This window comes from Rhizophagus irregularis, chromosome 4 (assembly GCF_026210795.1).
Source record: "Rhizophagus irregularis chromosome 4, complete sequence".
In the NCBI taxonomy this organism is placed as follows: Eukaryota; Fungi; Glomeromycota; class Glomeromycetes; order Glomerales; family Glomeraceae; genus Rhizophagus; species Rhizophagus irregularis.
This window is the reverse complement of record NC_089432.1, coordinates 2242383-2386561: the sequence shown is the minus strand read 5'-3', so window position 1 is coordinate 2386561 and position 144179 is coordinate 2242383. Positions and strand designations below refer to the sequence as shown.

Here is a 144179-nt window from a genome sequence, read left to right as displayed (position 1 = left end):
GTTATTTCATTCCCTGTGCAGATCCTCATGGGGTTTTCTGGTGGGACCCGGATAGTAAAAGTTTGAAACACGTTATTGACAAAAATATTGGTAAACTTATCCGTCCAATTATGAAGGTATTCTACACACAACCTGAACAAGGACCCTCTCAAAAGACCGAGTTCAACATCTACAAATGGTTTATGGTCGAGAATACCGATGTATGTAATGCAACCTGTGATCCCCATAAACAGCGAATCTTCAGATCCTTAACCGGCCAACTCTATCTAAATATCTTCCCGGGATTCCTCCACGTCTTGCGTCCGATATCCACCTTTGAGTCTACAATTCACCTCGCGGTTAAATTTATCTTCTCTCACATTCAGGATATCTGGTGTTCGGGTGATTGGAATCTCACTGAGTATATCATCAAGTGGTTGGCCGGTGTATCTGCTGGAAGGAAGATGTACTCGATCCTTTACCTGAAATCTGGACAGGGTTGGGGCAAAGGCATTATAACAGATTTCATTCAGCGCAGCGTCCTAGGCACTCAACTCGTTTATAAGACCAGCGATCCTCAGACGATTCGTGGAAGTTTCAATGGGCAATTACAGGGTAAGATTCTTCTTCTTCTCGAGGAAATGCCCACGGAAAAAAGCCAGTGGAATAATCTGTATCGCTCTTTAAAGGATAAGGTAACGAGTGACATAATGGAAATCCATGAAAAATACAAGACACCAACACATTATAAAAACTTTATGTCTACTATCGTCCTAACCAACGAAAATGCTCTCAGAGTGGATAATGATGATAGGCGCACAGTGTTCTTGGATGTGTCACCATCCCGCAAGGGAGACCTCAACTACTTCAAAAAACTCGGTGACGCTATGAAATACCCAGGCGCCAGTGAGGCATTCTATGCTTATTTGAGAGCCATTGCGAATACTTACTCAGACTTCAATGGAAATCCGCCACCCATGACAACATCCAAACAGGAACATATCATCTCAACTCTTCCACCGCTATTCCAATTTATAAAGGACACATACCTCATAGTGAAAAATTATATGACCGACCTACCTGTTCAAGAATTTTATAGGGTATATACTTCATATTGCGAAACTCGTGGCATTACACCCTTATCAAAGATAAACGCTTCTAGAATCCTATCAAATGAGTTGAGTATAAATAGTAATCGGACTTATATAAATAAAAAGTTAACCCGAGTATATAGCATATCCAGGGAGGATCTTTACAATAAATACCTCGGCAAAAACTGGATCCACGAAACAGACGAGATAGATATAGAAGGAATTGATATAGAGACTTCTAAGAAACCCGCATCAGACCCCAATGCCTTGGATAAGTTCTTGGCAAATATATATAATCCAGCTAACAATTCACAAGACGTACAAGAAAAATCCGAACCCGCTGAGGAAAAATCCGCTGAGAAAAAACCCGAACCCACAGAGGAAAAACCCGAACCCGTTGAAGAAAAACCCGCACCTGTAATTCGCAAAACTCCTCCACCGCTTCCACCCAAGCCTGACCACTTAAAAGAACGTTTACAAGAGTTAAGGGAAGAAAAACCGTCTGCCCCCAAGCTAGATGACTACGACGTCTTAGATGACTTGTTATCAGACTCGGATTCTACAACTGCAAACCCAGTTCCTGAAAAACCGTCTGCCCCCGAGCCAGATAACTACGACGTCTTAGACGACTTATTATCAGACTCAGATTTTACAACTGTGAACTCAGCTGCTGAACAACAACCCGAGTATCCCGCAGAATCTTCTGCATCTGTCACTAAGCCTGACCCAGAACCGGCTTCTGAAGAGCAATTTATCCCAGAACCCGACACAGAACCAGAAGTTGACCGGGATCCTGAACCAAAGGAAGGCACTCGAGCGCACTGGGCTTGGCAAGAAAGACACCGATGGGATCGCAAACCATGGGTTAAAAATTTAAAGGACCAGGTCTTCAATGATCTCTACAATACAGGTAAGGAATTATGGGCCAAGTACCAAGACGCGTCAGACGAATATGACTGGGAAATACTCGCGTTTGAAATAGAGGAATGTCCCACAACGCGTATTGAGGACGAGTACCAGTACTACCTTATGGAGGTAGTAGACCGCTTCAAGGACTGGATTGAATATAATGGATACTTACCTAAAATACCTAGCCGTAAAGAACTCGCAGATTTAATAAGAATATACAAGGAGAATCGTAATGCCGAGATTATTCCCACCCCCTCTGGTTATGAAACTATGAGGGCAGATAAGGGTAAAGCGCGAGAGATCCCCGAGGAACGTCCAAAAACTGATATGGAACGTGAATGGGAGGCCGCCAATGGAATCATCGATGACTGGGACGAAGAGGATACTGAGGGCGCTATCAACGACATATTGTAAGCGCTATTTGAGATTATTTCTTTTTTTTTTTCGTATATATATAGAAAGATATTATTTATAGTTGAAGACAAATCATATACATAAAAATGCAATACTCAAGAATTGCCCGCACTTTACCAACACGACCTGACATCAAGGAACTTCAGTATTCCGGTGCTCGCTTTTCCAGAGGAGCTATCGCCAGACTCGGTCAGACTCTCCAGACGCGATTTCCAGATAGAAAGTTCCAGATCCTACTTCCCTATGAAAACTGGAAACCCGGTGGATGGACATCAGGAAACCAACCAGCCAGCCTCTTTTCACTATTAGACCATTATGATGAAGCACAACTACCGGATGACGCAGACCCTGATTATTTTGAACGATTCATAATTTATGCAAGAGATAGTCCACCGGCCGCAGGAGGATGCAATGGGGAGCTAAATGATTGCCTGTATGAATGCCTAAAAAATATTTACGGCACATTCTCTAAAATGCCAAAGTCAATCGAAAAGCCCGAGTATATCAAAAAGGCATTAGGTCTCAATCGCGATGCTCCCATCCCAGTTTCATGCATGGACAAGGTTGAACAACTCGCAGGAAGTCTCGCAATTAATATTGTGGGGGACATTACCCGAATCTCTAAGAGTAAGTCCGATAGACGTGCGACTCTCATCCTATCAGAAGGCCATTACTCCCTCACGTTAAATCCTGGAAGACTCCACCCCAGTAAAATAGATAAAAAGCGTAATTTACCCATTGTATACCATGAAGATGGGACCAATAATGTAGTCACAATATACAACGGCAAAACAGTTAAGTCTTGCACAATTGCGCAGTTTCAAAAAACTAAGAATTCCAAAAGTTCTTTCATCCCCGTCGAGAAAAACCGTAAGACTGGAGTATATGAAACTCTTGAAGAAGCATATCAGAGAATCCACGAGGAGCGGAATTCCTTTCTACAGGAGACAAAGAAGTTCGGTTTAGGAATCGACTTATCATACCATAACTGGTCTTACAAAAGAACGGCTCTCTGGTTATTCGAACGATTAAGTGTAGGAATTCCAGCCAATGATCCTCTTGACCCGATAGAAGCGGAGTGGTTAAGTGATGCAATGATGGGAGGATTAATCTGGGCAGATAACGAGTGGAAGGGCTATGGAAGACAGTATGACGCAACAAGTTTATACCCGAGTATCCAACAATCAAACGTGAACTTTCCAATCAGACGGGGTAAATTCCAGACACTTAATGACTTTGTCGACCACAGGGGTTATGCCTTGTATGGATTATTCCGTGCCAAAATAAGTGGGAATAATATTCTCTTCCGACAGAATAAAAGGGGAATCTATACATTCATCGACTTACAACGAGCAAAAAAACTTGGTCTCAATATACAGTTAATACAGGATGGGAAGCCAAATGCATTGATATATGATAGAGAAGCGAGAATCCCTGGAACTGTAATATTCGGTGAGTATGTACACTTCCTCTTCAAAATTAAAAACCAGGGTGGCGTAGCTGGCCACGTGGCAAAGCGAGTCCTCAACACATTATGGGGAGCATTATGCCAGAGGAAGCGTAATTACAAGACACTCACCGCAGATCAAACAGACCCATTTACATTTCCAGAGGGCCATACACTTGACTCTATCATACCAGTAGGATCTGACCAGTGGCGATTCCAGTTTACAAACCCGGGTAATCCCTTCAAAGGTGAGTATCCCAGGATCGCCCCATTCTTATTAGCACGTGGTCGCAAAATCACATCTGAGGCAATTCAACCATACAAGGATAAAGTACGACGTATCCATACAGACGGATTTATTTTAGAAGAACAGCCAGATAGCCCCGCGCTTTTCACTTGTTCAGAGAATGCAGATACGACTCTAAAGACTTTCAAGTTTGAAACCGCGGGATACTGCCATGTGAAAAATGCGAACAAGGTTATCTGGACATGATTGCTAGGGACCGGTATGTATATTTTTTACTGACATATCGTGATGGCATAATTGAATAAACCTATGGGATATGTAATCTTACGAGATACCCAAATGCAAAACACTGACGGATTAGGTAGACAAGACGACGAAAGTTTCCACGCGTGGGCTAAGCGCATTCAGAATGCTGTGCAATATTATGAGACTTGTAGTAGAATAGGTTTTCATAGGCGGCTACCTTATCCAAGGTCTCGTCAAGCTGTATATGCTTATATTGTGCACATTAGGAGAATAGTATCACGACTACCAAATAGGTGGTACTGTACCTACTGTAAATCTTTTATTGATCGCGGATGGGGAGCTGACGCTTTCATGGATCAAGCGGTGCGACTACATTTATATAGTTGTCCAAAGCAATTTAATTTCGACTATTATACTCATCATGCTGAAATGATCCAGAATGCCTTTAGGAGATATATAGAAAGAAGGAACAATAAAGCGGCTAGGATAATCCAGAAAGTCGCTATCCCCTGGTTATATAGACCAGGCTCTCCATTGATGCAAAAGGCCGAGCGACGCTTCTACTGTCTTGCAGTATCCCAAGTGTAAACCCTGAGGTTCATATTTATTTTTTCTCATTCGAATGAACAGGTAACTGAAGATTTATATTTTTTACAAAGTACAAAGAATCATGTCAACATATACCGAATTCGCAAGCATTGTTAACAGCACTGACAGCACTAGTGAGGAGGTTATTTACGAGGCATCGCGCATTCAGCCTAATGTTGTCTCTGACGAAACTGTCCCCAAGATTATCCGCGCATTAAAAGATACTATAGTAGTCGCATTAGTATCTGGGTTTAGCAAAACCAGTTACCTCGTCCAGGACCACGTGAAGTATATCAAGCGAATCCAAACGGCAAATTCTCCTGTATCATATGTGAAGTTCGTGGCCAGAAAACTCTTCCCAGATAATGCGGCATATACTGCTAAAATAGCAAAAATCCGCGAATCATACAAGAATAAACAAGCTCTCCTAGATAAGCTTGAGGCCCTCTTCGAATTGTATTATAATGCGACTAAGGACTCATCAACCGGTCCCCCAAAGCGAGCTATTACTAAAAACGAGGCTGAGAAAACCTTAACAGAACTTCTTGCATAAGCGGCTCCTGTGGTCCTACGATCCCGTACGAATTTAGTCTATATTTTTTATCCATGTGTAATAGGCATACAGTAATTGAAGATAGCTATAGTATAAGTAACATAACATCATGTTGGACCGATTACCAGTAGAAATAGTCGAACGCATTGTCGCAAAGATCCCGGATACTGACCTTATTGCAGCGAGTAAGGTAGATAGAGTGTGGTGGCAGGAAGTTCGTCGAGAGGCATATAAGAGGTGGAAAAATTATGCCACTACGATCGGGGATGTGTACTGTGAAATCCGAGCTCTCGGAAAGCATTATATAAAGAGGGAAATTGACTGGATAACGTTTGAAGATGTAAACGACCTCTATAAAAGATGGATAAACCGCCTCACCGAGGATCAGCTTTATATTATGGAGAAAATGCTTAGGAATGGGATGGTCGTGGGACCCCCAAGAGAGGGAAACCATAGAGTATGCATTAAGTGAACAAAGATGGGGAGGCGATCCTTGGGGACTGGGAGTGGTATGAATGGACTCAACAGGAGTAAGCATTTTGTACTTGACTTTCGTAGGAATTACCCTGCAGAGTCATATTTTTTAGATCCGGCCGGCATTACCGCGTAATCCCGAATTACCGAAAAAGGAAATTTATGTTACACAAGGTTCCAAACGCATTTTTACCAAAATCGATTTTTTGTGGAACGGGTATCGCCCAAAAAGGAAATGATCTACGTACCGCATGAAATCACGTGACACTCTACACATTTGTTCAGGGTATCACGTGACATGAACTCCGTTCACATTTTCTGTAATATAATCCATAGTTTTTCCATGAATGCTTTTTAGGCCAATAATCCAATAACTTATTCATCAGGTATCCTCGTGTTTTGCGACAAGGACTGATGACCATGTAACCTCATCATCAGGCATCCTCGCATTTTTTTGACAAGGACTGAAAGAACTGATAAGATCTCTTACCGCTGATCTATTAACCAAAAATTTTCGGAAAGAAAATTTTATATCTTCGTACTAACAACTCTTATATTTTACCCAACTCATACCTTCTAACATGTCTAGAAACCTTGCTAGAAGAGGTGGCGGCAGCTATAACCCTAACAGTAATAAGGCTGCTCGTCAAGAAAAGAAAAATAATAAAAAACAACTCTCTGATAACTCTGGTTCCGATAGTGATAATAATTCCCAAAAACGTTCCCGTATACTTACAAAAGACTCTATGGATGAAGACTATGAAGATTTCGTTGCCGACGCGCCGGCTGACGGTGGTTTAGTTGGTTCAACTTCGACCGCTATTCCTCAACAAAATAATTCCCGCAGCACTGCCCAAGAAAATACTCAAGCTTCTACCCCGAAAAATTCTGCTGCGCCTATTGCGCCTGGCCAAGACGCGTCTTCTGGAGCTAACGCGTCTATTCATGCACCTCGAAACAAAGAAAATAACCCATCCCCTAACGCGTCCCCTAATATGGACGTTAATGATGGTACATCGCCCGATCAGGCTGTTGATCCCTCCCCTACCATTACCATTAATCGTCAAGATTTCCTGGCTGCGGCTGCGCCCAACTCCGCTCCCCAAACTCTTGAGAAACTTAAAACCAATAAGGCAATTATAGAAGCCGTTAACAACTTATTTTTAGAAACGTATGAATCATATACCGGTCGTGCACGTATGACTGGCTCAGGGGACGCTAAACGTCTTATCATACATTTTCATACTGCGGAAGCTCGTGACTTGTGTGTTGGTAGCACACATTCCGACTTTCCGGACCTTCAATTCCACCTGTACGATCCCAAACAGCTCCGATCCGATGAAGACCTCCGTGCAATTCAAGTAACAGATATCCCGTTCTTCATTACTAAACCGCAACTCCAATCCTATTTCAAGAAGTTTGGCAACCTCCTTACCATCCATCTTTACTCGAGGAAAGGTGCTAAGATGCAACAAGCCCGCATTGTCTATGATCATGCCGATGCCATTTCCCGTTTCACTACTCAATGGGCAGTTTACTGCTTTTCTACCTGCTTGCGTGTTACCCCGTGCCACTACTCCTTAGATCAAAAAGCCGCTCGTAGAGCGTTCGTGGCTGTTCTCTCTGGACTTCCCGCTAATACTAAAGATATTCATCTCGCTCCTCTGGTTAAAGAACATGGAGCAAAAGCAATTAACATTCCCCTTTCCCTGAATTCTTATAAACCTAAACCTTGGGCTTATGTCACCTTCAACTCGCAGGAAACAATGGATGCCGCTATGGAGCAAACTATTGGTTTTCAAGGTCGTACTCTTCGGTGGGGTTCATCCAATGATTCGAAAGCTCTTTGCCATCGTTGTGGTAAACTTGGTTGTGCTCCTACCTCTTGCCCGCTTAATCAACGCCGTGGTCGCTCACGTACACGTGACCCTGTGGCTGCTCTTAAAGAACGTTTCAATATTGGCCAAAAGCCCGTCCAACAAAGAACGCCGCGCAATAATTCACGTTCTCGTTCTCGATCTAAATCTCGGGATCGTTCTGCTTCTGCTCACCGTTCTAATTCCAATTCCAATAGTTCTAATACTAATGGTAATAACAATAATAATAACAAACCCCCCTCTTCTGGTTCACCTGCCCATGGACGCGCACCTTCGATTACCCGAAAAGGCAAAGATAGATCTGTTTCTTTTTCGTCCAATGCTCGTGCTCCGCTCTCTGATTCGAATTCTTCTAGTGCCCTTGAGGCCGCTCTTAACATTCTTAATGTTCTAAAGAACCTTCAACAAGATGTTGCTCGTGTGGAATCCCGCATTTCCTCCCTTGAACTAAACAACCAACGGCTTTCTGCTATAGAAGCTCATTTAGGCATTAGTCCTCCCTCTGTACCTATCATTAATTCTGAACCTGATCGAATGGAAGAAGATCCTCCCGAAATCACTGGCATTTTAATCCAACATCCCAATGCTCCCTCATCATCTTCTGGTTCTATGAAATCCCCTTCCCCTATATCTATTTCCAACAAGGCTCTGCACTCTGCTCCCGCTTCTACTTCTAACCCTTCCCCGCAAGACGAATTGAACTCAGTTATTCAAGATCAAAAAGCGATTAAAGATACTTTACAATCGCTCACTGGTTCCATTCAAGGTTTCATTGCTTCTCTTGGTGGTTCTCCCTCCGATCGAGCTTCAGCTCCTTCGCAATAACTGACTTCTCACCTTTTTTCCCCGTACTTTATTATCATTGTGCTCTAATGTCAGACAATTTTAATTATGATACATTTGTTCGAAACCCACCCAACCCCGTAGATACTTATATCTTTTCTGAACATGAATCTTTATTTACTACCCCAAATTCTTCCCCTATCCCTAATTCCTTTAATATTTCATCTTTTAATGTTAATGGTCTTCGCCATAATAGTCAAATTAAATTTGAACAAATCTCAAACTTTTTTAATCTTAAACATATTACCTTTGGTGGTATCGTTGATACCCATTTAACCCCTAAACGAATTCATTTCTTATCTAAACGCCTCCCTAATTATACTGTCTTTTCATCTGATATAGATAAAACCAAACAGGTCAATTCTACTGGTGGCGTTTCCCTTTTCATTGAAAAATCCCTTGCTTCCCATGTACAAGATTTTGTTTCACATTCCTCACGAATTTTATCTGTTGACCTTTATTTTAAAGGCAACGTTAAATTTCGTATTTTTGTGATCTATATTCCCCCTATTTCTGATTCTAAATTACGATCAGAAACTATTGATCTTCTTTTACAACTTTTGGTGCAAACTAAACAACAAAATTTTTATCATGCCATTTGTGGTGATTTTAATATGCACCTAGATACCTATTACCCTATTTATTTTAATCGCCCTGCTACCGCTTCGCAACGATCATATCGTTTGCTACATCATCTTTTATCTCATGGCTATGAAGAAACTATTCCTGTTAACGCTTCTGACTCCTTAGGCACCTTTCACCGTGATGACCAAGTTACTCGTATAGATTATGTTTGGTCTTGCCCAATGCTAAAAGGCTTCGCTCTCACTTCTTATATCTTTGACGCCCAAGACACCTGCTCTTCGGACCACAATCCTATCATCACGTATTTTGATGATTCACTCTTGGTTGCGTCTATCAAGGTTGCTCGTGCTAAACAACTTCAACGACAGACTCGTCGCATTTTTAAATTTGATTCCGTTACTACTCAGCAATGGGAATCCTTTTCTACTTGTACTGACTCCTTATGCAACGTTTCTCCTTCCACCTTTTCAACATGGCACATCAATCAACAATGTGAATATTTACATTCCCGTATCGTGAAAGCTGCTAATGCCTCTCTTCCGTCTGTCACGGTTGGCAACCAATTTACACCTACGATGCCTAAGGATTTGGAAGCTTTAACTCAACATTATCGTTTCCTCAGCCGTCTTCTGCATTCGATACGTTTATTGCGAAAATATCCTTCCACATATTATAATAGATATGAACGTACTTGGTCCGCTCATTTCATTCGACTTCAAAAGATTCTTCATCTTTATAAGAAGGTTATTCCTTCTCCCCCTATTTTACCTACTTCTTTATCCACATGTAGGCAAGACGATTTTAAATGTTTATTGGAATCTTTAAAGTCTATCTCCAATACCCTCCATGGTTTCCTTCTTCTCAAAGAAAAAGACTTTCAAGACTCTTCCATTCGTGCCAAATTGGACGATCGGGATAACAATTTTGAAACTGATATTTCTTCCTTTATTAATTCTGCTCTTTCAAGAACTCGACGCTGTATCACTTTGGATCGTGTCTTTATTGATTACCCTACGCATCCCAAACTTTTAACGGACCCACTCGACATTGATAACGCTGTTATCAACCATTTCCAAAATTCCGTACCTATCAAATCGACTCCTCCTATTAACATTTCTGCTTTACCGGAAAGATGGTCTTCCGCTTATCGCCCTATGGACGATGTGGATTCCTCCATTTATAATTCTTTATTGGATCCTCCTACTCTGGACGAATGGTTGTCTACGGTCTCTTCTATGCCTAATGACAAAGCTCCTGGTCCCTCTATGATCACTTATGAGATGCTTAAGCATCTGGGCCCTAACACTTCCGCTTTGATCTTAATCCTGGTCCAATCATGTCTTCGTACTGCAGATATTCCTGATTTATGGCGTCAAGCTATGGTTTTCCCTATCCCTAAACCTCACGAATGGAAATGTCAACTCAAGAACACAAGACCTATTACTTTACTTGAAGTAATTAGGAAATCTTTGGTTAAACTTTTTTACAATCGTCTCGCTTCCATTTTGGCTTCAAATGAAGTGCTCAGAGGAGGAAACTTCGCTGGTCTGCCTGGTGGTTCTTGTCGCGACCCTATTGTCGTTCTTGAATCTATTATCCATGATGCTCATGTCAACAAATCGCCGCTTTGGATCCTTTCGCAAGATATTTCGAAGGCTTTCGACTCGGTTGATCTCAAGATGTTGCATTTCGCTCTTGAACGCATTAAACTTCCTGCTTCTGCTACAACATTTATTTTATCCCTTTTCATGAATCGCTCCAATCGCGTTTTTACTGCTCATGGAACTACTCCTTCTTACCGTGTTCGAATTGGTATAGATCAAGGCGAAGTTATCTCTCCCTTACTTTGGGTTATATATATAGACCCTTTGTTAACTGTTCTTAAGAATGAAATGATGGATCCGTATACGCTTCATGCTTCTTTATTATCTAATCCCTTGGCTATGACAAATTCTGATGGATTACGTATCAATAACTTGGTCTTTATGGATGATTCCACTTTAATTTCATCATCCAAATCCGGAATGGAATCGATGCTCTCTATTACGGAAGAATTTTATCAAATTAATAATACTTCCGCTAATCACAACAAATATGTTTTAATTACTAATTCGTTGCCTTCCACTTCAGTTTCTTCACCTTCTCCTGTCGTGTTTGACTTACATTTATCTGGATTGAACAAAGTTCCTTCCATTTCTATTGTGCCCATCTCCATGAATAGCTCTTTCCGCTTCCTGGGCGTCTGGTTCAATGTCGCTGGTTCTCGCGATTTTGTTAAAAAGCAAGTTGCTAGAGAATGCAACTCTTTCGCTGCTACCGTTCGTCCTGCCAAATTATCTGCTAAACAAGTAGTCTATTTGCACAACACCGTCCTTATCCCAAAATTGGAATATCGCATGCAAGTCACTCACCTCTCCGAATCTGAATGTGCCTCGGCAACCAGTAGTATTCGTTCCATGGTTAAACATAAGGCCAATTTTTCACGTGTACTCCCAGATTCTATTTTGTTTTTATCTCAAGGCTTGGGATTGATTAATTTATTTTTTCACCAATCACAAACACATTTAACTAATTTATTTTTATTAGCTAATTCTTCTTCTTCTTTTATGAAAAATTTATTTTTCTATAGATTACGTTTAATTCAATTTTCTTTTTTGATTCCTATTTCTCCGTTGTTAGTTAAAGATTGGACTATATGGTCTAAACTTTTTGCTTTTAAGCAGGATTATATCGCTTGCACTATTGCTCTCCTGACTGCCACTCCTTTCAAGTTGTCATGTTCTCCACTTTCAACTTTGCCTAACCTTACTGTATCCGATGGTCATACGCCTTTATTTGAAATAATGACCCCAAAGATTTTTATCTCTTATTTCCGACGTCTAAGAAGTCTGCAACTCTATTACCTATCTCAATTTATCACGCCTCAAGGAACCCATATGATCACTTGGAATGTTTATCTTTCCAGCTTATCAAGTAGGAAAGGTCATCGAGTCCTCCCGCATAAGTGGTTCAATGACATTCATCAAAATGTCACCGTTCCAAATTCCAATTCTCTACTCTTGGATCAATTCTCTTCCGAAGCCGTTCCTTCAGGCGTTGATTTGGTTCCTGCCTTTGGTTCCTCTAGAAAATCCATGAAATGGATCGTGTCTTTGGACGAAGATGGTTCCCCTTTATTTGGAAAACAGCTCAGCAAACAACAATATTCTTGCAAGATTGTCCATTGGACTTCTGATTGTGTGACTCGACCTAATGATGTTATCACGCTCACTCCTTGTCCTGGTTGTTCTAAACATATACCGGTTACCCATACTAAAAGTAATCCTACAGATGTTACCCCTTTATGTATCATCCCAAAACTTTCTCCTCTTAGATCTTTAATTCTCCCGACAACGCAGGAGCGTATTAGACATGATACCACTACTATTACTTCTCCTTTCACTTGGGTGGACCTTGATGAAACTGTAAGATCATATTATGGTCGTTTGGACACTCAACCTAATTTTTCACAAGTAGAGATGGTTACTCTCCCTACTCCTTCTCTTTCTTCCTCTTTGGGCTCGGCTGCTTCTCTTGCTTTTGCTGCCTCACCGTTAGCGACTCCTCCTAATAACCATTATTGTTTTTATACTGATGGTTCTTTAATTAACCTTGGCACTCCTGAGGTTTCTATGGGTTGGTCTTGGGTTCAAGTCCTCGATGGCGCTGGTTTTTTCCAATCTATCGCTGCTTACGCTCATGGAATTATTCATAACTGGCCTTCCTCTACAAGAGCTGAAATTGCCGCTATACATGCTGCTCTTACAGTCACTCCTCCCTTCTCAACGGTCACTATTTATACTGACTCTCAATCTGCCATAGATGGTCTTCGTCTATGTGCTACCTTTTCTTATTCCAATAGTAGGCTCTATTACAAGACCACCAATTTTGAACTTTGGGCTATTATTGAAAGTCTCATTTTCTCTAAATCTTTATCTGTCACGGCTGTTAAAGTGAAAGGTCACTCTGGTAATTTCTACAATGACTACGCGGACTCATTGGCCAATTCTGCGCATACTTCCTCTTCAGCAGTTCTTCTTTCTGATTTGGATCAAGTATCTCCTCACGATTTCTTATTAAAATATGATGATATTTTATGTGAATCCAACCCACGACGCCTATTCAAGCAATATTCGCAAATGCTGTGGATGCATAGACTAACGCGTTTATCACGTTTTAATTTCACCATTGATTTATCTTTTACTTCAGATTTCGTGATTGATTGGGATCTTACCTGGTTTTCGCTCAATTCTGAACCTCAACATGATGCCTCTTTTACTCGAGCTCATGCTTCCTCTCATCGCACCTTCAAATTCAAACTCTTTTTGGAAGATTTGCCTACTTTGGAACATCTTAAAAGAATTCGCCCGGACTTGTATATCGACATTTTATCATGTCGTTCATGTCTCGACTCCAAGGAAGATTTCATGCACCTTTTTATGTGCAAATGTAGACGAATTGCTATGGAACAGATTCTCCTCTCCTACCAACATCATTTTATCAACAAACTTCAAGAAGCTGGTGATCTCGTTAAGAAAGATCCCTCTTTACTTATTAACAAATTTAAATCTCTTCCTTGTTGGTCCTTTTCTTCTTCAAATTGGACTTCATATAGCCTTGTCCGTGGCTGCCTTCCGAAATCCTTTGTTGAAATTTTTGAAGAACTTTCTATCCCACGTAATTCTGCGATGAAGGTTATCTCTGCCATCCACAATCACTTTATCCAAAAGATCAGAAAACGAATTTGGCTACCGCGTTCCTATGACAAATCTAAATAGGAAAATGCGATGAACATCACTCAAAAACTTAAACTTTCTCGGCCTTCAAATTTGCCAAAGTCTACGTACTTACCTTTCTCAACTTTACCTCCTCCGACCCTTTCCGACGCCGCACGTGACTCCGACGTTGATTATTTAAAGAACTCGATGAAATATGGTTTGCCTTGGTTTAATCACTATTCGGGTTTTATGGGTCGTCTAACGGTGCAACTTACTAACAGCTTTAGCAGGGTGGTGTGTCGATTTTAATAATGGGCGCATTGTTCGTTAGTTTGCTTGCATAGTTGCTTCTTCTTAGGTTGGAATATATCTAGGCGGGGGATCAGGATAGTTTTAGTGTTATGCGATTTTTTCCTTTTTGAATTAATTTTATAGCTTTATTACTGTTTTGGAGACTATATAGTTTTGTTTTTAGTTAATTTTATTTTTCTTTTTTGTACTTTGAAAATTTTATTTTATTTTTTTGTAAGTTCGTTAAATAATTTTAATAAAGATAAAGGCTACTATGCCATATTTGCCTTGACAAGGACTGATGACGATGTCACTTGGTTATTGTAAATTGAAGATAACAATTAGGTATGTAGACACGTACAGAAAAAAGACATGTCATACCCTTATATAACTAATCCTATAACCGGACGTCCAATCCGTGTTGGTGGAGATACCTTTAATCGAATAGTTATGGAATCCCATGATTATATCGATGGAAGGCTTGTCCGTAGACAAACCGTACCGCCTCCACCCCAGGAACAACCTGTATATTTAAATACAGATACAGGACGCTATATTCAACACGGTACTAGAACGTATCATAGACTGGTTGAGAGTGACTACGAGGTAGTTGAGGACTACTACCTTGTTCATTCTGAAGAGGAGGAGCTTATAGATGAAATCATCAATGAAACACGCTATAATGAGGAAAATCTTGATGGCCAGCGGTTAACTTTCAATAATATACAACAAATCAGAGCCGCTATTCAAGCTGACCAAGATGAATATGATGATTTTATCTTACAGCAGAATACGACTAACGGGACACCTTCCTCCGGTCCTTCCGGTCATCCACGAACTTTGGAGGACCATGCCCCGAGACTTGCAGAGCTTAATATTGAGTTGTGTAGGGAATGTCTCATGCCTGTAAGCCCAAGTGACTTAACGGACAAGTTGTGCAAGGACTGCGCTTCCTAATGGTGAGTCCTCCGGTCCTCTGGTCTTCCGGTCTTTCCAACGGTTGATCCCTTAATGCCAGTTATTTTTTTTTTATACAAATGACAGGTATTTAAAGATAACAATATATAAAAAAGATTGTGAAGGATACTAAGCGAGCGAATAATCAAAGAAAGATAGCCATGTCAACATCAATCGTAATAAACCAGTGTCAGAACTGTGGAGTATTCTCTGCAAAAGCGGCATATAGAGGATTATCCAGCGTGTTGTATAGACAGATTATAAAGAAGATTGGTGACGAGAGTGAACCTTTACAAGCCTTGGGACTTGCCAGGGATAAGTTGGTCCAGATTATCCGTCGGGCAAGTAATGCGGATTTTACGCAATTATTCACACAAAGACTAGATATGAAAATTATGGACGGAGATTCATACGAGGATACTAGGAAGTGGCTTCTTGAACAGCTTATAGCCATTGGATGTGACAGTGGGGAAATTGCCTTATATCAGTTCTTACGGAATACATATCCGGATGGTATTGATGAACCCTTTACTACATTCTATGAGAACTATGTAAATCATGTAAGAAATCCGATGACTAAGAACTTTGCTTCTCGAGCCTTAGGAGCTATTGGATTAAAAGCTAGGATGCTACGGATTGACTTCGAAGGACGTAAAAAAAGTGCCATGATTCTTAGGGCTTCTGCGGAAAAACTTCGCGAGATGGGTTGCTAAAGCAACCAGATTCTTACAAAATACTATTGATCCCTACTCGTAATGCTCGACGGTCCATATGACCCTTAGAAAAGATCTGTAAAAGGACCCCGATGCCTTCTATTAATTTTTTATTATCCAAAGGGTGACTAGACTTCAGGACTTCATATCGGGAGAATAACTCCTTTACGGTCTCAGGTTTTGGAATTTCAGTCTTCGTGGTCCTATCCCGTACTTTCGCTAAGAAGTTTTGGAAGTCTGATCCCAGGGTTTTACCAGATAGTCCGTAGGCTTCCCGAAAGACGTACTTAATCCAGGTATCTGCGTTCTTAGCTATAACACCAGATACGAGAAGGTGTTTTCTCTCTTTAGGCGATGGATATTCCCGAGCAAACTCGATTAGCTGGGAGGACTTTTTTGCTTCAGCTACGGCTTTCTGGCCATAGGAACTAAACTTTGATCGAACTGGGTTCAAACTCGGATTGAACTTTGATCGAACTGGGTTCAAACTCGGATCGAACGGGGATTGAACTGAGATCGAACTAGGATCGAACTGAGATTGATCGGTGATCGAACTGAGACTAGTATCCCATCTAACCCGAATAGATAACGGATCGCTCTTGGATCTTCTAAGATCAAATACTATAAATTCGCGTTGTAGAGTAAGGTCATCGATTACTGGAGCTAGTGACTCCGATTCTTCTGTATACTGGCGGATGATCCTCTTAGTATCGGTCAAACTTCCGTGACCTCCATGTAGGGAAATATAATTCACATTTTCACGAATAGCCTTGGGAATGGTAAAGAATCTTTGGGCCACATAGATACACGAGATATTTTTGTGACGCCCGTGTGTAAAAAATCCAGTGATGAGATCCTGGGTTTTTTTAGGCGCATCCATCAAATCCTCGAAGATTACCACAGTAGCCTGGGTGGAGTTGAAGTCCTTAACATTTGGAATCTCACTATGGGATACTGCGGTAAACGGAATTTCTTCTTCTTTGAAAAAATCACGTACGACTGCCCACTTCGGTTCATCGAGGTATCTGCCAACTAGAATTACCGCATCACATAATATGTACCTTTCGCCATCCTCCTTTGCCTTCTTGTCTCCCATTAACAAATTAATAATCATAGTTGTCTTACCCGAGTCAGAACTTCCTGCTACGGCAAGACGGAAAGGCCATGATGGGGCAAACTCATTACCCTGTCTCGAGTCGGTCGTGTACTCGTCCAAATTGTATACATAAAGATCCATTTGAATTTTATTCTATCTTAGTTTAAATACGATGTCGACACCAATTGCAATTTATACTCCTTCAGAGCCTACTGGACCGCCTCCTAGGGATTTGCGTGATATGAATAATATACCATTAGTTGCGGTAATTAAGGATCTAACAGATTTTTTAACTGTCAGTGATCGCATGGTTGTTAATCGAGATGTACAAAATGCAAACCATCGTCTTAAACATGCTCTTAATTTATTAATTCATCGCTGTAGAGAAACATACGAAGAACGCGATATATTAAAAGCGGAACGCGATCGATCTCGAAAAGAACGTGATGAATTACAAGATGAACTCGAGGTTCAAACGGGTTTGTTAGGTCTTACACAAGATGAGCTAAATAACGTACAAGATACTATTACTAGTTTAGAAGCTAATTTGGCTGAATTGGAACGTGAGTTTGGTGGTATGCGGACGACTAATCGTCGTCTTCAGCAGCAATATAATCTTATGAGAGGAGAACGTAATAGAGCTATAGGTGAACGTAATAGAGCTATAGGCGAGCGTGATGTGGCACGAAATCGGCTTGTATATGCCAATAATCGGGTTCTTTTTGGAATTCGGACATTGGGACGTCTTAGGAATCGACTTTTCCAACAAATAGCCGCTCTGCGTATCCAAGTACAATGGTTTCGGATCAGACAATTGAACCTTCCTCCACCTCCTCTCAACCATCCACAAAATACGATATGGCTGCCGTTGGTATAGCTGCCCCCATATTTCATGGTCGGGAAGATGAAGATCTTAATCTTTTTATTGATAACTTTTTAGGGTATATTAATACCGTTGGTATTGATCCATTGGACGATGCCGGTGCGCCTCCTGGTCGGGTGCGAGTGATGGGGTTCTTCGTAGCTGTATGAGAGATGAAGCGGCGAGGTGGTTTGATGCAGAACTTACTGGAAAAAATTGGGAACTCTCGAATATTCGGTTAGTGGCTGCTGCAAATGGTGGAGCCGGTGCTACTCGCCGAGCGTTCAGAGCTTTAGCTGTTCCTGAGGTTGCTAATGGATTACATGTTGGTACTTACTTACCCGGGTCTGATGCTGATGTATATTCAAGGGTTGCAGGTAATGCGGCGGTAACCGTTGGAGATGCATTTTTCCCATCACGCGCTGATATCGTTAGAACGAATTTTAAAGTTGAAGAGCAGTGGAGGCGTGCGGGCGGACGTCCTACTCATCAACCCGTTAATGGGTTGGGAAATCATGGAGGTCCATTTAATGCTGCTGTCCAGAATCAACCAATAGTCTTACAGGGGATTCTCCTGGATCAAGCATTTATGCATATGCGTACAAATTTTCCAACCGTCGTGGAAGAAAGACTTCAGATACGATTTAGTAATCTTTACCAGGAACAAGGTGAACCTGTTCGATCTTACTATAAGCGAGTTGAGAGGGCTGGGGATATTGTAGGATATAATCGAATTATGGTTACTGACCAGTTCTATAGAGGACTTTTGCCGGAAAACGTTATTGAAGCTTCCAGAATCGGGGCGGCGCCTCTTAATATATTAATCGATAGATTGAGTGATCTTGAGCGACGAAAGGGTGAAATGTTCTATGGATTACAAAGGCGCCAGGGTATTGAAAAGGCTAAAAAAGAGGAATTGGCTGGCTATACTCATCCCGTGACTCCACACGAAGGTGCTGTAATACAAAGGTCGACAGACGTTATTACTCAAGAACGATTACAAGAATTGCTCAAGGCGCAGGCCGAGGAACTTACCAAGAATTTCCAGGCACAATTTAAACAATTACAAGCATCTAAGCCAGTTCGTAAACCACCGGTCTATAGACAACAGATTAAACCTGTTCGGCCAAAGCCACGGCCACGCGTTGTTCAGGATCATCAGGATCCTGATTGGGATGATGGTTATGTAGATCATGATTTTGGTGATGACCCTGGTGACCCTGATGCTCCTGAGTGGACTAGTGAGGATGATCAACATGTTATTGATCTTATTATGGGATATGAGACGTCTAAAAGATTTCCAAAGAGACTTCAGAAGGCTAAAGATAGACGCGATGATCTGGAATTAGCCCGAGCAATGAGAAACCTCGATCTTAATGATGATGCTATGGATATTGATACTAATACCGCGAGTTTTGATGACTTGAAAATTGTTCCCGATGAGGAAGGTGGTTTTCGGATTTGTGCAGTTCGAAGTACAAAAAAAAAGTAAACTCGGATAAGGGTGTAAGTATCTCGAAACTTCTTAAATCTGTTCCAAAAAAATCAGTTAAAATGACTCCTATTAAGATTCCTGTGAAGGTTACTAGTAGTAAGCCCACACTTATAAAAGCCGTCACCAAAAATGATTCATTAAGTTTATTAAGGTCTGCAGATTTTAGAAAATTACTCCGCGAGATTCTTCGGGAAGAATTAAAGTCTGCTCGTAAAAGTACGGAGATTCCGGAAGACCTAGTTGAGGAAAAACAAGAAGAGGATATCAGGGAAGATGACCCGATGGATATTGACATAGCTCGTTTGGAGAATACTAAAGATCTTTTAGCGCTGGATGGGAAGGTCAATGGGATAGCAATTCAGTGTTTAGCAGACACTTGTGCTAACGCGTCTTTTATTCAGAGGGAAGCCGCTGAAGAATTAGGGTTGGATATCGACAAGAGTATTACACATAACATATCTGGCGCTCCGGGTTCTGGTAGGACATTCGGCATGGTAAAAGGTGTGTCAATCAAACTAACCCCTGATTGTGTAATCACTGAGAATCTCGCGGTTTTAAGCGATTACAAGCATAGGGAGATTGGATTGAGCCGGACGTGTCTGAAACGTTACAATTATGATGTCCATGAATCACGTGAACATATCGCCCTTACTTGTAATGAGAAGAATGTTTTTATCCCGATAGTTTCTGATGTGAATCGAGGAGACAAAAAATAGGGAATATTTATTTTTTATTCCCAAAATTTGCGGATTAAGGCAGGGACATCCTCCTCCAACCGGTCAGCGGGTTCCCAAGTGGCTTCGGTATCTGGGTATCGTTCCCACTTGACTAGATACTGGTCTTGACCCTTCCTGATGCGATGCCGGAGTATCCGCTCAGGTACAAATCTTTCGGGTTGCCCTCTTATCACGGAGTCAGGTGGGGGATGTTCATTTTCTGGAACAATCTGCAACTCTTTTCGGGTGTACGCACATCTGGATACACCTAGACGCCCGTGTGGTCCATCAAGAAGATACGTAGGAGGCTGTTCGGGTGAGAGGATCATTTTTTTGATGACACGGATATTGGGATTCCATCTTATGTCACCTGTACGAAATTTTCCATGGAGTTTATTCCCGAGTACTGAAATAGGTTCGTCTAACTTGACTCGGACATGTGTTCCTTCAGAGAGAAGTTCTGTCTTTTTTGACACTTTGGGTGACCCTGTCGGAATGTCTGGGGGATTTCTCTGCCAGATTTCATCTATTTTATTAACTACATCACGGAAATCTTCTGACCATTCCACGGATGTCACCCCGGTCTTCAACTCCTGTGCCACCATTCGTTTTAGGAGAGGTTCCTGGATTGCTTGGATGGCTCGTTCAGCGTATGATTGCTGTTTGTGTCTTCCTGGTTCGCCGAACCTCATCATTACCCCTAGGCTGTTCAGGAAAAAATCACGTACCTGGTCGTTAGTGAATTCTGATCCGGAATCTGTCTCCAGTCTGTGTGTTGGTGGCTTAATACGATTTCTTCTGTAGATTTTGACAAACCCGTTTAGAACCCTATTTGCAGTTTTATCCTTTAGGGGTTCTGCATCGACTTGTTTACCCGCGACTTCCACCACTACGAGGAAATAGTGGAATCCTTTGGGGTCGACTGGCATCTCTGCAAGATCTGCCTGATGTGTTGCATTTGGTTTCCATACAACTACTTGTGGACGCTCTGATGACTTCTCCTTTAGGGCTTTTTATATAGGTTGTAGTGCTCCTCACCTTTTAGAATTCGTGCCGGTACTCCGGAGAGATTGTAGTATTTGTAATAATTCTCTAAATGCGACATATTACGACAAATTAAAGGAAAGATTTCGGACTTCAAATCTTAAGATGACACGATTTTACTGCCTAAAGTGTAAGAAGGAAACCGAGACTGCTAGTGAAATACAAGATATGACCACAAATGGCCGCTATCGTTTACATGGTGACTGTGTAGTTTGTGGGATGCATAAGAATACTTTTACTGGGATAGACTGGGTTATCAAAAAGAAAACCAAGGAGAAGAAAAAAGAAACCGCGGCTAAAAGACATCAGACGGCGTATAATAGGCAATGCAAAAAACTTGGGCAAAAAATTTTAGAGTCTGATGACGCGTGTAAACAGTGTATTGATAAATGCCTTAAGGAAGCAAAAAAGAGAAAGACAGATTAGTACCGCCTTCTAAAAGTATTCCTCATCATCCGAGTCATCGAGAGATACCTCTCCATCATCTGATTCATCGTCCGAGTCATCAAGAGTGCGGCCTTCCTTAAGCAATTGGATGTTGTACGTTATTTGAGTCCATTTCTCCCAGTCGGACTCTTGCGTTATAAAGCCACATCTGAGAAGAGCTCTTTCTACTGCCACCATTCCTGCGAACCTAGTGTATTTTTTCTGATCGGCTTCATTGAAATTGCCAATGGCCTCCCTGTAGTAGTCTACTGCCTGTTTGTATACCTCCTCAGCTTCTTTATATCGCTTCCACAACTCGGCTTTACAACCGTTGTACCAGAGTCTGTTTATCTTGAGATGTTTTCCGAATTCTTTGATCGGAAGGTTTCTGACCATCTCTCTTACTATGTCCGGGTCGTTGAAGGGCGAAGCCTGCATTTGGATCCATTTACGGATTCCATAGATGTCTACAAGATCGAGACCAAGATCTTCGGCAAGAGAAGTGGCGGCGTGTAAGTTTATCATTGTATGTTACTTATAGTTACCTAATCTTCAATTGCCGAATATATTTTTTCCAAAGATCCGCGCTTCTACCCGGTTATCTCTCTGTGGCTTTACAGACCTTCTAGGGGCTATTAACCTACCTGTTTACTCGGTTTGCTATCTCACTGCTTCCGACAGATGAATAGACTGAATCCTGATCATATGACAGATCTATGACAGAATGACAGATCTGGGGGGGTAAAATCAAAACTTTTTTCTGGGAGTATCCTCTCCCGATTTTTCTGAAACATCTGTCATATCCGTCATATCTGTCATACCCCTCTGATTCTATCGTATTTTCCTCTCTTTTCCCTTATTTCATTCTTTTTTAGTATATTATTATATGACAGATGTTAATGACAGATGGTGACAGATATAGGGGATTCCCTACCCCACGGAGGGGGGATGTAGGTACTGCGAGGCCGCGGCCGAGGTGGGTTGAGCTATAATAATCTCTTTATATTGTAATATCTATGCCCGTGATAAATCACGTTGCCACCATAAGTATTAACAAAATAACTCTTTATTAATAATATAAATAAATACAATAATATGCTTGGTTTAATGCTGTTAAATGATAAATAAGTTAATTATATTAACTTTTCAAAGTGCGATAATTTCCCCATATTAGTAACCTTTAATTCCATTAATTTACTTAATGTGGCAATTTTTCATCATAAGAAAAATGCTAAAAGATTCGTTTTATTATTATTATCAATATTAAGGTAAATTTATAATACTTAACCATTTTTATTTCTTAGAGTTCGAAATCCTTCCTCTTTTTCAGGAAGCCAAAATATTACGTTTATTTAAAAGAAATTACACTTGTTTATGATTCGCCAATTTCTTAATTCACCTTTCTGGATTCAGATTTTCAAAGTGATCCCATTACTTTAAAAGTGTTTCCATTGTTTTTAAAGTATTTCCACAAAATATTTATGATTTCCTATTTTTCATAGGATCATCATTAACTCCTTAATTATGATTTGTAATACCTTTTATGTAATGATCTACTTAATCCTATACCTTTCGGATCAATACTTATCCTTAAATCAAATGATCAATAGTTGAATGTCTTCTCAGTCCAATTATTATCTCTAATTTTGTAACCAATAGTTTAATGTCATTTCGGACCAATTATAAATACAACTAAAAATAAATTAAAATTTTATATACTAAGATTAAATATAATACTGCGCCCACAATTAATAAATTTACTATGTATATTATGGCATTACAACTATCCCCCGCATGAAAATTTAATGCCCACATTAAATTTATTTTAAGAATCAAACTCGTGTCTCAAAGTGGTAGATGCGAATTATACCACTAAACCAAGCATGTATCATTACTTGACTTAGCTGCGTCCTGTGGCTGTTTCTGTGGTTTGTCATGTGTTCTTTAAATTTCACAGTTTTCTTGTACCAGATTTCACTTAGGTCTTTCTTTGGAAATTTTCATTAATTTTTCCTATTTTTCTCAGAATTGTTTTAAATCATATGATCTCAATTCATGTGATTTTAAAATCATTTGATGGTATTTATCATCTACTCATGGGTGTATGTTATGTCTTCAATAATTCCCCATTTACAGGTGTTTTCTTGATTACACCTTTAATGTTTTTAATTTTGTAAGCTCCATTTGGTAATATTTCATGGATGTAAAATGGTCCCAACCATTTTGATTCTAATTTTCCAGATAATTGTTGAGCTTTGGCTTTATCATAAAGTAATATCTTATCTCCAATTCCAAAGATATGTTCTTTAGTTATTTTTCTGTCATGATATTCTTTTTGTTTTATTTGAGATTTTAATATTTGTTCTTTAGCTTCATGTCAGATTTTTGGTAGTTCTTCTAATAATCCAACTATTCTATCACTTAGGTTGATTTCTTTGATATCTTCATCCATTATTGTCCATACATTCCTTCCATATGTTAAATAAAATGGTCAAATTCTTGTTGAACTATGCTTTTTATTTCTATAAGCAAATAGTATATATGGGTACTATCTTTTGATCCCAATCATCTTTGGTTGATAATTTTGCTAATGTTTGACCTAATGTTCAGTTGAATCTTTCAACAAATCCATTTGTCTCTGGATGATAACTTGTGAAAAAATTCCATTTAATTTTAAATTTTTCCATTAATTCCTTAATCATTTCATTGTTAAAATGACTCCCCCTATCACTCAATATCTTCATTAGACATCCATGTCTACAGATAATGTCTTCATAAATAAATTTTGATACTTCCTTAGCAGTTGCTTCTTTTACTGCCTTAGCTTCTGGCCATTTTGTAAAGTAATCCATTGCTACTATAATATATTTATTACCATTTGTTGTCGTGTTCAATGGTCCAACGAAGTCAATCCCAATTTGATACCATGGTTCTACTACTTTAATTGGGTGTAATTCATTTTTCCCTTGTGGTTTTCCTCTTCTTTGACATTCGTCACATGTCCTTACATATCTTTCGACGTCATTTAACATATTTTTCCAATAATATTTATTTTTTAAATTATCATAAGTACTTTTAATTCCCATATGTGCTGATAATTCATGACTGTGAGCCAAATATAATGCTCCCATCTTTTCAAAGTTTTCTATTATTCTGACATTTTCACCATTCTTCTTAATGTACTTTTTACCATCAATTACTTTGGTATTTTCTTTGATTTCGACACTTTTAATTTCTATCGATGATTTATTACCGTTTAACTCTATTATTTTATTATACACTTTTTCCCAATCAGTATCATTATTTGATATCTTAATATTAGCATATTTTTCTCCTTCGTAAAATATCCTGACATTCTTTAAATGATTTCACCATCTCCATATATCTTTCTTCATTTAATAATGGGTATGATGTTTTGTGTCCTTGATCCTTTTTTGAGTATTCTCTACCTCTGTAATTCTCCCAACATTTGTCATTTTCTAGAAATATCACTATTGATCCATCAATTATCCTTTTGTTTCTGAATATCTCCTTTTCTAGTAAGTGATTCTCATATTTTGATATATATCCTCTATCAAATGATGGTGTTTGTTGATAAAAGTATTCACTATAGGGACTTTTATCTAATATTAACCAATCCTCATTTTCATGTTCTTCCATTCTCCTGTTGATTTGTTCAACCACTTCCTTCCTAAATTCCCATTCTATACCCTTTTTTGGTATTTTATATTTATCATTATCTTCCCTTCTCCTTTTAAAGGTATTAAATCTTACACTTTGTCCTGCTTTTTCAAATTCTTTTATGAGTTTATTTACGATAAATGTTTCTCCTGTACCATTGACTCCACATATAATTATTATTTTAGGTCCCATTTTTACATAGCTCTGATAGTTTTAATCGATTTATCCTGCTCAATATTACTTCTATTTGTAATATTTCCTCTTGGGTTTCTAATATTGATGGTCTTTCTTTACTATCTTCAAAATTTTCAGCTTTATATTTATAGTTATAATTTATCCTGTTTAATTCTTTTGTTATATCTTCTAAATTTTTGATTATATCCTTTATTTTATAATTTGTATTTTTCACCACTTGTTCCATTTTTATTTTTGATCTGGGGTATTTCTACCTATATATATATATTTCATTTCCTATAACTAATTTATATCATATCCATCCTAATCCTTTTTCTATTGGTCCTTCTTGTATTACTATGTCTTCCCCATCGTCCATTATTAATTTTATCTTTCTCTCCTTATAACTCATTATGATATCTACATTTACGAGTATCCTGTCTATTCTATCCTCTACTTCTAAATGGATGATTGTCCTATCCTTTCCTTCTTTTATCATCACTTCAGTTATTTCACGTACTTTTATTTGACCAGTAAGGACCCAATCCATAGGTGGTTCTATCATGTTGTTCTTATTATATATTTTATTAATATATATATTTTGAATCCTAGTCCTTTTACTCATCTATTTATATTATCCTTGATAATGCATCTGCATTTTTATTTTCTTTTCCAGGTCTGTGAGTTATTTCAAAATCATACTGTTCTAATTCCATGACCCATCTTGATCTTTTTCCTTTTGGTACCTTTGCAGTCATTAATCCTTTCAAGGCTGCATGATCTGTTACCACTTCAAATTTTTTATTAATCAAATATTTATGGAAGTGTTGTATTCCCCATATGATTGCATAACATTCCTGTTCAGTTATTGGCCACCTTTGTTCTGTTCTGTTTAAACTTTTACTAGCGTATTCTATTAGGGCCAGGACATATATTACCTAATATTTTAGGGGGTGGGTGGGTGGCAGGGAATCTTAGGTTACACAGTTTATTATAAATCACGTGATATTAGTGGCTTAGATTTTATACATGCTTTATTAAAAAAATTTTCAGTATATACAACTAGGGATGGCAACAGTCACGGTCATTAACCGATTATGACCGGTCATGACCGTGACCGATATCGGTCGGTCAAGACTTCTGACCGACTGTTTGACTGACCGTTTGACCGACCGTTTGACCGACCAAATTTTTTTATGAAAAATTTAATAAAAAACGTCGCGAAAATGTTTTTTATTAATAATTTAATTTTAAAAAACGTTTTTCGCAAACGGTTTTAATTATTTTAACAAAAAACGTTGCGAAAACGTTTTTATTAGTAATTTAATTAAAATAAAACGTTTTCGCAACGTTTTTTTAATTATTTTAATAGAAATGTTGCGAAAACGTTTTTTATTAATAATTTAATAAAAAAAAACGTTTTCGCATGTTTTTTATTAATAATTTAATAAAAAAAAATGTTTTCGCACGTTTTTTCAATTTCCTTAATAAAAACGCTGAGAAAATATAAAAAAAATGATCGGTCAAACGGTCGGTCAAACGGTCGGTCAAATGGTCGGTCGGTCGGTCAAAGGTTCTTGACCGGTTATGACTGACCGATGACCGACCATGACCGACCGTTGCCATCCCTATATACAACTATCATTCTTTATCTGACATGCAATCCCTTAAATATGTTTCGTCAAAGAGAGGTTGCTTTTGCTGTGATGGAAGAAGAGAGAAATCGTCAAGGACTCTCAAATTTTGTTCTCTAGATTTCCCTTTAGGTCATCTACGGCTGATAGGATGCAATGTTTTTTTGTTGTTCGTTAAATAAGTAAGTGTTGGAAAATACTTATTGCACGCGGAGCAACAAAGACGCGAATAGGCTGTCTGATCAAGGGACGGGCAGTGAAAATCGTACTCAGGAATTTTCATGAGATCAAAATATTCAAGGAGATGTATGGCATTTGTGAAATGTCCGTCTTTAGCTTTCGTAACTGGAGGCAAAAAGCCATTATTCGAAAAAAGAAAATCCATGGCTTCTTTTGCACGAGGTGGTCCACAGCAGCTTGTATTCGTACAATGTTTAATATCAAGAGAATACTGGCATAAATTACAGTGATTTTCGATCCATGACCATGGCACAAAACATTCTGGTGAGTCATCTCCTTTTTTTGTTTTCTTTTTTGTTGTTTTTGTTCTTCTGCTTTTTCTTTGTCTGTACCTTCAAACTCTAAATTTTCGAATGGATTAGATAGCTCTTCAACATACCGTGCATTAACTTTTTTCCCAAAAATCAAATCTCGACGCCAAATATCGCAAAGTGTTTCTCCAGCATATCAGAAGTTTCACAGGGCCAATTCTGGAACAATCACTTTACCTTGTGTATTTAGGTGCGATCCAAAGTGATCAATCGGTAGTATAATATCTGCCAATTTTCCAGATAGTGTAGCCATGCCTCTTTTAACAGGATTATACTTAGATTATCCTGGGGCATGTGTTCGAACAGTCAAGTAATCTAAATCAAACTTTTGAAAAAGTTGACAGTATATTTTAATGTTCTTTAGATGTCTTGGATTCTCGTCCGGCCTTTCATCTACCAGTAATACCCAGATCGGTCGAATTTCTCCACCGGTTTTCAATACATCATCATATTGAGGATCCAGGACAAGGCTTTCAAGATCTTGCATGTGTGTGAGTGAAGACGTACCAAGAGACCATTGATGGCGTACAAAAATGGCAAGTTGTTCTGTTTGTAATTCATCATTTGACTCGTTTGGTTTTGTTATAAGGTAAACCGACAGAACCAACTTCTGCGCATTTCCTAAAGGAAAATCATGGTCGGCTACACTAACAGGTTCATTAACTGACTGCAACGAATGAAATGTTCAACCTACAGCAGGTACTCCAAGACCTATCTTCACCTTGTCATCTTGTGAAATAACAACGGAATTATCGGCAAAGGCGGTAGCAAATTGCCTTGCATATTTAGTAGATGCAAGACAATAATGACCATCAGAATGGTCGCGTGTTTCAGTATGCGAAACTCCCGCTACTGAGACCCACGCTGGATGATGATGTGCTTTTATTTGCGGCTATAGAATTGGATTGGCAAGGCAGCAGGTAATTGTTCAATATTGTTCTCGCCATATAAACATCATAATTTTCTTCAAGATTTTTGCGCAAATGTTCGATAGTTCACACTTTAATCACTTCCTTTCGTCGTTTTTTATCAGCTGCTCCAAACTCGATCAAATCGTGGATATGATCATGCAAATTCGGATGTTCAAAAAGAAATGGGGGCCGACCAGGCTTATCATATAGTATTACCATCTGGTCTTCGTGAAGTATTTTTCTTTTTTTTTCTTTGCATTTTTGAGCATAATCAGCATTCCTTTTTAATTTAATAATTCTTTTCCTGTTAGATTCAATTTCAGCTTGATGACTTCCTATTTTCAAGTATGTATCATGTCGAAATTGATAATCTGTTGAAATATTGTAGATCTGCTCGAATTCACTAATCTTTTTTTCGGCTATTTTTATCTCATTTACCACTTTTCTTTGTGCTGATGCATTGACAGAAATTTCCAGTATAGGATCTGCTGAACGAATTGCAGGAAGAGTAGGAAGAGGAGGATGTGAATCTTCTCTAGGTGCAGAAGGTAATGGCCTTATTGTTTGCATATTACATAGATTATGTGGCGTGGCCAGATAATTCTAATCATGTCATCAATTTCCAGTCTACTCTTGATTTTAATTTTGTTCCACTCTTTTGCTGCTTCACTACAAATATCAGCACGGTTGGGAATTCCGTTCCCATTCTTAACCATAATACTATATACATAAGCGTTAACAAACTCTTGGGACTTATTTGTTGGTGAATGAAAGATTGATTTCTTATTAAATTTAGGGCTAAGAAAGAAGGTTTGATGACTCATTTTAGCACTGGAAATAAAATTATTGATGCGTTTGTTATATTAAAAGTTTTTAAAATCAAATCTTGAAAGTTGAATGTGTCATGAACTCCGCAGCAATTCAAATTTCTTTTTTGTAGCAACTAGCGAGATATCTTCCCTCCCCGCAGCAATACGCAGCAATATGCATGATCGTCATATTAAAAATGTTGGCATAATTTTTTTGGATGGAATTTTTTAATGCTCGAGAATCAATAAATATATCTTTGAATACAAAATAAACTACTATACAATGAAATTTTTTATCTATCATTTTTATTTAGTGTATTTTGTTTGGAGTGAGTGCTAATAAGCCGATGAAAAAAAAAACAAAATTCGAACATTTTTTTTTTTAAAAAAAAAATTTCAGCCCTTTTTATAATTCTAGATCTATAAAAGGAAAATGATTGACATTCACGTGATCAGATATCTTACCTGTACACACCTATAATAAAATGATATGAGGTAATATATGTCACAGCCCTTACATATTCTCGACCTTTATCATTTTTTTGAGCTAGTACTGCCCCTAATCCTATTCCTGAAGCATCTGTAATCAATATGAATTTCCTTAGCCAATTTGGTTGTCTTAACACTGGTTCTTCAGTTAATTTCCTTTTTAATATTTCCAATGCTTCATGTTGTTTGATACCCCATTCAAATTTTTCATCTTTTCTCAATAAAGATGTTATTGGTTTTACTATTTTTGAAAAATCTTTAATAAATTTTCTATAATACGTACATAATCCTAATATTGACCTTACACCTTTTATATTTGTTGGTGCTGTTAATTTTTGTATCTTTTCAACCTTTCCTGGACTCGGTTTTAATCCATTTTTACCAACTACATATCCTAAAAATTCTATTTCTGTTTTTCCGAATATACATTTCTTTAATTTTAATATTAAGCTTACTTCCTTTAATTTTTCCAACACTAACTTTATGTGTTTCAGATGGTCTTCAAAATTTTCTGAATATATCATTATATCATCAATATATACTATCACAAAATCATTCAGGTATTCCTTCAGTACTTTATCCATTAATCTTTGAAAGCTTGCAGGTGCATTTGTCAATCCAAATGGCATGACATTATATTCATACAATCCTGCCGAACAAATAAAAGCTGTTTTCTCAATATCCTCCTCAGCCATTTCTATCTGGTTAAACCCTGATGCTAAATCTAAACTTGTAAACCATTTTCCTGAGCTTATCCTTTCTAATTGTTCATCGATTCTTGGTAATGGGTATGCATCTGTTATTGTAACCTTATTTAATTTTCTATAATTGATACAAAATCTATAATTCCCAGACTTTTTTCCTGCTAAAGTTACTGGTGAAAACCATGGGCTTCTGGATTCTCTAATTTTTCCCAATTTTAACATTTCGTCCATTTCTTTTCTAATAAATTTACCTTTTTCATTATTTTCTTTGTACCTTTTCTGAGCTATTGGTTCAGTACCCTCTTTTAACCTTATCTCATGTTTTACCAATTTTGTCCTGTTAAATTTTTCACCATCATACTCAAATATATCTTTATATTTTTCTACTAATACCTTTAATTTACCCTTTTGTTCATTGGTTATGTCCCCAACTTTAAATTTTTCAGTAAATTTTTCGTAGTCACTTTTATGCTTCTTTATTGTCTCTTCAGTATCATTCTAACCAAGACTTATACTTTAAAATTTTCATCTTCATAATTTTCATGGTCATCTTCATATATGTTGTATAATTCATCCTGATATAACTCTTCCAGTATCTCTTCTTCATCGAATGTTTCTTCAAATCCTTTAATGGTCCTTTGTGTATATTTTACTGGTATATCCATGGTTTTATCATCCATTTTAAGTATTAATGTTCTATCTGTATAATCTATGTTTGCCTTGAACATATCAGGACCCAGAAATATATATATAGGGGTCAGGTGATGAAAAAATTTTTTTACTATGAGCTGTACGCATTTTTTCAGGGCCGGAATTATGATAATGCCAGTCAGTTACTATAATAGGAAATAAAATTATGACTGGCATTATCAAAAATTATCTAAAAAAGGAAAGATTTTCATGATTTTTTTAGTTCAAAATACGCAAACTCAAACCTGACCCTTTTATATATATTTCTGGATCCTAACATACCGTACCATTCCAAAATTAAACAACCCCCGAAAATAAGCAACCCTGGCCTGCATTATCGCGATTTTGACCAGAATTATGACTACGTTGGCCGGAGTTAAGTTCAAAAAATGGTTGTTTAATTTCGGAATGGTACGGTATCTAATACTCCATTTCCTAACACAATTTCATTCTTTTCTGAATCAATAACCTCAACTTTGATTGGTATTTCCTTATTCCCAAATTGTATGTATATTGTTGTGGTACCCCTTGATGCTAATTTATCCTCATTTATCATTACACATCTTACTGTACTTGGTTCCTCAATTTTTAAATCCATTTCATCCATTATTTGACTAGTTATTACATTTATTACTGCTGCCCCTGTATCGAACATTACATCCTTTGGTTCTTGGTTTATCATTAATTTACCCCTTAATGCTGTTAAGTATTCTGATTCAACGTTATTTAATGATTCCTGTAGTTAATCTGCTTGTGGATATCTTCTCATTCCTTCATAATATATTTTTCTTTGCTCTGGGCTCATATCTATAATTTGTGAAAAAGTTGCATTTGCTTTGATACTTTTCATATCCTCTAGTACATTATATTTTGGTATATTTCTTTGAAATGCGCTTATTCTATGGATACCTTCAACACGTTCATTTTAACATTCTGTTGCATAGTGACCCCTTTGTCCACAGTTTCCACATGTATTATTATTTCTTCTTGCTTCTTGTGCTTTTCTTAAACTGTTCTCAGTGAACCCTCTTTTTGGTAGTGCTGCTGCCTTTTCCTGTTGACTTGCGTATTTATTGTCTCTTCTGCGTGCTTGTTCTTGCTCAATTTCCATATCTATATCTCGATCGCTTGACCTGTTTTTTATGTTACTCCTTGTCTGTCTTCCATTATTATAGAAATCTTGTTCAAAATGGTTGAATGCTATATTATTATCTTGGTAGTATGGGTCATCATAATCATATCCTTGATCATAAAATGATGCTTTATTATCCTGATAATTTTGATTATCATAATCATATTGATCGCTATAATCGTTATAATATTCCATTGCGTTAAATCCTCTATTGTTATTTTGGTAATTTGGTGGTCTGTTATAATTATTTGGTCTTCCATTATAGTTATTTGGTCCTTTATTATAATTTTGATTGTTTGGTCTTCTATAGTTTTCTTGCCCATTATTCACTCTACATTCCCTTGCATAATGTCCTGATTGTTGACATTTATAACATACTCGATGTAGTTGTCCTTGTCTATTGTTATTGTTTGGTGGTCTTCTTTGTCCTCCAAGTTGGTTTGTCAATTTTACTTTTAATTTTTTAAACATTTCAGTGAGGTCATCCTCATAATTTTTCTCCAATGGTTTTTCAAATATATTCTTTGGTTTATCATCCTGTATATCAATTCCTTTTCTTTGGGTATTAACTGGTATATTAAGTGTTTTTCTCATCAATTCATTAGTAGCTTCCTCTTCTCTCCTTGCCATATTCACTGCATCATTTAAATTTGCTGGGTTTTGTCTTCTGACTTGATACCCTAACACTGGTGTTAATCCTTCAATGTAATTATCTACTTGTAAATCATCATCCAATGCATGACCTCTGGTAGCTATCCTTAGTATTTGTCTGAACCTTGTCGTATATGCTTCAACATTCTTGTTTATTCCTTATGTTATTTTCCTTAATTCTAACATTTTTCTTTTTCTAACATCCTCTCTGGTAAATCTTTGTTTAATTCTATGTTTTAAATCATTATCATTATCATTATCTTGCCAATTTACTAAGTTTCCATTATTTGTTTCTTTCTTTTCATTATACCATTGTGCTGCTGCACCTTTCAAACAGGTAGCTGCCATTGCTGCTTGTCTTACTCCATTAACTCCTGCTGCTTTTCCTATGGCAGTAAATGCTGTTTCAAATTGTCTTACCCAATCATTAATGTCTTCTTCTTCCTTTCCATAAAATTGTGGCATACTAATTATTCCTCCAGCTACATTACCTGCATCCTCGATTGCATCTGCTAATGGATTGGCTGCGACTAATCCAGCCCAATTGCCTCCTATGTCATGTCCTGTTACTGCTAATAAAGCTGCCCTAAAATCTTTCCTAACTTTGGCTCTTGTTGCTCCCATATTTATTGGTACTATTGGTACTATCGGTGGTATTGGTATTAAAGGTGTTTCAAATAAATTTTCTATATTATAATCAGATATTTCACTTTTATCTTCAGAATTTGTTTCTGAACTTTCACTTGAGTCAAAGTCAGGTCTATTTATAATGTTTTCTTCATAAGGTTCTTCAAAATTTTCATTATTATCACTATTATTTGGACTTAAAAGTTCTCCATCTTTTTTAGATCCATCTGATTCTTTATCATCAGATTTGTTTCCACTACTTTCACTATCCTCAATTCCTGTTTGTTGTTTTAGAAATTTATCCAATATCCATTTCAAATTTTCTCCAAATCATTTTTATTTTCCTGGAATGTTTCAATGAATTCTTGATCCAGTATTTCTCCATCAGTATATCCCATACTGATTAACCTTAATAATTCTCTTTCAGTTATTTCTGTATTGGTATCATTACATATTTGTTTTAATCTTTTGACCTTGATATCAATTTCATTTTCATCATTTTCACAATCTTTACACTTTGTTTTTCCTTCATCAAATTTGTTGCCCTATAAAAAAATTGGATACGATTTTTATAAAGTTTTTATATGATTTTTTTTCCTTAGAAATAACGTATCATAATAGGATACGGAAAAATGCACAATTCCGTATCACTAAAAATATGGTTTGGATACGGAATTTGCATGGGATTTATATGGAATTTACATGATTTGATCACTGATTTTATCACGAAATTTATACGATTCAGTGTTCGGCAAATGACTTGAAATGAACAAATGACTCAAATGACAAGTCATTTGTCATTTGTCATTTGCAACTCAAATGACCTGTCATTTAAGTCATTTGAAAAATATTAAATATTCTGAGAATTTTTATTAATTATTTTGTTTATTTTAATTAAGAAAACAAAAATATTAAAACAAAATTGGTTTAATATATATAATCAAAAAAGTTCCAATAGTAGTAAAGATTTTTTAATCACATGATTTTGTTATTATTTTACAGGTTATTATTTGTTAATAATATTATTATAGACAGGATCATTTCACTTATAATTATTTCACTAATGATCATTTTATCCACACAGATAAAAGTTAATTGATTTTGCAATAAAATATTTAATTGTAACACATGTAGTGGATCCCATTTTTCACCATTTTTATATATAATTGTTGTCTTTATTTAATCATAAGATGGCCATAATATTTATTTATACATATAATTATATAATAAAATTATATATAATAAATAACATATCAGATATTATCACTTTAATAATTATGGTTGTGTTATTTATTATTTTCAGATTACAGTAAAAAATAAATAATTTGGTGAAATTGATTCTGTTTGTGATTATTTCGATTACGTCCTTCCTTTTTTGTACATCACATGATTATAAATTGTCCAATAATCTTTAAATATTTTAATGACAAATGACCAAATGACAAAGGACGCAAATGATAGTCAAATGATACCCAATCATTTGGCATTTGTCATTTCGCGAATAATTCAAATGCCAAATGCCAAATGATGGGGTGTCATTTGACCAAATGACTCCTAATCCGAAAAATGGTCAAATGACCAGGTCATTTCCGAACACTGCTTTATTTTAACGAACTCTATTAAAGGTTCATTTTTTTCTTTTAGATTTGCCATTTTATTTCTTCATATTCGTCATTAATTTTTGATTTTCTTTTTTTTGTAGATTTGGCTTCTTTTTAGGTTTCAGTGACCCCTTCAGTATTATCTTTCTTTTTAGGTTTCAGTATTTCCTTTTTTATGTTTCAATGTCTCTTTTGTGGAAATTAAGGTAGATTTTTTCTATTATTTGTTGGTTTTTTTTGTCATCTTTGGTACTAAACTATTAAACTTTCTTTTTTAGGTTTTGTCTTCGTTTCACCCTTCAAACGCGTGGGATTTTGGTGAGAAATCGGACAATGTTTATGTTTCTATATATTTCTTTAACGTAACGTATACTAACGTTTTTATTTTTTATTTTTTTAGAAGACTGAGTCTTTAGACATCCCAAATGATCCTTACGTCATGTATGCGAATCCTCAAGGCGAAATTACTACGGCGTTGAATATTGCTTGTCACAAATCTTTGTTTAACAAAAATTATCCTCTACATATCATTATATGGATCAACGGGTCCAATATATGGAGAAATTAAAAGGATTGGGGACATGCAATTGGGTGTTCTAACTCAATGTATTTTACTCAAACGATTAGCGAGAAAAAATGGAATTGACCAAATTTGTTCAAACATCTTTTTGAAAGTGAATGTAAAATTAGGTGGACAAACATAATATTACCCAACGATCAAATTGATTTTGTATTTTCAGAACCGACAATGATATTTAGCGCTGATGTTTTCCATTCCGGAAGAGGTGATAATAGGCCAAGTATTGCAGCTGTATGTGCCTCATTGGATTCAAAAGCTACCAAATACGGAAGATTTAGTGTTAATAAAGATCCTTGAAATGAAATTATTAAAGATCTCAAAGGAATAGTAATCAATTTACTTCGTGTTTTTTATTAAAGAAATCAAGTTTTACTGAGAAAAATTTTGTTTTATCGTGATGGAGTTGGTGAAACTCAATTTCTACATGTAAAAACTTATGAAGTAAAAGCACTTAAAGAAGTCTTTGCTAGTGTGTACAGAAATTCGGGACCTACACTAACATTGTAAGTTTTTTAATGTCATGTTGTTACCATTATTATTTTACAATTTCTAAATTTACTAATCCCTTAATATATAGTATTATATTGCAAAAGAGGCACTATAAATTGGGCAATTGTCGTCCGGGAACAGTGGTTGACAGAACAATTCTCGTTGAATAAGAGTTTGATTTTTGTAAGAATGAGAAATTTATTATTTTAATTTCGTAACTTTATATACGGTGTACCGTTTGAACGAAAAGTGCCAAAATTTCGAAAAATTGATTTTTCGATTTTTGAATTTTCAAAATCTCCTTATAAGGAGATTCTCCTTATAAGGAAAATCTCCTTTTATGGCAATGTAACGTTACACAAATGTCCAAATAAGGAAGTTTGTATTACCAAATTTCCTTTTTTGGACGTTTTGTGTAACGTAGATCTATCCTATAAAAGGAAAATTTCCTTATAAGGCGATTTTAAAAGTTCAAAATTTCGAAATTTCGAAATTTCAAAAAAAAAATTACCATAAAAGGAAATTTTTTTTAAGATTTTTGAAATTTTGAAATTTCGAAATTTTGAATTTGAAAATCGCCTTTTAAGGAAATTTTCCTTTTATGTAAGGGATCTACGTTGCACAATATTTAATTTATAGTGCCAGCCAGAATTATAATCTCCTTATATGGAAATTTTGTTTAAAAATATTTTTTTAACAAATCTGGTGGCTAAACTATTTACCCGAATTCCGAAATCATGTGTTAATATTTATTTTTACCAAAAATTGGAGTAATCCTGGCCGGATTTAAGAAAAATATTAATGTAACGTTACACAAATTTCCAAAAAAGGAAATTTTGCTTCTCGCAAAAAATTGGAAATTTGGTTTCACAAATACTCCAAAAAAGGAAATTTACATGGCGATCACTTAATTCCGGCCAGCATTATAAATTTTTTATATTCTTTATTAATTAAAAAAATTTAATTTTTTTAATAAACTTTTAATTTTTTTTTTAATGATCTATATATACTTTATTAATATTAAGTTCATATACCATATAAACAAATTATCATAAGCTATATCCATCCAATAGAATGCAATCATCAAAATAATAAACTTTTAATAAACTTTAACTTTTTAATTTTTTTTAATAATAATAATTATTATTATTATTATTAGCATTATATTAATTTTTTAATTATGCAAAATAATTATCAATTTTACCAATGGCTGGTATCTTCTAATATTTGTATTTGAATAATACATATTTTTAATGAAGAAAAAGCAATATATGATAAAATTTATATTAATAAAATTTTTAATAATTTTTATTTTTTTTTGTTTTTTTATCAAATTTTCAATTATACAAAATAAATATTTATATTTAAGTGATGTATTAAATATGTTTTTAATGAAAAGAAAACAATATATAATGAATTTATTTAATATTCTTTTTAATAAATTTTTTTATAATTTTTATATTTTTATTTTTTAATTTTTCTTAAAAAACTTTTTAACTTTTAACTTTTCTTAATAAACTTTTTAATTTTTTTGTTTTCTTTTATCAAGTTATTTTCAATTATACAAAATAATTATCAATTTTACTAATGGCTAGCATTTTCCAATATCTGTATTTAAGCGATATATTAATATTTTTAATGAAGAGAAAGCAATATATGATAATATAAAACTTATATAATATTCTTTTTAATAAATTTTTAATAATTTTTATATTTTTTTTAATAAACTTTTTTTATAAACTTTTTAATTTTTCTTAATAAACATTTTAATTTTTTTTAATAAGCTTTTTAATTTTTTTTAATTTTTTTTGTTGATTTTTTTATCAAATTTTCAATTATACAAAATAATTATTACTGATTTTATTAATAACTCAATATTTGTATTTAAGTGATATATTAAACATATTTTTAATGAAAAGAAAACAATATATAATAAACTTATTTAATATTCTTTTTAATAAAATTTTTTATAATTTTTATAGGAATATGTTTTTTTTTCACCTGCAATATGTCACATCTTCCTTTTTTTTTGGTAATTTTTTATATTAATTATGTTGATCATTTTGATCATATGACTTTGTTAAGATTTCCCTTTTTTTTAAAAAATCCTGGTGTGAAACCTTATGCACTTATTATGTACTATAAGAAACCTTATACTATATGTATTTTTAACTGCTCTGCAAGTTTTCTTAATATATCAAAAGAGATTTAAATTGTCATTTTGACTTTTATATGTAATATGTTATAGGAATCCCTATAAGAAATATGTATACGGAAAGGATACATTTTGTATACATTTTATGTACGTTTTTATAGATTCTGTATACAAATTCTGTATATTTAATAAGCAATTCATTTTTGAACATTTTTTAAAAAAACTAATGTATACAGAAAAAATTAATCATGCGGAATGTATACGGAATTTTTAAACTTAAGATAATTTTACCCATCATAACACGAGATCACATGATTGTTTATTGTTTTGTTATGATACATTTTTTGTTTTTTATATAAACTCTTACTTTGATAAGTTTGATCTTCCGATCTTCCTTTCTGTCTTTCCTTTCCTTTCTCTTTCTCTTATCTTATTTTTGTTATTTTTTCTAAATTTTTCTTCTTTCTTTGTCACCCCCTTTTAAAAATAATTTTTTTTTTCGTACCTCACTTTAAAAAAAATTTTTTTTCGTCACTCTCCTTTGAAAAAAAATTTTTTTTTGTCACTTCCTTAAAAAAAATTTTTTTCTTTTATTCCCACTCTTCTTTTTTTTGAAAAAAAATTTCTTCTTTCTATTTCTATTTCCTCTTTATAAAAAAATTTTTATTTTTCTAACTTTGACGTCCTCCCTTTAAAAAAAAATTTTTTTTTAACTTTCCTAACTTCGTTATCCCTCTTTTTTAAAAAATATTTTTTTTGGTTTATTCTTTATTTCCCTTTCTTCTTTATTTATATTTAATTTCATAGGCCAGCAGATTTTTTTTGTGAGAATATTCAGTTTCTTTTTTTTTTTTTGTAGATCAGTTTGGAAGTCCTTTTCTTTTTGTAGGATGATTCAGGATTTTTTTTCTTTTTTTAAGTCAGTTCAAATTTTTTTGTTTTTTTGTATGTTGGGTTCAAATTCTTTTCTTTTTGTAGGTTGTTTCAGTTTTGTTGCTTTAGAGTCTTCTTTTTTTGTAGGTCAGTTTTGGATTTATTTTGTTGTTTTGGTTTCTTTTTCATCAGATACTTCATAATTCTTTTCATTTATGTAGGTCAGACATTCTGGAGTTCTCTTTTTTTTTGTAGGAATGCTGACCTTTGGTAACTTAGACGATTGCAGATACTATATGAAGGGGGGTTTTGTTTCCAATTAAGTTAGACGTTCTTATGTTTCTTTTTTTTGTTCTTTTAGGTTGTTTGATCCAAATGAACCTGGACTTATAGATAATTTAGGTTGCAATAGGTGGTTTTAATAAAGAGGGAATTTTCATAATGTATTTGTACTTTGTTTATTTTTTATTTTTTATTTAATTTAATAAAGTGAAATTAGATTTATGTAAATACAATTATAGTAAACTGTAATACAAATAGTAAATTCAGTGACCAAATCGTATAAATTTCGTGATAAAATCAGTGATCAAATCATGTAAATTCCATATAAATTCCGTGCAAATTCCGTATCCAAACCATATTTTTGGTGATACGGAATTGTGCATTTTTCCATATCCTATTATAATACGTTATTTCTAAGGAAAAAAAATCGTATAAAAACTTTATAAAAAACGTATCCAGTTTTTTTATAGGGAATGCGACATAACACAGGTGTGATAAAAAATAAAACCCATTTTTATATTTTTATTTTTTAATTTTTCTTAAAAAACTTTTTTTTCTTTTAACTTTTCTTAATAAATTTTTTTCAATTATACAAAATGATTATCAATTTTACTAATGGCTAGCATTTTCCAATATTTGTATTTAAACGATATATTAATGTTTTTAATAAAGAGAAAGCAATATATGATAAAACTTATATAATATTCTTTTAAATAATTTTTTTATTTTTTTTAATAAATTATAATAAACTTTTTTTATAAACTTTTTAATTTTTCTTAATGAACATTTTAATTTTTTTTTTTTATCAAATTTTCAATTACAATCAACCCTTGTTATAACAAACCCTAGATTCTAGACCTCAACTTCACTATAAGGCTATAGTGAAGATTTTAAGAGATTTAATTGGTTAATTTATTATAACAAGGGAAATTTATTATAGTTGTCTGAAAAATTCACTATATCAAGGGTTGACTGTATACAAAATAATTATCAATTTTACTATTAGCTAGCATTTTCCAATATCTGTATTTAAACGATATATTAATGTTTTTAATGAAAAGAAAGCAATATATAATAAAACTTATATAATATTCTTTTTAAATAATTATTATATTTTTTTAATAAATTATAATAAACTTTTTTTATAAACTTTTTAATTTTTCTTAATAAACATTTTAATTTTTTTTAATAAGCTTTTTAATTTTTTTTAATTTTTTTTGTTAATTTTTTTATTAAATTTTCAATTATACAAAATAATTATTACTGATTTTATTAATAACTCAATATTTGTATTTAAGTGATATATTAAACATATTTTTAATGAAAAGAAAACAATATATAATAAACTTATTTAATATTCTTTTTAATAAAATTTTTTAATAAATATTCTTTTTAATAAATATTCTTTTCTTTTTTAATAAATTGTTTTAATAAATATTCTTTTTTTTATAAATTAAAATTAATATAAATTTGAAAATCATAAAATAAGCATATCTTAATCTGTTTTATAAGTTTATTTAAAGAAAAAAAATAGTTTTTAAATACTATTTTTAACTTTATATTTAAACAAAGATTTTGCTAATTATATCCAAAAATAGAAAAACAAAAAATAAAAATTTAAATAAATTGAAAATGGCATTTAAAACCTCATTTTGTATTTTAAGTAAACTTATAGAGCAGATTAAAATAGTACATTTAATATATATGTTTAAGAGATTGTATTATTTTATATATATGGTGAAAATTTTATTTAGAAAAAAATGTTTTTTTGAAATTATATAATTTACTTCTACTTTAGACATTCTTCAAAAAGGAAAGTGTAATGCATTATATATGTAATGAATAAATTTACTTATAATAAAATAATATAAAAAGGATATTAAAGGCAAATATTGGAAAGACTTATTGGAAAAAATATAAAAAATTTATTAAAAAAAAAATTTTATTAATTTGCATTTTAGGTAAAATTATCTAAAATAAAATTTAGCAGTTAAACAATTGTTAAAATTTAGCCTACAACATTACTACTAGCTAATAATAAATAATAACAGATTAATTATTGAAAATAAAAAATAGAAAGTATAATGTCTGTAATAAATAGCTTTTTTAGTATTATTACAAAATTTTTCTTATATAATTATAGCAAAAATTTATCTCCTTATACTTTAAATACTCTTCACATTTCCATTTTTATAAGTATTCTAAAAACAGAATTTTTTCAGTAATTAAAATCTATTTATTATGATCTTATTTATCATATGGTTCATAATGCTAGCCAAAAAATCATGAAAAAAAAATTTTGTAGTAATACTACTAATAAATTAAATAAAAATTAAAGAATATAAAAGAATATTAAAAAGAATATTAAAAAAATTATCACACTATAATTAAGCTATAATGCTGGCCGGAATTAAGTGATCTCCATATAAATTTCCTTTTTTGGAGTATTTGTGAAACCAAATTTCCAATTTTTTACGAAGTAAATTTCCTTTTTTGGAAATTTGTGTAACGTTACATTAATAATTTTCTTAAATCCGCCCAGGATTACTCCAATTTTTGGTAGAAATTAAATATTTCCTTTTTTGAAAATTTGATCACAAGTAACTGTAAAATTAATAAAATCAATTATAATTCCGGCCAGAATTACAATCACATGATTTCGGAATTCGGGTAAATAGTTTAGCCACCAGATTTGTTAAAAAAATATTTTTAAACAAAATTTCCGTATAAGGAGATTATAATTCTGGCTGGCACTAAAAATTAAATATTGTGCGACGTAGATCCCTTACATAAAAGGAAAATTTCCTTAAAAGGCGATTTTCAAATTCAAAATTTCGAAATTTCGAAATTTCAAAAATCTTAAAAAAATTTCCTTTTATGGTAATTTTTTTTTGAAATTTCGAAATTTTGAAATTTTGAACTTTTAAAATCGCCTTATAAGGAAATTTTCCTTTTATAGGATAGATCTACGTTACACAAAACGTCCAAAAAAGGAAATTTGGTAATACAAACTTCCTTATTTGGACATTTGTGTAACGTTACATTGCCATAAAAGGAGATTTTCCTTATAAGGAGAATCTCCTTATAAGGAGATTTTAAAATTCAAAAATTCGAAAAATCAATTTTTCGAAATTTTGGCACTTTTCATCCAAACGGTACACCGTATTTATATTAATTATTTTATTTTTTCAGTCTTACAATTTCACACCAGCCTACAAGGAACATACGCGTGATAATTTGGTGGGTGGAGATTTATTTTTTGAACTATTCTTTGAGAAACGTTTACTAATGTTTCTTTCTCCTTTTTAGGTGACCTATTCTTCAAAACATCTGGATGCGGATTTTGGTGGGCATTTTTTTCTTTAACTATTTATTTTAGTGAACGTTTTCTAATGTTTTGATCTTTTCTTCTTTTAGACAGTTCTTATGGTCTCTCTAGACGTGGCATTTCAGTAAGTTTGGCAATTTTTCTTGATTTTTATTTTGACAAGCATTTTCTAACTGTTCTTTTTTTCTTTTTAGACGGTTCTTAAATTCTTTGGACGAGAGACTTTGGTGGGAGTATTATTTTTGTTTTTTATTCCATCTTTATTTCGTTTTTAAAAATGGTTGCTAATTTCTTTTTTTTCCTTTTTTTTAGGCGGCTCAGACACGGATCTTGGTGAAATTGACTCTTAGTTAGACGTGTGAGATAGGTAAGTTTCGAAAAAAAAGGAATTTGAAATTTTATAGAAAGAGGTTTTTTTTAATTTATTTCCTTTTTTTTGTAGAGAAGTTGGCTCAAGCTTGGAAACAAAAATCCCAAGTATAGTTTCAAAAAAAGGAATTCAAAACTTTAGAAAAAGATTTTTTTAGCTTTTTTCTTTTTTTTAGTATAGATTAATATCGATACAAAATAGAATTAATATAGATTTAATATAAATGTAATATGTATAGATTTAGATAGTTGATACAATGAAGCTGTATTATAACTTTGAGTAAACTGTAATATTACTTTAAATAAACTACATTTTTGCATTACATAAGCTACACTTAAACTACATTTTTACATTGTATTTGTTACATATAAACTTGCTGGATTATCTAAATTATTCACAGTATTTTTATATTCGCTCCATATGAATACCCTACGTTAAACATAAAATAGTGATACGCCTACTACTTTTTTTAATATATATAGCGACTACATAGCTACTACACAGTCCCGATTTTGCAAGTTTCAGTAAAGAATGAAATTGTCTTTAAATTATTAGGTAATCAAAACTTAAATTTTATTCTTCAGTTTATGTTGATTTTAATTAACACAAAAAGTATGTTGATTATAATTAACATTAATTGAAACTAAGTCATAATTATGTAATTTAAATAATAATAAACCAATTTATTTTTTATAGAAATGATTAAAGAAAGTTTGGATCGTAGTTATCCCTTTTTTTACACTTGTCGCAATTCTAAATTTGGTTTTTTTAAATTTTAAATTATTATTTGGCTATAATACAGTATAATAAAATAATAAAAATGGGAATGTCACAATTCACAAATAAATGCTGTAAAATCTATAAAGTTTAAAAAGCAACAGAGTTTATACATTTGCACTATATGATACAAGCATAATTTTCTATTAAGATTAACTCAGAAATATGATATTAAAATAATATTGACAAGATCATGCTGATAGTTAAATTTACTATTATGATAATATTATACAAAAAATATACATTTGATATTAAAAAATCTTAACATTAAAAAATTAATAATATGATTGCAAATACTGTATATTTGATATTTAAAATTAGCATCTGCATAATACTAATAGACTGATCAATAAAAGGATGATTAATGGTTAAATTTTTGGTATTATAAACGAATTATATATAAATAAAAGCACATGTATTGTTTTGTTACTGAATATATCAGCAGATAAGAGTCATATAGCTAGCGGTATTAAATCGTAGATTCACACAATTACCAATGGATTTTATCTATCCTGGTATTCCAGTATTGTTTGTTAAGAATCAGCAAGGTAAACAACTACAAAATACAATTAATAATAGCACATGATGGTTATAAGACTAATCTTATAATAATACACAAAAATAACAAATTAAGATTAACTGAAGTATAACAATTTTATTAAATAAATGTAGGGTTATAAGTTTACAACAAAATGATAAAAAGTGATAAAAAGTGATAGAGGTATATTTTTTAAGGGAATATAACTTCAATATATCTTAAAATACCTACTAATATGACCTTCTTATTAACGAGTTGACAGAAGATGTATTTATATCTATTTCTCCATCTCTTTTTCTTCTGATATCAAATGACATCTAATCTATGGATATCCTATTGACATCATATCTATCTGATTGGTAGTGTTTCATTATAATATATCTATATAAAAATAAATAACATAAAATAATATAAACATTAATATAAATAACTATACTACTACTACATATGTAAATATAATTAAATAAAACCAATATCATCTATTAAGCTAATCTAATGTACACAAATCTGCAGTTGTATATCGATATAAACTGGCACATAATATCAGAAATTGACATGTATACAAATGTACTGAAATCATATCAGATCATCATTTAACATATACGGGTTTACCACGAAATCCTGACAAGCACAATCCCGATATGATAAAATCCCGAGGCATGTATTCCTAACAGAGACAATATACTGAATGATCAAAATCCTGAAAGTATTATATCCCGAATGGTCTAAAATCCAGAATTTAAATTTCCTGAAAGTTCAAGTTACTGATGAGTCAAAATCCTGACACAATATTATAATTTTGAGTATCTCTTTGATTTTTGTTTACTAGGAAGATTATTTCCTACTGATTATATAATTTGTGACAATTAATACAATCATATATACAATACATATGCACTATTTCCAATTTAAATGATAAAAAATTGCAATTTTGATTTATGACTTACATGTTACAGTATAATATATAGTGAGATCACACAGTAGTAATTGACATAATAACTCCTTGGCAAATTATGCAAATTATTAACAATTGTGCAATCACTACAATTTATTACATAAATGATCACATGAAAAAATTCTTTTCTTTATTGTGTCGGAATTTTGACTCATCAGTAACTTGAACTTTCAGGAATTTTGAATTCCAGATTTTGGACTATTCAGGATATAATTCTTTCAGTATTTTAATCATTCAGGATATTGTCTTAGTCGGAAATAGGAGTGTCAAGATTTTATCACATTGGGATTATGGTTGTCAGGATTTTGGGAGAATCCCAACATACACAAGAAATCGTATAACAGTTTGTGGTTGTTAATAATTATTTATTTTTATAAATATATCACAATAATTTTATTTTTAAAATTATTAGCAATATTGGCAAATAACAATAAATAAATAAATAAATAATAACAACCCTAGTAATGTTTTCATTTTATCTAAATTTTAATAAAAATATTTTTAAATTACTTTACATGAATTGTTCAGTTCCTTTTCCTAAGTTTTTCTAATTTGTTTTGAGCATCTTGACCTCCTTGCTTAGCTGATTTATTGTACCAATAAATTGCTTTATTTATATCTTTAACAGTTCCTAACCCATTCTCATACATAATAGCAATATTATATTGAGCTGCACTATTTTCCAAATTTGCTGACCTTTGATAAAATTCAAATGCTTTTTTTATATTAATATCAACTCCAATTCCATTTCTATAACAATATCCTAATTCATTCATCCTAAAAGCATTTCCTAAATCTGCTGCCTTTTGATATAATTCAAATGCTTTTTTCTTATTAATATCAATTCCAATTCCATTTTGATAACAATATCCTAAATTATTCATTCCATCCACATTTCCTAAATTTGCTGCTTTTTGAAATAATTCAAATGCTTTTTTCTTATCAATATCAGTTCCAATTCCATTTTGATAACAATATCCTAAACTAATTATTCCTTCTAAATTTTCTAAATTTGCTGCCTTTTGAAATAATTCAAATGCTTTTTTCTTATCAATATCAGTTTCAATTCCATTTTGATAACAATATCCTAAATTAAATATTCCAATTGCATTTTCTAAATCTGCTGCCTTTTGATATAACTCTAATGCTTTTTTCTTATCAACATCAGTTCCAATTCCATACTGATAACAATATCCTAAACTATTTATTCCATGTGAATGTCCTAAACCTGCTGCCTTTTGATATAATTCAAATGCTTTTTTCTTATTAATACCAATCCCAATTCCATCTTGATAACAAATTCCTAAATTGGCTATTCCATATGAACTTCCTAAATCTGCCACCTTTTGATATAACTCTAATGCTTTTTTCTTATCGATATTAGTTCCAATTCCATTTTGATAGCAATATCCTAAACCATTCATTCCATATGGAATTCCTAAATCTGCTGTCTTTTTAAATAATTCAAATGCTTTTTTCTTATCAATATCAGTTCCAATTCCATTTAGATAACAATATCCTAAACCATTTATTCCTAATAAATTTCCTAAATTTGCTGCTTTTTGATATAATTCAAATGCTTTTTTCTTATCAATATCAGTTCCAATTCCATTTATATAATAATATCCCAAACTACATATTCCAAATGCATTTCCAAAGTCTGCAGCCTTTTGATTTAATTTAAATGCTTTTTGCTTATTAATACTAATTCCAATTCCTAAAAAATTAAGTTGACCAAGTAAGACAAGAGAATTTGAATTATTTTGATTATTTAATAAACAATTATTATATTCTGTAAAGTTATATTATGGCTATTAAGATAAGTTAGTAATTTTTGTTTTCCTTCTTCAATATCATGATCAAGAAGATTAATTATATCATTGACTATCATATCAAAGCTATTCTCAAATTGGTTACTTAATGATATTGAAGATTCTATTTCTTTTGTATTCATCATATTGAAGTCTTGAATAAATTTAGATAAATCTCCATGTAATGAATCAATATTTTCAGGAATTTTAATTAGCTGTTGATTGTTTGATGATTGAATATCCTTGTTATTATCATGTAAGTGAAGATCTTTTATAATTATATTTTCTTTTGTCATTTTTGCCTTTAATTCATTGACCACTTGATTGATAGTTGGACGGTTATCAGGTTCAATATTCCAACAATCTACAAAAAAATGTCTTAATTAATCATAAATTGTAGTAGGTTTGAATTGTAAGTTTGCCAGTATTTACCAGTATAAATTTTTATATATTCTTCAGGTGTATCAGGAATAAGTTTCTCTCTAAGGCCTTGAAAAATTGCCATAGCCAATCCAAGATCATTTAATTCATCACTAAAAGGTGGTTGGCCACTGGATATTTCCCATAAGAGTACGCCAATACTGTAAACATCACTCTTTTTATTTAATGAGTATACTGTTATTTTGTTTTCATTATTTACTTTTCTGTTGAATATTTTTGGATCAATATAAGGAATTAATCCAAATGTTTTTGATTGAGGGTTGGATATTTCCTCGATTCTTTTTGATAAACCAAAATCTGCTAGCTTAATAGTCTTCTGATGGACTAACACGTTATTGGAGTGCTATTAATATTAAATTAACGTTATAATAAAGTAAACATTAAAATAAAACACATAATAAATTGTAAAATATTTACTAAATCACGGTGCATGATCCCTTCATCGTGTAAACATAATACTGCATAAGCCAGTTGGAATGCAAGATCAAATTTATCTTCCCAAGTAAGATTTTCAAAATTTTCTTTTAAATATTTTCGGAGAGTACCATTTTCAGCATATTCTATCACCAATGAATACGCTTTTTTTTGAGTTTCTTTTTAAAAAGAAAATTGTGCGAATTAGATAATTAATTATTATATATTATAAAATAAAATGATATTAGAACTTATCAATTATCATACCTCTAGAAATTGTGACACCATAGAAACGAATAACATTATCATGAAAATCAACTTCACGTTAAAGTTGAATCTAGTAATAAATAAAATATTACATTAATAAAAAACTTAGATATTTATAATTAATTAATGAGATATGGTTGACATTATAATTACCTCATGAATAATTGCTTTAACTGTAGCATCATTGATATTAAAAAAAGTTTTTATTGCATAACGCTTATGAGAATTCTTCCAATTTGCACGACTAACTTTTCCAAAGCCACCGAAACCAATTTCTTGAATATTATAAAATTGGTCAAATTCATAATATTTAATAAGTTTTTTAGAAATGGCTTCTTCAATCCATTTATTCCAATCATTTGAATTGTTAACAAGTTCAGCGTTATTAGACATTGTTGGGGTACAGAAAAATTCTTACTGCGGAATTTAAATTTATATTTTTTCAAAAATTGAAAAAGTAATTTTGTTTGTTTTAACTATTTAAGTTTAACTATTTATAAATAAAATGGTATCACTGAACGCCAAAGGTAACTGTCGATCATTTTACTTCTAATTTAAGAATTTAAAAAAATTGGAAACACCCCATTTCAGCGATCATCAAATTTTGATGATCACTTGGACGGGGTCTTTCAATTTTTTAGTTGTCACGTGGATGATTTAATGAAACAAATTTTAATAACTTATTATAACTATTTCGAATAAATTATTTAATAGGTTTATAGATAAATTGTTTAAATTATTATTTTTATTTCGCAAATATGCACTGCATTGCGACGGATTTATGAAATCCTTTGCTGCGCCCTCGGGAATTAAAATTTGACTTACAGAAACATGATATCGATTAGCGTTTAGTTTTTCCCTAAAAAATGTCAAATAATTACTCGCCTTTAACACTGGAAAATTGGTTAGATAGTGGGAAATCGGTTAGATGAAAGATTTAGGGTACAAAAAAATTTTTTGGGGACTTAAATTAAATTTGGTGACTAAAATACGGTCGACGGACGAATTTTGGGGTATTTCATAAATACACCGTGATGTATATATAAATTTATTTTTTTTAAAAGATAAATATATATATTACGGTATTTATATTGTTGATTCTAAGCTTTATGCTTACTGCTTATTATAAAAAGACTTTAAGTTTTTTTGACATATTATTATAATTATTAAGTTAAGTTACAAAGACAAAATGGAGTAATTAAAGCAAAAGTAGATATTTACAACTTATTATTACTGTACATCAATTTGTAAGATTCACAGTATTATCTATTTTTTTCTCAAAAAAGAGTAACTTTTAACACGCTTTAAAAATAAATTATCGTAGCAATATTTATATCTCTAATTAATAAGCGGTCAAAATTTGGTTTTAGACATTTATTCGTGTTTGTCTTAATTTCAAATTACTCAAACCAAAATATGATTATAATATGATGTATTAAATATAACGTAGTTTGCAAACCGGTAACACGATTAAAATATATATTGGTATTTTATTTTAGATATTAAATATAATTTACTTTGGATGAATCATTCTTTAAAAGTTATCCTTGTTAAACAGTTTTTTACACTAACAAATTGCTTTGTCTGTGCCTTCAACAGTTCTCTCACTACTTATATACATTTTGGTAATATTGCGATCAAATCGTATAACGATATATATGCATACTTATGTATTTGAACTATATTATCTAACAGTAAACGTAGTTAAAGATATTGATAAGTTATAATACATACTTGTTATTCCATGGGTATCAATGAATAACTGAAATATTCACCGATGACTTGGAGGCCCCCAGAAGGGTGGGGAGCATCGGTGTATATGGAGTATTTATTAGATACCCATGGAATAAAGCTTAATTATTTAATCTACCGATATTAAATATATGAAAATTCTAAATTTTATTTTTCCGTTATAAAAATAGACATACATATACAGTCCCTGGTGAATAGAATGGCGGTGCAAATATCATTTGTTATTTTGGATATGAGATCAGAATTTTCCTATTTAAATTAAAACTTGTAATGCCCAACGGATTTTTAGAACACTATTTTAAAAAGCAATAAAAAAAAATGAAGATTTATTATTGTTTTTACGCCTATTTTACCTTCTAAAAAACCAAGAAGTTATAAATTTAATAGGAATCAGAGCATAATAATTTGCTATGAATTTTTTTAAAATGCTCAAAATCCTACATAATAATAAATTCCAATTTTTTTTTTAAAAAAAACCACTTACTTTTAACTGCCAAATATTATAATTGCATTTTGTTATATCACATTATCACAGAGAAATACTACTAATAATTTTTTGGATTTGGTATGAAAGTTTGAAATAAAAAGTTTAAACTTCATTTTCTCATCAACCAAAGCTTGTATTGAAAAAAAATTACAACTATTAGATTTCTTGCAATTATGAGATTTAAATAATGGTCTTTTATTATATTATTGAGCTTTTATATTGCTTTTATCTTTATACAACATAAAAATTCATAATACTCACTATTATACTTGAACTATCACATTACACAGATGCTATACAGTAATTTTTAGACCACCATTCGAACCACATAGTCAAGAGGAATCCAATGGTGGTAAATTTGTCTCAATCTGACCTCTGGATGGCGAGAAAGCTAAGAAAATATTAAAATATCATAATAAAATAACGCTGGTTAAGAGTGCGAATAGTACGCAATACTTAATTAAAGCATTTATTGACACGGGAAGATGATCATATCAAATATTATTTAAATAATGAAATATATGTATTTTCTGTTCCTCTTTCAGAAAATAAAAAAAAATTTCACATTTTACTATAAATTACATTCGTGATATCAAAAAGACTGACCGCCATTATTTTCGCCGGGGTCTGTATTACTTGTTTTAAAATTAAATTATTATTATAACGCTTTAATAATCTAAATTTAATGTACTAATAAATTATTGAAGTGATATTATTCAAATATAAACAGGACAATTTAATTATGACAGCACAAAATTATAACATATAATATATAAATACCATGCTTTTATAAGCATGATACAGCACATTTATCACCCATCTCTCGAAGAATTTAATAAAGAGTGCCAATACCAATTCCAATAAAATTTTGTTTAATAAAAAAATTATTACTCTTATTAAAAGATGTACTGTACATATTAGGTTTTACTTTAAATACAGCACTGTATTTATTTATGTTGTAAGATATCAATAGTATATCAATACAATAAAAACGAATAATACTATATAAAACGTAAGCTGATCATTATTACAAAATAACAAATGCGCTTGTTTTCTATAAAAGTACTAAATTATTTGGTTATAAATAATTTATGTAACATATTTCGTACGTATTCTATTTTAATAGATACCTGATACAGTAATATTCTTGATTTACATAAAAGGATGTTACACGTGACAGACTACTTAAAAGCATGATAATTTATTTATTATTTCGATTAAAAAAGGATGAAAAATTATGACATATTAAGAAAGGACAATCATGTAATAATATTTCGACAAAGTATTTTCTTTTGTTTATAAGAAAAAAAAACGAGAAAATTAATTCAAAAGTTTCAAAATTACAAAATTTGAACTTATTATCAAAAACTATACCATTTATACTAATCATTGATGTTTGGCCATTTTATTGCCAGGTAAAGCTTGCGGTATCCCATTCGAACCTACAGCTGTTTTTGAATTATCGTCATTAGCTTCACGCTTATTCAATGGAGCGGGTTGAGTTAATCCTATAAATATTGTGCAAATAAAGACGATTATGGTCAAGAGATACAATTTTCTTGAAATCATTTTGATTAGAATAATTAATTTGTGGTTAAAAGTTTTTTTTCAGCTAGAAAAAATGAAGAGTGGAGACAAAGTTGATGTCCCTTTTATATCGTTTGGTCATTTCCTTACTATTTATAGCACAAAAAAAAAAATAATGCATATTTGTTTATTTAATTGAATTTGGAATTAAAATATCTTATTTATATTTACTCTTTTATGACGTTTATTTATATGGAGTTTATTAATTTAATAAATTACATCATCGTTACCTAATGCAATAAACTGCGGGTAGAAACCAGAGTTGCCAGTTTTTGAGCCAAGGGCATCCTTTTCAAGATATTGGATGATGTAATACCCTTTACGTTTCAGGTGTGTGCATTATAACTGGTAATAGTTTCAGTTATTACATGTAAATACAAGATTTCTTTGTTTTATTGTTTTTAGAATTTTTCTTTTAGTCCCTTTGAATTTTATAATTGATCTTAATACATATATTTGCATGTTTTAGATTTGCGGGATTTTAAATGATTGATATGATATAAAAAAAAAAATGATGAACTAGCATAATGGTAAACATATAGATCTTCTAGCTTAATGTTTAAATATTGTACAACAGATATTAGTATTATTAAAGGCATGATTTTTGAATCCTAGTGTTAGTATTTAGTCTGGAGTGTAAAAAGACAATTATATTTCTACGCAAAGGTGATACAAAAGACATAATATCGCTGCCGTTACATAATAATCTTTAACAACGGTTCCCGTTAATTTTTTACAGTCAAAAGTATTTTCTTTACGATAAAAAAGAATTTTTTTTTTACATTTCATGTAAAAATAACGTTATTTAAATATTTAAGGTAATAAACAAATATCCAACAAGTTATTTAAATATTTTTTTTAAAACCTGATATTAACGAAAAACCATGTGAAAAAATGATTTCCTTTCAGGAAAATCAACTTGACATGCGGAAAAAAATATATATATTTTTTTAAACTTAATAACATGAAGTTTAATATATAACAAATAAAAAATTTTTAAATTATTGGATTTCACGACGAAAAATCTGCAAACACGTGATACAATCGATCAAAAATGTATTATAGACAAGAAAATTTTTTTTAAAAAAGTTATTTATTTAACCTTTATATATAAATCTCGCATAAATGAAATAGAAAAAAAAAATAAGAGTTTATTTGTTCTTCATTTTTTTATGTAAAAGAATTTATGTTTTGAATATATAAATCAAGATGAAATGCTAAATTAATCAAAAAAAAAAGGTTATATGAAATAAAATATTGTGATCGAGATTTAAACTATCTATTTGTCAAATAAATTTGATTTTTCACACAAATATGATAAAAAAAAAAGGTGATTGTAAATGGAGAAAAAGTATATGAGTTTGATAAATAAAAATACATGCAAATTCTTGTAAAAGTCTTATATCAAATGACCCAACCTATTATCGTAATTTAACCCTATAGGGAAAAGTTCAACATTATCAGTAAAGAAAAGAAAAAAAAGGAAGTAGATTATAGGTCTTTAAACTAGGGACTTAACGTACTGCAACATCCTATTTTTTATTATGGAGGGGATTTGGTCCTGATGGTACAGTTCTATCGGATTCTGCAGGATCTCCCTCTTTTGGTGTCTCTGAAGATTCCTCTCTTTTAATAAGGTTTACAGGAGATGCTTGAATAATAACAATAAGTGCCAAAAAGATTGCGAGAAAAAATGTTGGTTTCATGATTAATGATTCTTTAGTATTTTATTTTGTCAGATTTTTTGAGATTTGTTTATGTAAAAATAATGAGAATTTGATAAGATTGCACCTCTATATATACACAATGATGTCGCTGAAGTTGAATTATAATTCGTAATTATTTGATGTAATTCGTCTAACAATTCTGAATCTGCTTCAAGAAAAAAAAATAATAATTTGCAAATCTAATTTCGGTTATCAAAATGATTGGTGGTAGAGTAGATGATCAAACAGGAGCGCTTAGCGTTTGTATCACAGACGCTAGCTTCAGCAGATATCTATTTTGCAGTTAGGATGAACAGATCGGCATCCCGTGTTTACTTCTCAGAAGCCCCATTTCTTATTCCAGTTTAATAACTTTTAATCTCACACTTCTTGACTGCAGTATTACTAATTCCATTTTTTTTTATCTCCTCGATTCTTTTCTTGAATTCGACATTCTCTTTTATAACTTTACATTTTCAACCATAATCAGCTTTAAGCTCGCTAATTCGTTGCTTCAGTTAAGATGATGACTCTATATAAAAGATTTACTGTATATCAACCTCCCTCAAAGCCCAACCACTCGCATTGTTAGTACAATTATCAAAGATCAGCAAAATCTTTACAAAAATGTAAATTTGCCCGAAATAATGTGGCTGAGTGAAAAAAATTCACACACTTCGCCAATAATAATTAGTTTGCTCCTTGATATAGTCAAAGATTCCACAGTGATCGTTGCCAAAGCAAGGATCTTTATTGTCAATCCAATTTACCGATCACGAATTAAGGGTTCATTTGTAAATTATCTGCATTGGTGTACACGATCAGAATATTATTAATGTACATGATCAAAGCCGATTTGTTCTTACGAGCACTTTACTAAATGTGGTTATGATATCATTAACCTTGAAGTGAGTTCCATGGCTATTTTTTTCGCTTGTATTACATACCTGTAAATTTTGAATCGATTATATAATCAGAAATATTTGGGACAGTCACGCTAAATTTTCCGATTATTTTTCGAATTTAATATTAGAATTTAATACATTATACTCTACCCTGGTACAATATAGTTGATTATTTAAAATCTTGTGTAGTTTCGACAGTATATACAAGATCAATAGTAAAAATATATATCGGTAAAACACTGGTCATAATTTTGATACTTGTTTTCCATAAAAGTACTAAATTATTTGGGATGGACCTGTATTTGGCGTATTTAGCCATATTTTGAACCCGGCCCGGAATTCCTATAATATAATATTTTCACTTTTTTTATTAAGATTTTTAATATTTTTAAACATTTAATATCATAGGGTAACTAAAACCGATTATTAATACCTTTTGTGATCATCATACACGATCAGGTGAATCTGCAGATCAATTAAAAAAATTTTACTTTACGTTTTACTTTACGTTAAGGAAAAAAAAATGAAACTTAATAAAAAAAACCAGTTTCAACCTGTATAAACAGTTATAGTTAAGAAATTTTTTATTATTGTTTTTTATTTATTTCCGCCCTCCCCTTTTGGTAGCCTTTTTTATCATTTTGTAATATCTTATTTCCAAAGTTATTTTTAATGGTGAATATTGAAAGGAAAAAAAAAAAATTATAATCATGCGAGTGAAAATCACCTCTTTTAATTTCGTAAATTAGCCATATTTAGATATTGATCATTTTTAGTCTAAAGATAAAGAATAAATGGAAAAATTACTCAACCGTACCGTTCCAATGAGAAATTATGTAATAACTGTGTACGATTATTCGGTAAATAATTTTACCTTAATAACACATAATTATTAAATAAAGAGACTTTGAAGTATCGTATCAATCAAGTTAATTCCAAAATGAAAATGAATAAAAAAATTTTTACTTTCTTATTATCGTTATTCTTATTAAATCTTATCTTACATATCAATGTTATTATAGCGACACGAAATTATATTCCTACAAATTTAGATATAAATCTCTCACCTAAAAATATTTTGGTAGGCTCTTATACTGGTGGGAGAAGTCATCTTAAACCAATGTTAGATATTGCTGCTGTATTAATTGAAAGAGGTCACAATGTGAGTAAATAAAAATATATAATTTTCAAAATTGTTATTTTATCTCACTATATTTTATACTTTATACATAGGTAATAATGTTATCATCAGGAAATTATACGCCAGCGTCAGAATATCCAACCATTAAACAGATTTCATTGGGACCCCCATTGACCGTTAAAAATACAGGAGATTCTGCACGACTTATACAAGCAGAATTTGATTATATATTGATATCAAAAATATTTGAATCAACCGTAAAATCATACAAGAGCACATTCGAAATATATAAAGATACTGCAATTGATAATAATATTGATTTATTTATTTGTTATACTATGTTTAATGATGCTTGTTTAGATGTCGCTCATTCTTTAAAGAAGCCTGTTGTTGGATTCATGTCTTTTCTTTATGGTAATTACTTATAAAAGATGATTTCTATTTAATTTTTTTTATTTGAAAAAATAATCTTTTTTTTTTTAGTAACAGACGCTCAAACGTATAAATCTGATCCAATGTTCCATTGTAATATTTCATTGGAAAATGAATCATTTTTGGAAAGATTTAAGTGTACAATAATACGACCTCTTCATATTATTAGTTTATTATATACTCCTTTAAATCAAATAAATGATTTAAGAAATCAAATGAGTATTGAACCCGTTTATATGTCTTTTAGAAGATTACTTCGAACTTCTCTAGTTTTTATTGATACTTTCTTTGGTCTTGAGGTAAAGTAATATTTTTCTTTTATTAAATTAAATTTATTTTATTTGAATTTTAATTTTTTTTTTTTCGTTCAAGTTACCGCAAACTTTACCATCAAATGTTCAGGTAATAAACACCAACCAGAAGATATTATAACATGCGAAGTAAAATGTGATGTATGCAATTTGTAATAATAATTTTCATTCTTTCTTAGGAAATTGGACCAATAATATCAAAAGATTATCCTCCACTTACACCTGAACTCTCGAATTTTATAAATGGACATGATCGAGTTTTATATATAGCTTTTGGTGGTCGTTTCTTCACAACCACTGAGAATAATAACAAAATTTTACAATCCATTATTGAAATCGTTAATAAGAATATGATTGATGGTGTAATTTGGTCATTAGTTATGACATCAAAGAATGATTTCTCTCCTACATTAAATTTAACTAATGGTTTGCAAGTTCAAACATCTTCAATTCTAAATAACGAACATCCAAATATACGTATTACAAATTTTGTACCACAATTTGCTGTACTTAATCATACCAATACGAAATTATTTTTTAGTCATGGAGGTGCAGGAAGTATTCATGAATCCCTTTTTACTGGTACACCCATGTTAGTATTACCTATTGGTGGTGATCAGATGGGTAATGCTCAAAAATTGAAATCAGCTGGTGTAGCATTAACATTAAATAAATTTAATTTGGAAGTTAATGATATTATAACCAAGATAAATTTCTTATTAAATGATAATGATATAAAGAAAAATGTAGGGAGAATGAAAGTTTTGGCCAAAATTAATAGTAAAAGAAAATATAGGGCTGCAGATTTAATTGAATATATTTTACATCGAGGTTCTTTTAATCAAGAATTAAATGAATTGATTCCTGCCGATAAAAGAATGGGATTTATAAGAGGAAATAATTATGATGTTTATGTAACTTTATTATGTATCATTCTTGGATTTAATGGAATTATTTTATGGATTACATTTAAATTAATTAAGTTATTTATGAGAATAATTTTTCCTTATTCTAATCAAAAACCGAAAAGAGAATAATTTTTAAAAAAAATTTTCTTATAAAATTTTAGATTTCCATTTTTTTTACTTTAAATATTTTTTTGAAATATTTTTTTTTATTTTTTACATAAAGAGAATTATGGTTATGATTAATTATGAAAATTAGTTCTATAACTTATAACCTAATAAATAGGTTCAATATACTTATATTTTAAAGCTCATTAACTGTATCTAAATTAGTCTAGTTTATTTGTTTATTATTTCGTCTTTTTGACTAGTATAATTTTTCTCTTCAAAAACATTTCAGTCAAGTGATCTAAACTCGTTAGGTTTATAACTTAAGAATTTATGCCGTTTTCCTAAATTAGACGTAAATATTAAAAAATTTTGAATGATTTTTATGCAATATCTATTTGTTTGATAGACCAAAGAATGAAAATATCTTAAAGAATACGGATAAAGTTGAAAAAGGATATAACAAAAAAGAATTAAAGAAATGAAATTTTTTTGAAAGCACTAAATGAGATACAGTATTTTGTTCAAAGTAAAAAATCAAGAAAAAAAAGACAATAATAGTAAATGATATTTCAAAGTATTTTTATATCTTCAAAATAGTGATACTATTTTTATTTTTAAACTAGGTATTAAATTGCACATTCAATAAACGTATTCATGTTACAAAATGTTTAATAAAGAAAAAAATATATAATATATTTTATACAAATTAATCATTTATATAAATGATATTTATAAAAATATTGAATAACATTTGGTTTCGATTAAATCAGCATCACTAAATTTATGCAGTTAATTTTAATTATTTATTTGATATTGACCACTTGCCGAAATTCAATTGTAATTCTTCATGTTTGATGAAAACTTAGAACCAAAAAGCGCCAGAATAAAATTAGACCCATGAAAATATAAAAGATAGCGAATATGAAAAAAAGCATTGAAATTTATTGGGAAATTCGAATGTAATGGTTATTTATTTTTTAAAAAAAAATTATGTGGCACGAAAAAATAAATAATTTTATTGACATAGTTTTGTTAATTATTTTGTGCAGCACCTTAATGATCTTCGTAAATATATAGTCCGTCGCTTCACACTATCATTATTAATTGCCGATTCGTCTAAGAACGGCACTGCGTTACTAATAAAATTCGGGGTTAAATTTGCCGATTTTGTGCTAGAACACAATCCTTCAGAAAAGGATATTTTCATAGACGACATATTAACTATAAATAAAAGTCATATGATATACTGAAAAAATACTTGAAAAAAAAAGAATTTGCAAAAAAAAATTTTACGTTCATATGCAAAATAATAAGTTTACTATGTACGCGCGTCAGATTTACACCTTAAAATGTAAGAAATTTCAATATTTTATTTTACTATATTATGTTATTTACATTACAAACATATATTTTTTGGCTTTCTAAGCTTTTTTTAAAGACTTTTTTTTAAATATTTTTCTTTATAGAACTAGTAAAAAATTGAAGGTACTTTTATTTGTGAAATGGGTGAAATGGGTAAAAGTTTATCCCGCGCGTGAGATGTAAAAAACGGGTTTTTTTATTATCGTTAATATCCCCGAATTTTATTAGTAACGCAGTGCTGATTTTAGACGGATTGGCAATTAAATTAATCAAATAAGAAATAGTCATTAGTTAAATTTAAATATATATTATTATTACTTTAATTCTTGCGATTAATATAATCTTTAGTTTGCTAATGATATTTTATTTTTAACAAAATATTCATATTTATATGCGTTTGTATTGGAATTATGGATTATGTAAATTAGATAATTAATTTGCACTCTGTGATTTTATGCCACATGGACTAAACTCTTGTAAGGCTGACTACGGCACGATTTTCCGAAAAGTTTGGCCAGAGTTATGCAGAGTTATGCATGAACACGTGATCAAACGCCCAGCGTTAGGCTATCGGAAAATGTCCTGTCGGCAGGTGATTTTATATCATCTAAATGTTAGCAATTTATATAGTAATATTTTTTTTTTTATTATTACACATTTTTTTTCTTAATTAATATTTCGTATTTTTAAGAATAAATAAATTATGTTAAAGGAAACCTTTAATTTTCATAATTTTCATCAAAAAAAAAAAAATCATTACCGGAATATCAAGTATATCTTTTGGATCAGATAAATGTTTCATCTTTTTTCTTGAAAAATATTCGTCTTTGAAAGTTATTTTATTCACGAATTATCAAATCTCTTAGTATATTTGTTAGTATCATTAAAATAAAATCAGTGGTCACGTGGACAATTAGGAGTCGAATTCTAAATTTAGAAGCGAAATAATCAACATGATCAACATGATCAACAGTTACCTTCGGAGTTTTGGTGAAAACATTTTGGTGATACAAATTTAATTTATAAATAGTTAAGGAAAATACTCTGTAATTTTTTTTTTTTCTAATTTTAGGAAAGCGATAACCGCAGTAAGAATTTTTATTTACTCAACGATGTCTAATAAAAATAACAATTCAAATGAATGGATTAATTGGATCGAAGAAGCTGTTTCTAAAAAATATATTAAATATTATGAATTTGAACAATTTTATAATTTTAAAGAAATTGGTTCTGGAGGTTTTGGAAAGGTTCAATGTGCAAATTGGAAGAAATCTCATAAGCGTTATGCATTAAAATCATTTTCTACTTTTGATGATGCTACAGTTAAAGAAATTGTTCGAGAGGTAATTATAATATAAAATATAAAACATTATCGCACACTTCTGATATATAATTTTATTTATTGTCTAGATTCAACTTCAGCGCGAAGTTGATTTTCATGATAATGTTATCCGTTTCTACGGTGTCACAACCTCCAGTAAAGGTATTTTAAGTATTAGTATTATTTTATTTATTATATAGCGATGAATTATTTAAATCTTTTCTTTTTAAAAAGAAAACCAAAGAAAAAAGTATATATTAGTATTGGAATATGCTAACAATGGTACCCTCCGAAATTATTTGAAAGAAAATTTTAAAAATCTAACTTGGAACGACAAGTTGATTCTTGCATTTCAACTGGTCTATGCGGTATCATGCTTACATGGTGAAGGAATTTTACATCGTGATTTGGTAAATTTCTATTATATTTTGATTATTTTAAATTATTAATTTATAATGACTATTTTCTTAATAACAGCACTCAAAAAATGTACTAGTCCATCAAAATACTATTAAATTAGCTGATTTTGGACTGTCAAAAAGGATTGACGAATCATCCAACCTTCAATCAAAAGTTTTTGGAATGGTCCCTTATATAGATCCAAAAATATTTAATAGAGAAAGAAATAGCAATGACAAAAAAACGAAAGTATACTCATCAAATGAGAAGAGTGACGTTTATAGCATTGGTGTGTTGTTATGGGAAATATCTAGTGGTCGACCTCCTTTTCATGGTAAACCATATGATATTGGTTTGGCTTTAAGTATTTTAGAAAACCTTAGAGAGACACCCATTCATGGTACACCCGTAGAATATATAAAACTTTATACTGGTAAATACAATTCAAGTTATGATTTATAAATAATGGAGGAAGGTTGTCAAAACAATTAAGATTTTTTTTTTTTGTAGATTGTTGGAATATTGAACCTGATAGTCGTCCAACTATCAATCAAGTAGTTGATAGATTAAAAGAAATTATGATAAAAGAAAATATAATTATTGAAGATTTTCATCTATATAATAATAATAAAAGTATCCAATCATCAAATAACCATCAACCTAATTTAGATGTTAAAATTTCTAAAAATGTTATTAATTCATTATTACATGGAAGTTTATCTCAAGTTATTCAAAATTTTGATATTATGGATACAAAAGAAATAGAAACTTCAATGTCATCAAATGGCCAATTTGAGAATAGCTTTAACAATATAGTAATTAATGATGTAATTAATTTACTTGATAATGATTATGATGAAGTAGGAAAACAAAAAGTACTAAATTATTTTAATAATTATAATATGACTTTGCAAAGAATTTATAATTTATTACTAAATAATCCCAATGACTCTAATTCTATTGTTTTACATGGAAAATTTAATTGTTTAGGAATTGGAATCAATGTTGATAAACAAAAAGCATTTGAATTATATCAAAAAGCAGCAGATTTGGGAAATACATCTGGAATATATAATCTAGGATATTGTTATGAAAACGGAATTGGAACTAATATTGACAAAACGAAGGCATTTGAATTATATCAAAAAGCAGCGAATTTAGGAAATATATTTGCAATAAATGGTTTAGGATATTGCTATACCATTGGAATTGGAACTACTATTAATAAGAAAAAAGCATTTGAATTATATCAAAAGGCAGCAGATTTAGGAAATTCATCTGGAATGAATAATTTAGGATATTGTTATCAATGTGGAATTGAAATTAAGATTAATTATCAAAAGGCATTTGGATTATATCAAAAGTCAGCAGATTTAGAAAATGCTTCTGGAATGTATAGTTTGGGAAATTGCTATGAAAAAGGAATTGGAACTGATATTGATTATCAAAAGGCATTTGAATTATATCAAAAGTCAGCAGATTTAGGAGATGCATCTGGAATGAATAATTTAGGATTTTGTTATAGTAATGGAATTGGAACTGATATTGATTATAAAAAAGCAATTGAACTATATCAAAAGGCAGCTGATCTAAAAAATATATCTGGAATATATAATTTGGGAAATTGCTATGAAAAAGGAATTGGAACTGATATTGACAAGAAAAAGGCATTTGAATTATATCAAAAAGTAGTAGATTTGGGAGAAGTGATTGCAATAAATATTTTAGCATATTTTTATCAAAATGGAATTGGAACTGATATTGATGAACAAAAGGCATTTGAATTATATCAAAAGGCAGCAAATTCAGAAAATTCATCTGGAATAAATAATTTAGGATATTGTTATACTATTGGAATTGGAACTGTTATCAATATAAAAAAAGCATTTGAATTATATCAAAAAGCAGCTAATTTAAAAAATATATCTGGAATATATAATTTGGGAAATTGCTATGAAAAAGGAATTGGAACAGATGTTGATAAGAAAAAGGCATTTGAATTATATCAAAAGGCAGTAGAATTAGAATATACATCCGAAATAAATGAATTAGAAAATAATTATGACAATAGAATTGAAGCTGATATTAATAAACATAAGATATTTGAATTAGTAATAAATCAAAGTGTAGAAGATATAGAAGAAGTATTTGGAATAAATCATTTAGGATATTATTATGATAATGGAACTGGAGCTGATATTGATAAACAAAAAGCATTTGAATTATATCAAAAATTAGCAGATTCAGGAGATGCATTGGGAATATATAATTTAGGAAATTGTTATAAAAATGGAATTGGAATCAAAATTGATAAGAAAAAGGCATTTGAATTATACCAAAAAGCAGCTGATTTAGGAAATGTATTTGCAATAAATAATTTAGGAAATTGTTATAAAAATGGCATTGGAACTAATATTAATGTAAAAAAAGCATTTAAATTATATCAAAAAGCTGCAGATTTAGAAAATGCATCTGGAATAGTTAGTTTAGGTAATTGTTATATGGGTGGAATTGGAACTAATATTAATAAATATAAAGCATCTGATTTATATAAAAAAGCTGCGGATTTAGAAAATGCATCTGGGATAGTTAGTTTAGGTAATTGTTATATGAGTGGAATTGGAACTAATATTAATAATTATAAAGCATTTCAATTATATCAAAAAGCTGCAGATTTAAAAAATGCAATTGGAATATGTAATTTAGGATATTGCTATGAAAAAGGAATTGGAGTTTATATTGACAAGAATATGGCATTTGAATTGTATCAAAAGTCGGCAGATTTAGGATATGCAACTGGAATAAGTAATTTGGGATATTGTTATATAAATGGAATTGGAACTCATATTGATAAACAAAAGGCATTTGAATTATATCAAAAGGCAGCACTTTTAGGAAATAATATAGCTCAATTTCATTTGGCTTTGATGTATGAAAATGGAGAAGAAATTGCTGTAGATATGGATAAAGCAATTTATTGGTACAAAAAATCTGCTGAACAAGGAAATCAAGATGCTCAAGATAAATTAAAAATGTCTAAAAAGGAAATGAATAATTCATGTAAAGTAAATTAATTAGAATAAAATACTTTATAGTATTTAGTTACTTTCGTTTATTTAAGTGTTAGTTATTATAATATTATTTACTACTCTAGCACAAATTTCAAATAAATTTAGAAATCATGCAATTTTGTATAATTATGTTTAAACTTTAAAAATAAAAATATTTAAATTTAGCAAATACTATAACAAAATTAAACAATTATTACAAAAACTAGTATATGAATTTTATACAATTACAGACTTTTTACTGAGTTGAAATTAATCATGATAGTCAAAATTAATTATCCAATACATCAAAATCTTGTGATTTGCACAGGTATTTCAATGTCACATAATACACAAGGCTGTATCATTTTAATTTATAGATAATCTAACAGTACAGTAAATTTTTGAATGTGGAACCACAGGAATTCCAAAACCTCATAATTAACAAGGATTCCTAAGAAACCTCTCTATCAGTGAGAATTCCCTATCAAAAGATTCTATAGAATCCCTAAAATTAATATTTGTTTCTTTATTTGTTTGTAGGTTTATTTAACTAAATACAGTATATATAATAAAAAAATAAATGTTGATCGGTTACATTTAGATTAGCCTGTCAGTATAAAATATAAATTAATTTTAAATTGTAAACATGTCTGTGTCTGTTCCATCCATATTCTTTATAGTTAAGATCCACGTACTTGATTGGCAAGTTATGTTGATTACTAATAATGTATTATTTTTAGTTCTCTTTTTGGTGATTGCCATTTCTACTATTAATGCTAATAAGTAGTAGATAACAAATTTTAGTGTTTTTTTTGTAATAATAGATCGGTATAGTAAATTTTATGAGGATTATTGTCATAACATTATAACAATAGATTAGTATAATAAATTTTATGGTAATAATAGATCAGACTCTATAGTAAATTCTGTGGGATTTTTTTTTATAATTCCTTGATAAAAATTTTATAAAATTCTTAAGGATCCATAAAATTTTATAATCAATTTAAGGATCTTTAAGGATTCTTTCCATCTATAAAGAATCCATACCCAGTAAAAAGTTCTTGTACCAAATATAGGCTAATTATAAAATGAGCCCATTCGGTATAAAATTTGGCCATATTTATTTTAATTTTATCCCATTTATGGTCCAATTTTTCGTACCAAACGGGCTCATGTATAAATTCAATACAAACCTAATATGAATTCAGTACAGGACTTTTTACTGGGATAAGGATCCTGATCCTAAATTATTACTGATGAAAAAATGCACAAATACTTGTATTGTAAAAATTTATCATATACAATGAAAAAATAGGTAAAAAATCATATATTTGCTATTGGCAAAAAGAATAAACATTTCATGTACATTAGATTCCACTTTTTTTACAGTTTTTACAAAATTAGTAAATCCTAAAAAAAAAAAAATATTTATTTTATATATAGTTTTTACTGGAGTGATCATCACCGTAGTCCAGAATTAACAATTTTTACCGACGCTATATTTTTCAATGCTGGTCGATCGTCATAATTTCAGTCACCGGTGATCATCACCCCGGTGATAGTTAGAAAAATTCTTATATAAAATGTATATAAACATACAACATAAATATAACATATCATATATGCATAAATATTTAAAAAAAAAAGTGTTTATTATCAATTCCACTTTATTTTGAAATTTTTTCAATATTGGTAATTACTAAATATGAAAAAATAAGAATAAGATAAAAAAATTATATTTTATGTTGTAAAAAAGTATTTATATTAAGCAAATCATCAAATTTCATGATTATTAAGCTCATTTAACTTATTTTGAGCATATTGATTTCCTTGTTCAGCAGATTGTTTGTACCAATAAAGTGCATCATCTATTGATTTATTACTTTCATACATGAAAGCAAGATTATATTGAGCAGTACTATTTCCTAAATCTGCTGCTTTTTGATATAATTCAAATGCCTTTTGATTATTAATATTAGTTCCAATTTTAAATCTATAACAATATCCTAAATTATTTATTCCCTGTACATTTCCCAAATCTGCTGCCCTTTGATATAATTCAAATGCCTTTTGATAATTAATATCAGTTCCAATTCCATTTTTATAACAATTTCCTAAATTATTTATTCCAAATGTATTTTCTAATTCTGCTGCCTTTTGATATAATTTAAACGCCTTTATTTTATCAACATTAGTTCCAATTCCTTTTTGATAACAATATCCCAAATCATTTATTCCTTTTGCATCTCCTAAATCTGCTACATTTTGATATAATTCAAATGCCTTTTGGTAATTAACCTTAACTCCAATTCCATATTGATAGCAATTTCCTAAATTATTTATTCCAGATATATCTCCTAAATTTGCTACCTTTTGATATAATTCAAATGCTTTTTTCTTATTAATATCAGTTCCAATTCCATTGCTATAACAATATCCTAAATTATTTATTCCCTTTTCATTTCCTAAATTTGCTGCCTTTTGATATAATTTAAATGCCTTTTGCTTATTAATATCAGTTCCAATTCCATTATTATAACAATCTCCTAAATTATTCATTCCTGATGCATTTCCTAAATTTGCTGCTTTTTGATATAATTCAAATGCCTTTTGATAATTAATATTGGTTCCAATTCCATAATTATAACAATCTCCCAAATTATTCATTCCAAATTCTTCTCCTAAATCTGCTGCCATTTGATATAATTCAAATGCCTTTTGCTTATTAATACCAATTCCAATTCCATTATTATAACAATTTCCTAAATTGCATATTCCTAATGCATTTTCTAAATCTGCTGATTTTTGATATAATTTAAATGCTTTTTGTTTATTAATACCAGTTCCAATTCCACTTTCATAGCAAAATCCTAAATTACTCATTCCAGATGTATCTCCCAAATCTGCTGACTTTTGATATAATTCAAATGCCTTTTGATAATCAATATCAGTTCCAATTCCTTTTTCATAGCAATTTCCCAAACTATACATCCCAGAAGCATTTTCTAAATCAGCTGACTTTTGATATAATTTAAATGCCTTTTGATAATTAATATTAGTTCCAATTCCACATTGATAAAAATATCCTAAATTATTCATTCCAGATGAATTTCCAAAATTTTCTGCCTTTTGATATAATTTAAATGCTTTTTGATAATCAATAGCAGTTCCAATTCCAATAGTATAACAATATCCTAAACTATTTAATCCAAATGCATTTTTTAAATTTGCTGCCTCTTGATATAATTCAAATGCCTTTTTTTCATTAATATCAGTTCCAATTCCATTATCATAACAATATCCCAAATTATATATTCCAGATGCATTTCCTAAATCTGCTGCTTTTTGAAATAATTCAAATGCTTTTTTCTCATCAACATTGGTACTAATTCCCAAATAATAAAATTTTCCAAGTAAAACAAAAGAATCAGATTTATTTTGATTATTTAATAACCAAACATTAATTTCTTGCAAAGTTTTATTATAGTCATTAAGATAATTTAGCACTTTCTGTTTTCCTATTTCATCATAGTCATTATCTAGTAAATTAATTATATAATTAGTTATTATATTAAATTGATAACTTGTTGATATTGAAGTTTCTATTTCTTTTGAATTCATTATATCAAAATTTTGAATAATTTGAGATAAACTTCCATGTAATAGTGAATTAATAGTACTTTTAGAAATTTTAACATTTGAATTAGGCTGATTGTTATTTGATGATTGGATACTTTTATCATTATCATTTAAATAAAAATCTTTTATAATTATATTTTTTCTTATTATAATTTCTTTTAATCTATCAACCACTTGTATGATAGTTGGACGATCATCAGGTTCAATATTCCAACAATCTACAAAAAAAAAAAACTTCAACTAGTTGAAACAACATTGATTATAAATTATAAGTTTAAATTGTATTTACCAGTATAAAGATGTATATATTCTTTAGGTGTATCAGGAATAGGTTTTTCTCTATAGCCTTTAAAAATCTCCATAGCCAAGCCAATATCATTTAATTCATCATTAAAAGGCGGTTGGCCACTGGATATTTCCCATAACAGTACACCAGTACTATAAATATCACTTTTCTCATTTAATGAATATACTTTTATTTGTTCATTATTGTTATTTCTTCCTCTATTAAATATTTTTGGGTCAATATAAGCAACCATTCCAAATACTTTTGATTGAAAGTTGGATGAATCTTCAATTCTTTTTGATAGTCCAAAATCAGCCAATTTAATAGTATTTTGATGGACCAGCACATTTTTAGAATGCTATTATTAAAATATAAAAAATTAAATAATTGTTACTATAAATTAATTTATTGCATATATGTTAATTTTCATAATAGTTAATGTATAATAGAAATTTACCAAGTCTCTATGTACAATTCCTTCACCATGTAAGCATGATACTGCATAGACCAGTTGAGATGCAAAATTAAATTTATCCTTCCAAGTAAGATTTTTAAAATTTTCTTTTAAATAATTTCGGAGAGTAGCATTATCAGCATATTCTAATACTAGCATATAATCTTTTCTTTGGTTATCTTTAAAGAAAAAGATTAAAAAATTGATTAGTCACCATTTAATTTAAAAATAATATTATTAAAATTTATAATACCTTTACCGGAATTTGTAATACCATAAAAACAGATAACATTTTCATGAAAATCAACTTCACGCTGAAGTTGAATCTATAAATAGAATTTTATGTCAGAAACATATATATTTATAATAAATTTAATGACTATACTATTCCACACCACTGGTATTCAACTCAATAGGATCAGCTTAGCTAGACTACTAAATAATATAGAATAAAAAAAAATACATAAATCATATGACTATGGTGTTAAATTCTGTGGTGTGGAATAATTAATTACTACCTCATGAACAATCTCTTTAATTGTAGTATCGTTGAAAGTAGAAAATGATTTTAATGCATAATATTTATGAGAATTTTTCCAATTTGCACGTTGAACTTTTCCAAAACCTCCGGAACCAACTTCTTGAAGATTATAAAATTGCTCAAATTCATAATATTTAATAAGTTTTTTAGAAAGACCTTCTTCAATCCAGTTAATCCATTCATTTGAATTGTCATTTTTATTAGACATCGTTGAGAACTCTTACTGCGGAAGTCAATTTGACGCTTTCCAAAAATTAGGAAAAAAATTACATGAATATTTGATTAAACTATTTATAAATTAAATTGGTATCACTAAATGGTATCACCAAACTCCGAAGGTAACTGTTGATCATGTTGATTATTTCGTTTCTAAATTTAGAATTTGGATCGTAATTGTCCACGTGATTTCTAAATCATCAATAAAGTTAGGTAAGCTCTGTCACGTGATTTCATGTGATTTCTGTGGCTAAGTGTGGCTATAAAAATTGCACTACGCAGTTTAAGGTTAACACTAACTCCAAAGGTAAAAGTTTCAGCCTAAACTAACCTTCCTTACGCTAAGATATTCCAACGTTTACGTTATCTTCAAGGATAAGTATTTCCGCTTAAACCAACTTTCCTTACCTAACCCTAAGATACTCCAACGTCAATGTTATCTTCAAAGATAAGTATTTCAGCCTAAACTAACTTTCCCTACCCTAAGATACTCCACTCAAAAGATGATTGCTTGAGAATATAATGAAACTTTATAGATGTTAATTCATGAGTAAAACAAATTCTTTTAAATTAATAAAATTAGAGTAATTATTTTATTAAAATATAATGCAATATTAATTTAACAATAAAATTTATTCAAGATGATTAGCTGATTTTAATAAATTTTCTGCGGGTGAAACAAAATCGGCATCATATGATCAAATAAAATAATTTTTTTTTTCGTGACATTCACATGACCCGGCTTGTGATGAGGAACTAATATTTTTATTCATTTGGCCTTACAAAATTGTTTTTTAAAATAAAAAGTTAACTTGTATTATTATAATGAAATTCTAATTTGTAAAAACGCCTATTGCAATGCCTATAGATCTTTTAAACCATTATTTGAATTTACATGTTATTATAGAGCTAAAGGTATTAATTCGAAATTTGTAGAAAATATGAAAACCTACAGAAACAAAAAAATCACTAACCTAATAACTTGGAAATCACCAAGTAAGCAATAATATCAGTCCAACGAACAAAATTTCAACCAAGTTATTTTGACGATCTAATTAATTCTACCAGAAAAGCATATTCTCATCTAGAAGAACAAAAACTAGTCAGTAATATAGAGCAGTAAAGAAATCATTTAGCACTAATACCAAATTAGTTGATGTTGAAAAATTTTAAAAAAGTGAATAACATGAAAAGGCCATACTGATAATACTTGTTATATACAGTTATTTTACTATTGTAAATTATTTTATTTAGTTTAAAGATAAAAATGTTTGGTATATTCTATATAGATTTTAATTTATAAATATTACGATTTAAAATTTAAATTAAGATTAACAGAGACTAAGTTATTATTTATTAAAATAAAATGTGACATTGATTTAAACAATTTTAATTTGTATTTTTAAAGTTAAAATTGACGTTTTAGACTTGCTTAGGGTTAGGTAAGCATGGGATTAGGGTAAGGATTAGGAATATTGATTTGGGCTGAAGAATACCGTTAGAGTTAGCGTTGATATTGGAGTTGAAATCCTTGGATTTCACGACTGGAATGTTTAGGCCGATAAATGAAATAACTGTGGAGTTCTACGATAAATATTAAGAAGTTTGGTAATAAAGTAAATGAAACTATTTAACCGATAAAAATCCCATTATGCATCATATCCTTTGTCTATGCTTATATTAAATTTATCTCACGAACGATTTCATTAGTAATGGAATTGATAAAAAGATTTAAAAATGAGACTTTTGTAAATTTTTCTGATATTGCCATAATCAATATTCCATTTAATTTTTGTTAATATATGGAAATTTAAACTCAATTGCTCAGAAGCTTCGTTTTGTCAAAATAGTTTAGCTTGCTTTTAAGCAACGGAACTTGAACTGAGCAAATTGGTATCAGTTTTGAAGTAAAGTTAATCATGCAAAGTCGGAAAATTTTTTGTTAATTTTATGCATCACAGTCATTAAAATTCTAATATACGTTTTAATTTAAAATGTTATTAACGCTCTTTAAAGAAACTGTATGTTACGATTTTATTATCTAATTGAACCTTAGTGCGATGTCGACTTTACTGATATATTTTCCCTAAATCTTAATAAAATATTCTAAAAACTTACTCGTGATGATAAACTTAGCCATTACGTCAAATGGACAGTTTTCTTACAACATTAATATGGAAATAATAATGACTACTATTAAGTATTAATAATAAACGAAATACAAATTATCTAGCGATTATTACACGCTGATATTAAAAATAACTTTATTTTTTTTTGTTTTAAAGTGTAAAAATTAGTAAAAAAAATTATAATTCTGAAGATTAGATTTTATAACACATGTATCATTGTTTTTGTCTGTAATAGCGTTTACATAATTCCATAGAATTAAAATAACTGAAAAAAAGCTCTGCAGCATCTTAAGTAACCGAAATATAGATTTAATATTTCTAAATAATAGACGAAGAAATTTCAGTCTGAAACTAAAGTTACATAATCCTTATTATCGTTATTTCATATAATCTATGTTAAGTATTATAATAAAATAAAATATTGTCATAGTTAACTTTATGTTCATTTTTAAAATTAAAAATGGAAATACTTTCTGTTTTAGCAAGATTCGCTAAAGTGTCTCTTAAGGCTAATTTTAAAAACCGAAAATGAACGTTAATAAATAAATAACAAAATGAAATTGAATATGTTACCAAGTAATTTATAACAGTCCTAAATGGGATAATTTTTAGTTCTGAATATTCCGAGAAAAGTTTTTTTGTTCGCTCCGAAATAGCTTAGCAGCAGAAAAATCTCTGCACTGCACCTATTGTGTAACATTTAAAAGCTGTGACTTTGATTAATAGTCAAATTACCTTACACGGATCCCCCAATTTTTGTGTACAGATTTATTAGATTACAACCTTTCATACACATTACCTAATAAAGACAAGATTGATTGCTTAAAAAAGTTATTTTCATTTTTTTCATTTTTTTTCATTTTTACTTAAAACTAGTTTCATTAAGAAAAACGCATAACGTCAATCTATATTATAAAGGGAAATTTGCCATAAAAAGAAATTTAAAAAAGGAATTTTGAAAATCCAAAATTTCAAAATTTCGATTTTCATAATTTTGTCACTTTTGGTCCAAATAGTACGCCGCCGTAACTATCAGTATATTTTATCAAGAGCAATATCTTTTTTGAATTATTTCTTAATTTTCTTTTTACTAAAGATTTCATGATGTATATATTAGAAAAGAATTTAATAATAAATAAATATAAAAATCTTACCTATACTTTTCTGAATTCCAAAACTAATATTATTAAATATTTGTAGTTGTAATATTAATTTAATTTGTAGTTTGTCAATCCACTCATTTTGAACTATCAATAATATTGCAGTTAAGTTTTGCGTTTACATTGTTTTAATATAGGAAAATTCTTACTGCGGCGGCTAATTTACAAAAATTTATGTCAAAATCACATTACAACTTCATTGTCGGGCATTTATTATTTGATGATGCATGTTAGAATAATGTGCTGAATAACTATTAATTCCAATTTAGTACATATGATAACAGTCAGGCGATAAAGGCGATAAATAAAATGATATTATATTGTATTACCTGATTACATAATGCTCATAGATTGATTATAAAAGTTATTTGAATATTTCCAAAAGAATTTTAGTGCGATATAATAATTACTCCTTAAAATTTTGTGCCATTGTCACACTTATACATTGTGTAATACACTAATACCCCTGCATCGAATATTATGTAATAATAAAAAATATATATACTCTAGCTGGAACATATATTTGTGTTTTCTTTTCTGCCTTTATAATCATAAATTGCTTTCTCAATAAGAGTTTTTCTTTACTCCACAGTCCACAATGTTTAATAATAACACCAGATCTACTAACAATTCAAATGATTGGAATAAATGGATTGAAGAAGCTATTTCAAATAAACTCATCAAACATTATGATTTTGAGCAATTTTATAATTTTCAGGAAATTGGTTCTGGAAGCTTTGGAAAAGTTCATCGTACAAATTGGAAGAATTCCAATAAAAATTATGCACTAAAATCCTTTTTTAATTTCAATGACACTGTAATTAAAGTAATTGTTCATGAGGTAATAATGTCAAGAATATTCATTTATTATTAATATTACATACATTTTTTGATATTAAAAATTCTATTTATTATTCAGATTCAACTTCAACGTGAAGTTGGACTTCATGATAATATTATCCATTTTTATGGTGTCACAACTAATGAGGGTATGATCAGTTTTTATATAATATATATACAATAATTAATAAACTAACTTGTAGATTTTCTTAAAAGAAAACCAATATTTGATGGTAATGGAATATGCTAACAGTGGTACACTCCGAAATTATTTAAAAGAAAATTTTAAAAATCTTACTTGGAATGATAAATATAAATTTGCATTTCAACTGGTTTGTGCAATATCATGTTTGCATGATGAAGGAATTGCACATCGTAATTTGGTAATTAGATTAATTTTATTGATATTATACACATTGTATATCTTAATTTAATGGTTTCATTTATTATATTCAATAATAGCACTCAAATAATGTTTTAATCCATCAAAACACCATCAAGTTGGCCGATTTTGGACTATCAAAAAGGATTAGTGAAACCTGTCAAAATTCCGATTCATTTGGTATAATACCATATATTGATCCAAAAAAATTTAGTTCACACTCATTCTCTTTAAATGAAAAGAGTGATGTCTATAGTATTGGTGTACTTCTTTGGGAGATATCAAGTGGAAAGCCACCATTTGATGGAATATCATCTTTTAGTTTAATTCTTCAAATTTCGCAAGGCCATAGAGAAACACCCGTTCCTGATACACCTACAGCTTATGTTAATCTTTATACTGGTAAGTATGATTTTATTTATTACTGAAGTTATAAATTAGAAAATCATTATTTGAACTAATGAAGTTTTTTTTAGAGTGTTGGAATGGAGAACCAGACAGTCGTCCAACTGTTAATCAGGTAGATGCTAGGTTGAAAGCAATAAATAACAATCAGATTAGTTGCAATTTTAGCGTAATGGTCAATAAAATCATTCAACTTACAAATAAGATAGGAGATGATGCAGAAAAGCAGGAAATTCTTAATTATCTTAATAATAATAATGTGACTTTACAAGAAATTTATAATTGGGCATTAAATAATCAAAATAATTCGAATTCTACTGTTTTACTCGGAGATTTTAATTACTTGGGAATGGGAATTAATATTGATAAAAATAGGGCTTTTGAATTGTATCAAATTGCTGCAAATTTAGGGAATGCATTTGGTATAATTAGTTTAGGATATTGTTATCAATACGGAGCTGGAACTAATATTGATAAATCAAAGGCATTTGAATTATGTCAAAAGGCAGCAGAATTAGGAAATGCAGCTGGAATAAATTATTTAGGAGATTTTTATGAAAATGGAATTGGAACTGATGTTGATAAAAAGAAGGCATTTGAATTATATCAACAAGCAGCAAATTTAGGAAATCCGGCTGGAATAAATAATTTAGGAAATTGTTATGAAAATGGAATTGGAACTAATATTGATAAACAGAAAGCATTTGAATTATACAAAAATGCAGCAAATTTAGGAAATGCATTTGGAATAAATAATTTAGGAGAATGTTATCGAAATGGTATTGGAATTGATGTTGATGAGAAAAAAGCATTTGAATTATATCAAAAAGCAGCAAATTTAGGAAATACTGATGGATTAAATAATTTGGGATACTGTTATGAAAGTGGAATTGGAACTGATATTGATAAACAAAAAGCATTTGAATTATATTATAAAGCAGCAAATTTAGGAAATAATGTAGCTCAATATAATCTTGCTTTAATGTATAAAAATGGAGAAGGATTTGTTAATATGGATAGGGCAATTTATTGGTTAAAAAAATCTGCGGAACAAGGAGATCAACTCGCTCAAAATGAATTAGAAAAACTTTTATAAAGAAGTTAATAAAATTTCAATATTTTAACTTTTAAGTGATTAATAGATTATAACTTCAAAAAAAAAATAAAAATAAAATTGATTTAAAGATATTATAATTACTGAATTTTTAAATAAAAATCTAACAGAAAATTTTTGATTAAATTCTTTTGAAAATCCTTTTAATTTTCTTATATTTCTTATATTCACTAGTCATTACATATTTACTCACAAGATAATAAATTACGCAAATATTAAAAAAACTGTAATATGTAACCTGAAATTAAATATGACCCCCGAAATATATATACAGAGGTAAGGTGGCGGCCAAAAAAATTACTAGCACGCATTTTTTCAGGGCCGGAATTATGATAATTTCGGTCAGCACTCAGCATCCAAAAAAGGTAATACATTTCCACCAGGAATTATCTATATAAGGAAAGATTTTCATTGTTTTTTTGCTGATTGTACGCAAACTCGAACCTGACCTTTTTATGTATATACTATATTTCGGGGTCCTATTAATATTCTAATTTAAAATAAGACTTTTTATAAAAGCGTTTAGTTAACGATTTTTAAATGGGTAATTTTAATATAGTGATATATAGTATACATATATAAACTACGTTGTTTGATAACTTTATTAGTGTCACTTTTTAGCAAATATTATAAAATCAATAATCTTTTAGAGTATCATAAAATAACTAGAATATTTCCATATAAATAATAATTATAAAAGAGTAACTAGTAGTAAGATTTATTAAAAAATGGTCCAGAAAAAATGGAATTATGTATCAATATTTTATAATATTATCATTTGTTGTGCCAAATTCTTAATTAATTTCGGAGCTAAAATGTGCAATGACTGAACAATAAATTACAAATTAATTTTTTTTTTTCAATAAAAATTAACCAAAATTATTTTAATGGTATTGTGTCTCTTTGACTACACTTTTCTTTATTTGCACGATATTTGTAAGATTAACTCAACCCACTCCATTGAATGAGTATGACGCTACTGACAAAATTGCGTTTGGTGGCGAACATCAATGCATCAGAAAATTTTGTATCCACGGAAGCTGGTGAGTGAGGTTCTTTTGTAATAAGAAAAAGAGCACGTTTTTGATCAGCAGATACACGCCATAGGGAAGTTCTTGATAACAAAGAAGTAACAGCTTCATATGGACAAAGATGTCTTTCATCTGGGTAAACACCAACAAAAATCTTTTTTAATCGTGGAGGCTGAATGTGCAACCGCGATATTATATTCCTTGGGCGCGACACAATTGAACGAAATAGAAGACCTTGTCTTGGTATAATCAAAAGCATTAATCCGATGAAGATCTGATGGACAACACGCTGAAATCAAAGCCAATAAAAAGGCTGTTTTGCAAGTAAGTTCTCTAATAGTCATGGTTGAATTGTCACCCAAGGAAACAATAAATTCTAATGAAGGAATAATGTCAATAGCGTCATCTGACTTTGAAGTAGGAGGTTTATCGATCCGAATAGCTTGCATAGCTTTTGAAATGTCTGGGTGAGTTCCAATTGAGAAATTATCAATTCGTTCGTGGATTTCACTAATGGCTGATCTATAGCCAGCGATAGTATTATATGATTTTCCAAATGTCAACATGTCGGAAAAAAATTCACAAATCTTATTTATAGGGCAAGTAACGGGATCGACGTGTTGTGAGTCACACCAATGTTCCCATACTCGAATAGCTGAAGACACTGTTCTTGAAGATCTATTATCCACTGACGATGAGAGTAAGTTAATAGTTTTATCCGAAAATTTTTCCACTAAAATCCACATGGAAATCCACATCAAATATTGTGGAAATATGTTAATCTGAATGGTTCCAAGATTTTCCAAATACCCTGTGACAAAACACCTAACCAGAAATGCCTTACCTAAAGATATATATTTTTAAATTAGGAACAACACATTAAATCATACTTATCGTCTCTTTGGCTTACCCTAATTGAATCCTGAGTTTCAATCGTGAAAATTGGCAAATTAACTACCTGACAATTCACAAGTTTTTGTAAACAAGATTTAACATCCATATCTAGATTAGAAAATGTATTTATAATCACTAAATGTCCAAATGTCCATTTAGATCTGACAAAAAATTTCCTTGATTAGCGAAATAATCGTAAAGACTCGTGATATTGTTGATAAAATAAACATGCTTCCATTGAACAACTTCTTCTCGTTCTAAAGCTGATCGCTCAGCTCTCATAATCCCTTGCAATTAAACATTTCTTGCATTACTCTAAAATTTTATTATTATCCGCTTCAGGATTATTCATTATGATATCGATAATTAAGCTTTGTAAAGTTTTATCATTTAATCCAATGAATAAATCCTTCCAGGTGAATCCATAAGTTATCCAATCACTTAGATTTTCAACAATTAGGGATAATGGATCAGCTAATTCTTATTCATAACAAGGTTAAATTGCAAAACATAATTAGTATGATAATATTCTTAAAATTAATTTTATCAAAATTATTAATAATATCGGACAATTCTCTGATATACCACTATTAAATTGTTGTTCATTTGATAAAACTAGATTTTCTGTTGTTATACTTGAATTTGTGATCATTGCTTTTAATTTAGTAATTACTTGGTTCATATCTGGTCTCACCATTTCCAACATTCTAAAAAAATGTTATGCATTAAAATAAGACTTGAAATTATAATAATATAATAAATACTATTATATTTACCTTAGAATAATCAAGGGGGGTATCCGGAACAATTGTTTTCTTATATCCCCGCAAAATTTGCAAAACCAAACTAGTATCATATGATTCATCCTCAAATGGCAAATGACCGTTTGATATTTCCACAAAAGAACTCTAACGCTAACACTTTTTATTTAAAGAATATTTCGGATTACTCAACTTTTTTGGATTAATAAGGAGTCACGCCAAACAAAGTTTGTTGTGTTGAGTATATTTTAGATATTGCTTCTATTTTCTTTGATAATCCAAAATCAAATAATTTAATGTTATTTTGATGAATTAATATGTTGGCAGAATGGCTATTATGAAATAAAGAAATTTTAAATTAATATAATTTATTAAAATAAATTAATATAGTAACTTATTAAATAACTTACCAAATCGCAATGTATTATTTCTTCATCATGTAAGAATAATATGGCGCAAGCTAATTGATATGCAAATTTATATTTATTTTCCCAAGTAATATTTTGTTTTCTTCAAGTATGTACGAAGAGTACGCATACTCCATTACTAATAAATATTTCTTAATTGTCCCTTTTGATTTTCTGTAATAAAAATTTATAGTTAATTTTACTAATGCATTTTTACAAATTCAAGTAATAATTAATACAGTATTTCTATTACCTTTATATGTAATTCCAAAAAAAACTAATAATATTGTTATCAAATTGAACTTAACGATGAATTTCTAATTATAGACGTATTGGTATGTAAATTAATTCAGATTGAGGTAAATATAAATATCATATTTTTTTGTAATTACCTCTTTAACGACATCTTTTATAGTATTATTATCAAGGTTAGATAAAGATTTTAATGCAAAATATTGTTCGGAATTTTTCCAATTTGCACGATAAACTTTTCCAAAATTACCTTTTCTATATTACGAAAATCTTTGTATTCGTAATGTCTAATATGCCTTTCCGAAATGGCTTCTTCGGCCCATACATTTGAATTGTAGGTGGTTTGCATGTTAATGGCTATTTTTAAAAAATAATTTTAGCTATTTATAATAAAGTGGCGTTACGACATTCAGCAGATCGGCAGATATGCACAGTTAAGTCCGAAGTATTGTAAAGGCTAGTGAATTTATTAATTGTGGGACGCAGTATTATATGTAGTTTAAGTGTATAAAAATTTGAATTGTTTTAAATGTACTGCGTCTGTAATGACGTAAAACTATTCTAGAAATTACTTTGATTTCATTAATAATTTATTTATAAGGGACACGAATTTTGAAATTTTATTTTGATTAGTGATTTAGTGGGAGGACATAATTAGAATTCAGTGTAAGGTAAAAAAGGTATAAATAGGGGATCCATACGATTACCAGAAGACCACTTTTATTATCAAATTTACCAAGTTTTTATTTTTAATTAATCGATTCTTTTTGCTTTTTCTTATGATGAAAAAGTGCCACGTCAATTATTTTAATTGATAGTTTATTAGAAATATTAATAAGGGGAAATTATCGTCAGTTTGATTTAAAGAATTGACTTATAAGAAAATAAATTAGAAATAATTAAATTAGAATTTATTAATGTCATTTTATCATATGACTCGGATATATTAATATTTTATTGCATTTAATAAAGGATTATTTTTGTGCAAACGTGATTATCACGGGCACTAGATCTACAATGTATTATGGCTGTATAATGTATATCAGTATATCGTCAGACGTCACGTGCCGGACGGAATTAAAAATTTTCCTCTATTCTGCGAACTTTTCCTACGATAACATTATTTATGAAGGTAGTTTAGTAGCCTTTCTTTTAGGATTAATCTCTAAGATTACTGTTTCTTTTTTTTAAAAAAAAAATAATAATCCCTTAAGTTCTTTTTCCACTGATTTTTTTTTATTTCGGTATTATAAGACAAGCATATTACTCGAAAATAAAGGTTACACAATATAAATTGCAAGAACACAAATTTTGTCATAATTAAAATAATAAATTCAATCAAGTTATCTAGTATACTAATATAAATTATTAGTAAGAATCATTTAGTTTAATTATTAAATTATCTAAATCATAATAAATATACAAGTTAAACGCAACCAGTTAATAAAACATTATAATTTATTTTATAAATACGTAGTTAAAATTTACTAAATAAAACACTTGGTAAAATTTATTTAGATTTTCTCTATCAAACTTTTGACGAAATAAAAAATTCTTTGAAAATTTAATAATTGAATATGCCCACTTTTTACATCAAAATATCACGATATGATGTTATATCAGATATAACAGAATAATTAACAAGTAAATCATTCAGAAATTATTTAATGTAACTGTCAACTTTCTATTAACTTACGTGGTTCATCTTTTAATTTATTTTGTATCCTTCAAATTTCATTAGTTACATTCCAGACCTAAAAAAACTATAAATAAAATTGAATTTAGTATTTTTACCCAAAAATAGTTTAATAAGATTTAAATATAATAAATTATTTTTCCTTGTTCGGTAAAAGTGTTTCTAATCAAAACTTTTGTATTATATGAAATTATATGAACTTAATTTTAGTATTTGTTAAGTAATAATTTATATGTGCATATTTTAAAGTACAGTTATAAATAAATAAGATATTATATCATGCATTAAACCTTCAACAATATTATTCCTAAAAGATGACTCATTTTATTTAACGGGTATAATTACGGTATCACGTGAAATATTAAACAGTTTACTTGTTACTTTTCATAAAATTGTGATGTATTAAGAACTTGCAGGTATTTACGGTATAACAACTGTATTTACGCTAAGTTTATTATTCAATGGTGCAGTTTGAGTTAATTCTATAAAGATATGCAAAGATATTTTTTTTTATTCAAATAAAGTATCGATACCCAGTACATAGAATAGCAATTTAAGTACAAAGTACAATAAAAAGCCAAAACAAAGTACTAATTAAAAAGATAAACAAACCCAACAGAGCAGTCATACTTTACTGTGTCCATAAGGAAAAAAAAACATAAAAAAAGAAAGAGACCTGTTGCTAGACCTAACAGCAGTGGAACACAAGGGAAAAAAAAATAAATGTAAATAAGGAAAACTGAAACTATCTATTCCTAAAAATTACACCTTAATTAAAACAACTACGGAAAGAAAAAAAAATAATTGTCCTACAAAAAATAAAAAATAATCTAAAAAAAGAAAATTAGAAATAAATATAAAACTTTGTTTAGAGTTCCAAGCTATTTCTATAGTTTACTAAGTAACTTCATTAAAATCTTGACTAAAGATCACGTTATATCCAAGTTTCAGTTTGTTTGTGCCATTTGTTCTAAGCGCGAAGAAGATTTCATTGACTGTGTAGACTTCCGTGTCCCACTCAAGGAACTAGTGCTTGACTGTTGTGTCGTATTGTCTTTAGATTTCTTAAGGCTTTTATCCTTGGATTTGGTCTCTTATTTGTGGCATAACTGCCTAGGAGATTGTGATTTCTCTAATTAGAGAGACTGATGAATGACTTAACCAAACAGAATTATCAAGTACTTTATGTTAGTCAAAAAATAAAATCACTTTATGAACTCCTTGTACGATTCCAAGTCTTGACACAATGGAAGGAAAGTAGCCGGTCCTATCAAACTCGTGTTCCAGTAAATCCTTTTCTGAAGCGCCCTTCGGTAGCGAAAGCGTTGTTTGGTGATGCTCTCTGTCCTTACAGTCTTGGAGCATCCAATTACCAGAAAACCAGTGCATGTAGGCGTCCCCTAATTTTTGGACCCAGGTTCTCATAATATAATCTGTGTCCTGTACGGTATTAGGTACACCAATCGATACTTATACTGCGGGTTGAACGAAATTTCCAATAAGCGTCCCCAAGTTGATAATTCAGTTATGATTTTTTCATGGGTGATCATGTAATGACGTTATTGGACATGATGATGTGGGTCCAATCAGGTAAGGCAGCTGATCCATAGAACGCACTAGAAAGTGATAGATATGCAAAGATGATTACAACCAAGAGACATAATTTACTTTGTATTATTCTATCATATATAAACTGAGTTCCGATGATCATTGGTCTTTTATAATAATCTCATTCGCAATCATATTTCATAAAAAATCTCTTCTACCAACCTGATTCGATTATAAAAATAAGTTATCAATCCATAAATTTTTAATTTGGTAGCTGAATCTTGTTGGCTTTTTTACTTTATATAATTATATTTATAAAAATGGTTTAATTTAATGTCAAAATTTATTTGATTTCTATAAACAAAATTTTTACATGGCGCTTTAATCATCAATTTAATTAATAGGTAAAACTAATAATATATTACAAAGTCTTTTTAAATGTTTCTAATTCATTTCGAGGTTAATAATCTCCTTGTTCTGTAAGATTTTAAAATGAATAAATTGCTTGATCTACAGTATATATTTTTTCTGTTTTACTCTATATTATAAATTTATCAAGCTACTCTATTTCTAAATTTACTACCTTAAAATAATTCAAATGTCTTTCTTTACTAATAGTATCAGTTTTGATTTCATTTCCATAACAAATATACTAAGTTGTATATTCTATCTGTATTTCCAAATCTACAAGTTTTTTTATAATTTAAATTCCTCTTCTACCAATTCCATTTTGATAACAATATTCTAACTTATTTATTCCAAATGTATTTCATAAATCTGCCGCCTTTTGATATAATTCAAATGCTTTTTCATCAATTTAATTCTAATTCCATTTTTATAACAATACCTTATCTAACCTACATATTCCGAATGAATGCTTTTCTCTTATTAATGTCAGTTCAAATTCATTCCATAATCACAGCAATATTCAAACCTATTTATTCCCAGATTCATTTCTTAAATCTGCAGCCTTTTGATGTAATTCAACTGCCTTTTTTTCATCAATATTAGTTCCAATTCCACATCGATAACAATTTCCTAAATAAACTATACCAGATATATTCCCTAATTCTGCTGCCTTTTGATATAATTCAAATGCCTTTTTTCTATCAATTTCAGTACCAATTCCATGTTGATAACAAAATCCTAAATGATTTATTCCAGATGCATTTCCTAAATCTGCTGCCTCTTGATATAATTCAAATGCTTTTTTTTCATCAACATCAGTTCCAATTCCATTTTCATAAAAACGTCCTAAATTATACATTCCATTAGCATTTCCTAAATCTGCAGCCTTTTGATATAATTCAAATGCTCTTCTCTTATCAATATTAGTTCTAATTCCATTTTCATAAAAACGTCCCAAATTATACATTCCATTAGCATTTCCTAAATCTGCTGCTCTTTTATATAATTTAAATGCTTTTATTTTATAAATATCGGTTCCAATTCCAAAGTAATTAAAATCTCCAAACAGAATAATAGAATTTGGATTATTCTGATCATCCACTAACCAATTATAAATTTCTATTAAAGTCACATTATGATTATCAAGATAATTAAGAATTTCCTGTTTTTCTGCGTCATCCCTTGTATTATTAGGGAGATTAAGTATTTCATCGACCATTATGCTGAAATTATTATGATTATTATTTAATGCCTTTAACCCATCAACTATCAGTTTGATGGTTGGACGATTATCTGGCTCTCCATTCCAACATTCTAAAAAAAATTGATTTTTATCTGATTAAAATAATGATAAATTTAGTAGCATTTGATAATAATACATACCAGTATAAAGATTAACATAAGCAGTAGGTGTGTCAGAAACAGGTGTTTCTCTAAGACCTTGTGGAATTTGTACAATTAAACCATAACGTGTCATTCCTTCAAAAGGCGGCTGACCACTTGATATCTCCCACAGAAGTACACCAATACTATAAACATCACTTTTTTTATTTAAAGAATATGGTTGTGTATTAAATTTCTTTGGATCAATATATGGAACTACACCAAGTAAATTTGATCGCGTCCTATATTCTTCATATGCTTCATCAATTCTTTTTGATAGCCCAAAATCAGCCAACTTTATGGTATTTCGATTATTTCGATGATGGACTAATACGTTTTTAGAGTGCTAAATATACATTAAATAAATCAATTAAATTAATATATATGATACAAAATAAAATAATAAAATGTAAATGAATTACCAGATCACGATGAACGATTCCTTCATCATGGAGGCATAATACAGCATGAGCCAGCTGAAGTGCCATATTAAATTTATCACCCCAAGTAAGATTATTAAAATGTTTCCTCAAAAACTCTTTAAGAGTACCATTATTAGCATATTCCATTACTAACCAATAATTTTTTGAATTATCATTATTACCGTTTTGATATTCTGTAAAAAAAATCATTTAACGTTAACATAAATTTTTACAAAGTGACGTTACACAAATAAAATGATGATCATACCTGTCGTAACACCAAAAAAACGAATAATATTCTCATGGAAATCTACTTCACGCTGAAGTTTAAGCTAAATCATGAATATAATATTAAAATTTTAGAATTATAATAATAAAGATATGCACTTTTTTATGTTTGTTATTACCTCATTAACAATTTCTTTAATTGTTACATCGTTTAAATTAAAAAAGGATTTCAAAGCTAAAAAATTATGATAATTTTTCCAGTTCGCACGATAAACTTTTCCGAAGCTTCCCGAACCAATTTCTTTAATATTGTTAAAATTTTCAAATTCGTAATATTTAATATGTCTTTTACCGATAGCTTCTTCAATCCAATTAATATCCTCATCATATGAAACTCCAGTAACTGCGGTAGATTCAGACATTGTTAAATTTGAATTTTTTTTTTTTGAAAGTTGAATGGACGGCTGGTCGGCTGACGGCTGACGGCTGGTTCTATTAAACGTCGTGATTACGCATACGCATTAAAGTGTCAATCGTGTTACAGCTGGTATTACTAGGCCGTAATTATGCATGAATGTAATTCGTCGATCATTTCTCGGCGATCACCGTGATGATAAAACTTCGTACAGGTTTAATAATGGAAATAACTGACTTGGTAAATCGTATATTTTTTTTTGTTTAATTTTATAATAATTTAAAATTAATATTACGAATAATGACTACATTTCTCTAAAATCAGAGCATCCGAAAAATTTCGGAATTAGGGCAGCATTACTCCGCAGTGTCAATCATTTATAATTGCAGGATGTTTCTAAAAACCAGGCAAGATTAAATTTTCAAATATTTTGGTAATTGATAAATAAGTTCAGCTTATTGTAAGATAAATAAATAAACTTATTTTGCTTGATAAAAAAGAGATTACTTGTAAAAATTTAGTCATCAAATAATTAATTACTTGACTAATTCTCTAGTGTCTGTAAACGTGACATTACACACATTCAATCCTCAAATACTGTATGTAGGAAATTTTATTCATATATCGTAAGTTAGGCCATCTAATTTAACTTATCCACATTCCTATTTATAAAAGTTCTTACTAATAATAGGATAAAAATTCTGTTCATTAGTTAAATTCCACGTGGTTTGATCATCCGATAAAAGTCCGATCACGTGACTACGCGAAACGAAGAAAAAAAAGTTTTTCTTAAAAAAAAAAATTTACAGCACTTGCAACGATAAAAATTTTCACAAACCAATTGTATCATTAAAACTATAAACTATTCCTACGTATAACATAAAAGCAACCCAAATTAAGTTATAAAATAATTAAATTATAAATATTATAGCTAATTAATAAATTACTCAATTCAAAGTTAATATCTAAGTTTCCTGTTATTCAATTTAAATAAATTTTGATTTTTTTGAAAGAGTAAATGAGTCTTACTCTAAAAACTATAAAATCATTATGATCTAATATGTCTATCTATATCTATAATTATTTAAAGATACACGACCTTATTATTATATAAGTATTATATAAGTGATATAAAACATACAGTTCAGCTATAATAAAATAAATAAATTAATTATTACCAATTTTTAATTTTCATGCAATTAATTAATTAATGAAAACTCATGCTTTTAAGTGTTACTTTTTAAATTAAGACAGTAAACTTAACATAAAAATATATCTACTGTTTTGCTAGTAAAAGACTTCATACAGTGTCTTAGCTTCTTGTTATAAGACACTTGAAATCGACGCACAAGTAGCTAAAGATTAAGAAAAACATAGTTATTGCACGTTAATTAGTAACGTTCAACGGTATTTAATAGTATATATAGATCTGCAAAATGATCGAGCAAATTTATTGGCTGGTCAAGGTTGCCAATGGACTAGATTATTTCAGAGCAATGTATCAAATTAACAATTGTTTTATAGGATAAGATAAATAATTTTATAATACATCCACTTGAGAAGATCTGATTGACTGATTAACTGTTTAAAAAATTTTTTGTAATTGAATCACAACTGATTAGTCAATTCTTGAATAATATTATGATTGTATTAATAAAGCTATCACAACATAGAATGTAGATTAGTGGCTCTCATAGCTCTCTGTAATATAATAGTACAATAATTATAGCTCACTAGATTACAAAATTAATTATTTATAATAATAAAGTGACATTAAATAACTTCGGTTTAAGATATGACAAACATTATGAAAGTAGAGTTCCATTTCATCAACGTTTAAAATTCGGATATCTGTCATCCGTTGATGGATCAGATGAGGAATCGAACTCAGCAGATCTGGGCCCATATGATAGTGAAAATAAAAATTTATTTTTTTTGTTAGCATTCTTGCAAAGAGATTATGGCTTCGGCATAAAAAGAAAAGATATATTGTAGTTAGATGGACCATCTGACGAATGAATCGATTCGTTCGGATTCAGATTTTTCTTGACGGTCAGATCATGAAACACTATATAAAGGCAGTTTAATAACCCTTTTCTAGAAACAGTAATCTCTAAGATTTACTGATTTTTTTTTTGAAAAATATTTCATTTTCATTTTTCCCTCTAACTTTTTTTTCAATTGGTTTTTCTTTAGATTTACATTCAATTTTGAGTTTCAATAAAATGATATATTTCGATTAAAAGATGAGCATATTACACAGATGCACTCTAAATAAGGTTACACAATATATTGTAAGAACCAAATTTTTATCATAAATTTAACGCAAAATACTAGTATAGAAATCATTTAAATCATAGATAAATATACAAGTTAGATCAACATCAACAATTTTTTTTATGGTGAAACTTATTTAGCCTTTTTAGTCCGAGGTGTAATGAAGGACTAGGTTTCACAAATGTCCTGTTGTCCGTCCGGCACAATGATAACTGCGCTTCGAACTTGATAACAGTTTCCGTTTCCTAAGTGTTTGACAATCTTTTAATGTGTGTTTCAAAAATGTTTCTATACGTTAATTAAATAACCAAAAATAAAATAAAATAAAAATATCTGTATGTGAACTTAAAATTTAATATTTGCTAATTTCGCGATATGATTTTTGAATTATTTTGCATGTAGTACATTTATATTTTACTATTTAAGGTTTTACAAAGTTTACTATCTCGTCTCGAAATAACCTAAATTAAAAGAAAATAAATAAACAAGATATATAATAAATGTGTAAATATTCATCGACTTTCAAATATTATTCCTAAAAAAATGACATATTTTATTTATCAATATAGTTAGATCATTAAAAGGTCTACTCGTTACTCTTTTTTACTTATCACTTGAATAATAAAAAAGAGAGAAAGTGTTTTTATAAACTATAGTGTATTAAGAAGGGTCATGTAAATATTTGGAAAGAATATTTAACCAATAAAGTAAAAAAATACTTTTTAACTACAAGAAAATTATTAAAAATTCAAAATATAAACTAATATAAAGTATACAAGTCAATCTGAAATATTCTTTTTTAACTGTAACGCATCTTTATTAGGATTTAATGATCAAAGGAACTATCCTAAGATACAAGATACTTAGAGCCAACCGTGCTAAACACGTGTCAACCCTATAACAGAGTAATTCTATCTAAAGACACATTACAAAAACAAAATTATAAATAAATACTATACCTGAAAAAAAAAATAAAATAAAACTAGCAAACTACCTATTTATGAAACCTAACTAATTAAATTTCACTTTAATAAATGTAGGAGAAAAGAGTGAAATATGTAATAATTCTAGGTCTGCTAAAAGCAGTTTCAAACGATGAGTCCCAACGGCCTCACACCCAAACAATTTATTCCACCAAATCCTCCTTATTCCTACAAAAAATAAAAGTTAGTATTCTAATCTAAATTCCACAACGCTGAAATGAGCTGCATTTTTGTTATCTTTGTTATCAGTTATCGGAATATTTTTTACGTGTATCACGTGACTTCGATTAAAAATGCAATTCGTTTCCTCTTCGTGGTTTCTTCTTTCTTCTCTACTGTTTCTTCTTGTTGCTCTTTTTCTTCTTCTTTTTTCCTTTTTTCTTCTGTGATGGTGATGCTTTGGGTTCTTCTTCATCTTCGTCTTCTTCTGTGTCTTCATTAATTTCTGGCGAAAAAGATAGGAGTAGTTCTCGTTACCTTCGTTCCAAATATTGTGCCTTGAAAGCTTTGGTCCTCTCTTCTTCGTCCTCTATCTCGCTCCATTTGCTTGGCGATTCTATTTTTCGCCAATCTTCTTTTCATCTAATCTGAAATATTCTATATTATACGGTAGCAAAAATTAATTAGGGATTCTTAACTGATATACTAGTTTAGTCTGTTCAATCGTTATATTAGTTTTAAAACTGGTCATATTTAAATAAAATGTTGACTTTTTCTGTTTACATCTCAATTTATAAATTTCAGAATATTTATTTCTATACTGATTTTCACCATGAAAACTACAATTTTCTTAATTTATATTCAAGTTTAACAATACGAAGAAAGTCCTACTTAGTATTTTAATCTGATTTTCCAGAATTACTTTAATTTCATTTTTTAATAACATCAGGAAGTTATATGAAGTGAATATTTGCGTAAAGCTGTCTATAATACCTGGAAATTTACACTCCGTATAAATCTATAATTTTGCATAATTTACATGAATTTTTCACGGATAGGTAGTTTCAAAGTTTTACATCTTGAAATAATTCCTTAAATATAAAAATACTTTATTGATTTTATATTATAGAAAGTTTCATAAATTCTACACAAATAGGTAGTTTCGAAATTTTACATCTTGAAATAATTTCTTAAATATATGATTTAAGTAATCTACATATCAACTATTTATGCAAAATCGGTAAATTTGCGATTGCAAATTTTATTTGACCGTGTTTTTATTTATTTTATTTATTTATTTATATTTAATTTATATATATATAGAACTTCTATCGTCATCTGTGAGATTCTTAAATATGATTGGCATAAAATGATTTCATTGATTTTGTATTCATAAATTCTACACAAATAGGTAGTAATTTCGAAGTTTTATGACTTGAATAATTTTTATTGCATTCACTTATAATTTGATTTGATTATCTTATAAATTTTATGCTTAATTATAGTTTCTATACGATATTTGTAATATTTTATTAGTTAATTACAATAACATTTGCAATGGTATTGTTATTATGAAAGATTACTCAAATTTTTGGGACAATTTCATATGGATAAGAATTATCCAAATTGAAGATATGCAAGTTCCAAAACCTGATGGATATAAGGATACAATATGTCAGCAAGGATGTTCTCGATATTGAATTTCCTTTTTCATTTTATTTTATTGACCAAATTGATGTAAATACAAAGTTTAAAAAAGTATTTACAAATAGTCTAATAAAATTTATATAATTTTTTTTTCTTTACTTTCAATCAATATTATTTTGTAACTGCGTTTATGGTGAGATAAGTGCTAACTTGTGGTTTTTAATAGTCATTATTAAATGATAACAAGATCCCAGAAGAAATGAAAGCAATACTATGGAGGAATCGAAGGTGAAAGATGATGATAGCATTGAAAATGATTCCAAAGAACCCTATGAAAAAAAATCATCCAATTTTTAATATTTGTTCAAGTCCGTGTGGAAATTGTACAATTATTGCAGATTTTTGGATAAAAATAGCTATGAAGTCTTTCAAAGCATATTAAAAGTATGCAATTTTTGTACAACTTAAATTTAGGATATAGAAAATGTTCAATTTTTGTGTGATCTTTATACAACTTAAATTTAGGATACAGAAAACATTCAATTTTTGTACAATAAAAATTGTGATTATTGTACAACTTGAAAATAGACTTAAATTTAGGATACGGAAAGCAATTTTTGGGTAATCCTACTATACTACTTTCCATCTTACCTGTATGGTTACATTTGACCACTTTTAGGGTCAAATAGACCACTTTTAACCATTACAAATAGATTTTCCTAAGTAAAGTGATTTATGCAGTAAGGTTACACAAAATTCAACTGCATATTTGCTTATAAACGGACATCTTCCGCACCCATTGGTGAAATTTTTGTATCATCTTGTAACTAAAAAAAAGTAAAAAACTTTTTATTAGGTTACACGATTAGTTCTGACTGGAATTATAATTTGGCCAGAATTATGCGGTAAAAATCAACTCTTAAAATTATATATATTGATCACGTGATCTGATCGTCAAAATAAATATGACGATGTGAAATGTTTTTGTTTATGTTTTTTTAACCTTTAACTTTTCTTCAACTTTCTTTTAAAATATCAGGTAAGAAAAACTTGTGTTCTTTATCTTTTTATTTTCCTAACTTTTTACATTTTAATGTTACTAACTTGCTTTCTTCACTAACTTCATACTTTTTTTTTTATTACTAACACTAATAATTTACTTTTTAACACTACTAATTTGCTTTCTTCACTAACTTCATACTTTTTTATTACTAACACTAATAATTTACTTTTTAACACTACTAATTTGCTTTCTTCACTAACTTCATACTTTTTTATTTAATACTAATAATTTACTCACACTAATAATTTACTTTCTTCTTTGATATTACTAATTTACTTTCATGTTACTAACATACTTTATTTTATTTTATTTTCTTACAAATTTTTATATTTATGATTATATCAAATTTAGTATTTTATTTATGAAATATTGTGTATATTTTTTATATTTTAAGTCAATAAAAATTCATAATTTCACTTTATAAATTGCCTGTTATTACTGTAAAATTTAACCTATAATTCCTAAAATATGGCCTAAAATTTGGCTCAAAAATCACACAATAATTGTATAAATTCAGGTCAAAAATAGGATAATTATTGAATGAATTGCCATGCAATAATTGTGTGATTTATTGCAATTTTTAGCACAATTATTGTATGGTCAAATATACAGAAATCGTAGTGAATTTAATTGAATGATTTTTCAACAAAAATCACACAGACTTTTTTCATAGGGGAAGAAAACTGATAATTGAAAACTTTTTTACTGATAGTTTTATTGGGATAGAATTACACTGTGTATATCTTTTTTTCGTGGGACTTTAGAATGGTAAATTTTGTAAACTTTGCAAAACTTAACCTTTTTCTTAATTTTGAGAAACGTATTAACGTTTTTCTTCGTATGCTCAAATATTTTGGCTCACTTCTGCTTTACTTATCACTTATTATCATATTATCTTATTTTTTATTTTATTAGAACACTTATATTAATTAACGCGTTATTATTAAATGGTGAGCTTTATTTTATGTTAGCTTTATTTTAAACGTGTAATTAATTATGTATTTATAATATAGATTGAATTTTCACAATACAAAAAAAAAAGAACTTTCTTATTAAATTTGATATATTGATAATAACGTTATTATTTACAATTAAAAAAATATGCTATTGCTAAAAAATAAATATAATTTTACTATTAAATTTATTACACGATTTTATACTATTGAAATAATTACACGATTTTTTATTGTTGAAGTTACACGATTTTATACTATTAAAATAAATTACATGATTTTTTATTGTTGAAGTTACACGATTTTATACTATTAAAATAAATTACATGATTTTTTACTACAATTGAAATAATTATACGATTTTTTTATTTTTAAAAAATTACGCCATTTTAAAATACAATTATTTTATACTATTGAAAATTCCTCTAAATTTTTCACACTCGTATATTGTTTATTGACACGACTCATGAGTGGTGTAGATTCATTGTTTTTTCACACGTGTAATATTTTATAGATCTACACTTATTTTATTCTCCTAATACTGATGATAATTCACAAAATAGCTTTTAAATATAAATGAAACAATGAGTGTCTTCATAAAAATATGATTGAGATTGGGATTGGGATTGAGATTGAGATCAGCTTGAGATTGGGATTAGTATTTCAACTTTAATTCACATGAAATTCAGATCAGGGTTATGGTAAATTCACGCAAGTTTATGCACGTTTATGCATAATTTTCATTTAGGATAATTTGTATTCAGTTGAAATTTGAAGTAGCTAAGCAAAGGCTTTACTCAGACAAGCTATTTCAATCTCAATCTTACTCATTGAGTAAGATTGAAAATTCATATATAATTGCAATCATGATTAGCTTGGGATTGAAATTAATCTAAATCACGTTTTTTGCCCAATTCCATAATTATTAATGAATGAGTGAAAGAGTTATGTATGTTATCTGACTTGGTAATATCTTTCATGCAATGTAGATATCTAATATTTGCAATTTATGTCAACAAAAATATAGTAATAAATCAGGAATCAGTACAATTAAAGGCATTTTGTTGTGATAAATCACAAAGATGAATGGGTGCAACAGAATATAAATACTGTAGGGCAAACCGGCGAAAGAGACATGAAAATAAAAAAATAGTGCACTTTAATTCTTTACTTTTCCAGTGAATATTATATGTGATCAACAATCATATTTATTTCCCGAACATTGGCCTTATCTTGTGGCGTGTATCCGGTCATAACAGTCGAAATAGTTTTCTCCGTACTGGGAGGTAAAATCCGCAATAATGGATTCCACTTGTCAACATGACACACGATTATCTGATAGTTCAAGCAGCAAGTATTCCAAGTGAACAAATGTATAATGTAGCAAAGTTTACAAGGTTCGTGCAGCTCTTTGTCTTAAAACTTGGTTCGTAACAGGGTTAATTAAAGAACTAAGATTTTTGAAGGATAATGATTTAACTAATGTATGAATAGACATCGATTGAAATAAATTGAGATAATTGCAGTATTATTTATAATAATAAATTACTCTAATGATATTGCTTTAATATATTATATTTGATAATTGAAAATTTTATTGCTTGTCGGCATCACATGATATAACCGGATCGTTCCAGAATCCAGATTGGGTTTCAGATATAAGTTTCGTTAAAAAGTTAGCTTTCAAACCAGTTTTTGAACCAAGGTTTTAGCTTCTGGTTAGGAATCTTGTTTAAGCACTTATAGACAAAAGCACTCGAAAAATAGTTACACAAGATTTAATTGCAAAACAAATTTAAATAATAAATTTGATAATATAAATTACTAGTAAGAAATACTAAATCATAAATAAATATAAAATTAAACTGCAGTCAGTTAAAGTTAAATAAAACATTATAATTTATTTTATGATTAAGTAGTTATTACTTACTAAATAAAACATTCAGTAAATTTTATTTTCTATTAAACTTATGATAAAATAAAATATTCTATGAAAATCCAACAATTGAACATTAAATGAGATCAATTCATTTAAATACGTCCATTTCTTTACATCAAAAGATCATGATCTGTTGCTATAACAGATATAACTAAATAATTAACATATAAATCATTCAGAAAAATAATTTAATGCAACTGTCAGTTTTCTATGAACTTTTGATATTTCATATTTTTTAATCAATTTTATATCTTTCAAAATTTTATTAATTATATTCCAGTCCTGAAAACATGATTAGTTAAATTGAATTTTAATATTTTTACTCAAAAATAGGTCAATAAGATTTAAAAGATTTAAATATAAATCATTTTCCTGTTTGGTAAAGACCTGTTCTTGACTGATTTGTGTGATTAATTTATTGTTTCAAGAATATTTCTTTGCATTAATTAATAAAAAAAATAAAGTAAAAATATAAACTAAAATATACCCAAATATATTCAGAAATTAAATTAAGGAATCAACATTATATAGTTTAATTTTACACTCATTAGCAATGCTTATAATTAGGTAAGTATTAGGTACATTATTATTATTCAAAGTTTCACCAAGTTTGTAACTTTAATAAATAAGATACTTATTAATAAATAAACATGTATTTATCTTCAAAAATATTATCCCTAAAAAATGGCTCATTTATTTAATGGTATAATTATGGTATCAGGTATTAACTTGTTACTTCCAATAAAAGAAAAGAAAAAGTTTCTTCTAAAATTATAACGTATTAAGAAATGGCTCTATGTAATATTTTGAGATAGAGTGTAAAGAAAAAAAAGATCACAAGGAATTATTAATGTATATCATAAACTGAAATATTTTATTTATATAGTATAGGGAATTCATAATTATTTTTACATGTTTTACCATTTACTTGCCGGTAGTTACGGTATGACAACCATACTTACGATAGACCTTCGTCTGTAAAGAGATAGAGCTTCACAGTTATTCAATAGTATGCCCTGAGTTAACCTTATTAAGATGTGCATGATAATTATGCACCCCATTCGGGTGATCATCAAAGGTTATAACCTTACGATTTATGTCACAAATGCATAGGTTATAACCTTATATGGGCGGCCCATGGGCCATAATTTAATGTCACGTGACCCGATTTTTTAATTCTGGCCCAACATGCGCAATTTTGGCATGTTAATTTTGGAACACGTTACATGCGCTAATTACTGTACATGTTACCCAAATGTAACATGCGGTGATTCAGACGCATGTTATTCATCCGTAACATGCGATAAATTGGGCGCATGTTACCCATCTGTAACATGCAGTGATTCAGACGCATGTTACGGATGGGTAATATGCGTTAATTCTAGCACATGTTACTCATTCATAACATGCGCTAATTTGGACGCATGGTACGCTTTTGTAACATGCGTTAATTCTGGTGCATGTTACTCATCCGTAACATGCGTTAATTCTGATGCATGTTACGCTTCTGTAACATGCATTAATTCTGGCGCATGTTACTCATCCGTAATATGCGTTAATTCTGGCGCATGTTACTCATCTGTAACATGCGTTAATTCTGGTATATGTTACGCTTCTGTAACATGCGTTAATTCTGACGCATGTTACTCATCTGTAATATGCGTTAATTCTAGCGCATGTTACTCATCCGTAACATGCGTTAATTCTAGTGCATGTTACGCTTCTGTAACATGCGTTAATTCTGGCGCATGTTACTCATCCGTAACATGCGTTAATTCTGGCGCATGTTACTCATCCGTAATATGCGTTAATTCTGGCGCATATTACTCATCCGTAACATGCGCTAATTTGGGTACATGTTACTGGCGCATGTTTCCTACAGTAACATGCAGTAACTCTAGTTCATATTCCTTACTGTAACATACAGTGATTTTAGTACATATTTTTATATCCAAAATACCAAATATTTAATACTGAGTATTACCAAAATCAATGCATATTATATTATAGAATATTGCATATTATGCATTAGAAATATATATAACTTTATTAAAGATGGCCATTTTTTTAAAATCAAAAAAATAATAAAACAATAAAAATAACAAAAAAAATAAACAAAAAAAAAATAAACAAAAAAAAAATAAAATTATAAAAAAAAATAAAATTAATAAAAAAAAATAAAATTAACAAAAAAAAAAATAAAAAAAATGAAAAATGAAAAAGAAAAAATTAAATATATAGGAATAAGAAAAAACAAATGATTATTATATTTGCATCAGTAAAGTGATTTACATGATCATAAAATTAATTACTTATAAATTTTAAAATATACTATGCAAATCATTTGTTTTTTGTTATTTTTATTTTATTTTGTTTATTTTTTTTTTTTATTGTTTTTTTTGTTTATTTTTTTTTTTGTTTATTTTTTTTTTGTTTATTTATTTTTTTTTTGTTTATTTTTTTTTGTTTATTTTTTTTTTGTTATTTTTATTGTTTTATTATTTTTTTGATTTTAAAAAAATGGCCATCTTTAATAAAGTTATATATATTTCTAATGCATAATATGCAATATTCTATAATATAATATGCATTGATTTTGGTAATACTCAGTATTAAATATTTGGTATTTTGGATATAAAAATATGTACTAAAATCACTGTATGTTACAGTAAGGAATATGAACTAGAGTTACTGCATGTTACTGTAGGAAACATGCGCCAGTAACATGTACCCAAATTAGCGCATGATTACAGGATGAGTAATATGCGCCAGAATTAACGCATATTACGGATGAGTAACATGCGCCAGAATTAACGCATGTTACGGATGAGTAACATGCGCCAGAATTAACGCATGTTACAGAAGCGTAACATGCACTAGAATTAACGCATGTTACGGATGAGTAACATGCGCTAGAATTAACGCATATTACAGATGAGTAACATGCGCCAGAATTAACGCATGTTACAGAAGCGTAACATGCACCAGAATTAACGCATATTACGGATGAGTAACATGCGTCAGAATTAACGCATGTTACAGAAGCGTAACATGCACTAGAATTAACGCATGTTATAGATGAGTAACATGCGCCAGAATTAACGCATATTACGGATGAGTAACATGCGTCAGAATTAACGCATGTTACAGATGCGTAACATGCACCAGAATTAATGCATGTTACAGATGAGTAACATGCGCCAGAATTAATGCATATTACGGATGAGTAACATGCGCCAGAATTAACGCATGTTACAGAAGCGTAACATGCATCTGAATTAACGCATGTTACGGATGAGTAACATGCGCCAGAATTAACGCATGTTACGGATGAGTAACATGCGCCAGAATTAACGCATGTTAAGGATAAGTAACATGCGCCAGAATTAACGCATGTTACAGAAGCATAACATGCGCCCAAATTAGCGCATGTTATGAATGAGTAACATGCGCCAGAATTAACGCATATTACCCATCCGTAACATGCGTCTGAATCACTGCATGTTACAGATGGGTAACATGCGCCCAATTTATCGCATGTTACGGATGAATAACATGCGTCTGAATCACCGCATGTTACATTTGGGTAACATGTACAGTAATTAGCGTATGTAATGTGTTCCAAAATTAACATGCCAAAATTGCGCATGTTGGGCCAGAATTAAAAATCGGGTCACGTGACATTAAATTATGGCCCATGGGCCGCCCATATAAGGTTATAACCTATGCATTTGTGACATAAATCGTAAGGTTATAACCTTTGATGATCACCCGAATGGGGTGCAATTATAAACAAAAGACATAATTTATACTGTATGGAGTATATCATATACTGATGATCATCTTTTATAATAATCTCTTTCGCAATCATATATATTCAATTAAAACAATCCTATCAACCTGACTCAATTATAAAATGAAAATTACTGTATAGAATCCCGAGTATTATACAAAATGCCTGCTTTGAAATAATATAGCCCTATAAGAAATATGTATATGGAAAGTATATGTTTTGTATACATTTTATGTACGTTTCTATAGTTTCCGTATACAAATTCCGTATATTTAATAAGCAATTCATTTTTGAACATTTTTTAAAAAAACCGATATATACGAAATGTATACGGAAAAAATTAATCATACGGAATGTATACGGAATTTTTAAACTTAATATTTTTAGAAAATAATTTTACAAAAATCTCGTATCATAACACAAGATCACGTTATTGTTTATTGTTTTGTTATGATACGTTTTTTGTTTTTTATATAAACCCTTACTTTGATGAGTTTGATCTTTCTGTCTTTCCCTTTCTTCTCTTTTCTCTTGTCTTATTTTTGTTATTTTTTCTAAATTTATCTTCTTTTTTCATCACCCTCCTTTTAAAAAAAAATTTTTTTTTCGTACCTCACTTTAAAATTTTTTTTTTCATCACTCTCCTTTAAAAAAAAATTTTTTTTTCGTCATTCCCTTAAAAAAAAAAATTTTTTTTTGATTTTATTCTTTTATTCCCACTATTCCCACACTTCTTTTTTTTAAAAAAAAAATTTTCTTCTTTCTGCTCTTTATAAAAATTTTTTTATTTTTCTAACTTTGACGTCCTCCCTTTAAAAAAAAAATTTTTTTTTTTAACTTTCCTAACTTCGTTACCCTCTTTTTAAAAAAATATTTTTTTTTGATTTATTCTTTATTCCCCTTTCTTTTTTATTTATATACTGTATATATATCCCTTTTTTTATTTCATAGGCCAGCAGATTCAGTTTGGGAGTCCTTTCCTTTTTGTAGGATTGTTTAGGATTTTTTTTCTTTTTTTAGGTCAGTTCAAATTTTCTTTTTTTTTTTTGTAAGTTGGGTTCAGATTCTTTTCTTTTTGTAGGTTGTTTCAGTTTTGTTGCTTCAGAGTCTTCTTTTTTTGTAGGTCAGTTTTGGATTTATTTTGTTGTTTTGGTTTCTTTTTCATCAGATGCTTCATAATTCTTTTCATTTATGTAGGTCAGACATTCTGGAGTTCTCTTTCTTTTTTTGTAGGAATGCTGACCTTTGGTGACTTGGACGATTGCAGATACTATATGAAGGGGGTTTTGTTTTCAATTAAGTTAGACATTCTTATGTTTCTTTTTTTTGTTTTTTTTTTAGGTTGTTTGACTCCAAATGAACTTGAACTTATAGATAATTTTGGTTGCAATAGGTGGTTTTAATAAGGAGGGAATTTTCATAATGTATTTGTATTTTGTTTATTTTTTATTTTTTATTTAATTTAATAAAGTAAAATTAAATTTATGTAAATATATTATAGTAAACTGTAATACAAATAGTAAATTCAGTGACCAAATCGTATAAATTTCGTGATAAAATCAGTGATCAAATCATGTAAATTCCATATGAATTCCATGCAAATTCTGTATCCAAACCATATTTTTAGTGATACGGAATTGTGCATTTTTCCATATCCTATTATGATACGTTATTTCTAAGGAAAAAAAATCGTATAAAAACTTTATAAAAAACGTATCCCGATTTTTTTATAGGGTAGTACCATGGATACTACACCAATATTGACCATACTAGAAGGATTTAATACATGAATATTTTAAATTTTAGTTTATAACCACCACTTAAATATGCTAAATTTTTAACTACAGATTACAAATTGCTATATTGAAGTTGGATATTTTATATAGGGTATAATTAGTGATATATGGAATCAATCCATAAATCTTCATCTTGCGTATTGGTGGCTGGATTTTAGCTAGCTTTTTACTTTACAAATAATTATATGATATTAATAAAAATGATTTACTTCAATATTAGAGTAGGACCCGCTTACTTCTAATAGAGGTCACCATAAAATATTTAAGATTTACATGTAAATTTACCTTACTCCAAATTTTCTTTCTACTGTTTAATTTTACCACCTTTCCAGTTACATTTTTAAATCATATATATTTTTACCTTACAAGTTCAGTAACATTTATGATTAAGTAGAACTTATAAATTATATTTAAAACATAATTTATTTTATACATTTGGTACTTTTTATTTCTTTTAAATTAGCCTAATTTTTAGATATAATTATTTTAAAAAAAAGTAAAAAAGTTCCTATTTAAAATAAGTTCAAAATTGATTAATAGTTACAAATAAATATATTATTTTTTGACAAAAAAAAAATAAAATAAAAATAACCAATTTTTCCCACCATCCATCAAAACTGATAGCATATTACAAAGTCTTTAAAATTTCAAATTCATTTGTGTAAGATTTTAAAATGAATAAATTATTTGATCTATATATATTTATAATTTCTAAATTTACTACCTTAAAATAATTCAAATACTTTTTCTCTATCAATATAATTTTTGACTCTATTTTCATATTAATTTCCTAAATTATACATTCTATCTGTTTCTAAATATACTACCTTTAACATAATTGAAATGCTTATCAATATCATTTTTACACCAATATTATAAATTATTTATTCCAGATGCATTTCCCAAATCTTCAAGTCCTTGATATGATTCAAATGTCTTTTTTTCAAGAAATTCCACTAGCATTCCTTATATCTGCAGAATTTTGATATAATTCAAATGCTTTTCTCTTATCAATATCAGTTCCAATTCCATTTTCATAACAATGTCCTAACCAATCTATTCCAAATGCATTTCCTAAATCTGCAGCCTTTTGATATAATTCAAATGCCTTTGTTTTATTAATATCAGTTCCAATTCCATATTGATAACAACGTCCTAAATTAATTATTCCATTAGCATTTCCTAATTCTGCAGCCTTTTGATATAATTCAAATGCTTTTCTCTTATCAATATCAGTTCCAATTCCATTTTCATAACAATATCCTAACCAATCTATTCCAAATGCATTTCCTAAATCTGCGGCCTTTTGATATAATTCAAATGCTTTTCTCTTATCAATATCAGTTCCAATTCCATAATGATAACAATATCCTAAATAATACATTCCAGATGAATTTCCTAAATCTGCAGCATTTTGATATAATTCAAATGCTTTTCTCTTATCAATATCAGTTTCAATTCCACATTCATAACAAATTCCTGAACCAATCATTCCATATTTATTTCCTAAATCTGCTGCCTTTTGATATAATTCAAATGCCTTTGTTTTATTAATATCAGTTCCAATTCCCCAATGATAACAATAACCTAAATCATTTATTCCATCTGCATTTCCTAAATCTGCAGCCTTTTTATATAATTCAAATGCTTTTCTCTTATCAATATCAGTTTCAATTCCAAAATAATTAAAAGCTGCAAGTAGAACAATAGAATTTGAATTCTTCTGATCATTTAATAACCAATTATAAATTTCATTTGAAGTCACATTATGATTGTTAAGATAATTAAGAATTTCTTGTTTTTCTACTTCATCCCCTGTCTTATTAGGGAGATTAATTATTTCATCAATCATCACATTAAAGATAAATGCTTTTAACTTAGCAACTATCTGTTTGATAATTGGACGTTTATCCGGCTCTCCATCCCAACATTCTAAAAAAAATTGATTTTATTAGATTGAATAATGATACATTGACTTTTATAACATTTCAAATTAATATTTACCAGTATAAAGATTTACATAAGTGGTGGGTGTATCAGGAACAGGTGTTTCTCTAAGACCTTGTGGAATTTGTACAATTAAACTATAAGATGATTTTCCTCTAAATGGTGGCTGACCACTTGATATCTCCCACAGAAGCACTCCAATACTATAAATATCACTTTTTTTGTTTAAAGAGTATGGATGAAAATCGAATTTTTTTGGATCAATATATGGAACTACACCAAATAAATCTGATCGTGAATTATATGTTTCATCAATTCTTTTTGATAGTCCAAAATCAGCCAACTTAATGGTATTTCGATGGACTAATACGTTTTTAGAGTGCTATTAATATACATCAAATAAATTAATTGATTAACATATATGATATGATACAAAATAATAAAATGTAAATGAATTACCAGATCACGATGAACGATTCCTTCATCATGAAGGCATAATAAAGCATGAGCCAACTGAAGTGACATATTATATTTATCATTCCAAGTAAGAATATTAAAATGATTTCTTAAAAACGCTTGAAGAGTACCATTATTAGCATACTCCATTACTAACCAATAATTTTTTGAATTACCATTATAACTATTTTGATTTTCTGTTAAAAAAAAATCATTTAACGCTAAGATAAATTTTACAAAGTGATATTATACAAATAAAATAATAATCATACCTGTCGTAACACCAAAAAAACGAATAATATTCTCATGGAAATCCACTTCACGCTGAAGTTTAAGCTAAATCATGAGTATAATTTTAAAATTTTAGAATTATAATAATAAAGACATGCACTTTTTTATGTTTATTATTACCTCATTGACAATTTCTTTAATTGTGGCATTGTTTAAATTAAAAAAGGATTTCAAAGCTAAAAAACTATGAGAATTTTTCCAGTTCGCACGATAGACTTTTCCGAAGCTTCCCGAACCAATTTCTTCAATATTGTTAAAGTTCTCAAATTCATAATATTTAATATGTTTTTTACCGATAGCTTCTTCAATCCAATTAATATCCTCATTGTATGAAACTCCGGTAACTGTTATAGGTACAATAGGTTCAGACATTGTTAAATTTGTTAAAGTTTTTTTTTTTTTTATGAAAGTATTACGGCTGGTTCTACTAAAACGTGATTGCGCATTTAAGTATGTCAATTGTGTTACGTGCTACAGCAGGTATTACTATTGTGCATGAATGTATTTTGTCGATCATTAATTATACTACATTTCTCTAAAATCAGAGCGACCCGAAAAAATTCCGGAGGAAATCCGCAGTGTTGATCGTTTATAATAAATATTTTAGACTTTTAGTAATTGATAATTAAAGTTTGTAATTGAGTGTTATTATTGATGTATCGAGCTCTTAAATTAAAAATATGTTTATTAGTTGCTTTTTTGGAAGCATTTCGCTGAGAAAGAAGTGAATAAAGTGGTTTAAAATTAGGGAAACAGAAATTGTTAGCGTGTCTCAAGATATGAATTTATTATAATAGTAACGTAACGTAACGTAACATAAAAGCTTATCATTATCTGTTATAATAGTTACACACCTGATCTTAAAATTTGATTGGTAGTTATGCACGACATGAAGACAGGCATTAATGGTTCAAAGTATCAAACCATAATTATTGTGATAAAAAATAATAATGACTAGATGAAAATAGATTTTTTTTATAATTAATATGATAAATATAATATAATATTAAACATAATAATTAGATTATTAGACTTTTATTATAGTTAATTAACAATTTGATATAACTTACAATTAAATCTTTTAAAAATAAATGACATTATTTTTTTTTTAAAAACTACAAAATTCAAAGAAATTGTATAAAGTTTAGAATTTGTTGATCGGTGAATTAATTATTTTAAGTCTAATTTTCCTTAAATGAGCTTATTAACATAAATAAACTATTTAAAATTTATGTCAATATATTAGTATAAAGTTTATCAATAAATTATAAATAAGTGTTGTTTTATAATAATTATTCTGCAATTTTTACAAATGGCTCGTGATCGGCCTAAAAAAATTTGAGATATAAATTCAGATCCAGAAAAATATAGGGAAAGCAAATTGATCACCGTCATAAATCAACAAGAAATCATTGACTTTATTAGTAATGATAATGTGACGATTGCCGTTTTAGCACAATGGATTTCTGGCAACAGATAAGAACTTTTTAAACAAATACTAATATGGCAAAATTTACTAAATTTGTTCGAACTGCCTTTGTTCGTCACTATAAAGACAAAGATATTAATGCAATAAAAAGTTTCGATAATATAATCAAAGACTCATCTGTGCCATCTAGAAGTGGGAATAATACTAATTCAATGTAGTAAGACTCAACATAAAATTACAATATGAATAAAATTTAAACTAAATTATTATAAAAAAATCCCAATTTGGGATGATTAAAAAAAAATCATTTTTTAAAACATTGTATAATCATAATTTTAATATACAGTATCTGCGATATATTAAAAATTAAAATTTATAATTTATTTTGATTGCAAAAACCTAACGTTACATGAGCAACTACTGTACATCGCAACAGTCACCGCAACTATCTATATAACTAATCTATATAACTAAAAAAATACAATGTGTAATGGATATAATAGAACCACGCACGAAAGAGACATCGATACAAGACGAAGCAACCAATACAATAAAGATGACATCAACAATGACACCAACGGATTTAGACAAAATGGAAATGGATACAATTATAGACGACAAGATTACGGTAATAACAGAAGAAGAGGGAACGACATCCATTATGGACATAGATATTGAACCAACTTCATTACCTTTAATAAGGGAGGAGGAGATGGATTTCGAATTAGAAGATGAAGAAAATTTAACACAATATATTAAAAAAAATAAAAACATAAATAATTCAAAAAAAGGTAAAAATAATTCAAAAATCAACAACAAAATAAAAATAGGGTGTTTAAATATTAGAGGAATAAACGATGAAAAAGGGAAAAATAACAAACAACAAAAATTAAAAGAATTTATTGAAAAAGAAAATTGGGATATAGATGGTATCAACAAAATGAAAATTAAAAAATCAAAAGGAAAGTATATATACAGAGATTGGCAAAATATGAAAATTAGAAATAATAGCGCAGAAGAAGATAAAAGTAAAGGGAGTCAATTACTTATACAAAAACTTTGGACTAAATTATGCATGATAAATTACCAAGAATTAGAAGGTTATGCGCAATCTATAGACGTACTACTTAAAGGAAAAAAGAGATCAATTAGAATCATAAATATATATATGATTGGAAACAATAAAAATCGTAAGAACGAAATCACAACAACGGTAGAAAAATGGATTGTTAATGCAAAACATAATGATCTAGATGTAATACTAGTAATGGGAGATTTCAATGAAAGGAGATAAACCACCAAGAAAAAAGATAAAAATATATTTCTTGATATGTTAGATGACAATAATATGATAGACATACATCTATATTTTAATAATGACGAACCAATGGATACGTGGTCAAATGGAAATATATGTACAAGAATAGATTATATCTTTGTCAATAATGAATTGTTAAATAGAATCGAGGAACATGAAGTATTAAATATAGAAGAAAGATTAATGACAGATCACAAAGCGTTAACGATTACGATTAAAATTGATAATGAGACAACCACAACAAACAACAAAGGCAATAATGATATGGGAATATTCAAAAGTAAATTATCAGTCAAAGATTGGGAACTTATAGCGGAAAAGGTTGAAGACAATATTGAAAAGCACATGAATATTGATGAAAATGAAAACAACAACAAAGAAGATATAAGAGATATAGATAAGAAGTGGGTAACTCTTAAGAATATAATAGTCAATGAAATAACAAATACAAGAAAAGAAGTAAAGGATAAACAAATGATTGGGGAAAAGAAATATGAAACGGATATAAAGAATATGTCAGAATGTGAACGTGTAAAAATTAAATTAAATATAATAATAGAATTAGAAAAATGTTTAAAGACATGGGACAAATTAGTTATAGAAAAAAATAGTTTCAATGCGAATATGAGACGAGATCTAGATTTTATGATAAAATTTAGCGGAAAAGAAAGGAAAGTGATAACAAATTACAAAAAATTAGTTTACAGATTTACAGATATAGTTAACGCTAGAGTAACGCTTAGTGTTAAAGATGGACAAAAACTGTATGACAGTTTAGACGATACAAAAAAACTAGATCAAGTTAAATCTTATCTGGAAAAGGAGAAAAATAGGCTACATAGTGACTTATAAAATGTAAAATTACACGAATAAAGTTTAGAAATTGATAAAAATATCGAACAACCACAGGTCGAAAAGTGAAAAATCAGGCACCAATCGGTCACCAATCAGGTAGCTGATTGGTGACTGATTGGTGACTGATTGGTGCCTGATTGGCATTTTCGCCAAATACCATCACCAATCAGGCAGTTTGCTAACTTTTGATCCAGTGATCCGAAAAAGATGAAATATAGCTCATTGGAATCGTCTCAACAAGACGAATCTAATGGTAGTAAAATCACATTTCTAGGATTAATAGTTAATAAAAATTAAATAAAATATAAATGATACATTTTTATTTTTATATTTTACTTAATTTCTCATCAGGTATTAATCCTAGAAATGCGATTTTACTACCATTAGATTCGTCTTGCTGAGACGATTCTAATGAGCTATATTTCATCTTTTTCTGATCACTGGATCAAATGTTAGCAAACTGCCTGATTGGTGACGGTATTTGGCGAAAATGCCAATCAGGCACCAATCGGTCACCAATCAGATACCTGATTGGTGACCGATTGGTGACTGATTGATGCCTGATTTTTCACTTTTTGACCTGTGAACGTGAAAATATGATGACAACAGATTTAAAAGAAATGATCATTAGAATAATGGATAAAAGGAAAGGACAAATCAAAATAGACAGTTGCCAACAAAAACACAGCGATAGACACAGGTCGAAATGCTAAAAATCGGCAAAAAAATGGCGCGAAAAGCAGTGGCTATTCTTGGCTATTCTTGGCTATTCTTGGCTGTTTTTGGCTATTTACGAATTAACCTATACTATTTGTAAATAGTTTATACAAATTTGCGAATAGTTTATGCGATTTGCGCCATTTTTTTTGCCTATTTTTGATCATTTAACGTGTGAGAATTAAGATGATTACAAATCACGAAGAAATAAAAAATGAAGTCAAAGAAAATTATAAAAATTGGACTCGTGAAAAAAAATTTGATAATGAGGAATACGAGAGGAATTGGAAATGATATTATGACCATATAGAAGAAATTGACGATCATATTTACGATCATTTGTGTGATGAAGTAACAGTACAAGAATATGACACAATTTTAAAAAGTATTAAATATGATAAAGCGGCTGGAGCTAGTGGTATCCCTTATGATTTTTGGAAAAAAGTGGAAATAGTACAAAAAAGTTGTTAATTGATATAATCAATGTAGCAATTAAAGAAGGAATATGGCCAAAAGAATGGAAAGATGGAATTATATACCCGATCAAAAAAACAATGGAATGGAACAGGGACCTAAAATTAACACGTCCTATAATGTTAATCGAAACGGCGAGGAAAATTGCGATAAAAATTCTGACTAGTCGACTCAGTGATATAATTACGAAGAATGGAGTTTTAAGAGGAAAGAATTACGCGGCGTTAAAATTTGAGAGTACATTTGAACCAATAAAAATTTTACAGGCTATTATTGAAGATGCAAACATTAACAAAAAAGAAATGTGGATAGTTCTGATGGATATAAGCAAAGCGTATGATTCAGTCAGCTCGATTAGTTTAAAGAAAGCTATGGAACGTATCAAATTACTGGAACAATGGATTAATTTAGTTTTAGATATATCTCACAATAGGTTTAATAGAGTAATAGTAAATAATGATCTAACTGAAGAATATAAAGTAGAAGACGGTATCGACCAAGGAGAGGTATGGTCTCCATTACTTTGGAGAATTTTTTACAACCCGTTATTATGCAAATTAAATGACAAAAGAGAAGATTATGGTTATGAAATTGATGTAGAATTTAAAGAAGATGTAATGGAAGACAAAATAATGAAACATAGTATTAAAATCAACGCGATCGCGTTTATGGACGATACCACACTTATAAGTAGATCACATGATCAAATGACGGACATGTTGGAGATATGCCATAGTTTCTATAAATTAAATGATATAAAAGCAAATCCAAAAAATATGAAATCATTAGAATAAACGACACAGAAAAATGTAATATGATTATAGAAGGACAAAAAATAGAGAAAATCAACTTAAAGGATGGTAATAGATTTCTTGGAATATTTTTCACGCATAATAATAATAGATTAGTGCATATAAAAAAGATTAAAGACATGATCGAAGGTTTCGTGAAGATAATGAAAAGAAAAGTGGTGACAGATAAACAAGTATGTAAATTGTGGAATATTAATATGATACCGGCATTGGAATATCAATTATTGGGAGTAGTGATTATAGAAACGGAAGCGAAACATTTAATGGCTCCAGTTAATATGTTAATTAAACACAAATGTAAGATGTCCAGCTCATTACCAAATTGTATTATTTACGATAAAGATTTGTACAGTGTGAAAGATTTATATAGTTTACAACTAGAAAGTTTAAGTAAAAATATTATGTATATGGCTAATGGTAATGAAACATTAAAAAAACTATTTAAAATACAAATGGAACAGTTGTAACAAGATGTGTGGACGCCATTATGTTACGCTGAAAAAGTATCTCAAATTAAATTTCCAACGAAAAGATTTATCAGAGACGCTTTGATAACTTTAGAGAAGAAAAGTTTTAGATTATGTGATCACGAGAATCAAGATGATTTATTTAAAAATCATCGAATCAAAGGTGGTAACATCTTAATAGAAGAAGTATTAGAAAATGAATATAAATTTTATAAGAATAGAATTAGAAATTGTGGTGTTTTATTTGTTGAACAATTATTAGAGCCGTATACAAATAAGATGATGAAATGGACACATTTTTTGAAAACTAATAATTTATTGTTAAGAATTAAACCAAAGTGGTTTAAAATTGTTAAAGATCATATAACAATTAATGGTATATTAAAATGAGAGTTAAATAATGAGATCTTGATAAAAAAATTGGAAAAAGAAAAAATAGTAAATATACGTAAAGATGAAAAACAAAAAAGTAGAAAAGAAAGTAACAAAGAAGTAATAACGTGGAAAAAGGAAAATGACATAAATAGTATTTATAGTATAAGATCAAAGAAATCATGACATCATTACTATGAAGAAATCGGTAAACATATGGTAGAATATGATAAATTACAAAATAATAACAATTCAAATAATTCTCCTTTCTTAATTAACTGTCAAGGTTGTGAATACAATATAAGTAGGAAAAATAATAATAAGTCATATTGTTTTATATATATAGAAAAAGATATTGCTTCAACATTACAAGGAAGATGGGAAAAAGATGAAGATGGAATGAAATATATAAAACCATATTTTACACAGGACCCCGGATATCTCCAAAACAGGTCATAAGTCACACTTTCGGCAGATTGGCCCATTTTTCAGGGGCTCAAAAAATCGTTTTTTGTAAATATCTCGGCATCCAGTGGTCTAATTTTGATGAACTTTTTTTTATATTGTAGAGCTAAATGAGGGCTACAAAATAAAAAAAAAGTTCATTAAAATTGAATTACTGGATGCTGAGATATTTACAAAAAACGATTTTTTGAGTTTCAGCAAAAAGGGGTGTTTTTGGCCAAAAGTCCATTATGACCTTTATATTAGATATCCGGGGTCCTTTTTACACTTCAAAATATTGACAAAAGAAATGATAATAATTTTAAAAAATCAATAAATCAAAATGAAAGTAATCCAATAGACGATATGATTATTGATAAAGAAGATATTATCTTACGATCAAGTGCTAAATTATGGTTAAAAAATATATTAGAAGAAATGGGAATATATACTATTTTAGAAAACTTTGTGAATACTAATTTTATTGATTTTATAGGAAAAGAAATTATATTACAAATAGGAGGTATTATACAAAAAGGGTTGGATTTAAATTTAGATGGTTTTTTTGGGATCGAAATATTTGCGAAGAATAGTAATATAGAAAAGTTTAGTGTAGAGGGAAAGATTATTAAAACAAGAAATTATGCCATAGGTATAATAATAGCGTTAATTATTATACCTGATAATACAATAGTAGATTTAAGGACTGATGTTAAAATATTAAATTGGTTGATAGAGTATAGTAAGATAGGAAGCGTATGACATGAATTGGATGATCAATGTTATATGTTTCTTAATTGTATTAATACAATGTTAGATCTAAAAAACATCAAATTACTAATCAACAACAAGAAAACAAGTACCATGGTAACGATGAGGGATGTAAAATTACCATTTCTAAAAAAAGAATTGATTAGATGTAAACATTCAATTAAAAAAGTAGTCATCAAATATACCAATATAGTGATAGATGAATACGCGTTAAGATGGAATTATAATCCTATAGAAGGTGCTTATAGAAAATGTTTCAAGGAGATTAGTAATAACATAAACAGGATCGATATTGTCTTACTTGATTACGTCAAAGATTGTATTATTGAATGTAATGGTGCGAACGTAACAATAGATTGGAAAGAATCCCTTAAACTTATAAATAACGAAATATCAACGAATAGGAACATAACAAATAGCATAGATGCTTCGATTAGGTCATTTAGAGTTAAAAATTTTTTTAAAATACTTCCAACTTATGAAGTTTTATATGAAAGGAAAGTCTGGGGAATTTCAAATAACAAATGTCCAAGATGTATATTGGAAGTTGAGTCATGGAATCATTTATAGACATGTGGTAAAAATAATGCAAAAGACAACGAATTCCAATTATTCAAAGATAGTATCGAGGAAATTCTAAATTATGTGATGATAGATGAAGACGATAATGAGATTAATAATTTTAGATTAACATTATTGGATATTGTGACTATTAAATCGAATATCATGATATTAGATAATATGCTTAGAGAGGTTACGAAAGGAATTATAAATGAAAAGTGGATGACTAGTTGCAAAAAAGTGTCATATAAGTCAGTGTTACGTGATATTTTTGACTTATATTTGGTTAAAATACAAAAACATATATGGGTGGAATGATGTAACGAGGCGATCGAAATAGAAAAACAAATGGGGATTTTCAGAGACCTTAAAAGGAAAAAAAGTACGGAAGCTGCTATTACAGATGATGACGATATAGACGAAGGCGTAGTAAAATTGAGAAAAACAAATAACAGGAAAAAAATAAAAAATTTAATAAAAATAGATCTAGAAAATAATATGAAATATGATGTGTTTAATTTAGAAAGCTCTAGTAGACATAAAATAGGTAATAATGTTATTAGTAATTTAGTTTATACATAGTAATCATAGGTTATATTAGTTAGTTAATTCACTTTGGTTATGTTTATTCACGTCTTAGTTACTAGATACCCCTAGGCTTTTGTATGAAGAGATTCATGATTGTATAATTTTTGAATTTCAATGTATTATTGTTATGGTGCCGGAACTCTATACTCAAAAATAAAATTGTGATAATTATAAATCTTTCAACACTTTAATAGAATAGAATTTCAAAGAAATAAACCGGTAACTTTGTTCTACAAGACAAGTACTATTAAACTACCGGTCAGATTTTCAAAAAAATATCTACATAAAAAGTTATAAGCGTTTGAAATTTGGTTATTTTTATATGATTGGCCCAAATTTGAAACAAAAAGTCACATAAATGCATTTATTTTATGAGAATTTACATAAATCGTATTGACATTTAATTATTTTAAGGCTTAAAATGGCTTAAAATGTCCTTAATTTACTTAAAAGTCCAAATTCAACCCCATTTTAGCTTGATTGTTCTTAAATAAATACTATTTTCTGCTTTATTCTTTAGCCGATTTCCTTTTTTTTCCTTTTTTGTACATGCTCGTATCTGTTTTTTCTATTTTTTGTCTAAAATTGTGGGTTTTTATTGGCTATTGTGCTTCTCACGTGATAAATTAAAAATTTGAAACATTTTTGAGTATAGAGTTCTGGCACCATATAATTATTATGTATTATGATGCGTAGTGCTCCGAAATGAGTCGAGTTGACTCGCGAGTTGGTCAAGTCGAGTCGAGTCAAGTTGAAAATTATAATCAAATTGAATCGATTCGAGTCGAGTAAGGTTGCTTGCCGAAACCTAGAGGTTTAGGCAAGATGGCATTTCACCGAAAAGCGAAATTCTGCCGAAACTATATTAAAGTTATATTAAAAAACTGGCAAAACTTTGGAGAAAGGCGAAACTGCCAAAACTTATTATAAATGCTGAAACTGCCAAAACTCTGCCAAAACTATAATAAATCTATAGTAAAATTTTGACGAAACTAATCGTAGGATTTTGAAGAGGTTTAGACAAGCAACCTTAGAGTCGAGTTAATAATTTAATAAAATCGAGTCAAGTCGAGTTAAGCCGAATTAAACATAATTCTGGCCAAATTTATGGAATTTCCTTTTTTGGAAATTATGTTACACAAAATCTGAGATGGAATTTTTTTAAAATTACAAAAATGGAATTTTGTGGAATGGCTATCCCCAAAAAAGGAAATGATCGGCATAGCTGAATAAAATCACGTGATTTAATTCGACTCGACTCGATTTGGTTTGACGGGCCAACTCGACTCGAATCAAATCGAGTTTATATTTTTATAATTTTAACTCGACTCGACTCGACTCGATTTAACTCGAGTCGAATTGAGTTTACATATAACTCGACTCGACTCGACCATTTGGAGCTCTAATGATGCGTTATAATTACTAATAAAATAATTAAATGCGTTTACAAAAAAAAAAAAAAAAAAAATATAATGTGTAACCGTAATGTTTAGACTAGCATGTATAAATAGTTTGAATTGTGTAACTTGAAAATCCCATGCCATAGATCCATGTGCATTCCAATCAACTAATCCAATTTCAGTTAAGAATTTTTTTTTGATTATTAATTTTTTATCCAATTTTTTTTTTCCAAATATTTTTAGCTTTTTTTTGGTTTGAATTTTTTCATTTTTTGAAAAATTTGTTTTTTCTCTTCTTTTCCCATTTAGGTAAAGACTGATTTTTTTATATTAATTTTTTTTCGATCTTTTTTTTTAGGCCATATTGTTATTTTTTAAAAAAAAATTTTTTTCACTTTTTGGACCGAATTATTTCGGAATTTTTTTCGGTACTTATTTTTTTTCAGATTTCTTTTTTCAGAAATTTCCCTTTTTTTAAACCGATTTCTTTCTTTATCCTTTTTCTTTCCCCAAATTTTTTAATTTTTTATTATTATTAAATAAAGAAATAAATATTGTATTAAATATATTTACAAAATTATTATTTTTTTAAAAAAAAATCAAGTAACATATAGGAAGATTATTTGACGTTGATAGAAAGATGATTAAGGTTTTTTCAATTAAATTGAATGTTGGATAAATAGTTTGATTTTCAAATTCATAAAAATCAAAAAAAATTGATATTTTTACAATATTTTATAATTAATTAATTGAAGAAATTGTTATTTAATAATAGATTATTATAATCAAATCCATATTCAAAATTCTCTAAATAATCACCAGATTTTTGAGTAAAGATTTTAATTCAATTGGTTTAGTTAAATTAATAATTTATCAAGTAAAATGAGTAAAATGGATATCAAAAGAATAATAATAAATGAAATGATCAGATTCAAGATTGATGTAATATAAAATTATAAGAAATCATTATAAAATTTATAATCTATATAATATAATAAAAAAATTCATGTCGATCTTCTAACGTTTAGATTAGCCTGTATAAATCATCTTTGAATTGTGTAATGCATGATTCATCTGCGCCTAACAGTACTACTAATTATATACTAGCAGTTACCCGTTGCTTCGCACTGGGACTAATGAGTTTGTTTAAATAGGCCAAGAACAATTTGGTATTACAGTCAAACCTTTATATAATGATATGTCGGGACATATATGAAATTTTTAGAAAATATCGTTATATCAATGGTATACCGATATTTATATGTCCTCACATATAGTGGGAAAATAAAATTTTATCGGTATATCAAGTTTTTAATAGTATATCGATATATCGAATATCGGTATATCGAGGTTAGACTGTATAATGTAATACTAAGTAAATTAAAAATGGTTACAGTTTTTTGATTAGTAGAATGATATAAATTATATTTAGAATGATATAATTATAGTGCATTAGAGTAATTAGTAAATATCTGACATGAATACTTATGAAAAGAGTACATAGTTATAATAAGTATTTGTAATCAATAAATGGGCTAATTAATTTTTTTAATTTCAGTAATAAAATAGCAATGATTAGCAATTTGTATTAATGCTATAATTTACTGATTAATGAATTTTAACCATAATAATATAGATCCATTACACAATTCAAATTATTTATACAAGATAATCTAAATGTTACAGAATTTTTTTAATTATATAGATGAACAGTATTTATGTATTTATGATATTAATTTAACTTACTTTAATATGTGCTATATAATGAAAAAATTATATGATATATCATATGAAACAGAGATCAAAAATATATTTTATTATGTGTGTCTACTAATTTTATTACAGATTACAAATAAAATTGTAAAATCATACGAAATTATAATATTATAGATAATTTTAATTTTATAATAGCTTTTTTAAAATATTTTTTTTTGGTAATTTGATAATAAAGTTACGATAATTTCAAATGATTAACATTCATAGTACGATTTAATGATTTATTATATAATAAAATGATCGGCATTCATAGTACTAATGATAAAATGATGATATAAATAAATGGTAATGATCGGTATTCATGATATTGGTTTACCGATCCAAAAATTTAAACAGATAATAAATCAATAATACAGACAAATAAACATTATATCATTATACAATTTTAAAATTTTTTATATGACTAATCTAAATATGACCCATTTTTTTTAAATAATAGATAAAAGGGTTTAAAATTTGAATGCACCTGCACCCACTCACGTGACATGATTTTAAAATTTTATTGGTGATAATCAATCTATTTTTTATTTTTTACTTTGTTTAGGAACGTTTTTTAATTACTCTTTTTTTGTAGGAATACCCTGAAGATGAAATGGACCCCTAAAAATAAAAGGTGTGTTTTTTTCAATTTTTTTTCCCATTCATTTCGTTCAAGAACAACGTCCCTAACATTCTTTCGTAATTTTTTTTTTATAGGAACACTCCCTGGAGACTCTTAAAGACAAAAGGTAAAATTCTTTTTCATTTATATTTGTTAATTTCGTTTAAGAACATTCCTAACATTCTTCAATAATTTTTTTTATAGGAACACCTCCTGGTGACTCTTGGAGATGAAAGGTAAGTTTTCTTTTTTTGTTTCTTTTATTAATTTCATTTAAGAACATTTCCTAACATTCTTTGAATAATTTTTTTTATAGGAACGCCCCTGGTGACTCTTGGAGGCGAAAAGTAAGTTTCTTTTTGTTTCTTTTGTTAATTTCATTCAACTAAGGATGTTCCTAACATTCTTTCAATAATTTTTTTTGTAGGAACGTCCCCTAGATAAAAGATAAGTTTTCTTTTTTCGTCTCTTTTGTTAATTCCATTTAAGAATGTTTCTAATGTTCTTTCAATAATTTTTTTTTATAGGAACGCCCCTGGTGACTCTTGGAGACGAAAAGTAAGTTTCTTTTGTTTCTTTTGTTAATTTCATTCAAGGACGTTCCTAACGTTCTTTCAATAATTTTTTTTGTAGGAACATCCCCTAGATGAAAGATAAGTTTTATTTTTTCGTCTCTTTTGTTAATTCCGTTTAAGAATGTTTCCAATATTCTTTCAATATTTTTTTTTTATAGAAATGTCTCCTGGAAACTCTTGGAGACGAAAAGTAAATTTCTTTTCGTTTCTTTTGTTAATTTCATTCAAGAATGTTCTATTAATGTTCTTTTAATAATTTTTTTATAGGAATGCCTCCCAGAGACTCTTGGAGACAAAAGATTTTTTGTATTCTTTTGCTAATTTTGTTTAAGAATGTTTCCTAACATTCTTTTGATGGTTTTATAGGAACACCACCTGGAGATGAAATGGACTCCTGGAAACAATTAATAAATTTTAACAACAGAAAAAGGTAATAGAAAACAATAAGACTTATATAGTTATATCAGTTTATTAACTGTTTCAAAAAAAAACTTTAAAAAAGCCTTTTCATTTAAAAAAATTAAATAATGAATAAGATTATTTGATGAATAAATAAACGATAACACTGATCAGCCAATCAAATTTAAAATATTATAAATCACGTGATAGGGTGCAGTGTGCGTTCAAGGTATTATTTTTATTTTTATTTTAAGATGATTTGATCAGCAAATGCTAATTACTAAAGTATAAAAAAAATAATTTTAGTTCCCTATTACTGGCGTTTTGCTAATACTAATTAGTATTAATCTCACTTTTTTAATCAATTAATATTTATCTCATTTGTTATTTTTTCAGTACAATTATTATTATTTGGTTAAATTGAAGTTTACAGATTTTTGCGAGATTATATATTTTTTTTTAGTTGATTTAAAATTTTTCTTATACTTTTTTTCATTATAACATATAGAAAAAATTTTTGTAAATATATTTATTCAAAATAATCTTATTTAATGAAGCAAATATTAAAATTTAAGCCTCACATTTTCGATTTTAAAGAAAAAATCACTGTATTTATTTTTAATGAAGTGATACAAATAAAAAAACAATAACAATAAATAAAAAAGTTAAGTAAATTACAATGATCAAGAAGAAAGATGCTAATAAAAAATGAAGTAACAATGGAGTAATGGAAAGTAATAGAAGAAGAAAGGGAGTAAAAAAGAGTAATGAGAAATGATAGGAAACAAAAAGGAAAAATAGGACATGATGGATGATGAAAAAGAGTGATGAGAGATGAAAAGAAGTAATGGGAAGATAAAGAGGAGTGATGAGAGACGAAAAGGAGACGAAGAGAGTGATTGGAGACAAAAAGGAGTGATGGGAAACGAAGAGGAGTGGTGAGAGATGAAAAGGAGCGATGAGAGACAAAAAGAAATGATAGGAAGTAAACAGGAGGAAAAAAGAAATAATGGAAAATGAAAAGATGTAATAGAAAATAATGGGAGACGAATAATGAGAAGTAATATGAGGTGAAAAATAATGAGACTTTACTTTGAATCAATGTCAATTTCCAGTATGTGTTGCATTCTCAATAACAATTAATAAATCACAAGGGCAAACTCTGAGCAGGGTTGGTGTTTACCTACCTGAACCTGTCTTTACACATGAGCAATTATATGTTAAGGTTTTTATAGATAATGGTGAGAACTGCAAGACAAGAAACATTGAATACTGTGAAATATTTCATTCTATAAATAGATTTCACATTTAAAAATAACATTTTGTATGTATAACAATATTTCATATGTAATATTTTATATATAACATTCATACACAATTCACTTTTATTAGTATAAATATGTAAATTATATAAATTTATTAGATTATTTTTATCATACTGTAAATAATATTATTAAAATACTAAGCCTATTTCTAAAATATAGCTATACCATTGTTACTTTTCTTGACAAGTTTTATCCCCGGCGCAGCGCGACGGGTTACACCTAGTTAATTAATAAAAATATTTGTAGTATTTACATGACATTAAAGTTTTTTGAAAATAATTCTAAAAAATTAATCAATTTTTATTGATAATTATTTTTCACAATTCCTTAATTAATCCGAATTTCATTCTACACTCAAACGTCAAATCATTAATATAAATTGCTACATTATTGTAAACATAATTGGGTATTGCTAAACGTCGCCTGGACGATTGTCGCCTGGGTTTTTTTAAATATGCCACATGATGTACAATATATTAAGAGTAAATTTATTAATCGGCTAACGGCTGATTAAAAGTTTTATCGCAAAGATCTATTTAAAAAAAAAAAATTTTGCAAACATATTTATCCAAAATAATCTTATCTAATGATATTTTATTTGCAAATATTAAATTTAAATCACACATTTATGATTTTAAAGAAAAAAATCAAAGTGATACAAATAAAGAAAAGTAAATTATTATAATCAAGAAAAAAGATGCTAATAAAAAATGAAATAACAATGGAATAGAAGATGAAAGGAGTAAAAAAGAGTAATGGAATGATAGGAAACAAAAAGGAGAAATAGGACATGAAGAGGAGTGATAGAAAGATGAAGAGGAGTGATGGGAGACGAAAAGGAGTGATGAGAGACAAAAAGAAATGATGGGAAGTAAACAGGAGAGAAAAAGAAATAATGGAAAATGAAAAGATGTAATAGAAAATAATGGGAGACGAAAAGAATGGAATAATGAGAAGTAATAGGAGGTGAAAAATGATGAGAGACAAAAAATAAAAAAAATGATCATGATAGGAGATTGGGTAGCAAAAGATAATGATAGGAAATCAAGTAAAAAATAAAGTAAAAAAAGTGAAGTTAGTAAAATAAATAAAAATAAAAAACATGCCTTTATTAATTGTAGAACCGAAAGAACTAAAAGATCTAAAAAAAATGAAATAAAATTAGTGAAAAACGAAATATGAAACAGAAACAAAATAAAAAAATAAAAAAATAAGAAATGAAATGTAAAGTGAAAACAACTGAGCCTTTATTGCAGAACCGGAAGGAAAAGTAATGAAATAGAGTTAGTAAGAAACAAAGTGTAAGAATGTAAGTTAGAAATAAAAATAAAAAGAAAAAAGAAAAAATACCTCAAGACCGAATGAACCGATGAAACGAACCTCTAACCTGTAATGAAAATGAGATTCGGTAAATAAATAATCATGCGCGATCATGTGGCCAATCTGGCCAATCAAAAATATTAAATCTGCCGCATGATCGAAGACCCCAATTCCAAATATAATTTATATCATTCTAATATTATAATTATAATTTAATACATATTATTCTATTAATTTTTGTTAACTAATTATTACCTATATTAGATTTGTACAGGCCGCTCTAAGTATCTTGTTACCTGGGATACTATAATTAAATCTAAAAAAAATAAAAAAAAATATTACCTATATTAAATTCCTAATTATAAAACAAAAAACTGCTGTAACCATCTTTAATTTACTTAGTATTACATTATAATACTAAAATTTTCTATTTAAACAACTTATTGGTCCCGGTGCGGAGCAACAGGTAACTTCTAGTATTGTCTAAAATTGTTTTATCGGATAAGATAAATAATTTATTATAATATACTATTATGAGAAGTATTCAAAAAATTTTTGTAATTGTATCATATCCCATGTGTAATGTAATTAGTCAATCTATGAATAATATGATTTTATTAATAAAGCCAATGCAACTAGTTGGCAGCTGGCTTCCATAATTTTTTTTTTTTATTTTTGAAAAAACCTTATTAATATCGTAATATGATTTATTACAATGTAGACGTTTCTAGAACATCCGTTAAATAAATTATCGATTTCTCTGACCTGCATATGTTTTTTTATTTCAACTTATATTAGAAAAAATAATTTCATAAACAATTAATAATGGAAATAGACTTATAAAAAAAATACGCAATTTCAATTTATTCAAAACTTTATTTTTCTTTTCAATATCTAAAGACGCAAGTAAAATTGAAAAAAATATCATTTAAATTTAAACCTTAGATGTAAATTTATTTGAACATATTTTACTATTTTCGATAGATAAATTGAGTTATATGTAAAGGTTTTAGGTAATATTTCTCATTTTTCCTTTATTGGCAAGTCCCGTTATTAATATCATCCGCAAATAATTACTTGCTATGCAAACGATCATAACGTTTTCAGATTAAATAGTTTGATAGATAATTTATTTATTTAAATTTATTATTATTTTAATAAATGAATCTTGTCTTATTTTAATTTTAAATAACAATAATTTAATATCACCATTCATCATTTAAAAAGAAAAAATTTTTCATATTTTGTGGTACAGTATTTATGAATTTCCAAAGGAAATTTTGGCATTACTTGAATTATGATAACAAAACATTTATCGTTTGAAAAACGTTCAAAAATTCCTCTGATTATTGGAATGATAGTTGATGATTCTATAAATTATATATTATTTCTTAAAGTATGATAAGAAAAATTTTTTGAAAAAAAATACAAAGGAAATGTAATTATACTACTACGCAAATTATAAGTATTGACTACATTTAATACGAATATTATAAAACCAATTATTAATAGTGATAATATCTTGCTTCAATAAATATCATTTCTTATAAATTTCGATAATAATAATATCAATCTTGATAACATATTCCACATTTAAATAAAAGAAATTAGGTTCATAATATAAACTGAAAATTACCATTTATACATGAAGTTAAGATTATTATTAAATTCATATCGTTATTCAATTCGATTTCTTTGTAAAATAAACTAAAGAATATATACAAGATTTACTAAATCAAAATTATTAAATTGATATATTGTTATAAACAGTAATTACCTTAACCTTTTTGATAGTCAAATAGTTCACTTAAAATATACCCGAAATAAATTCAGAAGTTGGATTGCGAAATCAACGATATTTTATGTATTAAAGAACGAAGTATCCAACATTTGGTTAATATTTTTGCAACATTAAAAGTTATACAACGAAATATTTTTTAAATAAAATAAAATTTAAAATAAGAGAAATAATTCAAAAAAATATTATGACAGTACGATTTATACTTAATTATTTAAGTGTTATAATGTGATACACACAACAAATTTTTATTTAGTTATTAAATAGTTAGAATAATTCAATTTTATCGTTTAATTTGGAAAGATTAATTGTTTTGAATTTAAAATGAACGCAGTATCAATATTATTAAAAACCAGGATATTACAAAGTTCAGCTCTGACGTACCGTACCTCCTATGCAATATTAATAACTCAAACTTTTATTAGCACAGCAATTAAAATAAGCTAGTTTTTATTATTATTTATTTATATTATTTATATTACCAATTACACTTATTTTTTTATTAACCATAAATCTATCATAATTTTTTTACGTAGTGAGAGTCAGAGTGTACTACACGTGTATTAAATACCGTTCGTTAGGACGAGATTTAGCTAATTAAGAAGCGCACCATTTAAATAATTTAATTTACTATATTCTGATATTCTGATATTCAGATAAACGTCACTCATTAAATCCCTCAATTTTTAAACTTGATATACTACAAAATTTGAAATTATACATTAAGTTAATTTTTTGGATTTTCTATTTTATTAGTTATTACCACAAAGTGTAAAAAATAAAATACTCACAAGTTTGTTTATTAATATAAGTTTCATTAACTAAGAATAAAATAATTGAATATCTTCAGATGCCAGAAGTTTATTTAATTGATCTTGTGCAATCTTAGTTCCCTGTTTGGCAGATTTTTTATACCAATAAATTGCTTGGTAAATATCTTTCGCAATACCTTCTCCATTTTCATACATTGAAGCAAGATTATATTGGGCTTCACTATCTCCTAAATTTGCTGCATGTTGATATAATTCAAATGCCTTTCTTTTATCAATATTAGTTCCAATACCATTTTGATAACAATATCCTAAATTATTTATTCCAGTTGTATTTCCTAAATTTGCTGCCGACTCATATAATTCAAATGCTTTTTTTGTATCAACATTAGTTCCAATTCCAACTTCATAACAATATCCTAAACTATTTACTCCATATAAATTTCCTAAATCTGCTACTTTTTGATATGATTCTAATACTTTAATTTCATCAATAATTGTTCCAATTCCATATTGATAACAATATCCTAAACTAATTATTCCAAATATATTTCCTAAATTTGCAGCTTTTTGATATAATTCAAATGCTTTTCTTTTATTAGAATTAATTCCAATTCCTAAATAATTAAAATCTGCAAGTAAAACAATTGAATTTGTATTATCTTGATCGTTTAATATCCAATTATAAAATTCTTGTGATGTTACATTTTTATTATCAAGATAACTAAGTATTTTTTGTTTTTCTTCATCATCATCTTTTATTTTACTAGAAAGATCGACTATCTCATCAACCATTACTCTAAAATCATCATTAGTTAGATTATATTTTAATTCTTTTAATTTAGCAACTATTTGATTAATATTTGGACGATTATCTGGCTCTCCATTCCAACATTCTAAAAAAAAAATTATTTCATTAGACTATATAATGATGCAGTAACGTAATAATATTAAAAAATCATATAATTACCAGTATAAAGATCTAAATAAGTGTTGGGTGTACCAGGAACGGGTGTTTCTCTAAGGCCTTGCGAAATTTGTACAATTAAATCATAGGATGATAAGTCTTTAAATGGTGGCTGACCACTTGATATCTCCCACAGAAGTACACCTATACTATAAATATCGCTCTTTTTACTTAAAGAGTATGGTTGAAACCCGAATTTTTTTGGATCAATATATGGAACTAGTACACCAAATTCTAGTCGTGAATTATTTGCTTCATCAATCCTTTTTGATAGTCCAAGATCTGCCAATTTGATGGTATTTTGATTGACTAATACGTTTCTAGAGTGCTATTAATATTACATCAAATAAATTAATTAATTAACATATATGATACTATATAAAATAATAAAATGTAAATGAATTACCAGATCACGATGCATGATTCCTTCGTCATGAAGACATAATACAGCATGAGCCAGCTGAAGTGCCATGTTGAATTTATCATTCCAGGTAAGAGTATTAAAATATTTCTCCAAATACTCTTGAAGAGTACCATTATTAGCATACTCCATTACTAACCAATATTTTTTTGAATTATCATTTTGATTTTCTATTAAAAAAAAAAAAATTTTAACTTTAATTCAAATTTAACAAATGTGATATTATAAAAAAATATAATATTTAACATACCTCTTGTAAGACCGAAAAAATGAATAATATTCTCATGGAAATCCACTTCACGTTGAAGTTTAAGCTATATCAATAAGTATAATTTTTTAAATTAGAATTATAATAAAGAAAAAAGATATATATACATTTCTTATATTAATTATTATTATTATTACCTCATTAACAATTTCTTTAATTGTGATATTGTTTAAATTAAAAAAGGATTTTAAAGCTAAATAATTATGAGAATTTTTCCAAGTCGCACGATAAACTATTCCGAATTTTCCTGAACCAATTTCTTCAATATTATTAAAATTTTCATATTCGTAATATCTAATATGTTTTTTATCGATAGCTTCTTCAATCCAATTAATATATTCATTATATGAACCTCCAGTAATTGCTATGGGAACAGTAGTTTCAGACATTGTTAAATTTGAAATTTTTTTATTATTGAGGAAGTTAAACAACTAAGTCCGAAGCTGGTATTACTTAAAACGTAATTCTTGCATTTAAAGTATGTAATCTGTCGTGTCAGGTAACGATGGGATTACTAAAACGTAATTATGCATTTTAAAGTACTATGATATGTAATCTGTCGATCATTTCAATGTCGATCATTTCAGGTACTCGTAATCATTGAAAAAAAAAAATAGATAAAAATTAAAATCAAGTATAGTGTTAGTTGATAGTTTTAAAACATTATATTTTAATCCTATGTATTTCTACACATGTATTTATTATAATAAATTAATAAAGAAATGCGTATTACTAACAAAAAAAAAAGGTAAAATCTATATTACTGAAGATATGATCACCGTGATAATAAAAATAACAAAGTTTCAGCTGGAAAAGTATATAATAGTACTGGCTTAATAATAGAAATCACTAGCCTAATAAATTTTATATTTCTTTTCGTTTAATTTTATGGTAATTTTTCAATTTTTCTCTAAAATTATATAAAATTGAAATTTTAAATATTGTGGTAATTATAAATAGAGTTCAGTTTATCGTAAATTAACTATATTCCTTAAATGTATTACTCAAATAATTGAAATTTTAACAGTAAATTTTTTTGATAATTAATAAGATTATAAGACGTTAAAAAGTCAATTCAGATGAAAGGATATTAATAGCAAGAATATGAAAGCGAAAATTTTTTAAGAACAATATATTACTTTAGCAACATATTTAATTTATTTTATAGGATAAAAAAAATGATTTATTACATTGAAAGTTAATGCTTTGATTAACTGATTGGACTATTCAGAAAATTTTGCAAAACAATTTATTTTAAATAAGTCCTATAATTAATTAAGCATTCGATAATAAAGCAATGATACTAATATCTAAAGCTTACAATGGTTTAAATAAACTAAGAAACAATTGAATTATTTTTTTTAAGAACTACCTGCCTTTTGAGTAGGCTTATTATCAAATTATTTGCTATGAATTATTAGTATAATTGCACCTCACTTTTATATTGTACAGTAACATATACTTACCTCTCTCTATGATATTCTTTTCCAATTATTAAAAATAATTTTTAAAAATTATACGATACAAATAATTAAAATAATAAATTGGTTTGAATATTTCAGACAGGTCAATGAGATGGAATCTGAAGGTTTACAATAATAAAAGATTACTTGAACGGTCATTGTTTAAAATGGGAAGGTTTGGATTTAAAAGAGAAAAGATGAAATTTAAATCAATAAATTGATACAGATTGATTAGGGTATGCCAAAAAATCGAAAACTAATCTTACGTTTGCTGTTAATGTTAACGTTAACGTTAATATTTCGCATTGAAACGAAATGGATTGAACTTAACATAACCATTCTCATCTACTACCCACTTTATCAAACAGTATTTATATAATATATTTTTTTGGGGGCATAACTAAATCTCACCGCAGGTGATTTTCACCGCACCAGCATTAGCAAATATTAACGGGCAGAGTTTCATGACATTTTTAATTCTGCCCAAAATTCTACCCTAATTCTGGAATCACCAGCGGTGATATTTAGCAATACTCTTTTTTTTGCTGAACTGAAATGTGAGATAGCGAAATTTTACAAATTAACACTGGTTTTACGATTTTTGTAGAATAATGCTTTATTGACTATTTTTTTTTTCTCTTATTATTAATATTATCTACTTTCTATTCTTTCTTTTCCTTTTTGTTATTTTTTTTTCTTTTATTCTTTTTTTTTACTTTATTTTGTTTATTTTCCAGATTTGTGACTAGGCTGATCTTCCCATCAAAATTTCTACCCACGTGATCATAATAAAATATTTGTCACCCTCTTCAAGTTCCATTTCTCATATGTATTCTGGGACTTAGAATTTTTCAGTGGTTAAAGAACCTATTTGTCACAATTATTCATCACATTTATTTATTTATTTTATTTATTTTATTTTATTACTAAAAGAGTAGTACTCCCAAAACTATTACAAAATAAGAGTAAAACATCATTTACATGATGGTACAAATAGGCTAGTATAGAATTTTGGAAATTAATCCCCTACGGGACCCCACCCTTCGAACAATACTATTCAAACTACTAGAACTACGCTAATACTTCGAATGGGGAAAAGAAAAAAATAAAACCTAAAGACCCATCCGTAACGAGAGAACCTAAAAATAAAAAAAAAATTATATATATAGAAAATCAATAGTTCTAGAGTAGTATAGACTATTAAAAGCAACTACGTGCGAAGGGGTTATATATTATAATAAAATAAATTGGTGTCAAATTGAATAGAGTCTATTATCGTTAAATATAATGAATTAATCCATGGAAGGTTATGTCTGAAATTCGAACTAGTTAAATAGATCCAAAGAACAGAATCATCTAAGTTTCTAGTAGAAGTCATAAAAGGATTGGAATATCCAATATTAAGTATATTGTCATTCAATGGATTATTATGAGATATATCAAAATTATTTTGACGTTTACGTTCCCGTCTAGTATTAATTCGTTTGGTGAAGGTGGATTTTGTAATACCATGATCCAATTTATATTGTTTCCATTTAGAGGTCCGAACTTTCCATAAAAGTTCATAAATATCTTTGTGCAAGTCGAAAAGGAATGTTAAAAGTGATTTTTTGATTTCTTTTTTTGAAATTTTTGCGTCTTGGAAAGGTTTAATAATAGAGAAGGGAATCATATTGATTAATATGCAATGAAGATCTGGAGCGTCAAAGATAGTTGAGATATTTGAATTAAAACAAGTAAAAACTGGAGATTCGGTTATTGTTGGAATTTCATTTTTAAATTTATCATAATTGATGTTGTTAATGATAAGCGAGTTATATATTGATTCGTGTTTTCTAAAAATATTTTTCAAAATCTTTATGGATTCAGAACAAGTCCAGAAATGTTCATTAGTTTCTGTTGAATTAGAACATAGGAAACAGGTATCAAAACCTTTTAGTATATCTGGGTAATTTCTATTTAAAGCGTCTAAAGTGGGTAAGGCGTAATTAGAGCATTTCATCCGCCAACTAACATGTTTACTATATGTTTGTGATGTTGCCTTGTGAAATGGGTTAAAAGACATCCAATACTGTGTGTATTCCCAATTGATGCGGTGTTCTAGAGTAAATGTTTTGATAATATGTAGAGAGCGATGCGATATTTGACGTTCGATATTTCTAAAATTGATTGGTTTTTTTAATGTTTTCCTTATATTACGATCTATGATAAACTCTTCATTAAATTTTATATAGCCTTTCTGAGGTTTTACTCCTACTGGTGATATAGATATTATGTCCGGTTGTTCACAACCTGCTTTAGCTAATGTGTCTGCTATATCATTATAAGTGTTTCCTGAATGTGCTTGTACTTTGTTGAGTTTTATTGTTAAATTAAGTGATTGGATTATCCACTTTATCGCTTGCCATAAAAGAACATTATTGAGTTTTTGTAATCTTCGAGGTGTCATTTTATAATGTTGAAGTGAGTAGTACGTGTCTATCGCACATTGACTATCAGTAAATATGGTCACGTGACTATTAGGTGGACAGATAATTAAACATGTTAAGATTGCAAAAATTTCCGCTCTAGTAGAGCTGGCCCATTCAACTGTTTTTCCACTAAATTTTAGATCTAAATTAATATCATTAGTTAAAATCCATCCAAAACCCATGATGGAAGAATCATTATATCTTAACAGAGAACCATCAGTGTAAAACTCTAAACTATTAAAAGATGAAATTAAATTTGCGAAAGAGAAAAAAAAATTATGAATAGAAAAAGGTAATAAAATTGTTTTAATTAATTGAAAATTTTTTTGTGAAATGTTATTAAACAAAGGAGAGTGTTGAATAATATTTTCTGTTTGTCTAAAATTGGGGTTAATGCATTCATTGTAATCTATAAAAACATCAGCACGTGTTTCACTGTGTGATTTGTGTACAATAAAAATGTTATTTTGTCTATTATTATTTTTTCTATATATATTAGCGTGTACTGAAATTGTATTATTTGAAGGGAAACTAATAATACATCGTGGACGTATATCTCCTATGTAAAAGGAATCATGTAAATCACAACCTGGACAAGGTATTAGTAAATTAGGCATAGAATGAGGGGTTAAACTAGGATCTTGTGGTATAGGGTCGCGAAAAGGAATATGATGTTCACCATAGACTTTGGGAACATCTGAAGGAAAATGTGATTTTTCTATTATTTTGATATATATAATGTCAGAGTAACGGGGAGACCAAAAGCTTGTCCATTGATTTTTGCATGGTAAACTACGGTTGTTACTTTTGATGATTTTAGGTCTTGTAAAATTTTGTGATGGTGAAGGGTTATTATTATTTGTTGTAAATTGTAGTCTATTTGTATTATTATTGAGTACAATGTTTTCCTTTAAAAAATCATACCATTTGGGACGCCGCCCACTTTTCGATTTGAGTGTTTTCTTGATTTCTTTCCATGTCTTTAAAAAAGCGCCATCATTACTAATTATTTGGTCTAAAAAGAATATATCTTTATGTTTTAAAGAACGTAAAAATTTAAAATATTGTTTTGGATCTGAAATAAAATAACTTATAGGATGTGCACCACCAGTAACATGGTATTTAGTTGAGTGAAAGAACGATAAATTATAATAGTGGAAAATACATAAAAGATTTTCTAATCTATTAAATAATTTCATAGGTTTATGGAAATATTTGGTTGTTTCACCAATATCATTTGTCCATAATCGATTTTGTGATGTTAGGATAAGAAATTGTATTAAAGGAGAAGTTATAGGGTTATTAATTTGAGCATTTAATAAAGACGCCTGAGCGCGCAATTGTGAATCCCAAATATTTAATATATTCGGGTAAATAGGATTATGTATAACAGAATTAAAAAAAGATTTTGGTAAGGATAACGAATGCTTGTAGATAGACCTAATAATTCTATTAAACTCATTAATAATATGTGGTGGAACTAAAATATGTTGCGTTAAATACTCTATCCTTGGCAGAAGAACCTTATTAATGACGTAAATCACGTGATCGTGCGTGATTTTTTTCTTTCGTAAATTATAACAAATATAATGTAACATCTTTTTGATCTTTTTGTAGGTAAAAGTTGGTGAGTTGTTGATATTAACATATATACCTAAAATTCTTTCATTACTATTTTTCGGGACTATCTCTATATTAATAAGATCATTACCAAAATAAAATGGAATATGTTTGTCATCTTTTGCTAAAAGTGTTTTATCGTTCGTTAATAATTTTGTTTTCTCCTTATTGATTTTGATATTAGCTAATGAATAAAAATCATCTGCTATTGCTAAATTGGCTACTAGGTCATCGATTTTATTAGCAAACCAAGTGGTATCGTCCAGGTATCCAATCAATTTTAACTCTAGTTTTTCTTCATGATAATCATCTTTTCGATAAATATTCATCGGGAGCGTTGCATGTAATTTATATCCATCGTATGGGGAATCATTGATGGCGGCGAACATTGGGTCGTAATAAATGACCCATAAGAGCGGTGAAATTATTTCTCCTTGAATTATACCCTGTTTTAATTCATAAGGATCAGATAAAGTATCAGCTAATATAATTCTATTGTGATGTCCTATAAAAAGATTTTCTATGAATTTGATTATATTAGGGGGTATGTTAATTCTTTTTAAAGCTAACGAAAGCAAGGGAATATCTATTCTATCGTAAGCCTTACTAAGATCTTGGAGTAAAAGATATAACGGGTTATTTGTATCTTTTTGATGTTCTATAATAGATTGAATGTATAAAATAATTTCATTACAAGATGCTCCTTGTACACCTGCTTGATTATTATGTTGGAGAATGTTATTCGTGCTTAAATATAAATTAAGTCTTGAATTAATAATTTTAACTAAAAGTTTGCGAAAACAATCTAATAATATAATAGGACGCGTATGATTAATATCGTAGTTCCACCAAGTGGGTTTTGGAATTGGATAAAGGAGAGCGAGTTTAAATTGTTCTGGAGTAACTTCATTGATAAGTATATAATTAAAAAGTGATAAAATGACTTCTAAAATTTGTAAAGGTAATTGTTTAATAATTTCATAGCTGATCTTATTAGGTCCAGCAGACTTTTTTGTCGGTAAATCTTTAATTGCTTCCTGCAACTCGTCCATTGTGATCAATCTATTTAATTTGTTAATATTTTCTTGTGATGCCACATTAATAGGCGTATATATAGACTTCCAGGGCTCACGTAAAGGTGATGATGGATCATAAGATAAAGGTGATTGTATTACTTTACCAATGTTGCTGAAATGGTCTATTGCTTTTTCTTCTATTTCATCCTTATCTGTTGTAAAAGTTGTGATATCGTATTCATCTTTAAATATTAATTTGTCCATTTTGATTTTTTCTGGCACTCGGTCTAATAAAGATGTTAACATCCTTTTCTGGTTTAGTCTTAGATCATCGTCACGTCTATTAATAAATTTTTCTATTTTATTTTTTTGAAAATGACTAATTTGTTCATTTAATGAATTATTAATGAATGTTTTGATTTTAATTAAAGTATTCAAAATAGTTAAATAATAAGGAGCAGTCAAAGAAGTTGGCCACACGACATCACGTGTATTAATTGATAAATTTCGTAAGTCTAAATTTGAAACGATTCTTTTTAATCGATTTAATTTTTTAGGTCCCTCCCAAAAAGTGGTATCATAGAAATAATATCGTGATCGATGTGTTTTAGGATTAAAATAATTTTCTAATCTATTAATAAGGGATGCTATATAATAAAGATCATTTTCTAAAATTCTAATCGAATAAGAATAAGTGTATTGATGCATGTTTTGTTTAATTATAGGAAATCCTATAGCGTTTATAGCTTTGTGAATACTTTGTACTATGTTTTCAAAAACAATGTTGACATGTTTTTGTGGGTTAATGTGTGTTTGTGAACGTGTCGAAATTGATTGAAAATTATTCCATACAAAATTTTTAAAGTCTACCCACTGTTCTTTTGTTATTTTTTTATAATTATATCTTTCATTATAAGAAAGTGAATTCTTTTTACACATTTCAATTTCATTGAGAGAATCGTTTAAAATATTTTGATTAGGGGAATAAAAAAATTTGTTGTTCAAAGTGATCACTATTAATCGGTGATCAGTACGTATTGGTTCAGTAGCTATAGTACCAAATAAACAATGTGATAAAAAGTTTGGTGAAACAAAAATAATATCAATATAAGACGTATTTCCAGAGGTATTGCTAAAGGTATAAGATGGTGTATCATTAAAAAATTTGACAATGTCTTTAAAGCGATTATTTTTAAGGATGGTTAAAATGCTTTTGTGATAATACGCTGAAGTCACGTGATTAGAATTTATAGGGTCGTCTAATTGAACATTTGTAAAAGTTGAATTTGGTTTATGAGGATTTATATTAAAATCTCCCATGATTATAGTTTTTTTGTAATTATTTTTTGTAAAGAAATAAGTTTTTAAATAAGAAATAATCTCTTTTAAAGTTGATTCGTTGTCTTTAGCGGATGTAATAGGCGGTAAATATAAGCCTATTATATGTAGTTGTTCTTGTTTTCTGAAAAAGAAAGTAACATGTAACAATCGACCAGGAATATGATCGATCCTTTGAATGTGTTTGTATAAAAGGGAGGAAATTATACACGAAACACCACTAGCAGAATGATCGATTGCAGGGTTGTGTACAATGTAAAAATTTTTGTGTTCTTTGTGTTTTGTAGGGTACGATAATTTTATAGGATTTAATTTTTTGTTTGACTTGTTCTTAGAGTCTTTTAGATGTGTTTCTGTTAAAAATAAGAAATGAATGTCGGCCTCAATCATATATGAAATTAAATCTCTTTTTTTCTTTTCAAAGGATCCTTGTAAATTTAAAGTTGCAAAATTAATGTGCGAATGTGAATTAAAAGAAGAAAAATAAGAAGAATTATTTTTTTGATTTTTATAATTATTATAATAATTTTTTTTGTAGTTTTTTAGATTTTGTGAATTATTTTGAGAATAAGGAAGAGAAGGAGATAAAGAAAATAAAGAATTTGAATCAGTGATCAGGTTTAGAGGCTGATCGGTATTATTAATATTGTTGTCCATCATTAGTCCACCCTGATAGTTTGAGAGATATATACTTGTACTGAATGGAATTTAACGGACAAGGGATTTTATATATCCTGTAAATCCTTTGCTTTGTTCTTGTGATGAAACGTCATTATCTTGATCGTGGTTATTGTATTCGTTGCCGTATTGACTTAAACGCTCTTCTTGTGATATATCTTCAGTTTCATTATTATAAGATGCAGAAGAAGGTGTATGTAAGGATGATGAACTACCATAATTTTCGTCCCATCCTTCATTCGATTGTGAATTAGCGTTATAATATTCGCTATTAATCATTTCATGATGTTCTTGATTGTAGTTATTGAACTGGTATATTTTGTGTTGTGGCGTATTGTATTGTTGGTATGATGGCGAAATTCTTCCTTCTTTGGAATTTCGTCTTGGTTGGTTCGATTGCATTTGAGGATTCAGATTTTGTTCAGGGATGTATTGTATTTGTAACTGCTCTTCTTGGTGATGATATTCTTGAGGTTGATGGTGTGATTGTCCTCTGACTGCATTTAAAATTTCTTTGAGTTGAGCGTCTTTAACAATATCTCTTTCAGACATAGTCTGTTGGAAATTAACCATTTTATCCATGGATTCTTTAACGTAATTATTGTGTGCGGAGACTTCTTTCGCAAATACTTTAAGTTGTTCAATTTCTTTTTTTTGATCGTCTACCTGTTTTTCTAAATCTTTAATCATTTTTTCAGCCCATTTCATTTTGTCATTTAAGGTAGCAATATCGAGAGAAATTTGAGTTGAGTTACAATCGTTGTTATTGTTATTATTATTTGGTTGATTGTTGATATTCTGTCTAGGGCGTGTAGGAGAAATTGGTTGATTGTTATAAATCATTTGGCGTTGGGCCCATTGTTGTTGTTGGTTTGAGTTTCTATTGGTTGGTTGATTAGGTTTGGTTGATGTTTTTGAAATTTTTTGTCTATTGAAATCTTCATTGATCTTCATAAGAGATCCATAATTTTCGGATATGCTTTTACTAACCACTATTTTAGCAGTGTTACGAGGGATATTGATGGGTTTGAAGAATTTTTGTCCATTAGGCGAAATAGTATGTTCAGAGTTGCATTCTTGTATCATGTGTTCAGGTGAGCCACATTGTATACAAGTTTTAACGTTATTATCAAGTGGAATAATATATAATGATGTATTGAATGCGGTGATTTTTTTAATTTTATCTTCAAAATTTTTGGGATCAACCATGACGTATGCTATTTTAGAACAAAATCTAGTCTTGGCTTTGGGAATTGAACAAGTTTCTCCATTTATGAGGGTTATTATTTTAGTCATATCTTTTACGTTCGTATTATTAGGAAGACCAGTTATTTTATATCCTTTTGACGTACGTTTTAAGTAAGCCTCGTGATTATTGTTAGTTGGTAAGATTCTAATGTTAAAATCTTCAATATCTAAGGACCATCCTTTGTCCATTAAGTATTTAGCACCTGCTGCAGTTTTGAATTCAATATATACTGTCTTATATTGTGGTAGTTTGGGGGCAAATCTGCCGTTTCTACGGCCTTGGTTGTTATTTCTGTATCGTTTCATTTCAAACTCAAATTTCTGTATAAGTTTTTTTTCATTTGAGTGAAAATTTTTGATTTCTTTTCCAGTTATATTAATTATGTTTTTTAAGAGTGCTTCAGTTTCATAAAATATCGGAACATCTATTAGTTTAACTGAATTTTTTGCTTGATTTTCTACATCTCTTTGTATATATGCCTCAATGTTTGAGGAGTCGTATGGGTGTATAATAGCATTTAAAATAAGGTGACGTTTACTAACGTATTTTTCAAAAATTTCTTTTCTAGAAAATTCTATAATAAAGACTGTGAGATATTGGTGTTTTTCCCAATTGATTTTATTGATATCATTAATATGGTTGGAAAATGCGTCCCTTATTTTTTTTCTTATCTCGAAGTTATTTCCTTCATTTGGAAATTGATCTTTTGCGATGAAAACTGAAAAAGATTCTGTGGCTGAATTTTGTGTTTCAGAGTCGTTGTAGTCAATTTGTTCAATTTGTAATGTCTCCGTTGCTTTTCCTTTATTGGGATTAGAGTTATTGTGTTGATCACTCAAAGGAGTAATATTTTCTTTGTCTGTTTCCATTGGTTCACTTGTAGATCCTTTGTTTAAGTCATGTGATACTGATGATTGAGACGAAGAAGAATTTTTTTCAAATTCTATTTCCATTGCTTCTGTATTATCAAGAGTTTCTATGTTTCTAATCTTATTGGGCCTATTAAATTCTTCGTTTATTGTGTTGTTTTGTATATCTTTATCAACAGAATAAACTTCTTTAACAATTTCAGAGTCGTCTAAAGATCTTTTATCAGCTGTTTTAGCTTTTGAACGAGTAGTAATATTTGACATGATTGTAAAATATTAAAATGTATATTTTTATATCAAAAATAAAACTTTTTTATGCTGAGGAGTGTGATTTTGTAATAAAATTTATGGGTTAAAAATATAGTTAAACTGTAAAATCAAAATTTTCTTTCACTAATTTTTTGGTCTGAGCGATCGGCAGAAAAAGTTTTTTCGGCAAAACTTTTCAATTATTCATCACATACATGGATAATATCTTAATTCCATAATGCCGGCAAAAAGTCACGTGGGTAGAAATTTGGTGGGTAAATGGATTCCGGAACAAACCCATGAAAAAAGATAAATTGTTGGGACGCATGATCTATGCACATCATAGTGCTTCGATCCGGATGAAAACTTGAATATTTTCATGTGACGATTATGGCTGAGAAAGATTATGAATTTCAGATTTAAACAGACTATAATTTAAACCAACATTAAAGTATTATTATCCCAAAAATTCATACTAATTCTGGCCAAACTCATAGTGCCAGCGAAATTTAATGAAATTCAATCCGGATGAAAATCCGGATAAAACCGCTACGGATCGAAGCACTATGCACATGACCCGGATGATGATTTTTGGTAAACATATATAATACTTTACAGTTTACAAGCCACGTAAACTTTTTTTCATTTTCCTTTCAAACATAATCATTGTCGTACCAACAACAAAACAAGACTTGTAAAGGGTACCATACTATTAGAGAACATTAAATAATAAAGGAATTGTATTGCAAAAGTGTCTTAAATGTTGGGAATACTTGGGATAACATAAAAAAATATATGGTATTCTCTAGAGCGTAAAACTTCAAATTTTTCACTAATATGTAATTAAGTTTTCGATAGTGGTGATAATTATATTAGTTATTGAAAATGATGATGGAGAATAACGTATTTGCGAAACTGATTTAGCTTATTTGATGGAATATTGGGTAACGATAAGGTATTTTTAAATTCTATTTATAATTATTTAATTTACTGTTCTATTTAAGACGAATGCAATAACCAAAAGGTGATTAAAGAAAATTCGGCCAAATTTCAAATTGTTGGAAAATTAAAATGAATGTTGATATTACAACATTAAAAAATTGCAAAACTATACCAAGAATAACACAATGATGTATTGGGAATAATATTGTAGCTTTCATTTGTTATTACTGATACTACTGAATATTAGGACAAAAAATTTATATGTATTGTATTGCAGCATTATATACTGTATATAACTGTGTCATAAATGAAAAGTGGTGAAATTAAAATTATAAATGTACTAGCTAATAAAAGACATGTTAAACAAGTAACAGGACAAAGAAAAGCGTGTAATAACATGACTTGTCGATTTTGGAGTTTGTTAATGTTATTTACAAATTTATATATGTATTAGTTAAAACATTTAATGTAAGAAATGACTTATATGTACTTTTATTTTATATACTAGAATATTTCCATAAATTGTGGCACTGCTAATGATAAATTAAAAATGGATTCTATTTATTAAATTATAACTGGTAAAATAATCATTTGAAAGTCGAACATGATGGCCATGACATTAATAACTTAATAAAAAAAATAAATTATATTACTCCCTCTTTCTTTTTAAGCATTTTTTCAATTTATTTTGAGCTTTTTGATATCCTTGATCAGCAGATCTTTTATACCAATAAATTGCTTGATCTATATTTCTAGCAACTCTTCCTCCATATTCATACGTTAAAGCAAAATTATATTGTGCTATACTATCTCCTAAATTAGCTGCCTTTTGGAATAACTCAAATGCCTTTTTCTTATCCATTCTGATTCCAGTTCCATTTTCATAACAATATCCCAAATTATTTATTCCAGCTGAAAGTACTAATTTTGCTGCCTTTTGATATAATTCAAATGCTTTTTTCTTATCGATGTTTGTTCCAATTCCATTTTCATAACAATATCCTAGATTATTTATTCCAGTTGCATTTCCTAAATCTGCCGCCTTTTGATATAATTCAAATGCCTTCTTTTTATCAACATCAGTTCCGTCTCCTTTCCAATAGCAATCTCCTAAACTAGCTACTCCATCTGTATTCCCTAAATTTGAAGCCTTTTGATATAATTCAAATGCTTTTTTTTTATCAACATTAATTTCAATTCCAAAAAGATTAAAATCTCCAAGTAGAACAATAGAATTCGTATTATTTCGATCATTTAATAACCAATTATAAATTTCTTTTAAAGTCACACTATGATTTTTGAGATAATTAAGAATTTCTTGTTTTTCTACTTCATCCCCAGTCTTATTAGGGAGATTAATTATCTCATCAACAATTTTACTAAAATCATTGTTAATTTGACTACTACTATTTAATACTTTTAACTTGGCAACTACTTGGCTAATAGTCGGACGATTATCTGGTTCTCCATCCCAACATTCTAAAAAAAAAAATAATTAATTTTTATCTGATCAAAATAATGATAATTTAATAACATTCGATAATAACACATACCAGTATAAAGATTAACATAAGCAGTAGGTGTGTCGGGAACAGGTATTTCTCTAAGACCTTGTGGAATTCGTACAATTAAACCATAAGATGATATTTCATCAAAAGGCAGCTGACCACTTGATATCTCCCACAGAAGTACACCAATACTATAAATATCACTTTTTTTATCTAAAGAATATGGTTGTATATTAAATTTTTTTGGATCAATATATGGAACTACACCAAGTAAATCTGATCGCGTCCTATATGATTCATCAATCCTTTTTGACAGTCCAAAATCTGCCAACTTGATGGTATTTTGACGGACTAATATGTTTTTAGAATGCTATTTAATATTTAAATATGTTAAATAAATGAATTAATATATAAATTTAATATAATATAAATTAGTAAATATAAATAAATTACCAGATCACGGTGAACGATTCCTTCATCATGAAGGCATAATACAGCATGAGCTAACTGAAGTGCCAGACTAAATTTATCGCTCCAATTAAGAGTATCAAAATGTCTCTTCAAATATTCATGAAGAGTACCATTATTAGCATACTCCATTACTAACCAATATTTTTTAAAATTATCATTTTGATTTTCTATTAAAAAAAATAATCATTTAACTTTAGTTCAAATTTTATAAAGCTGATATTACATAATATAATATTTATCATACGTGTTGTAATGCCAAAAAAATGAATAATATTCTCATGGAAATCCACTTCACGCTGAAGTTTAAGCTAAATCATGAATATAATTTTAAATTAGAATTAACAATAAATGAAAATGATATATTATACTGTATTACATTTATTATTACCTCATTAACAATTTCTTTAATTGTAACATTGTTTAAATTAAAAAAAGATTTTAACGCTATATAACTGTGAGAATTTTTCCATTTCGCACGGTAGACAGTTCCAAAGCTCCCGGAACCAATTTCTTCAATGTTGTTAAATTGGTTGTATTCATAATATTTAATATGTTTTTTACCAATAGCTTCTTCAATCCAATTAATACACTCATTATATGAATCTCCGGTTGGTAGAGTAAATCCGGACATATTTAAATTACAAAAGTTTGAAACTTAAGAATTAGTGAAATTGTATTTGTGAAACAAAAAAATTATATTTATAGATGTCGCGTGTCTCCGTGTCGATCATTCATTTAATTAGTACATTTGTTTTCCAAATTTTCCAAATATTCATTTTCATGATCGGCAATAATTCACGAGAATTGTTACACAGAAATAAGCAAAGACGTAATTGTGAAATATAAACTTCAGGAGTGCATAAAAAAGATTGCGGTAAATCTTAAAAATCTAAGAAATCGCATAAATAATTTACCGAAATTATTCTGGTTAGCAAAGGAAGATATGTACAGTAAAAGAATCACGTAATTTATTATTCTGGCACAAGTTGTAGCCACTTAAGTTTAAAAGCATTAGGATATTTAAAAGTCTAAAGATTAAAAAATTTTATAAATTTCAAACCGTTAAAGCTGAAATGAAATCATTGAAAGATTACAACAATGATTTCGCAGCCAAAGGAATGTCGTTTCATTGGATTGAATATAAACGGGACCCCGCATATGTTTAAATGGTTCAATAGAAATAATTCGCTCGAGGACAAAAAAGAAGCATACAAGTGACAAGAATATAAATTTCTTAAAAAAAAGGAGAGAATAAAACAGGAGCTTGAGATTATGGAAACAAGACTATAAAGGATAAAAAAGTAAGATTTAATGGAAAGTAGTACTCTTGGCGACTTTTACAAATCAAGAAAGAATAGAAGAGATAACGAATTCCATAGAACAAGGAGGACTTGAAAAAGTTTGGAAAGTTCATAGGAATCCAAAAGATATTAAGAGCTTCGGATGGTTCCATAAACGTTTTAGACCAGCAATTACAAGATTGTTATATCAAGGAAAGAATGAGAAGAAGCAGTTAAACGAGGCGTTCTAACATAAAAAGTTCAAGAATATGAATATTTAAACGTGTCTTTTCGAAGTAGATTATAAAATGAGGATGAAATAGGTAATAATCAAAACGATGTTAACGAAGAGGATGATAAAGAATTAGAGAAGATCGTGAAAAATTACCAACGTATAATAAAGGAAAAATAAAAATAGTTAGTATTAGTAGTTAGGTGCTATATAAGTTTGTTAGTTTTATAGTATGATATTAGTAATATATAGTATTATTATATACATTTACTTTTAAGTGAATTAACGACAAATTATAATAAATAAATAAATAAATATAGAGAAAAGTTATTTATAACCAGCAACTACAACTACCCCAAAAAATTCTGCGTAAATCATGTGATATGTGATGATCACATGATTTACGCAGAATTTTTGGGGTGCTCTTGGGGTAGTTCCAACAATAGCCCTGTTCATTTCTAGATCATATCAGATTGACTGAAAAAATGTATAACCAATCAGATCATAGTTACAATTGAGCACAATTTTTGATTGATTGGATTGGTTATATATCCATAATAGCTTATAGGGCAAAAACACGTAGTTGTTGTTTATGATTATGTTTATTATAAAATTGATCAGGGAAAAACACCAATTTTTGTAGATCGGCTTGACCGACCGCTGACCGCATCAGTAACCAATTATTTTGGGGTACAAATTTGCGATCAATCCGGTCCAATCTAGAAATGAACAGGGCTAATGACACACACCTCCATATTGAATACTCCGTGCCTAATATAGGTGATCAGGCGTACCATACAGGTTTTCACAGTTCTGATATCTGGATTTGATCCATTCACGGAAAATGTAAATAATTCGATAAATTCCGTGATATAAGGTTATTAATTCCGGAAATATGGGCTTTTACGGAAAAAATGGAATATACCAGCTCGGCGCTGACAAAATGTCCTCCGTTACTGAAAAAAGATCAGCACTGAGCTGACAAAATTGTTAGAACATTGACAAAATTGTCAGCACTGAATTTATCCTATGCAAAACCATTTCATGTGCAAACAGTCTATCGACAATATTTTTATTAAATTTTAAATAAAACGAAATTAAACATTCTAACAAAATAAAAATAAAAGGGTAGCTTCACGACCCATACAATAAAGAAAACTAGACTAAAACCAGTAATCAATTACAGAATCGCATACCCAAACTTTATCCAAAGGTCAGTGTGAGTCAACTATCCAGCATATCCTAAAGAATCAATCCGATCCGAAAGAAGCCCTGAGACCAAGAGGCTGAACTGTTAAGCGGTGCAGAAAATCCAAATGTGAAATCCATGATCCACCTTGAACTATAGAAGAGGAAACCCAGGAAACCCATCAGGAGTCCAGATGCCCTGCCACCGGAGAAACTAGAAAGTGATGTATCTATTCTTAGAGGAGCAGAAGGAGAGGGAGAAGGTTTGTGTTGTGTTGGTTTCGATTTCTTTGAAGAGAGTCACAATGAGCGCTTCCAATGGTGAAAAAAGGCACAACTGCACATCCAAATTTCCACATACAATTTAAAATGGAAGTCGTACATAAGCGGAGCCAAACACTTAATAATTGTGTTGGAAGAAAAATAAGTGTGAAGTAAGTTGGCCAAAGGAGACGGAATCAACCCTCTAGTAAGCCATAAACAATTGTTGTTAGGTGGGCGCATATTCCAACAATCCAGCAGTTCATGAGCGAAATTATCAGGTAGCGGTATCAAAGATGTGGTACTTTTAAGTGCCTGAAGCAAATTAGTGCGGAGAGCATCTACAAGCAATTGATGTGTTTCTTTATGATTGAACGAGGGAAGAGTGCAAGAACATGTCCACAAATGGTCCAAATATTCTCTGGCTAAATTACATTGAGGATGAGCCATTCCGGTTGAGGTTGCAAAACCATTTCATTAAAATTAATGTTTGTTTATTTACTTATTAAAATTGCTTTTATTGTAATAAAGTGTAAAAGCACTAACCTTACGTTGCGCACTTGGTTAATCTATGTTAATCCCTACCGCGGGTTCAAACACTCTGCTATAGATAATCTATACTTTGTATACAATAATTTTATGTCAATTAGTTTTTAAATTATTTTAATGGAATGACTAACATTATAAATTACAAACTAAGGCTTTATAATCCAGCTCCAAAGATAAAATATAGATATTTATATTAATAATAAATCAATTTTTTATCATGGTTACAGTTTAAAACATTGATATAGTAATAATATGATATATTACTGATTTTGTAGATAAAATATTTATACTTTTTAGAATAAATAGAATATTAATTATTAATTATTTATTTTCATTTCTATAATCAATGAAATAATACATTGCGAAATAAAAATGATTAGTTCTTTCCCTATAAAAAAATTGGATATGTTTTTACGTATCATAATAGTCCTTGAAAGGATATAGGGAAATGTACAATTCCAAAAAACCCTAACATTACCATAAAAAAATGGTAGCCGGATTTGTCGATAGGTTAAACTTGATCTGCGCACATGATCTGTTTGATTATTTACATATTATAACAAATATAAGTTGTATAGTCTGTTAACAAAAATATTTTATTACTTTTAATTTTATTATTTATTAAAATAAGCTATTAAGATATTACATTTTACTTACTTTCGCCTAACAGATTATGTATTTTATTTGCGAATATTATAATTGTTAACTTGATTTTCGTTAAATAGTTTGTTCTTATATATTACAAATATTAAACATGCTATGTCAAAAGAAGAGTGTGCTTTTTCTAGTTCTTAATATGGTAAACCCATATGTACTCATCATCTTCTGATACAAGAGATACTATATAACGCCCAATTTACAATTAATATTTTCTTTTTTTTTTTGGTAAGAGCGTTATGATTTTATTTGAATAAGGTGAAGAAAACTTATACAAAATGTTTGTATAACTACATTTAAAATTCTAGAATTAAAAATGTAATCTTCTGCCATACCAACCTTTGTTATTCTTCGCATCACTAAACAAAGTTAATCAACCTTCTCCTTTAGTCAGTCACTTGTAAAAACTAACAGTTAACCCCTTTATACTGTTGGACTCTAAATATAAATTAACTGTTCCAAAATAAATAAAGATTTGTAATGGTTATTTTGCTAGTTGCATTGACAACGTGGTGCACCACGTACATTTTTGTAAAATAAATTACTATCTACGATATATAGCAAAAAATCCATATACACGAAAACTATCCTAAAAAAAACCTTGCCCTAAAAAAAAAAGATAATACTGTCGATACGTCAGAATGACATCGTTTGTTACGATCTCACATTCAGTTAATTGTTTTGATAACAGATTCCAGAAGTTGCGATCGTCCACTTCTATCACGTCTTGATCTTTAAACACCAAAACTCTAACTCGTTAATATAATCAATCACGTTTTCCTCTGATATATTTTCTTTGTCAAGAATTATCAATATCTTTCACTATTAGCTAACGTTGATAGCTCAATATCAAAACTCATGCTTAGTTCAGTATTTTCTCCTTCATAAAGTTCATTAGTATTACTTAGGAATTAATTATATATTGTTTCTGTTATATCCTGCATAACTAATAATCATATCAAGTTACTGTTTTTATTTTTTATTGAATGTGATTTTGCAATATTATTTTAGTGTTTGCAACATTTTTTCAAAATCATTCCTTTTTCATTAAAAAATTCTCTAGTACAATGACATCCCTTGCAAGCCTTATTTTGTTGTTGATATGACATGTTCACAATTTTACACTACCCTTTGTTCCTTTCATTTTTTATTCCCCTTTGCTCCATTTCGTTCCTTCTTCACTCCCCCTCATTTCTTTTATTCCCTTTTACTCTCCCTATTTTTTCATTCACCCTCATTTTTTTGATTAAATTTTTAGAAGTATTTTCAAAAAAACTTTAATATTATGAAGGGATTAAAATTTGAACGCGCCTGCGTTTTAAACGCACCCCCTTTTTGGAAATTTTTATATAATAAAAATGCTACCAGAGAATTGAATAAAACGCAGTTTATACCTTATACACTTATAAATAAACCTTGAAACCTCACGTTATATGCGTATTTTTGCCTCCTCTACAACTTTACTTATTGTGACAAAAAGGGTTAAAACCTCATTTTTGACTTATACCATGGGGTGTGCATTCAAACGCAGGTGCGTTGTAAACGGCCAAATATCAAGTACGAAAAGAAGATAAAATTCAACCACCAAATGTAATTATCAAGTATTAAGAACGAACGAATTAATCGTGGATTGGCGTGGATGGATAAATAATTAGCCGAAAAGGATAAACATTTAAGAAGAGTAATGATCTACATGATGTAATATTTATTGAATGATTGACAAAGAACCAATAGGATAAATAGAGTCGATCATTTGCGGCTTAGCGATCTTTAACAATGAGAACGACAAGAAAGAATAATTATAAGCCACAAAAGGTAGATTATGAGCGAAACACATAAAGTGGATTAAAAGAATATATAAAATAATGTCGGAAAGATTGGAGAACACAAAATAATATACAAGATAATATGAAAAGATGGCATAAAGATGGAATATAAAAGATAACATATTAAAAAGAACATATATAAAAGATAACACAGCCACAAAAGATGAATTATATCTTTACGACATAATATTTGAAAGATTATTTTAAAGAAAAGATAGCACAGCCATAAAAGATGGGTTATAAATTATTTCTTTACGATGTAATATTTGCGTATTTAAAATATAGATAGTATATTAGAAAGATAGTTCAAAGATAATATGTAAAGAACATAAAAGATAGTATATAGATAGAATAGAAAGTAGCATAAAAATTGTATATATAGAGAACGGAATTCAAAGTAATTCCACAGTTCTCATCCACAGAACTCAATAAAAATATAAGTTTCATTTAATTATTTGTTAATGAAGTTTAATGTTAATTAAAGGTAATAGGTTCGCCCTAAACTTTAATTAATGTTCGCTTAATTAATTTTAATTAAATAAATGAAAATGTTAAGATGAATTAAATATATGTTTTTGAAGAGTAATAATTCGTAGCGAGAGCTATCGAAGTTTGAAATTAAAGGTAAAAGTGGATATAAATTGAGGAAAATTCAGAGAAGTTAATTTTATTTTATACCGTTCAACGTTTTATATTACTAACGCTATTTATGTTGTGAACCAAGAATGTTGTTGTATATTGACGTGTATTGTTCGGTGATTGTGTCGCTTGTTAATTATGTTGTTGATTAATCGCTTGTTCGTTTAATTGTTCGTTCGTTCGTTTGTTTGTTCTCATTCGTTCGTTCGACCATGAGAATGCCCGTTCGATGTGGCAACCTTGTAAATTGATGACAGGGGGAATCGGGGGATCTCATATGGTGCATGCTCGCAAGAAAGGAAATGATCATCATCACATGATTATTATTATAATGAATATGAAAATTTAATTTCGTTAGTAAGTCACTGATAGGTATTATTAATCAATATTTTATTTTAGAATTTATTTTTAGATTTCAGGTTTTGACGAGTTCAAAAGGAACCAATAAATCAATGAGGATTTAACGAGTTAAAAACTTGAAAAGGCGAAAGATTGGAGTTTGGAGTTGTGCAAGTAATCACTTAATCGATAGAAAGCACAAGAATGTTTCTTTCGGGAATAAAGTACCTGAGAAATTTCATAAGGAGATGTGGAAGCGAAAGATAAATTTTGGAATAAAGATTAATAATGGGAGAACACCAATGTATTATCCGGGGTTCATCTGTGTGGTATGGGTTACCTCTGAGTTTGGATTTTAGATAAATGCTCAAGATTGGAAAATTTTTATTCTTCGACATTAAAGATTATAACGTATGGGTTACGTCAAATCTGGATACCCAGCTCAATAACGCGCGAATTGCTTTGGGGACGGGAAATGAAAATTGTAAAGACACCTACTATCAAGAAACATTGAATGGATAAAATGGGACAAACCTGTAAACTATCATGCTTTTACCCAATGGGAAAAAGATAGAGATAAGCCCAGTATAGGTCCACCAATTTAAGAAAGTTGGTTAGATGAGTTTTGAGGATAGCAGATGACTTTCGAAACTGGATTTTGGAAGGTTAGATTCACCCGTTGAGAAACAAGTCGGCCAACGAAGAAGGAAAAGACGGATACGTTGTATTGTTACAGGTCCTAGGCTACATTTCAGATGAGGGTTCCTGGTGTAGTGTCCTAGTTCACGCTTTCATTACAATGTTCCGTTAAAAGAAGAAAAAATAGAAGGATATTTACACATTAACGAGCCGTATAATGAACATTACGTGCAGTATTTAATAATAGAGTAAAATCCGAAAAGAAGGACATTTATTTGAAAAAGAACATTTATTTGAAAAGAAAGACATTTATCTGAAAAGAACGACATTTTGTGTGTTATAGATTAATTTATATAATATAGAATATATAGTAAGAAGGATTTATGTGGACGATAAGAAAGATTGGAAATTCGCAAACCTTGAAACTCCAAAATTTTCGTAAAGTTTGTGATATGTGAAATTATGGATCTTGGTGACAAAAAGATGTGACAAAAAGATGTGACAAAAAGAGGTGATAAGTGAAACTATGAATCACGGTGACGAAAAGATGTGACATGT

The 144179-nt window shown here is 29.2% G+C and overlaps 18 protein-coding genes across 18 annotated transcripts; 8 read left to right on the top strand and 10 right to left on the bottom strand.

Annotated features, from left to right (window-relative positions):
- Positions 1-2479: 2479 nt before the first annotated feature.
- Positions 2480-4333, top strand: OCT59_023860 (uncharacterized protein; the record flags this gene model as incomplete). The annotated part of the gene is made up of 1 exon (XM_066135013.1): positions 2480-4333. One exon carries the CDS (start codon positions 2480-2482, stop codon positions 4331-4333), a length of 1854 nt encoding a protein of 617 aa, XP_065991084.1.
- A 93-nt stretch (positions 4334-4426) lies between these two features.
- On the top strand, positions 4427-4921 carry OCT59_023859 (uncharacterized protein; the record flags this gene model as incomplete). The annotated part of the gene is made up of 1 exon (XM_066135012.1): positions 4427-4921. The coding sequence occupies one exon, from the start codon at positions 4427-4429 to the stop codon at positions 4919-4921; it is 495 nt and encodes a 164-aa protein (XP_065991083.1).
- Positions 4922-5003: 82 nt separating this feature from the next.
- Positions 5004-5474, top strand: OCT59_023858 (uncharacterized protein; the record flags this gene model as incomplete). Its single annotated transcript, XM_066135011.1, has 1 exon — positions 5004-5474. One exon carries the CDS (start codon positions 5004-5006, stop codon positions 5472-5474), a length of 471 nt encoding a protein of 156 aa, XP_065991082.1.
- Positions 5475-5583: 109 nt separating this feature from the next.
- OCT59_023857 (uncharacterized protein) lies at positions 5584-5946 on the top strand (the record flags this gene model as incomplete). The annotated part of the gene is made up of 1 exon (XM_066135010.1): positions 5584-5946. The coding sequence occupies one exon, from the start codon at positions 5584-5586 to the stop codon at positions 5944-5946; it is 363 nt and encodes a 120-aa protein (XP_065991081.1).
- A 15673-nt stretch (positions 5947-21619) lies between these two features.
- Positions 21620-22135, bottom strand: OCT59_023856 (uncharacterized protein; the record flags this gene model as incomplete). The annotated part of the gene is made up of 1 exon (XM_066135009.1): positions 21620-22135. One exon carries the CDS (start codon positions 22133-22135, stop codon positions 21620-21622), a length of 516 nt encoding a protein of 171 aa, XP_065991080.1.
- A 24000-nt stretch (positions 22136-46135) lies between these two features.
- On the bottom strand, positions 46136-48937 carry OCT59_023855 (uncharacterized protein; the record flags this gene model as incomplete). The annotated part of the gene is made up of 6 exons (XM_066135008.1): positions 46136-47403; positions 47529-47786; positions 47855-48206; positions 48281-48456; positions 48545-48595; positions 48760-48937. 6 exons carry the CDS (start codon positions 48935-48937, stop codon positions 46136-46138), a joined length of 2283 nt encoding a protein of 760 aa, XP_065991079.1.
- A 6984-nt stretch (positions 48938-55921) lies between these two features.
- OCT59_023854 (uncharacterized protein) lies at positions 55922-57902 on the top strand (the record flags this gene model as incomplete). Its single annotated transcript, XM_025331233.2, has 5 exons — positions 55922-56143; positions 56215-56536; positions 56606-56853; positions 56927-56956; positions 57045-57902. The coding sequence occupies 5 exons, from the start codon at positions 55922-55924 to the stop codon at positions 57900-57902; spliced, it is 1680 nt and encodes a 559-aa protein (XP_025168242.2).
- Positions 57903-60355: 2453 nt separating this feature from the next.
- On the top strand, positions 60356-64037 carry OCT59_023853 (uncharacterized protein; the record flags this gene model as incomplete). Its single annotated transcript, XM_066135007.1, has 5 exons — positions 60356-60586; positions 60654-60726; positions 60799-60974; positions 61042-61396; positions 61474-64037. 5 exons carry the CDS (start codon positions 60356-60358, stop codon positions 64035-64037), a joined length of 3399 nt encoding a protein of 1132 aa, XP_065991078.1.
- Positions 64038-65635: 1598 nt separating this feature from the next.
- On the bottom strand, positions 65636-69141 carry OCT59_023852 (uncharacterized protein; the record flags this gene model as incomplete). Its single annotated transcript, XM_066135006.1, has 5 exons — positions 65636-67870; positions 67942-68296; positions 68396-68571; positions 68646-68718; positions 68911-69141. 5 exons carry the CDS (start codon positions 69139-69141, stop codon positions 65790-65792), a joined length of 2916 nt encoding a protein of 971 aa, XP_065991077.1. The 3' UTR covers positions 65636-65789.
- Positions 69142-73036: 3895 nt separating this feature from the next.
- OCT59_023851 (uncharacterized protein) lies at positions 73037-75211 on the top strand (the record flags this gene model as incomplete). The annotated part of the gene is made up of 5 exons (XM_025328090.2): positions 73037-73279; positions 73358-73427; positions 73495-73661; positions 73741-74062; positions 74137-75211. The coding sequence occupies 5 exons, from the start codon at positions 73037-73039 to the stop codon at positions 75159-75161; spliced, it is 1827 nt and encodes a 608-aa protein (XP_025168245.1). The 3' UTR covers positions 75162-75211.
- Positions 75212-76967: 1756 nt separating this feature from the next.
- Positions 76968-77810, bottom strand: OCT59_023850 (uncharacterized protein; the record flags this gene model as incomplete). Its single annotated transcript, XM_066135005.1, has 4 exons — positions 76968-77054; positions 77121-77265; positions 77419-77584; positions 77690-77810. 4 exons carry the CDS (start codon positions 77808-77810, stop codon positions 76968-76970), a joined length of 519 nt encoding a protein of 172 aa, XP_065991076.1.
- Positions 77811-82702: 4892 nt separating this feature from the next.
- OCT59_023849 (uncharacterized protein) lies at positions 82703-84631 on the bottom strand (the record flags this gene model as incomplete). The annotated part of the gene is made up of 5 exons (XM_025328092.1): positions 82703-83490; positions 83560-83905; positions 83982-84175; positions 84250-84313; positions 84389-84631. The coding sequence occupies 5 exons, from the start codon at positions 84629-84631 to the stop codon at positions 82703-82705; spliced, it is 1635 nt and encodes a 544-aa protein (XP_025168247.1).
- An 11493-nt stretch (positions 84632-96124) lies between these two features.
- Positions 96125-97075, bottom strand: OCT59_023848 (uncharacterized protein; the record flags this gene model as incomplete). Its single annotated transcript, XM_066135004.1, has 1 exon — positions 96125-97075. The coding sequence occupies one exon, from the start codon at positions 97073-97075 to the stop codon at positions 96125-96127; it is 951 nt and encodes a 316-aa protein (XP_065991075.1).
- Positions 97076-99958: 2883 nt separating this feature from the next.
- OCT59_023847 (uncharacterized protein) lies at positions 99959-102081 on the bottom strand (the record flags this gene model as incomplete). Its single annotated transcript, XM_025328094.2, has 5 exons — positions 99959-100947; positions 101020-101344; positions 101422-101615; positions 101691-101754; positions 101830-102081. The coding sequence occupies 5 exons, from the start codon at positions 102079-102081 to the stop codon at positions 99959-99961; spliced, it is 1824 nt and encodes a 607-aa protein (XP_025168249.2).
- A 6882-nt stretch (positions 102082-108963) lies between these two features.
- On the top strand, positions 108964-109938 carry OCT59_023846 (uncharacterized protein; the record flags this gene model as incomplete). The annotated part of the gene is made up of 3 exons (XM_066135003.1): positions 108964-109334; positions 109415-109464; positions 109562-109938. The coding sequence occupies 3 exons, from the start codon at positions 108964-108966 to the stop codon at positions 109936-109938; spliced, it is 798 nt and encodes a 265-aa protein (XP_065991074.1).
- A 10459-nt stretch (positions 109939-120397) lies between these two features.
- Positions 120398-122526, bottom strand: OCT59_023845 (uncharacterized protein; the record flags this gene model as incomplete). Its single annotated transcript, XM_066135002.1, has 7 exons — positions 120398-120411; positions 120503-120532; positions 120661-121377; positions 121452-121776; positions 121855-122039; positions 122120-122183; positions 122275-122526. The coding sequence occupies 7 exons, from the start codon at positions 122524-122526 to the stop codon at positions 120398-120400; spliced, it is 1587 nt and encodes a 528-aa protein (XP_065991073.1).
- Positions 122527-130753: 8227 nt separating this feature from the next.
- OCT59_023844 (uncharacterized protein) lies at positions 130754-133105 on the bottom strand (the record flags this gene model as incomplete). Its single annotated transcript, XM_025330821.2, has 1 exon — positions 130754-133105. One exon carries the CDS (start codon positions 133103-133105, stop codon positions 130754-130756), a length of 2352 nt encoding a protein of 783 aa, XP_025168254.2.
- Positions 133106-134681: 1576 nt separating this feature from the next.
- Positions 134682-136642, bottom strand: OCT59_023843 (uncharacterized protein; the record flags this gene model as incomplete). Its single annotated transcript, XM_025330822.2, has 5 exons — positions 134682-135511; positions 135586-135910; positions 135994-136178; positions 136256-136319; positions 136400-136642. 5 exons carry the CDS (start codon positions 136640-136642, stop codon positions 134682-134684), a joined length of 1647 nt encoding a protein of 548 aa, XP_025168255.2.
- Positions 136643-144179: the final 7537 nt, after the last annotated feature.